This window comes from Oryzias latipes, chromosome 8, assembly GCF_053564925.1.
Source record: "Oryzias latipes strain Hd-rR chromosome 8, Olatipes_Hd-rR_3.1".
Lineage (NCBI taxonomy): Eukaryota > Metazoa > Chordata > Actinopteri > Beloniformes > Adrianichthyidae > Oryzias > Oryzias latipes.
In genome coordinates this window covers 12,036,236-12,147,840 of record NC_136244.1, presented here as the reverse complement: position 1 = coordinate 12,147,840, position 111,605 = coordinate 12,036,236, and the positions used below count along the sequence as shown (strand labels likewise).

Here is a 111,605-nt window from a genome sequence, read left to right as displayed (position 1 = left end):
GCACAAACAGTTTTGAAGAACAGGTGATTGATTGCCAGCACCAGAAGAACCACTATTCGTCTTGTTTTGCATAAAAAAACAACCGAAAAAAGCTTGAATCAGGGTCACATGACCGCACTTCCTTTATTTTCCAGTCACTGCTGCAGAGTGTGCTCCTGTTGACACTGGTGTCACTTTCTTTAGGTTCAGCCCATAGCAGCATAAGAGGTAAGGTGAAGGTTCAGACAGGGAAGCTAAAAAAAAAGCTGATCCTGATCTGAATGTATGCAGTCACAGCATCCAACAAATCTGAGTCAGACTTCGAAAAGCCCCAGTCTAATTCAAAGGACGTAAAAATACACTTTTATTTCTTTTATTAAACCCATTTGACACCTGTGGTGAAGAGAATTTTTTTTCTGCTGGTTTTTTAAACCTCCAGTCAAACGCTGGCTGTATGCAAACGTTCACTAATGCGAAGTGGCAAAGCCGATTTCATCCTCTCTTGATGGTTCCTGTTCCTTCTCCTCACAGCAACAGTGACAGAGTCACAGCATAGAAATCATTAAATCATTCAGCAAACATGCTACACGTCTTTCCCATTTGATTTATTAATTTTTTTTGCCTCACATCACACTGTTCCCTTGTGACATCCCCACCACCCCCACCCCAACTTGTCACAAAGCATAAAATCAGTCCTGTTCTGAACAGCTTTGGTACCATATCTGGCTGCCCCGACACTCATCAGCTGTGCCCTCTTCCTGGTAATTCCATCACAGCACTGGCATCATTGAGAAAATGCTAAAGATCTGAATGAATGCAGTGAGAAACAACAACATCCCACATGGGGGAGCACCACTGATTAATGCAGCTCTTCACCGGCACTCCTCTGCACCCACACGGAGGATCTGCTTTGCTGTTGTGTCACGACTTGAGTTGCAAACAGCTCGTTGGAGAGACATGTCCTTCTCACAATCGACAGCAAAACAGACAGAGGGGGGCGGGGAGGATGCAGACCATGGGGAGGTGAGCAGGAGAGATCTGTGAGAGTGGGAGGTTTTGAGGACTGACCGTGAAGCTGATGCCAACGGTGGAAGTGAAGGACCCTGGGATGAATTTGCCCTGGTCATACTGAACCAGCAGGGAGGTCTTACCCACCCCGCTGTCCCCCACCAGAATAGTCTGCAGAGAGAGTCACAGACAAATTAGGCGTCATGCAGCCGGGCTCCACTCATCGCCTGAAGCTTCACCACCGAGTGGGCTCTGAGAGCGAGGGGATGTTCATCTGCTGCTCAGCACAGCGTTCAGTGATGCTGTGTGACAGCGCCGCATTAACTGGGTGTCTTCAGGAGTGAAGAACAGTGTGGCGGTTCATTTTCTGAATCAGTGTTTGTGTCAGAGAAACTTGGACGCACTTTTCTCAAACCTCCTTCATCATTTCAGTCAGATGGGTCTAACGCATCAACAAGATTGAAGTCGCACATTTCTCACTGCTGAGCTTCTTCCATTCTTGCAGGTCTGCAACTCTGCATGTGGGCATCCACTGCTTTTTGTTACCTCTGGTTATTAATGCACTGGATGGGGAAAAAAAGCCTCCAGCTTAGAGCTGCTTGGCAAGCAGATGCACGCCTCTTAGCGGGACGCTTAGAACCTCACAACCCCCCTCATCCTCTCACAACTCTTCCTCCAGAAGGCCCGAGCCTGCTGCCTTCACTCTTATCTGCAGTTGACAAGAGCGCACACACGCAGTGTGGAGTGACAGCATGCAGACACTCCTGTTCCTCACATTACTCTGCTGCTCCACTAAGAACGCGCCTTGGCGGCAGTCAGAGCAGACGCGCATCATGGAAATGAGACTGCTTGGTTCAAGGATGTTCAACTTTGATCTTCTGTTTGAAGATTTTGGCTTTTAAAATGCAACGGGAACGCATTTATCTGTGCCGGGGAAGGGTGACATTTTTAGAGGTCTAGCTAATAGAGGCAATTAAAAACTAAAACAAGCAATTCAGGATTTAGATAAAAGCAGTACATAAAGAAGATGGATGATAAAACATTATGTTTTCTTTAAAAAAAAATAAAGAGACAAAGGTAAGAAAAAGCAAGGAGGACAGGAAAAATGTGAATTTTGACGCATTAAAGATTTGTTTTTAGACAAAAAAGGATAATTATGAAAAGTAATACTGGGAACAGGTCTGATATATTTTTTTGTTTAAAGTAAAAACAGCTGATGACAAACACAAAAGTCAAAATTCAAAGACATAAAATATTTGTTTTTAATGAAAAATGTCAGCCTACTTAATAAAATCAGAGTTGTGAAAAGAATAAGTTAGAAACTTGAAAAAAAAATCACAATTTTCAGAATTCTGACTTTAAAGATGGTTTCTGAGATGAAAAGAATCAATTTTTGAAGGAGATGGCTTTCAAGAGCCACTTCTTTGTAGATGTTTGCTGCTTCTGATTAAGACATCAGGTTTTATACAAAGTAAGCTATAAATTTGTGATTGATTTCTACAGAAAAAGTTGAATTAGTCATCATCACCAACATTTCTTATATTGAGTGGCTCTAAATGAATTTTGTACTGGACTCAAACAGGCTAAGAAACAGATTTATACAGCATTTTGTTTTATTTTAATTTTAAAATGTATTTATTAAGAGTACTTATATTTCCAAAAAATAAAACGCAATGTTAAAAAAAGAGTATTTAAGAGGAAACAGTGGCTAAAACTGTTCTGACGCAACCACAGGGAGCAACATCTGGTCCCGTTCATGATGGCAGCAGCAAAAAAGCGAGACTGAACACAGATAAAGTATTCAGGGGACCTCCCTGCTGATAAAAACAGAAGGTCAATGGAGGTCACACCAGGCAGCCTTTATCCGTTCTTTAAAATCAAGTTGATAAAGGGGATAGAGCAGCAACAGCAAGGAGGCAGCAGGCAGAAAAAGAGATCTGAAGTTGAACAGATGTACAAAAATACTGACTAATCTAACACAATCTCCTCAGGGGAGGGCTTCTTCACTTCAGGGAAGAACTTTTACCAGCTTCTGTCCATGTTAGAACAAGAGGATTTCATATTTGAATGAAGCACGTAGCAAGGAGTTGTTGCAGAGGTGCAAATCCGATTTAAAGCAGTGGGAGTTATATGTGAACTGCACCTGCAGCGCAGAAAGACAACTGGAAGAGAGTTGGGCTGACTTAGTGTGAAGGACACAAATTCATCCATCACATTACTGTTTCATGCCTGTTAAAAACAAGAGGCCTGCCTTCAAGACAGAGAGTGGAGAGGAGCACAAGTGGAAACGCTGCTGAGAAGTACATGTTTCCTGCAATAAAGGTTGCTTCACGAAGACGGAAGTGATGAAAACATCTCTTGGCGACATACATTTTCAAGTAAGGTGTCATAACTCTAAACCTGAGTAAACCCAAGTATGTCACAGACCATGCACAGCAGCGAAACCGATGTTAACTCAGTTTCAGCCACTTCCTCTGTGCAAGCAGATAACTCACAGCCCAAAAGTGTTTCCTCAAACTAACTTGGACCATTTTTATGTAAAAACACACATTTGTTGATATTTTAAGTCCTTAAAGTTGCAATATTAAAATTTGAGATGCATCACACAAAGACATCAATAATTCAGTCAAGTGAATCATCCTGTTTCTGTGTAACACCTATTTTATCATTCAGAGTTCAGGAGAGTTTAGAGTGAAGTGCCTCAGCACAGATCTGCCTTGTGGTGTCTCTGCTCTTTCTGGTGGGCTGTTACCGGGCAGAACAACAAATAGAAACTGTGAATGTAATAAGCCAAGAGGCCGCAGCTTGATCCCAGCTCTCCACAATGCAATCCTTGCTTCATAAATATTCAATAATCCAGTTATCGAGGCCCTTGTGGCAAACCGAGGGATCAAACCATTCAAATGGGTTTGGAGCTGAAGCAATAAAAATCCACCATCTGCGAGTGCTGCATGGAGGGAAAAAAGAAAACCTGCCTGGCCAAGAAATTAATTTGCGGATGTGTGATGATTGCTGAAGAGAAAATAGCCATCTTATTTGTGCACACTTTAAGGTTTTGGATACAGCCTGAAGAACAGAGTAAAAAATGTTTTTCTAGATCCAAAAAATCAAAATTGTTATTTTTTTAAATAAAGTCTGCAATCAAGGTTTTTGATTAGATGCTCTTGAAGTGCTAATATGCATTCAGGAACACCACCTTCTCTGACAGACTGTTTTAAACCTTTCCTTGAGAGACGAAGTGATGTCTTTCACTTACCTTCTGTGTCTGGTTTTCATCGTAAGTGCATTTGTCTGAGTCCACCACAGATCCATAAGCGCTGTCTGACGAATCAATCCTTCCCTCCTGCATCTCTTTTGATCTACAGATTTCTGTTAGAAAACAGTTGCAGATTAAATAAACTTGTAAACCTGCAGCTTTCCTTCATCTGGTTCATTTTCCTCTGCAGTGCATGTCACTCCTACATTCACAGTGGCTTTTATCTGTTATGTAAAATTTATGAAGAAAACAGACGAGGAAGCATTCAGAACCTCGGAGAGCGCCTCATTAATACATCATGGGAGAATGTCTTTAACTTTTTTAATTGATAAAAAAGGCTTTACACAAACTACATTGAATTAAGAGGTTTTAAAAAGGCAAAAGAAGAAACTGGAACAGGTTTTCTAAGTGTATTTATTTGTTCATTGTTCAGTATGACTCTGCTGTGAGCCGCTCTGTAGAAAACTCCGCCATGAGAACAGGCAGAGCCGGTTATGACTCACACTCCAGACGGCTGCTGCCTATCACAACAACACGGACAAAGAACTCATCCTCCCACCCGCAGAAAACACAAGAACTGCTTCAAGTGATGCTGAACCAGCTGACAGTCACATACAACGCAGTTTGGGACATTTCAGAGTGCAGATGAAAGACATGAATTCTCTGAAACAGGATAGAAACAAAACATGTCGAAAACTATGATTGTGCTCCCTCCTGACGCCAAACCAGGGCGTCACTGAAGCAAATGTTCTGTGCAAGGTAAACAAGGTCACTTCAAAACTTTGAGACTAGAACTTTTGAGAAAAAGCTGTTCAAATCTAAACTAAAACATCAACAGGGGGTTTAGAAAAAGTTCGGAAACATTTTGAAGTAAACAACTTTTAAACTCAATAAAATAAAGGCAGTTTGAAGACCTCTGACAAGAAAACATAACAGTTTAGCAATTTTGGAGCAAAAACAAGAACTTAAAAAACAAATAACACAGGTGTAACAATACTGTGCATAAAATGACACTAAAATGATAGTCCCAATGTGTTAAAGACCCACTCCAATGACATTTGGGTTTTTAACTTGTTATTGAAGCATTTTTCTGATGGACATGTAAAAAAAAAAGGGCTAAAAATTACATTTCTGAGTATTTTATAATTTAAATCATTGTGAAACAGAAGCAGGTGAAATGATGACATTAGAAGAAAAAGAGCATATTTGTGACAGAAAACACACTAGGCGGGCAACGAGGAGAATTTCTAATGAACTCCAGCCGCTCTGCAGAAACTATGTCCTAGAAAATGACAGTTTTTTTGATTTAGGTTCAAAACTGCATAATCATAATTAAAAGACCACTAGGAATGCATTTACAATAGATGATCAGAGTGGGAGTTTGACAAATGTTTACTTATGACTTCTTACGATGGTGACTTTGATGGTGTTAAGTGTGGAACCTTGTGTGCAGAATCGACAAATGACATTACACTTCCACACATACATGAGGTTTTCTGCAAAATAAACCAATCTGTCGCAGAAAAAAATAGACATTTGGATGTCTAATTATGTAAACCGTATGACCCTCTGTATTTGTAAAAATGACTTTTCTATTTTTTTAAAGGATAAAAAAAAGCTTAAAAATCCGAGTTTCTTTTTTGTTAGCTAAAATATTAAGTCAAAAAAAGCAATCAATTTATTTATTTCCTTTAGGACTTCACTTAATTTAGCATCACCTTGAAGGGAAAAAACACTAAAGAATATTTTTATTTAATGGGAACTAAATTCAGGCATTAATATATCAATTATTTCCTAAACATTTCAATTTAAAAACATTGTTTTTTTTGTTTGTTAGTTTGTTTAGATGTTTTGAAGAATTACCTTGTGTGCATCCAACAAGATTGGTAAGAAATGATTTTGAGTTTAAAAAGACTTAACTGAAAATAAATCCAGCTTTATTCTAAAATAGTTCTGTGCTCGGTCTGTGCACGACTAGGAGGCTGTGTGAGTCTGCTCCAACAAAAAAACAACAAAAAGATTTCCTTGATTCTCGTCGTTCCATTTTGTTGCACTGAAACCAAGTGACCTCTTCATAATAATAATCTTAAATAAAGTGCACTTCACATCTGTTTCATATGCTTACGTAATGCTTTAAAATAAGCACAATAGGATTAAAAGGCTCCTCTCTCCCTTGAAATGAAGATAGAGCACACAGCATTCAGTCTCTTGTTGGGTTTTTAAAAACTACCTTGCACTGTTCACTCAGAACAAACCTGTGCCGATGATTCCTACCAAACCATTACTAAAGTTGTGTGAATGAAAACTAGCCAAACAGCTACACACCCGACATCTGTGTACCCAAAAAATAAACGATAAAGTTTTTTGCGCTCTCAATGTTCTGTGTGCAAATTTTCTGCAGTCATAAACCTCGTTGCTCTGATCTCCAGCACCTCACTGGGAGCTGAGACTCCTGCTGAGGTTCCTTTGATCTCTACGCTCATCTCAGAGACAATGTTAACTTCACATTGAGTTTCTGAAGAGTCTCCAATGTCTCTTAGTCTTCCTGCACTTTGCAATGAGGCTATCTGATCCGTCCATCACTTTTGATCTGCACCAGTTCAGATTTTGGGTCAGGTGAGTAGGAGCTCCATGTCGTCTTGGAGCAAGATCCCAAAGCGGGGCAGGAGGATGTCTGTGCGCTGCACATGCTCCCTATTACCCAGAAGCTCCCCACTTCCCTGTCCACCCACTCTTGCAGGGGCTGGCCCACTAACTGAGCGTTGCGCAGGGCCGCCTGCATGGCGGGCTCCTGGGGGGGCAGCTTCAGCACAGAGCTCAGCTGCTGGAGGCTGTGATCCAGGTACACGTTACCTGGAGGCCCTGAATGGAACCAGCTGTCCTCCTCTGGAATTTAGAAATCTTACAGTTAGTAGACTAAAAGAAATTACAGTGACATTTAGTTCAGCTGTGTATACTGTTGTGATCTCACCTCTGCGTAGCGGCTCTTTATTGTTAAAAGTTAACGGCATGACGAGAAAGTTGACTTTAGCCACGCGCTGCCACTGTTTCAGCAGCTGAACCGTCCACTTGCCGGGCCGCAGGGGGTGCTGCAGCGGCGGTTTGTAGTGCGTGTACTCTGCATCTGCGTCCACGTTAATGTCATAGGATGCAGCCACCACTAAAGCTGGGTCGATCCAAACTATGGTGGCTGTGAGGTTTTGACCGCGCGCCCACTTCTGGACTGCGAGTGGTTCATCTAAAGGCCCGATCACACTGCCAAAATTACGGAAGATCCTTTCTTTGGGGTCCCACTCTGTTCCAACCTGAAGACAGGATTAAAAGCTGTTCATGTTTGGAAAACCTTTTTAGCAGTTTAAGTTTTTAGCTTCCAAATATATTTTTAGGATAATTAAGCTTCAAAGTTGACTCATTTATAGGATCCAGCTCCAGTTTTGAACTCAGAAATAACTTAAACTTCAGTGGAAACATTTCCTCCTCCTCAGGGTGCTTACCTCCAGGTTCTTGAGCCGTTCAAAGTCTCTAGGGTACAACTCAAAAGTGACCAAAGTTTGAGGCAGAGCCCACACTTCTAGAGTCTCTCTGTCCTTTGACCCCACAGTCTGCACTTCCTGACGAACCAGGTACCCTTGGAAGTGGTCATCGTAAAAGTACAGATGTACAGACAAAGGGAACCCAACTTGTTCAAACCTGCAATGACGAAACCAATGTTACAAATATCACAGACAAATGCCTTCACAAAGTGGGAGAAGTGATGTGATAAAGCTGAACGTCTACCTGCAGGCTTCCACGTCGCTTTGGGAAGTCATCAGGCTCTTCAGGCCCAAACGAATGAAGGACGTGTAGGCTGTGAGAGCCACATCGCTGAGCGAGCCCACGCCATCTAGCTGCTCAAACACGCTTTCCCAGTAAGCCTTGATGGCAGCAGTTCCTGGAGCATACTGGCCATACAGGTGAGTGTCCAGGATTTCTATGGCCTCCTGGTTCACGGTTGACTCGAATTTTCGAGCGAAGAAAGTTGGACGACTCAATTGCTGTTGAGACACAAAAGCCAGAGAATAAACATTGATTTATTGGTCAACAAAGGTGACATAAATCCCAGATAAAGGAAAGTGATGGTCATTACTCCATACATGTCTGCCCGAGTCAACTCACCTGAATCCGAATGAGGTCCTGAGGCTTGAAGTCGTTGGGAGAGCAGCCGCACCAGTCCACTATGTGTTTATACTGGCACTTACAGCCCAGCTTCCGGTTCCAGTTGGTGACGCGCAGGTTGTTGTCCACCAGGGTGTCACACATGTGACTGTTCCCAAGAACTGTGTGGAAGAAAGACTGGAAAGAAAGAGCAGGGGGTAAATACAATACTTCGGAAATTTCTACCCAAAAATAGGGAACAGAGAGCAAGAAAAAGATGTAATGAACAGCTTCCATCCAAGGACGGAGCTTTAAAAGGTTACAGCTCGTCTGCAGGGTACAAACTGAAGCTCCTATGAGGCTGAACCACAAAGACACACATTACACAGACTCTTTTGTCCCGTGGCACATTTGCTCTCCCATTGTGCCACAAAGCTTGATATTTAGCATTTTCTCCACCGTTAGGCTCTCCTAGCATGGCAGGGGAGGACAAATCGGGGGACAGACTGGTGCTTTGATGTGTCAGTCTCGCATACAGGAGATAAACAGATGACCTGAGGCTGGCTTACCTCGGCGGGGAGCAGAGCGTAGGAGTAGAACTGCTTCAGCCCCAACACAAGCTCGTCCTGGGAGTGGATGACGTACTCCACAAAGGGGCGAGTGAGCGCAAACCAGTCGGAGCCACCAGAGACCTCCAGGCCTTTTGGGATGCTGCGCTCACCGAGACGCCACATGTGGTTGTCGCATTCATGGAAGAGGCGGTCAAGACCCTGTTTCTTAATAAACCTTCAAGATAAAAACAGAGGAAAGTGAAAAAGACACTAAATGAATGTTGCTTTTTTTAACAGTATTTGTTGATAAAACATGACACCTCACCTGGTGTTCTCCCTCCCATGAGACTTTAAGAAGTTCTTGTCTCTGTACTGCGACAGGAATGCCACCAGCTCATCGTTGGTCCTGAAAGTTAGATATACAAGGTCCAAAACAGTAAGTTAAATAGAAACCCAGATTTAAGTGACTTTAGAGCGAAATGAACTCCTTTAGAGAGGATTTTGAATTACAGGTCCCTCTTTGTACTTAAGCAATGTAAGCTGTTCGCCTTGGGGACGGCTCAGGGGCACATTCAGCTGCTTTAAATGGGATTCAAAGCTGCCCCAGATACTCAGCCAAATAAAAAAAGGGAAAAACAGATTGTTTTTTCCCTGCCAGCTCTGAGATTGAGTAACAAAAGGAACCTGTTAAGTGTAATGTTTCTAAAACTCCAAGCCTGGAGTACATGCTGTGGATGAATGCTGCAGTAGTCACGATCTGTGAGTCACACCCTCTGCTGAGCGCAGAACTTCCCATACTTCAAGGAGACTGTCAGAGACGACTGACGGCAATAACTGTGCTAAATGTAAATAGTTCCAAGAAAAGTTTATGGGATGTGTTTGTAGAAGGCATGCTTGAAGGTAGAACTCAGCTGCATCCAACAACAAAAACGACCTGACCTTACTGCAAGAAAAAAGATACAAGAAAGTTCTGTAAAACATCTGACTGACCTAGTTGGGAAGTCTGTTGCACTGAGATTGATGAAGAAGTCCCACTTCCATTCAGCCATGGAAAGCAGATCCTGCATGCTCCGCAGGTAGGCCTTCAGAAGACTGGCTCCTCCCCAGATGGTGACCATCCGCCAAGGTGTGGCCCGTATATTTGGGTAGTGCTTTGCCATCTGCAGGACTTCCCGATGCATGTAGCTACAACGCTGAAAGATTAGCCCCACAGTTCAGATAAGAGATTGAATGGAAAAGGTCTCATTTTAGTTTCCATTGGTTCCCACAAATTTGAAGCAGGTTAAAGTTAAACTGGCGCTAGATTTTAGAGAAACAACAAGCAGATGGTCCCTTTTAACAGTCTGTACAACTAAAGGAGAAAAATGCTAAACTTTGTTGTTTTTGTTCGTTTTCAAGTGACTTTAGTTGACAGAACAGCTAATGTTACGTTCACACCGGCCTTAACAAAACACATTCAAGCAACCGCTTCCAATGAAAGGTCTATGTAAACACAAGTATATGCGTGTTTTCTGGCTTCTGCGTTCAAATGTTTTGCATTCACAGACTTAGAAACAACAGGTCTAAGTCAGTGTTTAGGCTCTGATCTCACACACACATCTACTTGCATGGACGGTTAGGAGATAAAGTACAGATGGGCTGCTTTACATCTGTTTAGTCTCAAAGAAAGATGATTTACAGCCTGCATAGTGTCTCAGACAGCAGTTGTTGACAGTTTTTGTCCATCATGAGCCATGCCACTGTTTTTGTTTTGTTTTTTTGGCAGGAACAGAAACAAACACCCCAGGGCTCAATCTCTCCACCTAAAACAGGTGGAGTGACCACAGGATCCTCACTGCTGCCCCCGCTCAGTCAACAGCCTTCCAACAACAACAGCAACGCAACCTTTCCTGCGCTAAATCCATTCCCTAAGATTAACCATACTTAGATCCAACCGGGCTAATCCACTCTGCCACACTGTGAGAGCTGTGGGCTAAATGTAAACTCTGCTATGAAGGATGGGGTCGACGATTTCAATTTCAGAGTTTACAGGAAAAAAAAACAAATAAAACATAGGGTTCAGCACCTGACTGCAATGATGCCAGAATGGACAGTTTGTTACCTTGTCCACATGGATGTAGAAGAAGTGGTCTCTATGGTATATGGCTTTGATGAGTCGCTTGAGTTGTCGGACAGCTCGGCCGTGCACCATCAGGACAAACGCCACCCTAACAGGGTTCTTCACTTTAGATATGCTGAAGTCCTCTTCACCAGCAGCCTCCACTGGCTGTGAAAACCCTGATCAAAGAGGTTAAGGACATTAAGGTGTGGTTTACAAAGGTTTACAGAAATTAGAGATGGGAACAAAACTATTTTTAGTGTTAACAAATATTAAATCTTCTAAGCAATGTTACCTGGATGGGGGCAGAACTGAGGAAACCCGTGTGGCATTAGCTTCCCAGCTTGATGCTGGCACACGATGTTGGCGATCTCCTGTCGACATCGCTGTGACTCGGCGCGATGGAGAGCCGACAGCGCATCTTTGCCCGTGATGTCGCATTTAGGCACAAAGTCATTGCTGAGGGCTTGATCCGTCCGACCATCCACGCTACCCGGTTCCCCTGGCAAGGCAGCAGCTGGAAACTTCACTCCCACGTCTAGGCCGCCATGACTGTCGCTGAGGTTACGGCTGCTGGACAGGTCATGAGAAACTACACCATCCAGTCCAGCAGCTGTCATTTCCCGCTCCTGGGGGGTTTTCTGTCTAGTGGTAAGTTTTCCCCCTCGACCGCTGTTCCCTTTTCTTTGCGTACTTCCAGCTGTGCCCCCAGTCCTCTCAAACCTGATATTCCATTTCCCTTTGCTCCTCCAAGCCAGAGAATTTGAATTTGCCCACAATGAGCTGTCTTTTTTAGCATCCTGGCCGTTGTGGTCAGGCAGCTTAGATCGTCTTGTTTTTCTCTTAAGAGACAGAGAAAGAAAAATGCATTATTAAATGTGATTTACTGCAGACAACTCTACAACAAGATCAAGGGCAAACATAACTGAAGAGATGTTGATTCATAATTCAGGAGTGACATTAAGATAAACAAAAACTCCACTGAGGCAGTAACAGCAAAAGTCCCAGAGGGTGAAATGTGTTTACTTGTGCAAATCCAACCTTGATACTTTGATGTAGTCATTTTTAGCTGAACCACAGTACTTTTGGGAAGGTAATGTTTAAAATGGCACAGTCACACATATCTAAAGACATTCCAGGGGTTGACTGTGCGAAGCTCAGGCTTGCTCTCTTTGTGGATGAGTTATATTCAGGTAATTAGAGATTTTAAGGGAGATTAAAGGAAGGTTAATAGGTTCAACTAAATTTCTTGATAAATTATCTCTGGAATATTTTGTAAAAGATATGGAAAATAGTTTAAAAATGACTTAAACCTAAAATACAAGTTTACATATACTTACTAAAACTCAATTAAATAGCCTTAACTTTAAAAAGAGGAGAGTAGAAAAAAGTTACATATACCATCTATATTTACCTATAAAAAAAATCCTATAAAGGCGTTTTTAATTTTGTAAAACGTTCACACCCTTAACCATTTTATGCAATTTCATACATTCTATAAACACAAATAGTTTTGCAAATGTGATTGACTGATTGCTTCATCACTTAATAAACATATTTTAATTTCTTTAATCTACGGTAGTCACTATTAAAGCAATTTCTTGTTTTTTTTCAGGCAAAATACTGTTTTCCTGTTAGGTTTTAGTGTAAGAATTCCTTGTTTAAATTTCTCTTTGTTTATTTCACATAAATCGTTGTTTGATAATAGTTTTCAGTTAAAAAAAATGGTTTGAGAACAAATTTTTTAAAAGACTATTAATATGTATTTGTTATGCCAAATCAATATTGAAATCAAATTATGAGCTTGCAAATCCAAATTGAATCCAAGGTTCTGTTAAGCAGCCAATCATTAAAGATTTCTGTCTGAAAGTCTACAAATAGCCCAAAAATTACAGTTCCAGTAAAAAACATTATGGTCTTGGCATCCTAAATTACTTGGTTATAAAAGGATATTAAAAAACATAGGAGTAAAGAAAGACCTCTGAGTGAATTCCAAAGCTATTTCAAAAGTTATCCAGAGTTATTTAAAGCAATAAATTCAAAAATGGCACCTGCATGCCAGCAGTCCACAGGGAGTGAGAACAGAGGAACTGAGAGTGTGTGGTAGCTCAAGCCAGATAAAACATTAACAATAAGCAGCCAAACGTAACAGAACAGTTAGCTACAGATGCCAAATGCACTCACAAACCCAGCACTGCAAGAAACATTAAGTGGGCATGAAATGCATAAGTTCTCCAATGTCTCTTCAAATTCTTTTGGTTTCCAATTTACATTTGTCAAAACATGATTATTTCTTTGCAACTTTCCAATCTAAAGTAGTGACCATGCATTATCTTTTTTGTTTGGAAACGTGTTTGCAACCTAACTAAAAGTATCAGCTACAGAACTGTTAAGCTTGTTATCGGAAAATTGGTGTGGAAACTCCATGGTTTCTGATTGCCAGCGGACAGTTTCGTGTGCATGAGCCAAGCAAGACTGTGGTTTCAATTTCCCTTATCTTTTTTTCCCTCCTTTTTAATTAAGACCATCGTGTCAAGAATGTCTTGAATCAAAGTCAAGCAAGCGTCGTCTTTCCTTTCCAATTAAAAGTCAAATGAAATCATATCGGCGTCACCATCTGCTGAAGAAGGAATCAGCAGCAGCAGCAGCAGCCTCTCAGCTCTGCAGGGGAGGGCGGGAAAGCACAGGGTGGTACAAGGATGACAGAGCAGTCGTCGGCTCCCTCCGCTAGACTCTTTTCACACATTTCACAGGGGATTATACATAAAATATGTGATTGCGTTCACACATGCGCAGCAAGCCATTAATAATAAAAAATGCAAAGCATTAAAAAAAATGCACACTTAAAGAGATAATTCCTATGAATTTACATAAACTCATGTTAGTTTCCTCCATCTGCAAGTGTACCAACATCTAAAAACTTTTTGTTGACATCTACATGCCTACTGAGAAGCCTGACGTGCATTGAGGAGTTGGCTTTTTTTGGTCCCATGAGCGATTTTCGGCCCATTCCTTTTTTTTACGGGATCGCTCGCCGTGATGTCATCGTCTGGGGGGGAGGGGGGCGTCCTCTTTGTCGAAAATTCATTTTAAATCTAACCTAAGTGTGTGCCTATTTTGGTGACTTTTCGGGTATGTGGCGGGGGTCAAATTTTCGATCAACGGATCCGTTAGAAACAAGAAAAAGAAGAGTGAAACGGTTAGGATTTCCTATGTATTTCAATGGAGCTTGTATTTCAATGTGAAAGCGTGAAAGAGCACTTGAACAGATGGATCATAGGAAGTAGGTGCAGGCTTACTCCACACCAACGGTCTTCCTCACAACTCAAGAGGCAAATTTCTAAGGAACTACTGCTGCTCTGAAGAAACTATGTCCAAGAAAACAACAGTTTTTTTGATTAGGTTAAAAACAAAATAATCATAATTAAAAAAAATCGCTGGGAACTCGTTTAAAAGATGATTGGAGTGGGACTTTAAGCATGACTATTAGGTTCGTGGCCAAATTACTAAGAACAAGGAAGGAAATTGAAAACATAATGTATCCGAATAATGTCACGTTCCCGTAACTGTTACACTGCTAAAACTAGGTCAACAGCAAGTGTGCAAATCTGTCTCAGGAAGGACCATGCACCTGAGATTTGAGTTCACCGATTAGCCTGCTTTAAACTGAAGCGGTCCGTCAAAATAAATCCCTTCGGAGGATTCAGGAAAGCTCCTGTCCTCAAAATAAAGATCATTCTGTCTCCTTTCTCTGAGACAAAAGTCACACATCCCCTTGGCACATGTTCCATCAGCTCCAAAACCTGGAGGCACAGACAGCAGAGAGGACTCACTGTCTAGGCTCTAAACAGAGAGTAATGGCACTGTTCCCCATTCAATATTTGGGTTTGAAATACTGCCTGTAAACCTGCCACAGCTGATATCTAGTAAAAGCTCACCTGAACTCTTCAGGAGGTGAAATGGATAAGATGCCACCCCAAGACAGTGCACTCCAGGTGTGCGAGACAGACAGCCACGGGGATACAGTTTCAGCTAAACACTTGGCTTTTGTTATTAGATAGTTTCGAAGGTTGAAAAGAGACATCCCACTGCCAAACTTCAGGGTACCTCTGAGACATGGTAATCCCAGGGTGTCTTAAAGTGACCTAAAAGAACGCAACTGCCACGTCGAGAAAAGCCAATTGTGGTTATAAAAACATAAAAGCAATTATTTGTATACCAATAGGACCTAATGTTAACTTCTCAAAGGGAAAAAGGTTAACTCCCAAATAACGTGCGAGTTTGGCTAGTTTAGGAAGTTTTCAACTCGAAGTTTTTGAAAAGAAGTAACTGATGGACAACTATCTATGTTGTTTCCTAACCTAAACATGATCATTTTTATTGTAATTCATTGTTAGCATCTCTTAAATGCTAGAAAACACGGCTACCTTTGTCTTAAAGGGTTTAAAAAATTATAATAAAGTAAAAAATGAACAGATAAATTGTTGGAAAGCCAGGGGTTGTTCCGGTACATACACTCCGGAGCAGCACTCTAGTGTTGCTAAAAGGTAACAAACGTTCCAGTAGAATAACACTAGCTAGGTATTAGCAGCTAGCGCTACAATGAAACCGAACCAAATCACCGTCGCACAATAAATACAAAGCTGGACACTTTATTACCTCTGCTTCTCCTTCTTCTAAACTTCTTAGACTCCATACTACCAGCCCTTGGATGAGAAGAATAGTTAGTGCAGCTGCAATTGCAAGTTTGTATCGTCGGAGCAGCTTTTGCACTCGAACGCTGGCCACCATTTTTCCACATCAACTGACTCCAAAGCGGGCGCGTGCCGTTCAGCGCGCGTGACCACGAGAGGCCGCTGTTTCTCACCATCCTGAGGTCCTGTAACTCTGACCACAAATGGATGTTAAGTTTTAATGTTTTTGATATCCATGACATCCTAAAATGGAAGATTTTCATATAAAACAATTATTAATATGTACATGCAAATAATTTACAAGAGTTAGATTTAATGTAAAAAATAATATATGGCATTTGAGTGAAAATGATACTGAAATCCAGAAACATCTATTTTATGTGAATTAGTTGATAGTTTTGGCAAGATTTATATGATTGGCTTTCAAAACTGAGCCACAATGTTTTGTTTTTTAACAATGACTTTAATTTATTCCTTAAATCCCGTTTTATTTTACTTTTAATTGTTTTTATTGTTTTGGTTGTTTGTTATTGCATTTTTATTCTAATATCTGCTGTATTTTTGGGAGATTGTTCTGTCTTATAGCTTGTTACTATATTTTTGGTGACTTTGGATATGTCAATAAAAAAAACCTGGCATCACTTAATTCAAATCAAATCAATCTTTATTCATATAGCCCTTTTTTATACATACAGTAACACAAAGTGCCTTACACCAAAATTAAATAAATACAAAATTAAATAACTGAAAAATATCACTTAATAAAAGTTATTGATCAGGCTTTCCAGTGGCCTACAGATTATTATCAACAAGCACTGATACAAAAATGATTGAAATAACAAGCAAACATGTCCTTACTTTTTGTGCTATATTTAAATAACTACTGTATCTTCCTTTTATTTAAACAATAATGACAATAAACAGCAATTCCAAGAAAAATACATATACAATATGAAACGCAAGGAAAAATAAACTAATTAAAGAAGACAATAAAAATCCTAAAACCCTTTGTAATATTCATGTAAGATTATCTTGATCATTTCTTTATTTGACTTGGGAGGTAAGTTATATAATGCATTGCGTAAACATTAATCACAAATGCACAATCGAAAAAATAGTCTAAATTGGATTTGCTCATCCAGGTGAGAGAAGAGGAGAAACACTTCCTTGCAGGAAGAATGAAAAATCAAAACAAGGATCAGGAAGGAAGCTCTTCAGGGTTTCATGGTTCTGTTTCAAAAAGAGGACGATAAGCCCAAATCACCGGAAGGCCTGCACGAGGAAAAAAACACATTTAGTCACTTCAATAATCATACACAGACTAAAGATAGCAGTCACGACAAGTGTAAACCCATGGCATTATAGGCCCTTTCAACAGAAAGGGTCAGGAGTTAACCAGTCACATCCCATATAATCAAAATGCCAAATTTGAATCCAGTAGATATCTGGTTGCCACAAAACAATATATTTCTCCTATAAATGACTTTGCTAGTCATTTTACTTTTTCCACAAAAGGCAGATACGTAAATATGACTGCATGCAAGTTGCACCTTCTTTTTTACCTTTCTGTTGCTTCCTTTTGGGGGTCGTCTCCATCTAACCTTGTCCTCTGCCCTCAAAGCAAGCAAGCACCCTCATGTCTTCCTTCACTACATTCAGTATCCTCCTTTTTCGTTTTCTACGCTTTTCTAAGCCTTGTTGCTCTAACCTCTGCATGTCCCTGCTCCCAAAGTATCCAAGCAATCTCAATGGTTGATCTCCATTCTTCTACTTTAGGGAAACCTTCCTCTTCTCCAGATGTTCTTTCACCTGCTCCCTCCTACAGATTGCAGTGTCATCTTTAAACATTTTAGTCCACAGAGAGTCCCATCAAACCTCATGTTATTCTGACCATCACCACAGCATACCTGTCCTCTACTTCTGCCACTTTAGACTTCCTGATACGAATCACAACTCATATCTCTGGACTCTGTCACATGCTTTCTCTACAGGACACAATGCTGCTCCTTCTGACTTTCTCTGTTTTTCCCCAGAGGCATCGTCAAGGCCAACATGGCATCTGAGGTTCTCTTCCATGACATGAAACCATACGTTTGTTTGAAAATGCTCACAACTGACTTAACGCATTTCAGCAGAGATGTGTTGGAAAGCATAAGACACTGCATACACTGAGCCTTGTGGAGCTCCATGACCGACTCAGCAGTCTCAGTGAATAACATCATCTACGTGAAAATAGTCAAATCTGTCATCCTGTACCCGGGGTGGCCGTGGTCCAGTGGTAGGATGGTCGACCTCCAGTCGTAAGATTGCGGGTTCGATTGTCAAAGTGTCCTTGGGCAAGACACTTAACCCCACCTTGCCTCTGGTGGAAGGTTGGCAAAAGTTTTCGGCAGCAGAGTCGCCACCAGTGTGTGAATGGGTGTGAATTGGTGAATGGGTCTGTGACTGTAAAGCACTTTGGGCCTTCGAAGAAGGTAGAAAAGCGCTATATAAGTATATGCCATTTACCATCCTGACTTTTCATTTCCAGAGTTTGGTAATGTTAGAGAATACCTGCACTAATGCTGCTCAAAATTACGATTGTGTGGGATTATAGTAATTGAATCTAATCTATTGTTGTTGAAGATTACTTTAAAATTTTTTCTCAATTTATCTAAAATAAATGTTACTGCAGAGAATTAAAAAAAAAAACTTTAATTCTTTTTATCAGTAAAAAAAAACTTTCAAACAACCCATAATGTTGACTTTTACATTAGTGTCTCAGCATGGAAAATCAAGAATATCTGCATGAGTAGGAGTTGAAAAAAACATAAATCCTCATAGTAAATTTGTCAAAATAAAGTAAATTATTTCTGATAAAATTAATTTAAAAATTGTGCAAATAAGATAAATGTGTTAGGGAAACGTTTGTGTGGTACTGCTTGACCACTTTAATAGAAATAAATGATGTTTTCCACAGTTTCTATTCATGAATACTAATGCTACATTTAGCTTCTTTGTTTGTATAGAAATCCTCTCAGGATGGGACCCCTACTGTTTCCAGGGTAACGGGATCCCGGCTCAGGCATGTTGTGGGTTAACCTAGTCTGGATACTTTTAATGAAACGGTGAAGGACGTGGTTTTATTGCGTCGCTTCTCACTAAGACCTAGATTTCATAACAAGGCAAACAGTTTTAAGGAGTATGTCGATAATCCCCTCTTCAATATGGTGAGCCATTAAAAATCAATCAATGCCAATTAGTGCTGCCACTGTTTGGTCCAAAGCGCAGAGCTGGAGCGACGTCACGCGCTTTTGGAGAGGGCGTCAATGCGCCTTTACGCGCCCATAAAGCCGTGTTTAAGGAGCGAGAGTTTTGAGATTGGGACTTCCAGAGCGCATGTGGACTGACACCATGTCCCGGACCGAACAGACCTTGAGGAACAGCGACGGATTCGGAGTCATTGTATCTGTTTAAGACGTGAAATGAAAGGCTTCGAGCCAAGACTGAGGAGTTGTGGAGGATTTTTGAGGGGATTCTTTAACAGTTTTCACAGAGGAAATGTCCACAACTGCAAGTCCAACCATCTCCTCATACGTGATATCCGACCAACTGACTGTGGTCGCTGCGTCCCGTAAGTAAATCATTAACATGGCACAAAACATCTTATATTTTTCTTTTAATAAAAATAAACACTCATTTTGAATGTTGTGACATGAGTGCGTACTTTTATGCTTCACATTTGGTGTTTTAATTTTGTAATCTAACTTTACAAATGCAGACTTTGACTTGCTACTTGCATATAGTTTTTTAATAAATTTTTATGTGCTTAACATGTCAAAAATAGTACTCTTAAAACATGTATCTTCAACCCAATTCTTGGATTATTCATGTTGGGATATAGATTTGGGTTACTGTTTTGGAGCAATACTAATTTCTTGGGTTAGGCCTATAGGGGTTTCATTTAATCCTTTTTTTGTTTTGTTTTTTGTCCTGAGTTAAAACAACCCAGAAAAAGTTAGTCCCTTTTTTTAGTGTTTTAAAATTGATTGAAAAAAGGAAGTTTTGGATTAATCAAAGTTGGGCTGCGTGAAAGAAAAAAGTCAATGTAGCTGCAATACAACAATTTTCCTCTCTTTTTCTTTTGAACAGTTTCTTCTCTGGTGTTCTTTGTGGTTATTGTGGCGCTGCTGTCTTTTATTTACCGCAAGGATCCTCAGTGCTGCAAACACCGCTCCTATCAGGAGCCACATCCTGCTGCGGTGAGTTGTTAGTTTAGGGGAGAATAGTCTCTCTGAAAATGAAATGTATGCCTTGTTTTCTTTTCTTTTTTATTGCAATGTGTACATTCAGTACTGCAGCACTCCATATGGAACCACAGGTACTGTGGCAGCAATACCAGCTGTTAAAAGGAATTTGTGTGGCTTTAGTGCAAAAAACTTGATTAAACTTAGTTTGAATTACTTGGACCACCATTTGTTAAATTGCTGCTCTAATGGATTTGGAGAATTAGCACATGCCATGAATATTGATGTAACTTTAGCTCCAGAGTACTTGCACAAATGGAACTTTTGCCTTTAACACTTGTGCAAAACAGCACAGTAATCTCTTAGATCTTCATCACATATTTGAGACAAGAAATATTAATCAACAGTTTTTGCACCCTGCAGCTATTGTTTCTGGAGATAAATGTCTGAATGTCTGTAGAAGAAAGAGTTGAACATTGCAAAAGCGTTTGCGAGTTGCCAGTTCTTTTGGCTTCTTGTTCCTGACCTGTCTTTCTCCTGCATCAGAGGCAAGGGTGAGGCTTTATCTGTGAACAGCAGAAATGACTACTTTCCTCTTTTAACAGACAGGAACCTCTGCTCAGTGACAAGTTTTTTCCTTTTTGTTTACACCCTGATCACTCTAAAAATCTAAGTGTAGGGACACACAGTACAGCTGTAGAACTGACAGGTCAGTGCAGTAAACCACTCGTGACAGGCTGTAAATAAAGAACTGTAGGTTTGGGTAATTGGGGTTATCTTAGCAATTAGTGTAGATTCAAAAAATGTTGAATACATGAAAGTAAGCAAAGATTAATCTTGGTTCATGACCACATACCTTTCCCTGCTTCGGTTTGTTGCATGAATAGAAGACAGGCCTCACTGTGGGTGTTGGGGACACAAGAGGGACAAAGAATGTCCTTTAAGTTGCAGCGGTGGAAAAAAAAAAGGAAAAAGCGCAAGGCCACGGAGATCCTCCCCCGACTTCAACACTGATTTTACACGGTTGTGCTTTTTCACACTGACTGAATCAATGGCAGGCGACAAAAGAACAACCCCTCTATTCTTTTTCTCCTTCCTGAGGACACTCTTCAGCCTCTTCAAAGTACAAACCAGCGAGGGAAACGAGACCTTTGTCGTCACCTTTTCGGTGCCATCTCTCCCTCTTCAGCGTGATTTGAGGGTTATGGCAAAGGTCGTCGCAGCAAGTCGCTCTCACAAGTGGCAATGATGTCATTGTTTATTTCTAGCCTGGGAAAATCCTAAAGTCCTGACGCAGCTCAAATTTAACGCATGGCGCTCTGCAAATCGGGTTTCCTGCATGGCAGAGGAAACCTTTTTAGTATTAGCGGCTCCTAATACCTCATCCTGGATTTAATCTCAGTCAAGCAACAAATTGACTCGGTTGTAATGCCCTCCCGAATGACATGCACTAGCATAATGTGTGCTGGAGTGTGCTCGTTAGCAGGTACATGCTGCAAGAACAAGGGGAATAGAGAGGCAGTGAAAAGACCTCTCGGTGGGATTTGTTGCTCAGGGACCCTCATGACTCACTGAGACATCACATTGTTCTCCTCACAAAAGGGGACTCATTTAGACCCCAGGCAATTTACTGGTTTTCCTGGCTTTTTAGGATTCCTGTCCTTCATACAGTCAAGACACTGACAGCTCCTGTTCTGCAGGGAGGGGCTGCAAAGGGAGGGGTGAATCTGGGGGTGGTCGTCTTTTTTTGACTGATAATTTATGGTGGTGCTAAACTGGTCAGGGTCTGTGATGGTGAAACGAGGTGTGAAAATCGGTCAATTGGGCTGAAATGAGTACATCTTTGACTATTTGTAGATGGAGAAATGAGGAGCTGTAGTGTTCCAGCTAAACTGAAAGCTAATTATTGTTTAAGAGAGAGTTTAAAAATCCACTCCAATCATCTTTTGACCTATTTTAGAAAAATTCCCAGTGGTATTTTGATTGTGATTATGTTGTTTTGAGCCAAGATTAAAAAAAACAACAAAAAACTAGTGTTGTTTTCTAGGACATCGTTTTTGCAGAGTGGCAGTATATCATCAGAAATTCACCTCTGAGTTGTGGACGGGACTGTTGGCATGGAACACCTATTGACTGTATGTAGCATATACAGTCAATGGGAGCAGCCCCGCTCCCCCTTCCCCTAACTGAGAGCTCTCTGTTAGTGATGGGCACCTCCAGGCTTTGAGGGCTACATTCCTGCATTTTTCCCACATACCTTGCTCTGCCATGTTCTAGTTGGCTGGACACACCTGAACCAGGCACTCACTCATGAGTAGGGCTTGGATATCCAGAAATCATGCAGACACACCGGCCCTCGAGACCTGGAGTTGCCCTTTCCTGGTTTACACTTTCTCCCGATAGCTGACAGCCCCTCACAATCCCAACCTAGCGTTACCGGTGCATCAAAAATGGTGACCAATCCAGCTGGTAATTTTTGAGCCAGATGCCAGCTCAGATGAGAAAAACAAAGATGTTGATGGATCTATTTGTCTGCAAGTGGATGCATCAGAATTAAGCAAGAGGACCTAGCTGCAGACATCAACTTCCAGAACCGGAAGTCCTCGATCGGAACCAGAATTAACCCCATATTTCTCGAAAAATACTTCATTTTAACTGGTGACCCTAAAAAAAATTTTTTTTCCTGTTTTAAGCTTTAATACGTGTTTTTTTCCTACAATTCTGAATACTTTTGGGGTAAAGTTAGGGTTGGGTAAATTGTATAATTTCTGCCTCTTGCAGATTGTGTCAGGCACCCTCTTGTCTACCGCCAGGTCCCTCTCAAATAGGGCAGAACAGAGATCTTGTGGCTAGTAGAACTATTACTCTCTTTTCCCAGCTAGATTCTTCTGCTCCTGATTTACAGCGATTTGAATCAAGAAATGCTCAAAAATGCTAATTTTGAGCCTAAATTTCTTTATATATATCCTCCATCATCAGAAATATACCACAAACACATGTTTAAGACAACGTCACCTGGATGAATGAGAACCTTCACTGACAAGAACTTGTCGAAAACACCAAAAACACATTTTTCATTGGAGTGGGTCTTTGAAAAATAATGATTTCACTGATCAGCATCTAATAATTTTACAGGATGATCCTCCACAGTATTACAGCAGTAGGACAACCTTGGTGGGGACCCCCTGTTTTGAGTCGGACAGGAATACTCAGGTGAGAGATACTGACAGGAGGATGAGCACTATAAATGACCCCCCAGTGCTGTTGTGTGACCTACTGCAGTCACAGGGTCTGTTAGGAGTATCCTCAGCTGATAAAAGCTTGTTTTCTGCCCATCTATGTGGGCTGTGTACTCTTTAGCAGGCAGGCGAGCTGTTCTGTGTCGGCCTGCCCTCCAGCTACAGCCTGCCGACGCTAGAGGCCCCCATGCCGAGGCTCCCCTCCTATGAGAGCGTACGAAAGAAGGACCGCCAGAGGCAGATCCACATGATGATCGCTGACCGCTTTGGCCTCAATGCGCCTATTGTTACTGAGGTAGGATATAATTAGGATTTAAGGCTGTGTCGCAGTAAATGATACAGTCACAAATTCCTCAACAATGCAGCCCTTTAAGGGCGGTTGCTAAGCTTGAGAGGATGATCTTGGAGTTTCGACATTTTATTCGTTTTTTTTTTTACTTGTAGCCAAGTTTTAGAGATTGTCTCCAACTTGGAAATGAATGCACATAATAAAACGATAATTTGTTGCCGTGCGATGTCACAAGAGCTTGTTTAAGGATTAGACTGCCTCCAGAAAACAGTAAACAGGATGCACTATCGGCTCATCTCATGTAGTGCTGGCAACCGTGCTTTTCAGTCTCACCGTGTTGATCTTTTGCTGAGGTTTAGCTTCAGTCGACGCTTGAGCAAACAAGGTAATGAGAAAAAGGCACATCAAATATAATTAAAGCCTGCATCCATGAGTGCAAACAGAGCCCCAGAATACGGCACTGTCCTTGTCACTGCACATTTTTCCTCCTTTAACCTTTTTCTTAATTAGAAACTCCATGATAAACATAAACCTTTTATTGGATCATCACATTAACTAACTGTCCCTTCGTGTGTTTTACCTAATAGGGCAGGGTAGCAGGAAGACCTTTCATCTTGGAGTTAGGGTCTCAGACCAAAGGGCAGGGCTGTGGGGTTTCTCCTGTCTCCTGGGGGGTCGCCAAGCAATTAAAAGATAAGAACTCAGTCAGGGAGTGTGAATCTGTTTGATTTCTATCTGCGAGATAATGAAGAAAAAAAAGTTCCTGCCAGCTGTAGTGGGAACAGATTAATTGGGAATGTAAACACAAACACGCTCTGATTCGCCACTCAGATTTCAGTCCTTGCAGACTTCAGGAGGTTAATATCCGGTGTCACTTTTAGACATGAAAAACTGAAATCGGTGGCTTTTATTATGATTATTATGAAGTAGATACAGTCAGTCATTCAAATGCTACTCTGGCTTGTCATGTCAGAATATGTAAGAATTTTAATCTTATTTGTCCTATCTCATTTATTTGTCTTGTTAGATGCAGTTTAAGTTTGCCTTGAAGAATTGAAGTTTTTACAAAAAGGTAGATGAGTTCTGACCGGTCCTCATAATTTGTCCTAGAAAGAAGTCCAGGTTCCCATTTTGTCATGTGAACAAAACATACCATCTTATTAACCTAATGGAAAATCTGTTTAATTAACTGTGACTTGGAGAATGAGTCAACAGGGCTGTAATATTTCATTGCGGTCATATGCTCAGACAGCTGAAGAACAGCCGGTTAGCATCTAGACTAAATGGCACTCCCGCATAATACAAACATAAAAGAGAAGATATGATTAGAACTGTAAAATAGTAAAGTTTGTGCAAATTAAAAAGCAGTAGTTGCAGAGGTGGTAAGTTATCCAAAGCATGTCTCACAGTGTGGCGTGAAAGCCTTAAAGTGGCATGGCAGGTTGAAATGCAATTTATTGTAAAAAAAGATATTTTTGACAGTGTGTGCACCCCCCCCCCAGAAAGCTGTCATCACAGCGGGCGAAACCATCAAAAGAATGGGGCTCAGAAAAATCTTTTTTAAATCCACAAACAAAACCAAAACACATGTGTCGGATAGATCTAAAGCCGGAGTCTGCAACCTTTCACTCTAAAAGAGCCATTTGGTCCAGTTTTTTAATGACCAAACCCTAGAAAGAGACGGCGAGTCACACTTAATCTTTTTGAAAAGTACACTTTATTTTGTCTGTGGCCATTAATCGATGCATTTGCAAACACATGGATTAATCCAGACTAGCTGTTTAAACATTTACAATAATTGCATTATAATAATGTTGGTTTTTTCTATAATAACAACTTTAATTACTTAATGTTTAAAAGCAGCACATCCAAGTTCTTTTCATAATATAATACATACTGTGCTAAATAAGATTCTCCTGCTGTAGCAGATGTACTTGAACTAAAAATGCAAGAAAAGCAAGTCAAACACGGCGTTTTCCATCAATATAATTTTAGTGCATCTTCATCCCTTTACTATCCAAAATAAACATGTCAAAATTGGTTTAGAATCAAGTTTTCTGTAATCTGTGCATATAAACGCAATTTAGAACAACATAGATTAGACTATGTACTTAACCAACTTAATATTTATTCAAATTTTTTTTTTTTGCGGTGGTATGAAAAAAAGTCTTCATTTCCGTTGTGCTGCGGTTTATGCTGTTGCTGCGGTTATGTCGTTGTGTTGCGGGTAATTTGGTTGTCAATTTTCCTGTTTTTGCACAATATGTGAAAAGAAAACTTTGGTTCAAGCAATCTCCACAAAATTTCACACGGGCTCTGCAGGGTTAGTTTCATCAACCTTTGACCTTGGAAAGAGACCGCCATCTTGACATAAAACAAAATTAAAAAAACTTTAATGCCTTCTACAAATGTAACCTCTTTCTAAGGATTTCGATTGCCTCCTATCTTGTCAAGCATTATTGAGAAGCCGCTTGGGAAAAAAAGTTGGTAATAAAGTTTCTAGATTTTGAATGGCGTTCGCATGGCGAGGTTTCGAAACTGACATTCTATTGTTGTTAACACATTTTATACCAGAATATTGTGAAAATGTATTACATGAATTGTTGGCTGAAGCTGAATGAAACGATATAACATACACATTAGGTATGTGGGCGTGGTAAAAAAAAATCCTCTGTTGCCAAGGTAATCTGAAAGTTTATTTTTGCCAATTCTTCAAAATAACGTAGATTTGTTTGTCACTCCCGGGTGACTAAAACATAAAATGGCTGTCATGGAGATAACACCATTAGAAAAGCCACCATTTGTAGAAAAAGTTTTTTTTCAAATTAATTTGTCATATGCCAATTTGACCAGGGTGGCAGAGGCAGAGTGGGGGTGGCAGTGAGGGCGGGTCAGGAGGGGGTCCCAAGGGTGGGTCGGGTAGCACCTGTAGGCCATTCAACACTGCTTGCATTAATAGCTTATTTTTCACTATTCCATTTGGTTTTCAGACTAAACTCAATGTAAGCTGACGTGGTATTTTTTAATTGTATGCTGTGCCATGCTGTAATACTAGTTACCATGACAGTCATTAGTCATCGTGATGCATCTTTTTAAAGAGATGAGCAGGAGCAATTGAGTTGTACGCTTAAAAAAAACTAAAATGATTTGTCTTAGAAGAATCTTTGAAACCAGAAGATAATGTCATATTTGTTTTTATTTTTTTTTCTGCAGCCTCCTCCTACCTATGAAGAAAGCATCCGCCAGTCTGTAGAGCTACCATACAACATTTTCTCACCAGGTGGGGACATCCTGCATCCACAGACTTTTTATTCCAACGCCGGAACTGTTGATCCCACAGACACAGACCGTCAACTCAGTTCTGATGCCAGCAGCAGCGCTCTGCCTACGGTGTGATGCTGGGATCCAGTGGGGTGAAATGTGGAAGAGGCTGGAGGACCTTTATGCAGATCAAGGTTACAAACAGACCCAACTCACAGATACCTCAAACAAATAAAAACTGAGGAAGCTAATGTTGATCATGGGCTGTGGTGAAACCAAAGAAGAACAGTACCCTCTCCAGGGAGTCACATTAATAATACTTTGAGACATTTGCTGTGCACTAATGTGACGATGTTTCAAAAAGAAACTGGACATTTATGGACAAAGGTGGCTGGAACATCTTCAACATCAAATCAGAGATGACTGCAGGGACTACTTAGGACGTTAACTTTTTTGTTGTTGTTTTTGTGGAACATTTATTTTAATTGTTTGATTTTCTGTTTTTAAAATCTTCTTAAACTTGAAATATTGGTCGTTTTTGCAAACATTTTTCTTGGAGCCAACTGTTAAAACTGGCGTCTAAAGCCTTTTGGAGAGGTTTCAAACTTTTCCAGATTGAAGGTTTTAGACCAAATAGTGAGGGGAAAAAATATTTCTATTAGATCTACAATCACATTACCTCAAGTGATTTCTGTCTTTTTCATCTTTGTAACATTCCATGAATTAATGTAATTTTAGTCAATAAAATATTTGTATTTATTTAATAAAAAATGATCATACCATGTACTTTTCCATAGAAACCAATTTAATAAACTCTTGCTATTTTAATAGGTTTGTAATTTGCTGCATTTTGTGAAAAAGAAATGAAAACGTTTGAGGTATGATATTGGTGGTGTAGTAGGTGAAAACCAATTCATCAGTGTCACAAGGGAAACTGAAAATGGATCTAAAAAGTTGTTTTTGTAATCTGGAGCATTAGAAGTCTTTTGTTCAGCAATCTAAAGATGCTGCTCCAGGTCTAAAAAAAAAAACCTTTTTACAGCATTTTTTTCTCCAAGAATATATATATTTTTTAAACGTAAAAATACCGTATGCACAATAGAAACTATTAAATAATATGTTAGGATAAATGAACCTTTCCTTTTTTGCTTCAATTTGGTTGTAAAGACCCAATTTACTACGTTTAAACATTATTGCACTGGAAACTTTAAATTTCAAAAATCAATTAACTCCTAAATCTTAGATTTAGACTCCATCTTTTAGGTTCTGGAAAGTTACTTTATACCCAACAGATGTTTTGTTTTGTGAGATTAAAGTGAAATCATGTGAAAGAATTCACCTAAATACTTCTCTGGATGGTTAGTTTCATGGTAAATGACAAGAAAACTGCTTACATAGTCCCCTAGATATGTAAGCAAATTTAATTATGGATGTAAAGAGAGAAACAAGGCAGTTTCTTTAAAAGAGAAAGGGAGGCATTTTGTCTAGGAAATCGCGGTTGGAGATCTTGGAAGCCCTGGGGCAAAACAGGCCATCATGACTGCTGTTTTTCAGAGAAGACACCTTGTACTGTTGTGACAATAAGGAACGTCCCTTATAAACAACTTGGGTCAATTGCATTGATCTCATCATGTGAAAAAAACATGTTTTCAGAGAAATACATAAACATATTACTGTGTCATGACCTTCTTAATGAGAAAACTAAGTATAAATGGAAACTGACACATTCCATCATGAAGTCATAAACAATGTTACTAAAGTCCAAATTTTCATCTTAAATTCTCTGTTTCAGCCACACACACAAAAAAACGATTCTATAAACTATAACAACATATTTTTTTCTGTTTCCCAATTATTGTATTTTTGTCATATTCTATAATTACATTTTTTTTGTTTTATTTTGGTTTTGGAAGCGTGATGCAACACAAGTAATCAAAGGTCACTCCTATGTTTATTCTTTAGTGATCATTGTTTCCTTTTTATATTTTTTTTTAATGGATGAGTTTTGAACCAAGCTCTTACCAAACCGCTGCTGTCCCAACCGCTGACAGGAGACGAACAAACACTGCCCTCTGCTGGCCACGATGTGTTGAGACCATTAACCCTTTGAAACTGTTCGATTTTTAATATCCTAAATAAAAAAATAAAAACAACAGCAACAACAATATTATTATCATTATATTTTAATTAATTACAATAAAATGGAATGGAACTTTTATTGGTATCATTGACATATTAATTATAAAGACATTTATGATACCAATAAGATTTAAGACTCAAATGATTTTATTTCCCCCCACAAGTGAACATTACGATTCCATTTTCCTGATAGTTTAAATTGAACAATCAGATTTGGCTAAATAGATTTCTAGTAGTTTATTTCTAATTACATTTTGGGTTAAATAATTAAATAATCTTATTTTTTAATAAAAATCATCTAGTTAGGATAAAACAAGACATTAAAAAGACATGTCTAACAGAATGCTCAAGATCCAATTGTTTGACTATCATGTCAAAGAATAGAATAGAAACTGTCTAGGATCGTACAACAATAAATAAAAATAATTTAAAAAAAATCCAAGTTCTATTTTACATTTGTGATTTAAACATCACACAGCTTGTAATGGAGCTAAGAATATAAAGGCGTCCTCGGTGTCGCTGACGTCACGACGGAGAAAGCCGAGTTCACCCGACGTGCTGACTTTCAGTCCGTTTGTAAACAAGGTCAGACACTGCAGCACGCAGACCAGACACTTCGCTGCAAAGCTTCTGCTGTCTTTCATTTCTCAAGTAAAGAAAACGTTCACAGTAATCTGGGGTAAAGGTAAGTACGATTTCACAAATTTGTTACAAATAACCTTTTGTTTTTGTAGGTTTTTGTTTTGTAACATCTTTGTAGAATATGCGCACTGCGGGGACGAACGTTCAGTAGCCATGACCAGGCAGGTGCAAAGAAATCCCCAAAGAAAGCTTCTTAGCAGCAGCATAACAATCTTTTTACATCATCTATTAGATGATTACTGCAGCGATAATGCATTATGTTTATGCCTTTCATCAGCTGCTCTGCAACTGGGTCACTGTCAAAACCTGCACTGTCATGTTATGTCACATCATGACTAAAACAAGGATCATTTGTTTTTCATTTATTCATTTAGTATATTAAATGTGTATATGAATGAAGAAGCTATAACTTATTGGAGCCAATTTAAGACTGAAATTGTATCTGCAACTTATTGCATTCAATAATTTCATGCAATACACTGCAGAGAAGCTTGTTTTTACCCTTAGGTGCAAGCTAGGTTAACAAAGGAATCAGTTCAGACAGCAGACAGAAGTCTGTTTTGTTTCAAACTGTTTCATTCTGGCTCAGTTAATCATCACATCTGTTCATGTCTTTTCTTAATCAAATTACCTAACATCCCTCTCCTTCAACATGCTGTTTGGATCACTCTTTGTTTTCTGAGAATCAGTGCAGAGTTTCCGTCCCACGTCTAACAATCTCCATGACGTGTTGGTGTTTTGGAGGTAAACATTACCTGCCCTCCAGTACAAATGCCACCAAAGGACAGTTACTGCTGCAGTAATGTGTAGCTACAAGTGTTGTGGTTGTGAACACTCTGTGAATCTCAGTATTAAGAAATAAAAAAACTTTTTTTTTATTTGTGTGCTTTTATTTTTAATTTCTAGGATTTGTCCAAGAAAGCCGACAAGATGATGCAGTGTTTTCATTTCATGGTGGAGCCAGCCAAGTACTTAATTGCCAAGAATAAGGTTTGTTTTTATTTTTTCTCATCACATCATGTTTAAAGTTAAACCTCTTTTGGGTCACCTTGATACTTTAGGGGATGGCTGACATGGCAACATTGTCATTGCATCACATGACTGCGCATTTCGGTTATATTTTTTTAAGAAGAAAAAAAAGAGCAATTTCATGCATTACTTAGTCTGGCAAGAGTGCTGACTGTGTTTCACTGATGGGATCGGAGCTGTGATGTGCATTTTAATCAGGCGGTGTCTCCTTTGTGAAGCACTTATGAACCAACGTTATGTAAATGTCTTCTTTGACGGGGGTGGTAGGGCTCCAAACAATTGTTCCTCCTTTATTTGTGTGTCTTTCACAGGAGTTGCACAAAAAAGCTAAAAGGTCTGAGAAGGAGCCTTTGGAAAAGGATCAACTGTTTGTTGTGGAGCTGGCAGGAGAACTGAAAAGAGTGTGTCAGGTACATCTTTTTCATTAATAGGTATTGAAAATATAAATAAAAGGACCCTCACCGCTCTGCAATCTTCAGTCAAGTTTTAGGTATATTATGCAAAGTCAACTTTTTGAGCTTTTAAGTGTATTATAATGTTAATTCCTCACAAAAAACAACCCTAAAGGGGTATTTTGCTCCATTCACACATCTCTGAGCACCAAGCCTTCCCAATCCATGAAAATAACCGGGTGCTCATATTGTGACGTAGACAAGGGAGAACAGCCTCTTCCAGGAAGAGTCTGTGCTGCCAGCATCGCCCCAGGCTAACGCGCACACGCACTTTCTCCGTGTTCTTTCGTTTCCTTTTATATGCACAATATGCACATCTTTCTCTGCAAACATTCAGATGTTTGTTTTTGTGGGCAAAACACGGACACGCTGCCGAGGCCGGCTCTAGGTTTACGTCATATAATGAGCGGCACTCACAAGGAGTGAACGCTGGTGCCTCAGAGATCGAGTCGTCTTACATCAGGGTAGGATAAGGATCTGCAAAAATAACTAATATTTCATTTAAAAAATCTTTCTTTAGTGTGCCAAAGGAAATATATTATCATATACATGGATGTAGTATTACTCTGAAAGGCTTAAGAAAAGCATGCTATAGCCCCTTTAATCTAAAAATTGCCTTTCTGAGTGTTTCTTTATTCAATTTGTTCTGAATCATGAGCAGGCAACATATACAGATAAAAGACAATCATATTTCTGAAAGAAAATACGCGGGGCAGGCCACAAGCTCCTGTTCCGCTCCATCCTGATGCATCCACGTCATAGATGATTCGATACACGTTCGTCTTTGTTTTCCTCGTTTGAGCTAGCATCTGGCTCAAAAGTGTACAGCTGGATAACTAAAAAATTGCTCACCGCTTTTGTTACCATGTTGATAATAGGAAGTGGTGACGCGCTTACACAATTCCCACAACTCAGAGGCAAATTTGTAATGAACTTGTGCAGAAACTATGTCCTAGAAAATGAAACAGATTTTTGGATTTGGCTAAAAACGGCATAATCATTATTAAAAGAACACCGGGAATGCTTTTACATCTTTTCCAAACCTGATTGGAGTGGGTCTTTAACCACCTGAAACCACTAGATGGAAGTTGAGAACATCTTCAACTTACATGTCACTCGATTGCACCATACAGCATATAGAGCTTTATCTATAAACAGATATTTTTGGCAACTTTTGATCATTAAATCATGAATGCCAGATTTTTTTATTCAGTGTTTTGGTATTACTCAAACAGGTAAGAGATCCCAGCTTTGACTCAGTTGTTCCAGGATATATATTTTTTAAATATCTTATTCTCCAGGAGTTAAATGACATTACCAGCCGTTTCCAAACCTTTTTTTCTTGTGCTTGTGTATCATAAAGCTCTATTTTGTTCACTAAAATTAGAAAAAGCTCAGTATCTTCCACATAAATAGCTGGATGTCCTACTATAGGAACTTTCCCAGACTATTCAAGTATACTTTGAGTCTTTTAATGCAAGAAGATTACAAAAACATCTAAATGAGTATCTGCACCACCTTACACTTCATTCCTCCTCTTTACCTTTTGGCTCCTTCCTTTCAGGTGTTGTCACACTACAAAAACGGAATCTTAAGAAAAACAAAGAGATCCTTTGTTCAAGAAAATGTGTATTATTTATGGCTTACAAGAAACATAAACTTATCAAGAAAGTTTTTCAATAGCAAAATAATCTTAGTTTGACAAAACATGTCTTAGTGACTACATTTTTGTCCTTCAAATAAGAATTCTTGGTGAGACCTTTTTTTGGCGTTTTTTTTGTTTATTTAAAAATATGCCAATGGGGTAAGAATCTTTTGACATATCTATTTTTCTATGCATGGCAAATAATTTGCCTCCATCAAATTCTCTTCTCTGGATCTTTCTCACTCTAAGTTTCTTCCCTGGGAGCTCCAACTTCAGCCTCAGCCTTCCATTGATCTCCAAAACATCTAACATCTGATGGATGAATTCCTGATCTTATCCATCTTCCTCACTCCCAACGAAAACCTCAGCATCGTCATCTCTGCTACCTCCATCTCTACCTCTCTTTCTCTAATCTCTAATGCTCTCACCACAGCTTTCCTTTTTCATCTTTGCTCAATATTCTGTTTTCATGTCTGCTTTTTTTCCTCCACAGAGGTCAGAAGTTCTGGAGCACATCTTTAACCAGGATGACATCTGGCCAACGTCCCTCTGCAGGATCTTCATCCTGCAGTGGGCAAACATGCTGGAGAGCAAGGTAATGGTCTGGAAACATCCAGACAACAATAACAGTAGATGTGCATCCTATTCTTAATTAGACAAGCATGTTCATATTAATAGAAGTATATTTGCTAGAATTCATTCCTTCTGTGTTAAGAAGAGGCCCATGCAGACTGATGATTGGACAGAGAAGACTGAGGAAAAGCAACTGGATTTTATCAATGTAGAGGAAGTTCAGATAGCTAAAACTGTGATCTACAACTGGATAAAGGATCTGCGAGCTCAACCTGAGGTAAGAAGCATTATTTCAAACTGTAAGATATTATTGCAATTATATTTGCTGGTACACTCACTCACTCAGTGCTCTTGCAGCAAAGTGTGTGGCCAGGAGAACCAGTAGCAAAGGTCCTGGAGGATCTGGAGTCTTCCTGGCGGTGGGGCCGCTTCCCTAATCTGTTAACAGCTATGGAGCTGGTTATGTGGACTCTGATGTCACAGCAGCCGGATAAGGTTTGATCTAAAACTCACAAAGGACTTGTCCCGTCTAAAAATTAGTGTGAAAGTTGTCTTCCTTCCCGCTTTGCAGGACACCATTCCTCAGCAGTGGCTTCTATGGAAACAAAGGACTCAGAAGATCGGTTTGTAGAAGAAAAAGAACATTTAAAGAACAATTCTTTTTCTTCTAATTTTTAATACTTAATAAAAACAACAATTGTTTTTAATCTTCCAGGAGGCATTTCCTACATTCCTCAGCCTGGTAGGTCTTTAAATTTTAAAGACTTCACTTTAAAGGGTTTCTTTCAACTCAAAAAAACCTCAAAAAGTGGCACTAGTGCTTTTGTGAGTCATCACCCTATCATGGTAGTTAAAGTGCCTCGTTTGCTATGTTTTTAGGAGTTGTTCATTTAAAAATAGCTTTTTTCTGAGTATTATCTTCATAATGGATATTAGAGATGTCATTCTTTTCATGAAATTTCATTCTGTTATTGAGGTAATTATGTGTTGTTTTTATTGGCACTATGGTAACAAATCAGTCTCCTCATCATTGTCGTTCTAAAAAAAAATACTGTATTTTACTGTTTTTCCAGTGTGGGATTGGATTACAGATGCAGCAGGTACAGAAAAAAAATTATTAAATGTAATATTTAGTAGATTAAAGTTTTTTTCAACCTTTGGCATATTGTTTTTCCCTGCAGTGGAGGTGAACCTCGATATGGACACAGCCAATCCAGATCTGCTCATCTCTGCCGATGAGAAGCGGATGCGTTGCGGCTTCGAGAGGAAGGAAGTTCCCAACTACCACCAGCGTTTCGACGGCTGGTGGTGTGCCGTTGGGATGAAGGGTTTGGGCTCTGGTCGCCACTACTGGGAAGCAGAAGTGGGCGAACGTGACTGGCGACTGGGAGTGGCAAAAGAGTCAGCCCTGAGGAAAGGCTTCAAGTCTCTGAACACTGACACCGGGTATCTGACCCTGCGGCTGGAGAGGGGCACTGAGCTAAAGGCACTCACCGTGCCCTTCACTGCTCTGCCGCAGGGTCTCATCCCCAGCAAGGTTGGCGTCTACCTTGACTACAACAACGAGCAGTTATCCTTTTATGACGTGGAGAAACGGCTGCATATTTACACCTACAACGAGACCTTCACCGAAAAGCTGTACCCCTTGTTTGGGACAGTTGAGATAGTTAAGGATTTGGTAATCAGGTCTCCAAGAGGGAAAAACCACTGTCTCTGCCCCACATCGTGTATGTGGGGTTAAGCTTCCTTCCAGCTCCTCCTTTTGAAATCACTAACATATTAAAGTATTAAAAACTAGATTAAGAAATCTAGAATCTTGCTGTATGATACCATCAATGTTCTACCTAAGAGCTTTGCTATGTGACCAAACTCTGCTGCTATTGCTGTACTGTGAAGCTGCTTACCAGCCTTTCACATGTGATCCTTTGCACACAAGCATTTTCCTGTATTTGAGAGAAATCTAGCACTTCTATTATAACAAACATATACCTGCAACAAATGCACTGTAATGAATGATTATATAGAATCATATCATTTTTTTGCAGCACTGTTGAAAAAACATTAAAAATATTTAGTGATACATATATTACCTTAAAACTAAGTATTGGCAAATTGACAAATATTCTACAACAATATGTAATCAATTTACATTTTTGTGATATAAACTTGCTTCAATTTATATTCCTCAATGTTTTTTTTTTTAGGCTGACTGACTTTTGAAGTTGTTTGCACAATCTTGCATAAAGTACCTGATCTGTATATATATCTATATATCTATCTATATATAGATATATAGATAGATATATTCTGAAATGCTAATTAAATCATGTTAAAATTGTTTTGTTTTGTCTTTTTTATGTTGACAGCTTTCTGCAAAACCCAGTGCATGCGTATTTGGGTTAGTTTTGTCAAAGTAGGCCAGATAAAATGCAAATAGGTACAAACTTTTGTGTTTAATTACAGACAGTAGCATCTAGATTCATTGTGTATTTATTTCTAACATATTTGGACAGATCTTGTTATAAATGTATTTACTTTTAACTGAGAATAGTTTTTAGAAAGGTCCTTGAGCCCTGCATGACTTTTGTTCCAGAAAAATGTACATTACTTTTCTTTAAATATTGTTTACTTTTATTGAATCAAATAAGTTTACAATTATTTTCCCCAGAAAATATATTTTTCCACCTTTTTTAAAATCTTGATTAAATTTAACCTTAGTGTTGTGTTAGAGTCAGCACACATCATTAGTGGATTTCAGCCAAGTGAAGCTTCAGGGGATTCTCATTTGTCCAATATAGTTGTAAAAAATCAAAATAAACAAAATCTGGCATGTCCAGAGAGGGCACTTCCTTTATTTGAATGGCAGAGGGCAAATCTCCAATTCGCAGCATTCAAAAATGAAAAGAAGATTTATGGTGTGCCAAGTTCTAGATCACATTTGTGGAGAAAACTAGGGAGAAGACACAGGTCAGCATTGGATGCAGAGGAGCTGTCCTTGCACACAGAGACTTCTCTGTGATTTAGCTTTCTAATGCTTTTGGAAGATGTAAGTGGTTGCTATTGGATTGATTTGTTTGTGTTCCAATGTATTTAGATTAAAGTTGTATTGCTGACGAAAATATATACTGTGGGGGCAAAAAAGGATTTAGTCAGCGACCCATTTAGCAGGTTCTCCAACTTAAAAAGTCGAGAGGCCTGCACTTTTCATAATTGGCATATCTTATGAGACAATAAATGGGAGGAAAAGTAAAAAACATTACATTGTCTGATTTTTAAAGAATGTATTTGTAAATTATGTTGGAAAATGAGTATTTGGTCTATAACAAAAGTTCAACTCAATACCTTGTTATACAGTATACCCTTTGTTGGCAATGACAGTGGTCAAACATTTTTGGTAAGTCTTCACAAGGTTTCCAAAAACTGTTGCTGGTATTTTGGCCCATTCCTCCATGCAGATCTCCTCTAGAGCAGTGATGTTTTGGGGCTGTTGCTGTGCAACATGGACTTTCAACTTCCTCCAAAGATTTTCTGTGGGGCCGAGACCTGGAGGCTGGCTAGGCCACTCCCGGGCCTTGAAATGTTTCTTACAATGCCACTTCGTAACCCGGCCAGTGTGTTTCGGATCCTTGTCATGCTGAAAGACCCAGCCACGTTACATCTTCAATATCATTGCTGGTGGAAGGAGGTTTATACTCCAAATCTGACAATACACGATCCCATTCATTCTTTCATTTATATGGATCAGTTGTCCTGGTGCCTTTGTTAAAAAACACCCCCAAAGCATGATGTTTCCACCTCCGTGCTTTACAGTAGGTATGGTGTTCTTTGGGTGCAACTCAGCATTACTTCTCCTCTGAACACAACGAGTAGAATTCTTACCAAAAAGTTCTATTTTGGTTTCATCTGACCATAGGACATTCTCCCAATCCTCTCCTGGATCATCCAAATACTCTCTAGCAGACTTAAGTACATGTACTGGCTTTAGTAGGGGGACACGTCTGGCACTGCAGGATTTGAGTCCCTGGCACCGTAGTGTGTAACTTTGTTCCCAGCTCTCTGCAGGTCATTCACTTGGTCGCCCCGTGTGGTTCTGGGATTTTTGCTCATCGTTCTTGGGACAACTTTAACCCCACAGGGTGAGATCTTGTGAAGAGCCCCTAGATCGAGGGAGATCAGTGGTCCTGTATGTCAGCCATTTCCTAATAATTGTTAGGATTACCATTGTGGATGGTAACAGAAAACTAACACAAGAGGAAAATTAAATCATACATCGGGATTAAAAAACAAAGAAAACAACAACATTTTGCTAGAAAAGGAACTCAAAACAGTTACATTTATCAACTAAAATTACCATTGGGTTTTAACAATTTCCTTGAAAACTTTTTGATTTGAATTTTTTCAGGATTTCTATTTTATTAAAACAAAATTAAATAGCCTCACCTTGTTTAAAATATACAGAATGCCTAAAACAAGACTGTGATCCTTCCCCCAGGCAAAAAAATTTGCATTTCTTTGTCAAACTTTCAATAATCCTAACCCTAAATATTCCATGGAATTTTTATTTATTTAACTTGATTTTCCTTTTAGTGTGTCTCTATGCCATGCATAGTATTTACATTGCAAAATTACATGGTCCACCTCCGATTTGCATGCATTTTTTAGCGTTGGGAAATTCCAATTGAATGAAAATAATCAGAAACTGAGAGGCAGGTGAACCAATCAGCTCGATTTTTTTTTCCAGCGGGAAAAATAATTAGTAAATATAAAAAAATATATACATTTTTTTTGTATTTTTAATGCAATTTTATAAAACGTTTATATACCCCCCCCCCCCATTCAAATTTTTTTCGTTCTGTCGCTTTCACGGTGGCGTCATCAGCTTGCGACGATGCAAAGCTTTAACCGACTACTTTAAAGAAAGGGGAAAAAGCGATGACAAGTTTAAAACAGGCTTTAAAAACACACTTTGGGTTCAATAATTTTAGGTCTAAACTGCAGGAAGATGTCATCAAAGCAGTCCTCAAAGGTAAGACAACAAACCGTTTGTTATTGTTGTTTTTTCACCCCTAAGTACGTTGTTGTTTTGCTAATTAGCGTCTTTGGCTGTCGCGAACGGTGTTGAGTCTGAATTGTGTGGTGGTTGTTGTCTTTGTGCAGGTGACAGGGATGTGTTCGTGTGTATGCCCACTGGAGCAGGAAAGTCTCTTTGCTATCAGTTGCCTGCAATGCTGGCAGAGGGCATCACTCTGGTCATTTCCCCGCTGATCGCCTTAATCCAGGTCAGTTTTTCTCTTCCATTGACACTTCCTCATCACTTTGGTCAGGAGTCTGCAAACCTGTGGAAGACACAGGTCGCTCTTTAATCCCCCCCCCCCCCCTAATGGATCTCTGGTGAAAGAAAAAGAAAATAATAGCCCTACTTTGAAAATTTACTCAGTGAATCAGTTTAAATTACTTAGGTTATACATTTATGACCGAGGTGCTCCTAGAACAATAAGATCATCTGACAGGTTAAGAGGCCTTGTGTTCTCTAACTTTTCTCCGGAGTGCACAGATTTCATAAACGATTAATACTTTAGTCAAGTGAAGGTTAAACCATTTTTACAGAAACAACATTTTGATACAGTAATCCATGCAAGGATTGGCTGGATTATTGTCATTGTCTGTATTTCGGAGTCCCACAGTCGTCCCTCTGACGTCTCCAGCTGGTCCAGCTGCTGGGGTTCTGGTTGGTATGAGGAACCATGTCACCCTCATCCTGGCTACCCTTCAATGGCTGCCTGGGAATTTTAGAGTTCATTTTAAAATTCTTTTATTTGTTTTTAAATCTTTAACCCTTGTGCTGTCCTAGGCACTTTAACATTGGGAGTTGGGTCATCTAGACCCACTAGACAGTGCGCTGAACCTTTTTTCTTCAAAGTTTTGTGATCTTCACTGGTGTCCATGGATTACATGAAATCTTTCCACCTTTATCCACCTTTGTCATGGTAGGGAGAACACGTCAATGTAAGGGTGGGGTCATTTAAGACAGCACAAGGGTTAAATAACCATGCACCGCCGTATCTCTCGGAGCTTCTGCGGCCTTACACCCCAACCTGGTGCCTCAAATCAGCTGATCAGCTCTCCTGGAGGTACTGAGGTCCAAGAGGAAGCTCAGATTTCAATATGTGCATTGAAGCTGTAGAATGCGTTGCCACTGAGCATTCTTTAAAAAAAAAAAAAAAAAAATCTAAAAAAATATTTTAATAGCCAAGCTCCCCAGAGACTTTGTTTTGCTGGTGTGTTTTACAGTTGTGTTGTGTTTTTATGGCACTTATTTGTACTTTCTACCTTTAATTGTTTTAATCTTGTAGCTGTTGTGTTTATTTTATTTTGTTTTAAATCTACAGCGCCTTGTTTGACTGTGGCAATTTAATGATGCCACATAATTTACTTTTTTTTTTTTAAATGTTTGATCTTTAATGATTGCTTTCTTTTATTTACGATTTTAATTTATGCTTTGTTTTACCTGTCAATTTTTAACTCTTGTGTTTATTTTCATTTTATGTTTATCTTTGAAATCAAATAAAAACAATGCACACATTTGATTAGAAATGGCACCTCAAAAGGAAATCTGGCGTAAAAATCTCTGCCAAACCACAAGTGCAATTCACTGAAAGCTGATTTGCTGTAGGAATCCCTGAAAGGTGAACAACAGCAACAGAAGAGAGTTTTTAAGAAAATACATTTCTTTATGGTAAATATTTCTTTTGAATCATTAACGAATAAAGTCATGTTCAGAATAACGGTAGTAGTGAGTGAAAAGAAAAGGCTGACACCAAAGTAGACTTAAGGAATAACAAGAGAAAATTTGATTTTTGACTTGTTTTGTTTAATATTTTTCATGGGAGGACATTAAATTTAGTGGGATGATCCTGTGAAACACAGGATGAAGTCCTATGAGCTTCTGTCGAAAGTAAAAAACAATTTAAGGAAACCATCTTTTTCTCTGTATATTTCTGTGTTTTATAAATGACAAAAAAGAAATATGATTAATGTATATCTCTAAAGTAACGGGGATCCAAATGCAAAGTAGCATCAACATTTTCAAAAGCGTGATCTAAGACTTTCCTGTAAGGTTTTGATCAGTGAGAAACAGGCCCAAATGGCTGCAGACCTCTGACATACATAGCTGCAAAAAATGTGACGCAAAAATGCAAACAACAGCCAAACACAATGTTTGTGAGTTGGAGCAGCCTTGTGTGTGTGTGTGTGTGTGTGTGTTCACCGCTTCTCCTCTTTCAAGGACCAAGTCAACCATCTGAAGGAGCTGAACATCCCCGCCTGTTCCATCAACTCCAAGCTCAATGTGGGTGAGCGCCGTCTCATCCTGGCCGATCTGGGGAGCAGCAGCCCCAAGCTGAAGCTTCTGTACATCACTCCAGAGATGGTGGCTTCCCCCTCATTCCAGCCTTGCTTGACTGACCTGTGCTCCCGCAGTCTGCTGTCCTACGTGGCTGTGGACGAAGCTCACTGTGTCTCCCAGTGGGGCCATGATTTTAGACCAGACTATCTTAAGCTGGGTGAGCTGCGAGCTCGCATGCCGGGAGTGCCCTGCTTGGCTTTGACGGCAACGGCGCCCAAGAATGTCCAAGAAGACATCGTGAAGTCATTGAGGCTGAGCTCGCCGCTGTCGTTCGTTACGCCTGTTTTTCGGAGTAATTTGTACTATGATGTAATCTTCAGGGACCTGCTGCCCAACCCTTATGTGCACCTTCATGCCTTCATTAGGAAGGCTCTGGAAATGGAGAATGGCTCAAATGGACAGGTTTGTAGAACTTCCTTACATTATTTAAGATAATATTGGAACGTAGAAAATCATCTTCTATATTTACATTTATTTTTTTAGACTTTTTTTCTATTGTAAAATTTTGCTTTTCCTTTCCTGTGGTGGTAAAATGTTACTAATATGATAAAGACTTATAATTTTGCGTAAAAGAATGACGTGTCTTGTTTTTTATGTTACATTTTAGGGAATCACTTCACCATCTTTATTTCAGGAAATACAATATGGATTCTTTAAATCCATCTCTTTATTTTCTTTAAAAAACAATTCCTCGTAGAGTTTTTCAGACAAAAATCGTCTTTCTTGTTTATTGTAAAATTAAGAATGAACTTTTTTGTCCTTTTTTAATAAACCCATGAATAGGGCTGCGTGATGTGAGGAAAAATCGCAATATTATTGATCAATATTGACAATATAACTTGCGGTACATGAACGAATAGCAAAACAACCAGAAACATCATTCCCATTTCATTGCAACAGTTTAAACATTAAACTCTAAATGACGCGTGTCGACATAGGAGACAAATATCTAACATGAAAGGGCTCCATACGATTGGTCAACATATAGGTGTCCATCCGATTGGTTAAATGCATAAAGGGATTTATTTGATTCGTTAAATACTTCAAGCTACCATAAGATTGTTTTAGTACATTTAAGGTAACCATTTATTACAATTTTTGCCGTCTTTCGTGATATGCAGATTGCACAGCTTGATATCGCGATAACGTTAAATTTGCGATTTCTTGTGCAGGCGTACCGATAAAACAAAACGGGAAAACAGCAGAAATGTTTTCTGTGGTACATTCCACATAATTTTAGTTTTTGGACAATTTTAGTTTTTGGAATAAATGGGTCAGGGTTCATTTATTTCCCACAAGCAAATGACAAAAGTAAAAATAAAAATAACAAAACCTTAACAACAGAGCTGAAACAACAATAACAAAAATAACAATTATCATTATTTCTAACAAAGCTGTTTATTGTTTTATTAATAAAAGTTCCACTTCTATCAGAGAAAGTTACAAGTAATAAAAAAGTAATTTTTCAGCAATTAGTTTACAGTGTAAATTTGGCAAATAAATCAATATTTTAACAAAATGTTGTTTCATAGAAAAATTGACGTGACACCCTGCTGTATTTCAAGAGCCACTCCGTTCATCTTTTGATCTATTTTAAAGTGTTCCCAGTTCAATTCAATTCAAGTTTTATTTATATAGCCCAAAATTACAATGTAGTTGTCTCAGTGGTCCACCCTGCTTTTTTTTTCGATGACAGTAATACGCTAGTCTTCAAACTGCTTTTTTTTTTGTCATGCTCCTGATTAACGATTTAAATAAAGAAATACTAAGAATTGCTATTTTAAGCTTAATTTTTTCAAAATATGTCCTCAATTACGGGAAAAAAGGTTACAAGAACTTGTAAAAAAACAAGAAAATACAGTTTTCATCAGAGTGGGTCTTTAAAAGTCATTTTTTTACCTGTTTGTGGTCTTCTTAAAGCTTTACAGTTTTATGAATAGAATAGAAAAAAAACTTATAACTAACTTATAATGTATAACATTATTTTTTAAATCTACTATATTTTCCAACCTTTTTCCCAATAAAAGCAGGAATGTTTTGTGGATCTGATGAATGTTGCCATCATGACCATCATGACCTCTGTCACTTTTTGTTGTATGTAAACTGGAACTTATAGTGGTTACATTTATAAAGGGTTGTATCTAAACCAGATAGTAACTTTTGGATTATTGATGGTGTGAGTCTGGTTATTTTTAGAGCTTGAAAATCTCTGGTTCGTACAAAAAGAACTCTAATCTTTCTGAGTCCCACAGAGTAGCGAGGTTATTCTTACTGTGTCAACACACATGGCTGAGCTTTATTTTAAGCATTTTAAACTGTTGTCTTAGCCTTTTTACTCACTTTTTTATCCTGTTACACCATCCGCTTGTGTTTTCTGAAAGCTGCTGTCGTAGATAAATGTTTGTGTTTGGGAACAGGGCTGCGGGATCGTTTACTGTCGAACCAGAGAAGGCTGTGAAACTGTGGCTTACCAGCTGACTAAGCTTGGCGTCTTGGCCAAACCATATCATGCAGGTAGGCTCGTTTGTTTGTTTTTTGTTTTTTTTACTGCCTGGTGTATACTCTGGGTCAGAAATGACCCACACTTTGGGGTAAACCTTTGCAGGTTTGAAAGCAGGAGATCGCACAGAAGCACAGAATGAGTGGATGCAGGGGAAGGTGCTGGTCATCGTTGCTACCATCAGCTTTGGTATGGGGGTCGATAAAGCTAATGTCAGGTAAAGATTTGTGATTCGCTCTATGTCAGATTCAGATCTACATGTTTTTTTATTGTGGTTGTGGTTTTTTTGTAGATTTGTAGCTCATTGGAACCTGGCTAAATCACTGGCTAGTTACTACCAAGAGTCGGGTCGCGCCGGCAGAGACGGCCTCCCCTCCTCATGTCGCACCTACTACTCTCCCAAAGATAAGGAGCAAATAAACTTCCTCATCCGACAGGAGGTCAACCGAAGACAGGTCCGATTACCAACTGAGCTCAACTAGAAGGATCTCATTCTTTCTGTTTTATAACCGAAGACCCCTTTTCTCAGGAAAAACGCGGCTCTGCGAAGGAGTCGGATAAAAGCGCCATCACTGACTTTGAAGCCATGGTGCTGTTTTGTGAGCAGGAGAGGTAAATGTTTGCTGCAGTCAATTTGTTTTAAAACATTTTATCCAAAGTCCTTCAGTTGTAGACGGATATTTAGGGTTTTGAAAGTGTGAAAAGAAAGCGGAAACATTTATATCATGTGACACAAAGTTTCTGTTCAAAAATCAGACATTTCAGGCATAACTTTGAGAATACTTGATGGTAGTAAACCTCCACGGCTCTCCGTTGGTACCCCTGTTTGATCTTCTTTACTACTGTTTGGTGCTCGCGGCCGGTCCCTCCTTTTCCTCTAAACTGAAGGGTTCCTGTTGGGCAGGGATGCTCCCTGGAATGCTGCTTTTCCAGAAATCAGGCGTGTTTGGCAGCCTGTCGTGACACTGTTTTACTGGTTGCCAGTTTCAGAATAGGGCACACCCTTTACTGTATGATATATGTCAGCAGCATTCTTAAGAATGGATGGTTTGGCCTTGAAAGAGCCTCTGCGCTTGAGTGTTTGATGTCTTCCCACTTCAGTGGACCATGTTCCCCTCAAAGCCGACTCCCTCCTACTTCTTTTTGCGACAGCAGCAGCAGCAGTAGCTCACGGGGATCAGCACTAACGCGAGCGTGAACATCACTGTGGAGGAATAGCAACTTAATGACCAGATCACGTCAGGCGGAGAATTGGACAAACCGGCGTGGGACTCACAGATGAAAGCTAAGAGGATGAAGAAAGCTCCCAGATCTATTGGGTTCTCACTGGACAGACCCTGTAGCTTCACCCATATCGTCTTCAGGAGGCCCAAGCTTTCTTCTTTGGCGTCCATCCTGCTGAGGGGACAGATAAAGGCGTAGATTTTATTTTCGGATGAGGTTTGCTGTGATCAGGATCAAGCTTTTAAAGATCCACTCCGATCACTTTTTGTTCTGTTTTCAAAGCGTTCCCAGTTGGCTTTTATTTATTATGATTATAACCATTTATAATCATTTTTAGCCTAAATCATAAAGGGGGTCATTTTCTAAGACTTATTTTCTGCAGAGAGGCAGTAGTTCATTCGAAATTTTCCTCTGAGTTGTGGGCGGGACTCTTAGTGCAGAGCAACCACGCCCCCCTTCCCGGTACCCATAACTGAGCTATTTTTTTTACATACCGGTACATATATACACTTTTCCCACTAGCTTACAACTCCCAACCTAACATTACCAGTGCAACAAAAATGGCGAATAATATTGGAGATATCCAGCCGTACAGCTTCCAGCCAGATACCAGCTCAGACAAGGACAACAAAGACTTACACGGATCTAGTCGTCTACAGGTGGAGACGTCAGCGGATCAGGGAGCTTGTGGTGTATTTTCTACATCACAAGTACAATGTTTTTCATCTGCTTCCAATAAAGAAATACTCAGAAATGCAATGTTATGCTTACATTTCTTTATCCATGTCCTCCATAATCAGAAAAAAGGCCACAAGAACACCAAAAACATGGTTTGTGGTCTTTTACAGTTGCCATTGTGTATCATTATTACAATAAGAAAGAAGAGCTCAATGAGAGAAGCATGTGCTTTTTGTTCCATTTCTTTTCTTTACTCTTCAGTATGAAGAGAATCCTGTTAAGTGGGAGTTTCAACAAAATCATCCGTCCTCTGCAGGCTGGAATGGGCGGAGTGTCCGACTGTTGACTTTGTCGTTGTGGGGAGTCGGGTGTGTCTAGCTGAGAGGTGTTGTAAAAATGCTAATTTGAGACTTGAACTAAAAGATTTGGAGGAATATTGACGTTCTTGCCAATGTTTTCTGTGGTTCAACAGATGAACTAAAAGTATTAGAATTGTTACAGATGTAGAAATTTGCAGCACCAAAGCTGTTTTTTTTTCTTTTTTTAATCATTAAAAAGAGCCTCCTTCAGATGCTTCTCTGTTGGTCTGTGGCAAAAAGGACTGAAGTCACCTACCTGTGAAAGTTTTTACTGCTTTCCCACACTTCTCTGTGAGCACGCCACGAATAGTTGTGAGCCTGAGGTCAAGTTCTGGAGATCATCTCCCCCTTTCCTTTCTTGTCGATGTTCCCACGTTTGTAGTCGTTTTTCTTTTCCTTGCCCTCCTCAGCAGCTGTTCTCTCCTTGACAGTCCTGCTTGGGAGTGACCCTTTTCTTCAGAGTCTTGGTCTGCCTCAGCTTTTCTCCACCTCCTCTGGAGGCACTTCTCTGTTTTGTACAGGAGAGGGTTGGTTGTTGTAGTTTCTGAATTAGTTTCTTAAATAGGCTGAATATTTGGCGTGTGAAACCTGCTGAACAACTAGGATTTAGAAACAACCTATTCTAGGTAAAAAAAAACAGTCAAAAGAATTCCATATAAATTAAGAATACTGTAGGGAATCATTAGAAAAAACTTTGTACCAGAAATCTAAAATCACTGCAAACTTTTGTGAAGCTTTTGTCTCAGTTTTTTGTTTTTAATCCCTATTTTGAGTTGCAGACTCCTTATAACAAAAGCTCTGATAATCCATGGGTCTAATGATTTGGTGCTATGTGTATTCTTCCCCTCTCATCAGTTGTCGCCATGCCTCCATCTCCAAGTTTTTTGGGAACAAGACGCCAAACTGCGCAGGAGCCTGCGACTTTTGCCGTAACCCCAAGATGGTGCGGGCGCAGCTGGAGAGAGCGGCCGCACTCAGCACCAGGACCGAGGCGGCCCAGAGCAGCGAACCCAGAGGCGCCTTCGGCTTCCAGCCGAGCCTCTACGGAGGAGGAAAGAAGGGCTACGGCTTTGAAAGGCAGGCCTGCTTCTGTCCAGATCACAGCTGTCTCTGCTGCTAGAACGCCATGTTGACGTGTCACCTTGCAGGTACGACGAAGAGGAGGGAGGCAGTGGTGAAGATGAGGGCGCGAAGAGGAAAAAAGAGTTTTCAGAGCTCTTTAAGAAGCAGATGAAGCTGCGGAAGGTGAATCCACACAAACTTTTCCTACAAAACTCTACATGTGTTTTCATGTCCTCTTTCCACACATCTGGATGCCAGCTGTTGGCAGCCGTAATAATAGAACGCCCAAAGTGATTTGGCCAAAGCTTTTAACGACTAAAATAAAAAAACAGGAATTTAAAACATCAGAAACCAAACATTTTAGGACTTTTTGGTTTATAAATATATTTTTTTCTCTTCTTGGCTTCGGAAAAACCTTAAAGAGAAACACATGAAGTAGATTACAAACATGAGATCCTAATAATTTACAGTACAAGTAGTTTTCTACCTCATCTGACTAAATCAAAGTGGATATTTTACTAATAGGTGTGTTTTTTAGGGCTCTGACAGTCAAAGTGAAGACTTCGTTCTGCCAGGTAATCTCGATAAAGAAAGGTCTTAAGCAGTTTGAGGTGGATTCGTGGAATAACCAGCATTGCCTGCTGTGCAGATCCCGATTGTCCGCTCAGGGAGGCCAGCAGCGATAAGATCCCCAAGCTCACCGTGAAGGTACAAGTTAAAGACTGCACTCCACGGAAATGCTGCCTTCATTTGCAGCTCCACAGAAACTCGGACTCATCAATACTAAAAGTTTTTGAAAGCTTACTATTTCAAATAACATGTTTAAGAAATACTTTCCTCTAAATAAAAATAAAAACTTTTATTTTTTTTAATATTTGAACTTAAATGAGTGACTTTTTAAAAATGTTGGTTTATTTCTCAGACCAGAGAGCACTGCCTATCCCGCCTACAGGAGGCCCTACAAGGCCAGCAGGGGGCAGAAGGTGCATTTAAGTGAGTCCAACTCTTCTGTCCTCTTTCTTGGATCAATACATTATGTCCAAAAATAAACACTTTTTTTAATTTGTTTTCAGTGATGACAGTCTTTTGCTAGCTGTTGATATGGAATATGAAATCTTCAAAAAAAGCAAATCCTCAAACTTGTACAAAGCAGCCATCCTAAAACAGGTAGCTGCAGATTATTTGGCTGTTTTGTCTTTTTGTAAAGGTCCAATAAAATGTTTTCCCTTTCGTTCTAAAGGTTTTAGAGATGAAAGCAACGCCTTCTTCTGAAGCTAAAAATAATGGAGCAGACGAGAGCAGGACATCCAGAGAAGCTGAGATGAAGCTCAAGGAGGAGGCTTCCTCCTCTTCTTCGTTTACATATCCTGCTGAGCTGCAGGGCTTCACCTCTGCGTCTGAGATGTACTCTGTAAGATCTGCCGTCAAAACTTTTTGGACAATATTCCTCGAGCTTTTTTAGTCATGTCTCTCCGATCTCCATTGTTCAACCAGATTAAACGAAAGAGAGTAGGAGCAGGCCAAAGGGGCTCCTCGAACCCCTACGTGACTGCCAGAGAGCTGCTGAAAGCCTCCATGTCTGACATCCCCGACAAAGGGACAGAGAGTGGCGGGTTTGTCTGCGACACCTCAGGAGAGTCGGACGCAAAGAAGATCAGGGAGACCGAAAAAGAGACGATCTCGCCATTCGTCCGAGCGCCCGCCGCCGGTGCTTCCACAGTCAGCCCATCGAAAGGAGGCAGAGGCGTCAGCAAAAAGCAGCAGAAGCTGGCAGAGGCAGCAAAGAGCTCCCACAACATCTTCCAGTACTTTCAGAAGAAACTGCCAGAGCAGACAAAATGTGAGGAAGAGGAGACGAAATGTGAGGAAGAGGAGGCGCCCAATGAAGCAGAAAGTGCAATAGTTGATTCAACAGCTGCGGTTTCTCAGGAAAACGGCTGGCAGCAGCGCTCCCCAAGCAGCCCTGTGGCATCAGACACTGAGGAAACTAAAACTGAAGTGATGGTTATCACTGATGATGAAGAGGAGAAACCACTGAAAGTAGTTCAAGAATCGTCCGGACAGGATATGATTCTTACCTCAGAGTAATTTTCATCCACCTGATAATTTTGATACTTTACTTAATAAGCATTTCTAACCATTTCACCTTCTCAAACAGAAAAAGCCAACCTGATGAGGAATCAAATCCAGAAGAGGTACGTTTCCCAAAAAGATTCTAGTCGTACTCCGTGTTTAGTTTCTCACCCAAATCTTTCCAGATTGAAGCAGACAGGGAGTCGCCTCCACCGCCAAAGCGCAGCCGACTTACCGGCGGAAGCAAAAGAGTGACGTTCAACCCCAACGTGCAGCATAAAGTCCTGCAGTCGCGCAGCAAAGCGGTGAAGCCCGTGACCCTGAAGGAGGCGGCTGAGGTTGTAGTCCGTTACCTGGACCCCTTGTACACTCAGGGAAAGTTTGCCACCAAGGTGGGGGTTTTTTTTCCTACCGTTTTAAGACTCAGTATGTTTGCACTGACCTAATAAATAGATATGTTTTCTTCTAGGAGCTATTCAAGGCGTTTGCTCGCTACTTGTCGCACCTTCTTGCAGAAAAAGTGGGAAAGGATCAAGGTAAGCTGGGCTTTGAACAGAAAATTGTCGGTTTTTTGGTTTCTACAAGAGTCTTACTAACCCAACTTTGTGTCACAGTTAAAGCTGAGGCCAAGAAGCTCATCAAGACCTATTTCAGCAAAGTCCAGCGATGTGAGAATGAGGCGGACTGGGAGCTTCTAAAAGCACCGCACAGCAGGAAATCCACAGAAAACAAAAAATAAAGGAAGCTAAAGTCAGTTTTTCAACCTTTTTAACTCAATGCCTACATGCCTTTCCAGTTCCTTAGATGATGGATTCTGTCCCAGATGTCTGCAAGTCATGTTCTTATTAAAGTCTATTTTGTTGCAAGAGTTATTCCTCCTCAAAAGCATGGAGTGAGCCACTTATGAGACAAATGCTTTGACAGTTTTTCCCCATTGACAGAAATGTGTGTGTTGCTGCATAGTCTAACTTCTGTCAGGTTGGCTTTAAAGCTGGTAGTTTTCTTTTTCTTTTTTAATGCAGGAATGAGGCTCCAGCTCTCTGAGGCGGTATCTGGGACCTTTTACACACTGGACACGCCGGCCAAAAATAAAACGAGAAGCAATGATTCATCAAAAAGCAAACCGTGCATTTGGCTCGCTCTAATGACAGTGCTAGAGAATAATTTTTCTCAAGTTTACATCAATTGATCTCATTTCTATTCAGATCTTTGTTTAAAAGCATTTTTTTGAACATCTCCTTCAAAATAAAAGCCCAAACCCTGGGATCTTTATTACAAAATAAATATCTAATTGGTAGTAAATGAAGTTAAACATGTACTAAATATCAGTTTTAAAGCAGGCAATTCTGTATTTGCGCCCTCTCATCTGTAAAAGTTGCTGCTACATGTTTTGTTTGCTGAAAATGTGAAAACAATTGTGTGATATGTACTTACGTTTTTTCTTAATTTAAGCATCTTACTTTAAACGTATGAAAGAATCCTTAAGGAATAAATGGTTTTCTTTATTTCTTTATATTTTTGTAGGTGTAGTGCCTATGAGGATTGTGAAACGTCACTTTTCTCAAAGTCAGGAAGAAATCCAAAGATTGTCACAGAGGCCTGACTGTACTGTGGTCAAGCTTGACTGTTTGTGTAACAATAAATGCAATAAAATGAGTGCTGGGTAAAACACATCCTGTGCAGTGAGAGTATTTCTATGAGTTGCTGCTCATTGCGACTTAGAAAACACCTTGATAAATACATTTCTTTATACATGAAAAAATTAAAGAAACACATTTAAACAAAATGTCAAATTTACACTGTGGGAGAATTTTTACACAAAAGGTTCAAGTTTCAATCTGATCCGTGCATTTTTTTTCTCATCAGCACCTGTTAAAGCTGTAAACGCACAAAGGTCTACTGGTCTGACCTTTATAATTTAGTGGCACTTACAATTTTTTAATATTTTCACTTTCTCTTTAACTGATGTTCTATACTTTTGGTCTCTGACGTTTCTGATGTTATCAACCTTGTCATTATTCTGTGCAAAATTGTGCATTATACTTATAGATAAATGTTTACCATCTTTAAAAATTACTTTTCTGATTATCTGAAGTCTTAAACGTAATTCATCATGAAAAAGAAGACAATAATTTGTGAAAATATTACAAAACTATTGTTATTTGAAGTTGTTCCTTATCTTGCCTGTACTGTCCTTTTTTGTCTCTTTTCACGCCTGCATTTTTGTTATTGTTTGCTTATTTCTGATTCATATTTCATCCTGACTTGATCTGTACACGAATAAGCAAAAAAAAGCAACAACAAAAAAAAAACAGAGATGCTGCTGCTGAGGCTTGCTGGAGTGGTGGATGGAGGCGAGAGGCCCAAGGAAGTGGTGACATCATCTATATGGATGCTGCTTTCAAGGACTGTTTGTAATTTACGGCGTCTCACTTGTGAACGCTACAAAGGGGGTCATGAATAGAAACTAAAAATACTATTAATAGAGGCGATGGTAATCTGATACATTATGTTTATAAAACCATTCTTAAGACTAAAACTGATGGAAGAAAAAACATTTAGGGTCCTTAAAACTTTATTTTATCAATTAATGTAAATGCATTTTATTACAGTGCTGGATTTAAAAAGTCAAATTATAGAAGCTTTGCGCTGAATTTGAAACCTGGGAATTGAAATTGAACTAAGTAGGTGTTTTGAGAGTGAAATTCTGCCTAGCTGTCTTATAGTTTAATTAGCTATTAAATAAAAGATGTTCATTTTAGAGCTACATCATTTATTTTAGCAAAGTTTTAAGGCTTTGGTGACAATGTGGCAAAAATAAATAAAAAGCAACATTATTTTATTTTATTTCTGGCAATCAGAACTAAATATTCAAAGACTATTCTAGTGTCTGAATCCCCAACTACTGTTCCTCGTTCTGTCGTTTCCCTTCCTGCTAGTATGCACAAGATAAATTGAACATTTGCTTTAGTCACGATAAAAAAAATAATATTAAGAAAAAAGGTTTACATAAAATAAAATGAGAAAATCATATCTTTGTAATTGAATTTACGTTTTTTTACGGTGTACCTGAAAGCGACATCAGTATTAGCTTGCATGGAAGCTAATGCCCCCCTCCCCTCCCCTCCCCTCCCCACCTTGCACTCCAGCCTGATAAGACCCCTGTATAAAGGGGGCCACCCTGCTGTTTCGCCTCATTTCTGTTCGTTTCTGCACGAGGCTGCAGGAATTTTCTTATTAAGCAATGTTGTCTTTTAGGGACCAGGGAGGGGTGAGGGGGGGTTGAGCGGGTAGGATGGGTGGTTAAGGAGGAGGAGGAGGAGGAGGAGGGGGGTTGTTTGTTATCACTTCCGGGCGAGTGGTCGGACTGTGTCTGAGGAGGTTGCATCGCCGGTGGAGGAGAAGTTCAGTTACATCCATGCTCCGTCCGGGAAGGATGGAGGAGTCGGTCGTGGAGGCGGAGGTGCAGCAGGAGGAGCCGTGGTACGACCAGCGGGACCTGGAGCAAGGTGAGGCGTCACCTGTCTGTCACCGTCTGATCACAACACAAGCGATCGATCCGCGTCCATAGGAAACATATGAGGAGGAGGAGAGGAAGTGATGTAATACGATTTCTCTGTCTTTTCTGATCAATATTTGTATTATTGATGTTTTTATTTTAATGCGAAACCTTTTGTTTGTTTGAGCTCATTTCTACTGCGATCACATCTCCATCCTGGCACTTGGGAAGCCAGGATGTATTCACTTTCCAAAAGAAATGCCAGTATTTTAGGGATGCATCCAGAATTTAGTGCTTGAATCCACTTCCTGCATATAAAGAGCTGTCTGCGCATCCTGTCTGCACAACGTCCCTGTAATGACCTAATGGATGCACTTTCACTGAGATGGGAAGAGGCAGTGAGTGTCCTCCTCCTGCAGCTGCAGCAGCATCACCCCGTCTCCTGATTCCCTGCTGACCCAGAGAGCTAAAGCAGCTTTGAGTCTTGGTGCAGAGAAGCAGGGCAGGTGGATTTGAACACCTCTTTTTTGTTTCAGTGCTGTGCATCCTAAAATCATTAAGCCAGCACTATATCTGATAATGGAGCAGACAAAACCTCATTTTTAGGTCAGTCTGCTCCCCCGTGCGCTCACAGTCCGACTGGATTTTAACCCCACAAATTGAGTCTGTTATGTAACTAACTTCTGTGCCGCCAGCTTTGCCACTCCCTGACCTCCTGCGCCCGTTTGGCCAAACATCTGATGCGTTTGCGCAGACGGGTGGCATGTTGCAGCCAGTCACACATCGGCAGAAATAAACAAACTGGAATGCTGTTTCGGGTTTTCCTCCACTGCAGATAACTCCAGAGTTACATAACTGGGCACGTGTCTTGTGATCTCACACACTTCGGGCTGGTGTTATCAGCTCTACTTGGTGGATGCAGGAAATGACTGCTTCTTCCTTCAGCAGCAGCAGACAGAGGAAGCTGAGATGAAAAATCTGGTGTTTGTTGAAGATGTTAGAGGAAAAAAAATGTTTTCAGACATGTGTTTTCCATAAATTTGTTGGGTTTGGGGCACGAATGATCCATTTCTGTCATTATTGTTGAAAAAACAATAAAAAAAAGAAGCTGCATTTGTCTTTATCAGTTGACAGATGGATATCTAGAGCTTTTTGTTACTGTTTATCTTAGCAAGCAGCCAGAATGGCTTTGTTGAGAGATAGATGTGAATTATAGGATAAGCTCTACTTCACCAGAGGACATAAACTTCAGCAGAAATCCTCAAAAATCTGAATCTGAGGGGTCGACATATTTATGGAAAACAATGAAATATGAAAGACAGGCTTCTTTTGTGCAGAATTATTGTTTTGCAACTGCTGGATTAGCACATTTTTGGGTTTGGAAATCGTCCCGCACTTGTGTTCCTGTGCTTTTCTTCTCTTCTCACCTCTCGTCTTCTCTTTCTCATACCAGACCTGCACTTGGCAGCAGAGCTGGGAAAGACTCTCCTCGAGCGCAACAAAGAATTGGAGGAATCTCTTCAACAGATGTACGGCAACAATGATGAACAAGTGCAAGAGATAGAGGTATGCTCAAGAACGTGTTATTGATGGGGGTTTTGATCGATAATCTTGTTTTTTAATCTTTTCCTTTCAAACTGGGTTCACATTTTTTTACCAAAACACCAGTTTTTACCCATAAAAGTCTTTTCTGAGAAATGAATCATTGATGAAAACCTCATTTTCACTCTTTTGAAACGTCTTAACAGATTTGTTTGGTTATAAATCTCATCCAGGGCAACCATCCGTCCATCTTTTGAACGCGCTGAATCCCTTTAGGGGTCACAGGGTTGCTGGAGCCTGTCCCAGCTACTGTTGGGCAGAGGCAGGGTAAACCTTGGACAGGTTGCCACTCTGTTGCAGGGCCACAAACATTTAGAGAATTTAGAATCCTATTAGCCTCTGACGCGTGTTTTTGGACTGTGGGAGGATGCTGGAGAAATTCCCACGCATGCTCAAGGAGAACATGCTAACTCCACAGAAAGAACCCAGCCGGGATTTGAACCAGAACCTCCTCCCACTACACTTCCATGGGATGCAAACAATGTTTGCAAGTCCATGCATTATATTTAATATATTTAGATTGAATGGACGCTGTTTTTATACTAAGCCTTCCTTCTGGGCTTTGGACCTGAATACAGGATTTGGTACCAAATTAAGAAAAAAACACATCCTCACTAATTATTTACGGCACAAATTAATCATTTTTAAAACCCTTTTCTATTCAAATCTCCCAAGCGTAATAAACACCTGTATACACGTTTATTATCTTTTTGAGAGGGTTAAAACTGTCTTTCTCTCTGTTGTTGATATACATAGAAAAGCAACATTAGCACTGTAACTTCCACTGAGAGTGTATCGAGGCTGACGATGTTTGTCCTGCTTCCTCCTGCAGTACCTCTCCAAGCAGCTGGAAATGCTGCGGGAGGTGAATGAGCAGCACGCAAAGGTGTACGAGCAGCTGGACGTGACGGCCAGAGAGCTGGAAATCACCAACGAGAAGCTGGTGCTGGAGAGCAAAGCCTCTCAGCAGAAGATAGACAGGTGAGCCACAGCTGCACAGACACCAGCACTGTCGGGATGTGGAATTAAAAAAGAAATGTACACGGTCTAAACAGGTACAGAGATCTGTATCGAAATCTGAGACGTGTGTGGCAGCATGGATCCCCATCTTTACTCTTTAAAATCCCACTCCAATCATCTTTTGATTTATGGTAAAAGCGTTCCCACTGGTCTTTTAATTATGATTTTGCTGTTTTTAGCCAAAAACTTCCATCCTCACACCCCCAACCTGTGCAACAAAAGTGGCGAGCAATATCGGAGCTATCCAGCTGTACAGTTTTAGCCAGATGCCAGCTAAGACAAGGGAAATGAAGACCTACATACATCTTTTTCAAACCGCTTCTTTTTGTCTGCTCCTGATTCACCAGGATTTGAACAAAGAAGTACTCAGACATGTAATTTTAAGCCTCCAAGATGAAAAAACTACCAAAAAACACTTTTTTTTTAAATCAGACTGGGTCTTTAATCTTAAAACTTGTTTGTGCTTTTGGTTGTGTTGCTGTTCCTTCCACCTGACCAGCTGATTGCTCCACGTGCTCCTTTCTTTAGAAATCTCATAATCAGGAATTAGACATTTCCAAATCTGGTTACCGGGATTAACGCATTGCAATAGCCGTCCCTGTTCCCATGTTTTGTTGTGTAACAGTGATCCGCTGCATCTTCCCGCTGACGTGCCAAAGGAAACAGAGAATGAAAGTGTTTTTTTCTTTTCTTTTTGTGCCCTTCCAGGCTGACGGGCACCATGGAGAGCCTGCAGGGTCAGGTGGACAGCCTCACAGCTCGTCTGGAGGAGCTGAGGACTCTGGAGGAGCTGAGGCTGCGGAGAGAGAAGAACGAACGCTGCAAGACCGTCCACTCCTTCCCCTGCCTGAAGGGGCTCTGCACGTCTCCCAGGTAAACAGCAGAAAAGGTTCATTAGAGGTCATCTGGCCTTGGTTCCAGTTGCTGTCATGTTGCACTCATTGTACAGGTATGAGGACGGGTTCCTGCTGGCCAATCCGGGTAGCGTAGACTTGGTCGAGCGACAACCCCTGGACGAAGAAAATGAGCGCCTGAGGGACATCGTCGCCTCCCTGCACTCTGCCATGGCCTTGGAGAGGTCAAAGCGGGACCAAGCTGAGAGGGAATGCGCGGTTGTTCTGCAAGAGTTTGAGCGACTGGAGCAGCGCCTCCTGGGTGCAGAGGGCTGCCATCTGCGGGTTCAGGAGCTCGAAGCCGAGCTCGAAGAGATGCAGCAGCTCAGGAAGTCCAGGGTGTGTCTGATTGGGGACATGGAAGACGGCCTGGAGGTGTTACTCAGCAACGGTCCGGAGACAGACACCCCAGAGGACGGTGCAGGGCTGGAGGAGGGAGATCCAGGCGCTGCAAGGGAGGCCGGCGGACAGCAGGGGGGACCAGTGCGGAAAAGCTGCAGCGACACGGCTCTGAACTCCATCTCGGCTGTCGCGGGCAGACGGCAGGGCAGTTACGCCCTCCATGCCAACGGCACCCGCAAGCGGGGCATGTCCATCCTGCGGGAGGTGGACGAGCAGTACCACACCCTGCTGGAGAAATACGAGGAGCTGTTGGGGAAGTGCAGACGCCACGAGGAGAGCCTGTGCCACGCCGAGGTGCAGACCTCCCGGCCCGTGTCTAGAGACCCCTCCATGAAAGAGTACAGTCTGATCCCGGTGGAGCCTTCAACCTCCAGGGCTACTGCCACGCCTCCAACGCCGCCTGAAACGCCCTCCACCCCCGAGGCCCTGGAGGGAATCAGCAGGCAGGTGGAGCAGGTCGACAAGCGGCTCAGCCAGAACACGCCAGAGTATAAGACGCTCTTCAAGGAGATCTTCTCACGTCTGCAGAAGTCCAAGAGCGACGTGAGCTCCAAGTCCTCCAAAAGCAGAAAGACTAACAAATGAATGCTGTTAATGCTGCTAAAAAAACACCTACAATAACTTTTTAGCCTCAGCTTTTAAAGACCCACACTGATGAAAATGATGTTTGTGGTGTTTATAACATGTTCTTGAAGCATTTTCCTCATGATGGAGGACACATATAAAGAAAATTAAGCTTAAAATTCCATTTCTGAGCATTTATTCAAATTGTTGTGAATCAGGAGAATGTAATGCCGTTTAAAACAAAGAGCGTACCTGTGACGGGGCAAAAGCTCCCTGCTCCGCCCCATTCACTTCGTTTTCCTCATCCAAGCTGGCATCCGGCTCAGAACCACACAACCGGACAGCTCCAATGTTGCTCGCTGTTATTGCACCGCTAACGTTCGCTTGGAGGTGAGGGGGGCTGTAAGGTAGCAGGTAGAGCATGTAAACAGAGAGCTCTCAGCAACAGGGCGTGGTTTCCCCAAGCCAACAGTCCCGCCCACAACTCGTTAGTGAATTTCGACTGAACTCTGCAGAAACTATGTCCTGGAAAAAGACACCAGTTCATTGATTTTGGCTAAAAATGGCATCGTCATAATTAAAAGACCACTGGGCAGGCTTTGAAAACAAAAGATAATCGGAGGGGGTCATTAACCACCCTCAGCTTCAAAAGTGAATCTTTTTGGAGGAAGGACTCAACCTTATATTGCTGCCAAATGTATTTTTGCCTACATTACTGAATCATTTTGCTGCTTTCCAGCAGATAAAATGCTTTCAGAATTTAAGGCCGGGTGATGGAGTTGGGATTTTTGTAATTCAGTGGAGCCAAATATAACAATTAGCTAACCCTATTTTAGCACCTTTAACCCTTAAGAACCCATGGTGACATCAGTGTAACAGAAAAATACCAGAAATGGATTATGTGGTCCACATCGTTTGTGGTCAACTACACGTACTTTTAAGAAAAAAATGGGTCTGGGTTCTTATGGGTTAAACGCCATAAATATCTCACTTCTGATGATAATATTTGGACTTAAAAGTAACCTAAAGGCATTTTTGCTGAGTGAGCTTCCCCTCATACACGTTAAGATCAGTCGAACACTGTGCTGCTGTTAAAATGGGGCATTGAAATGACTTATAATAAATGTACTAAATTTGTTTCTGTTTATTATTTAACTGGTTTGTATTAAAAAAAAGGACAAACACATTCCCAGTCTGAACACTTTTATTGTGAGTGATATGTTGGTGATACAAATCAAACCCACCAAGACAAAATAACCATCGAGCACTAAGGAAGGTCAAGCGGCTCCCATTCAGGCTTCTGGAGTGTATAAAAACAAGACAACACTTTCATGTGGCAGCATGTGTTATTGATCTGCATCTGGTTGAGGTTTCTTATAAAAAGTACATAACAGACCATGATTTTCTGAAATTAAAGAGGCATGGTCAGAAGGAATCATTCACGAGGAAAAGAGAGGACCAGGAAGTGAGAGACAACGCCATGATGCCGGAGATGGTATCTAACACCTGAAATAAAGGCTGGCGTCCTGATTCCCTGTCCACGTGCTGCGAATGGTGGAAACAGACTCGTGGAATGTTTTTAATCTGAAGGCAAACGGCTCATCTAAGTCCTAACTCTTAAGGCCATGAGGATGCAGCTGCACCTAAAGTGAGGAGTAGGAGAAAAGACCCTGGTTCTCTTGCAGAGTTCTGTCTGGCACTCGACTATTCGGGAAAAAGATCTGGCCTGAATCCCAAATAATTTAACAAGACCTAAATCCACGTAATCTGCTCAAAGGCTTCAGCGAGGCTGGCTCGAAGAGTTGGATCCAGCAGTGATTGAACAAAGACCACACAGCCACCGTAGTATCCAAGGCAGATTATGGTAATTATACAAAACAAGGTGGACAAAAAAACTGTGGTTTAGGATACAGCAAGGTCGGATTGCTTTTATGAAGCATAACAAAAAAAAATCCAGATTTTTAGGATGTAATACTTATCAGACAGAAGAGGTAAAAGGAGAAAAAAAATAAAGATGCACAGGTTGAAGAGGAAAGACCACGAGGGCGAGGAGCTGATGGACGGACAGAGCAGGAAGCCAAAAAAAAAAGAAAAAAAAGAAGATGGTTTGATCCAAGGAAAGGAAAGACCTGATGGAGAAGTGGGGAAATAAACCAAACAGAAATCATCAGTCCTTCCATTCTTTCTTGATCACGAGGCTCCACTCCCAGGAGAGGTGGTCGTTCTTGTCGTCGTCGGTGAACTTGGACTTGATGTTGTAGGTGCCGCGGGCCAGCATCCCTTTAGGCGACTCCTCCATGGCTGTGAGGTACTCGTACTCCTCGTTCGGTCTTGGGCCGTAGCTGCCGACCATGTAGTCCGTCTTATCAACTACACAAAAAGCAGAGGTGAAGATAAATGTGAGATAAGATTTCAATTGTTTGATAGGTGGAGGGGTCAGATATTTCATCAAGTTTAAGCTCAAATTCACTGTAATCTACAAAAAGAAAAAGTGGTTTGAATAAAAAGGATCCGACTGAAAATACAGTTTAAAAGGAAAACTTTCAAAAACAGGCGGATAAATCAGAAGCTGAGGAAGTTTTTTGGCTTCCCGTCGTTTACTTTCACAAATAAAAAAACAAAACATTCGTTATGTTTTTGGGGCAGCTGCTGAACAGTTATCTGCAGCAGTTTTCTATTCCTGACTCAAGAACCATCCCAAGTTCAACATTTTCCTTCAGTACGATCCTGATTTCATGCTTCTTTTTTAACTCTTTAAATCTCGTTTAGCCGTTTGATTTTATTGTGGAAGGGCATAAAGGGGGAAACAGAAGTCATGGTTGCACTATTTTGTTTCCCATTTCTGCTCGTGTCACTCAGCTGTTGGATTAAGCAGAGCTCAGTAAATCGCTTCCTTGCAGCAAAGCAACAAATCTAAACCACAAAAACATTGAAAAATGAACATTCACCATCTAAATCAAAATGTGATAACATACCTCTAACTCCTTTCCTGAATGTTTGCTGAGTGTACTTGAGGCCTGAGACGATATCCTTGTTCACCTGCATTAATAATGATGTTTAGTAACAAAAACAGGCTAAAACACATCAATAAAAATGTTGATTTGATGACAACTAGAGTCCAACCTTGAAGTTGATCTTTACTCTGTATTCAACTCCCTCCTTCAGCGTGAACGGATTCTTCCTAAAGTTCTCGAGGTCTCCTGACAGAAAAACAAACAAAAGCATTTTTTACAATTTAATAAGGGAAAACAAATACTGTTTTAGGGTTCCTGCAATGACTAAACTGACCACCAGGGGTTTCTAGTGAGCCATCACTCCAGTATAGTGTTGTGATGTAATGTGACCATTGAGAGGCAACAAACACCCCCCCCCCACTGCAGTGGCTAATTAACCCACTTCCACAAGACTCATGTCATTATTAATTAGTGCACTAATGTAGCCGGTCATTTGGTCTATTTTTACACCAAATCAGGGGATCAATTACACTTGTCAATCAGGGAAAATTGAGACTTCCTGCTATGAGTGGGAGCTCAACTGGGTTGTTTACCTCCCTGCCAAAATAGGTTCCTTTTTTCTATGACTGCAAATGCACAAATAACTTAAAAATAATATAAATTAAATGCACCCACCCTGCAGGTCTAAAATCAGTGGAGCAGGAGCTTGTTCACATAGCAGAGTCATCCGTGTCACCTGCACATTTGGGACGCTGGGATCTAGAGATTAAAGGGAAAAAATGGGTTCTTTACTCATAAGCTTCAGCGTATATAACTGGACAAACAGTTGTGACGTTTTTCTGGTGCGACATGCAGAGCTAATGCATCATGAACCGGAAAACATGCTTGGTGGTCATCTGGGATTTACAGAACCGTAGTTCCATACAGAACTTTTGCTTTTAGATCTTCTGGGTGCACAGACAAAAAAAAAAAAAAAAAGCTGGAAAAACCAGAACTGTTTTCACAACAATGCCCTGACATTTGACAGCGTTCATTATTGGTAAAAACAATCATTATGTGTAGAAACTTTGCTTGAAAAGAATAAAAAAAAAAAAAAAAGAAATTAGCGACAGACTGTGTTTATAAATGCAGCTTTTAACAGGATCTCAACACAAATGAATGAGTCACAAATGCGAACCTGCAACCGATCCAGCATTTCCCAAAAGCGCCTCCTTGTACTTCCTCAGGCTCTCGTCATCCTTGTCCAGCTCCTGGATCTCTTGCAAGGACTTCTGGGCAGGTGGTTTGTAGTTGACGGAGTCTGGAGACTCCTCAGCATTGGCTGCTGCGATCTGTGCCAAAACCTCTGGTGTGGGCTCCTGCTCCGCCATTGTGTGCTGCGATGTGAAAGCACAACGAGGGAAAGTGTTAGATGTCAGGAAGACGCATGAGCGACATCCAGACGGCACTTCCGCTTTTTCTCCTCCTCAGAGCTTCCACGCAGCACAAAGTAAAGCATGCAAACTTCTAAGTCAAAGTAGATAGATTTAACGGCGCCCTAAAACTTCTTGCATTGTGTTCAAAGAACAGGCGAGTCAGCTATTTTAGTGTAGTCAGAACACACAGGTGGACGTGAGCCAGGACATGCGACACCCTCAACCTCCTGGACTGTGGATCCCATATGCGTAAGCAAGTTCACAAAGCTGATGATTACCTGAGACCCCCACACCCCCCCTTCATGCTTCTCAAACACCTCTACCTGCAGAATTGCAGACAACCAGCAGTACTATCAGATCCTCACATTCCATGCAGCTGTCACAGATCCTGAGCAGGCTGCACACAGGCCTCAACAAGAGGACGTTTTTTTTTTTTTTTGTTTAAGAGTGAGATCTAAAACAAGGAGGGAACGAGTGTCTGCAAAAATCAGCTTGAAGAAGCCATCTTGAAACTCTTGACGGGATGTTCTCCTTTTCTGGCACACAGCACACTCAATTCTGTCTTTCAGATCTCTTCATGGCAGCCCCAAAATGTTTGCCTGCCTGAAAACGAGCTCTGCTTCCGTGCCAACTAGGTCAAATAAAAGGCAAAACAAAAAGGAACAATCTTTGTGTTACAGTCACAAACAGCTCTAAACACTGGAAAGGTTCATCTCAGGTTATTTTGACATTTGCATGTTGAAAGCATGTTACTTCCTGAAATAAACAGAACAGTGAAATGGGAACCACTAAGGTGGGGTTTTCATAGTACATAGAATGTTAACTTTGTTAGTGCTGAAGTAGAAAAGTACAATCAAATTAACAAGCTTCATTAAAAAAAAAAAGAAAAAAAATGTCTGACTTCCTTCCTTCGTGTAGTTAAAAATGCTTTGTCAAGACAACCTTACAAAAATACATTTTTGGCTATTTATTAAATTGCTATGAGTCAGCAGAGGCAGTATAATGGCAAAAAAGTGGCTCACGGTAGCTAATTTGTTAAAAAAATAGTCTGCAAAGGGGCCACAAACTTCTTTTTGCTCTGCCTTGGTTTTTCACCTTCCTCTATATTGTGCCTGGATATAGAGCCGGGCCTTTTCCCTATGAGGGCTGACAACACAGCTCACTTTTTCCACACGGGGGGCCTCCGTCTTCCCGTAAAAGCAGAAATTCCTTTTCAGCTAGTAGCATGTTTAAGTAGGTTAGTTTCCCTGGTCAGAAAGCGTGAGCAAGACCAGACAACATCGGGTCGCTGGAACATCAGTCTTGGAGTGTCAACAGAAAAAAAAAAAGAAAAGAAAAACGGCCAGGTTTTCTTTTCTTTTCTGCAGTGAGCTGCACTGTCACACAGCAGGAAGTGTTCCTTTAAACCAAAAAGAAAAAAAACTTCCTCTGAAGTGTTAGTGCATCGATTAGCTCTCTCTTTTAGCACAGCAATTATAAGAAGAGTGTTCCACCAATAACAAAAAAACACTCAAATGTTTCCCGGTTTGTTTTGCAATGTGTTCAACCTACTAAAATAGTCTGAGATTCAACCTCAAATTAAGCAGCCATCACACTGTAGACTGGTCAGAGAATAGACCTCAGTGTTGCATAAAATGAATTAAGACCTTCCTTATATTGACTGAATTGTTGGTTCCCTAAACTATGCAAGTTGAGTATCTGCAGCAACAAAGCCTACTATCCAGAAAAAGCCCTGTTGTTGTCCAGGTTTCCCATCATGAGGCTGGACATTGTTGTAGAATTTCACTTGCATAATTCCACCAATATCCCTCTTCAGCTGCAGGATAAAACTATTTTCTGGGCTGGAGCAGCGGAGACCCGGCAAACATTCGGGGCTTGGCAGCGGAGACTTCAGATTAGGGTTGTTTCCTAGCAACGCAGCTGAAACCATCAAAAGGTGGAATTCTGGCTAATGGAGCGTTCTGGCTTTCTGAAGGGGCGTTCCTCTGGATGTAACAGAGCCGGAAAAACTTCCAGGACTTGTAATGCACAGAGTTCTTTTCATTAGGTGGCTCTACACAATAATTAGGTTCATGCTTTAACATCATTTTCTCCAAAAAACTGGAACAGTAACGACAAAAGTGGAAGTTATATATTTTTTTTCCAAATCAGTCACAGAAATATTTGAAGCTTTTAAATTAAAGGTGCACATTCGAGCAGGTTTGGATTTTAAAGCGATGCTAGCGCAGCTTCTATTCTTCGGTTGTCATAAATCGCTTTAAGTAGTAAGGTTATCTAATGACAGAGCAGCCTGCATGTGTCTGCTTGATGAAAGACCAACAGAAAAAAAAAACCTCTGGCTGTGATTCTTTTTTTTTCTAATTTATTAACTTAAGAAAGGAGAAGCACACAAAAGAAGCCGACACAGGAAGTGACAAGAAACTATCATCTGGAGTCATCGACTGAAGCTCTGCACCTGCTTTGGTCTTCTCTGTGCTGAGGCTGCAACAAATTCAATAACGGAGACATCTGGACGTCCAACCCTGAATGCATCTTCGAATCCCCCTTTTTGTGCAACTTTACTGAAATGTCTCTGAATTTCTATTAGTAGAAGCAGCAAGACAGAAAAGTCTAAAAAGATGAGCACAGACAGATCTTGTAGGGTCAGAGAAATCTGAGGTTAGGCTGTACTTTTTCATTAAAGTGGGGGCGCCTTCTGTGTCAGGCACTACTCGCTCAAGAAACTGCTGCAAACTTCCTTTTTTGAGCACGAGCATGATGACTCACACTTTACGGTCACAACCAAATGAGCACAAAGAGATAAGTTCCAATTTAACTCTCGACAGGCTGATTGAACATCAAATGTTTGCAATAAAATTGATTTGAAAGAAACAAAACACTTTGGTGAAATCGAGAATAAAATCATGTCGTCCCACCACTATAAGGAACGATTGTGAGCTATATCTAGAGACATGGCGAAGCTTTGCGGAAGTGCTGCCGGCAGGCTTCATTGCAGAGCTGATGCAATGCAGAAGTGCCCAATCTTAACAGAAGCAGGAAAAGAGGGGGGGTTGCAGAAAAAACAACCTGACATACATGACACCAATGAGACTGTGAACAATCACTAATGAAGGTGAGTCTACTTGCACATAAAACAAAGCAGCACAGAGGGAGGCTGTGAGGCCAAAGCTCAGACGATCCCAGGAACAAACAGGGAGTTTTATAAATAGCCAGTGAGAAATCCCTGCAAACAGCAACAGGAAGCTGTCAGTGAGCAGAGAGTCAAGGGTGCCAGCTAAGACCTGCAGGCTCACTCCTCTGCAACCACAATTTTTTTTTAAAACAGTTAAATAAAAATGAAAAAGAAAAGCAAATTCTTTTTTAATTTTTATTTTTTGCTTAAATTCGAAAAGATTTAAAATAAATTAATATTTTTTGGAGATTGCTCCTAGATTTTTACACAAACAACAAACAATTGGAGTAAAATTGAGTTTTTTTTAGTGTGGATTAGGGTTTATCAGAGCTGATAACGAGAACTAAAAGTAACGCGACTGACAGTGAACGCAGCACCGGAGGCCGCTGACATGACTCGCCTAGTCAAAGGAAGAATGCTGACCGTTGATGGACGAGTTCTTCAAGATAATTGTTCCGTCTGTCAATCAATAAACCAGACGTCCATGTACATATTAGTGGGTCATTCGATTTTTAAGCTGAGAAAAAGCGGGCGAAATAAACTTTTTCTTCAACTTCTCATCAGGAAGCATTTTTTGGTGCAGTTTATAAGGACACCGGAAGTAGACCTGTGATTTTAGCTTTTTAATTAATGTTCGATCCTAATAAGCGCGCGGGACTTTAATGTCGTCACACAAAAATATGTTCGAAACGTGTTTTTATCAAAAAATAAAAAAAGAGAATCAAAAAGTGTGAACAGGGCCAAAAAGGTGGTTCGGTTTAGGTGTAAACTGAACTAAATTCTAAAAAGAAAAGCTAGTTCCAGGAAGTGGCAGACGATGTTCCCTGTAGGGGAGCACATGATGATAACGGCGGCGCGGGTATATTTTTAAATTTGTAAAACTCACCTTAACCTTTTAGTGTTTTTCAGAAATCCTAAGTTTTACTAGATGCATGAACCAATAACTGCAATGTTGGAGTTGTCGTTATCTAACTACTAGCTGAGTAGCTCAAACCGAGTTCGACACCCGGAAATTCACAACTGCCTGACATTTGCTTCTCTGCCCACTTAGGGCGGATAACTTTCTAACTAACAAACAGGATTAAGACTAATACTTAAGGATAACTATTATGGCCTTGCTAATGTATGATCTATAGATAAACTTCAAAGCAGCAGCACCGACTGTGATAAAAGTGCTTTTTTTGGTAAACAAGTATTTCCTTTCACTGAAAGTAAAAACGTCAGGTTGGCCATCTTTTATTTTTATATTCCTTAATTATTTGTGCGTACAACAATATATCAACCTTTACAATTCATAAACATTACTAAAATGTATGTTTTAAAGAGTTTAAGTTTAGTCCTACCGTTTTCTGCTTTTGCTGGCTGGGGCCGTCTCCTGTGAATGGGAGTGAAGTGAAGCGGAGGAAGACAATCTGAACAAGCTCCGACGGATTCTGACATCCGCTTAATGACTTTCAAAATAAAACTAAAATGTTTGTGTGTCATCACAACACAAATTTAATTATTTCACTATTTCTATCCCCACTTTAGGTGCATTGCATATTTGTATTAAATATTGATATTCTTTCATCATTGTAAAACTCAATGTGAATCTGTTAGTTTGAAATCTTCAATGATATTTTTTGAAAGAAAAAAAAAGCCTATTTGAATTGATTTCATGTAAAACAATAATTTAATAAATAATGTGTTCCATGTAGGTTTATTACTTTTGCTGAAACTCCACATTGAAAGTTAAACCTACTTTCAACATATTTTATTTGCTTTAAATACAAAAAATTTAAGTTAAAAATAAACCTATTTTATCAAAGCGTTTTTAAGTAGTGTCTGAGTTTTTAGGGTTAGCCACCTTTACCAGAATTTTCTGTAGACAACCAGTCTCAAACAGACATTAACAAAATTCCTTACAACAAAGGTAGCAAACACAGGTAGTATCTTGTTTTCAGTTAAATTAACCGGAAGCTGAAGGAAAAAAAAAAAAGAGCCTTTTATGGAACACTTCCGGAAAGTGTGGTGGAAGGTGCAGCTTTTCCGAGTTCAGTTATCTTCCCTATTAGATTAACTTATTCCTTCTTTTAGCGTCCCATAAAAAGTTACGTACACCTACAGTTTCATGTGTGCACTTTCATCATCAACTGAGAGGCGAAGAAAGGAAACCGCCACAAAAGCAAATTTCAGAACATAACCCATCAAATTTGAACAAGGGCGACATCTAGTGGCTGAACTCTTGAAAATATAGAATGCATTGAAAAGTATTTAACCCCCAGGGTAAAGCAGGTCATAGCAGATATGAATTTGATCTTTAACTGCTTGAAATACAATTGGACAATGTAATTTACAAACATTTAATAATTTTATTAGCCTATGCATTTTAAAAAGTAGTAAAAGCTTTCATGTAAATACAACCAGCATATTTCCACCTTAGACTGGTTTTAGTAAAAAATAAAGCAAAACAACAATGACCCATTGCTTATTTAATATATACTGCAGGTTTTTATTACAAGTTCCATTCACTACAGGGTTGGGAGAAACTGAGAAAACTCCACCCAGCAGTTAACCTACAGTAAAACCATTCGATCAAAAAAAAAAAAAAAATTAAAACAAAAATAAAACACTTGGTAAAAAACACTTTGGAGTATTTAAAAGAAGAGGTTGGAACAATTTCAATCACATCAGAAGACAAGTGTAAAATATTCTGCACATCTGTAACAAGCACCCCTTTCTGTGCAGACAGGGAGGGATGACGTCAACTAGGATGGGAGGTTTCCTTAACTGGTATCCATCTGAGAAAACAAGAGGTGAAACAGAATTAGGACAGCTGCAAAACAACTTCAACAGAAGATGCTTTCTATTTTGACAGATGTACCCTGGCATTGTAAGCATCTAACTGGGCGTCAAGCTCTTCTGCCGATAGCGGTTGCTTGGGGGCACCGCCGCGCCCCCCCCGCCCTCTTCCTCTGGGACCACCTGCACCACGGACCCCTCGGCCTCTTTGCATCCCTCCGAAACCCCGATTTCTACTCATGCCTCCACCACCTCTGTTCATACTGGTAAAACAAAACAAATACACAAAGAAAATGTAATTGGGGTTTACACAACAGCCTGTTTCCAGTTTCCCAAGAATCCATGCTTACTTACCCCTGCATAGGCCGCCTCTGTGTGTCGATCTGTGATGTGACGAGCTGAATGTTCATAGGCCGCCCTAAACACAAATTAGGCTTTAATCTTGGGAAGATCAACTAATATTTAAATGTATTTATCTAATTAAATAAATCTGTAATAAAGTAGAAGAATACCATCAAGAGGAATGCCATTGTACTGTTTCATGGCTTTCAGGGCATCTGCCCTCCTTTCAAAGTGGACATCTGCCGTTCCAAGGCTTCTTCCTGATCTGTCGTAATGAACTGCAGCTTTCTTTAGAGTCCCAAATTCAGCAAAGAGTTCCTTCGATAAAAAAAAAAAAAGTCAAAACTAAGTCATCAATTAAAAAAAAAAAACATCACCATCAGATATGCTAGCTAAGTTGTACCTGGATGTCTGCGTCTGACACCCCAAAGTCCAGATTGGAGACGAGGAGCTTTCCTCCCGTTTCCACACCAGCTCCTCCGCCACCTCCAGCAGCCCCATTGAAGCCGCTGAAGCCGTTGTCAAACATGTCGTGCTGCCATTTATCGGGAAGCTGTTTGGGCTGCAACAGACGAAAGAGAACGCACCTGCTGACTTCAGGATCCCCTGCCTCTGTCTTTCACAGAGTCCACACGGCTGGGTGTTGGTGCAAGCAGGTGCTCCACTTCCAACACGGCCAGGGTGCTCAGCAGACCCCCCCATGATCCCTGCCCACCCCATCGTTACAATCACGTGAATCACTTCAGACAGAAATACACAAATTTAAAAATAGCTATTTTGGTGTTTTGATACAGAAAATTTCAATGTTTTACTACTTGTAAAGTAAGACAAAAAGCTGACAGATATTTAAACTAATCATTTTCATACATTAACTTTAAAAAATCTTTACATGAACCAAAAATCCGCCCCAAACTAGCTAGCATAACCCCGTCGTTTCTTGCCATCTGCTACTCCACCAACTGCTCTGTCTGTCGACATGCTCCTCAGGCACACGAGGGGGGGTCCCCGGCAGAAGCAGCCTCGCATCCCGCGTTGCGCCGCTTGTCCAGGCTCACAACAGTCCTTTGTCAGGCCACAATTCGACTTTCATGAAGAAATGTCTTTAGGATGTTACAGGTGAAGAACATTTTGGGGGGAAAGAAGCCGATAGCCCCCTTTTTAGTGCGTGGAGTACGCGGACGTCCATTTTGAAACCACGCCATTTTGATCGGGGCTTTGTTTGGGTTGCATTTATATTCATTCACACCCCAGGAGTGAAGATTGGGCTTCTTTTTACAAAAAAAAAAAAAAAAATAAAGGAAATTTGAGGGGATTAAGTATGAGTCCACGTATCCATCCATATGTGACATTTGGTGAAAAGCCTTTTGGGTGGGATTTTAAGAAACCCCGTCAGCCATTCCTGGGACAAAAGGCCGCCTTGAAGATGTAGCAGGACGTTGGAAGGAATGTGATTCCGTAGCAATGGAAAAAACGTGCAGGAACCTTCTCAGCGATGTAGGCATCCTTTTCTTTCCAGACCATTACGACACTTGGGGTAAAACATCATTTTGACGCCAAATTGTATTCGAGGTTGTTGGATTCAAAATGGCGCTGAGACCTTCACGATCCGGCAGGTTAGCCAATGTGGCTAACATAGTCGCTCCTCAAGCAGCTTCTTCTTGAAAAGTGGTGCGACACATATAGGTTGTGGGAGAAGGGACATATTATGCAAACAACCTCCATTTATGCTTATCCACAAACTATAGAGCTCTCCTCTAAGGGAAACTCAGCGGTAAGCAACCATTTTAATGGCTTGACTAGCTAGGTGATTAGCCGTCAAGCCAAATGGAGAAAAGAAGACGTAAACCAGGAATTTTCAGCTTTGACGAAGGTTTTTTTCCTTCCAATGCCCATTCGTCTAACTTTCTCATACCCTGCTATAAGGCGTTGGTCTGCCTCTAGCGCGGCTCAGGTTCTGTCGGGTCCTCATGGGGCCTGATCCTCCGCCTCGGCCTCCAAATCCGCCGCCGCCACCACCAAGACGCCCAAGGCCTCCTCCACGGGCACCGCCTGAGCCTCCGCGGCCTCGGCCTCTTCCCCCACGGGCTCCGCCTCTACTCTGCCTGTTCAGCTTGATAATGTCGTCTAGAGACATATCCATCTTATCCGCCATTATGCTGCCCCGATAACTCTAAAGCACTGTAAAGATTTAAATTGTCTTAAAACACCCTGGACTAAGCTGTTCCCTCTCTTCGTCCGTAGATTTACGCTCTCTGGTCCAAGTACTAAGCACAATGAAAAGCGCCCACAAGCTGTAGAAAAGCTGATTGGTTGGAGAACACGTACTCTTGACGTCATTACGTTAAAAACTACAACAACTCTTTACCGCCCTCTACTGGAAACTAAAACATTATTCCTAAAAAACGCCATACATGGGTGTGTTCAGTTCATAGTAACACTAAAAGAAGCAATCAAAGCATTAAATCAAACACTTTTAACTATATCTCTATAACGAAACTGAATAACATAAAAAAAAATACTTTTAGACTTTAAATTACATTGAAAACAAATAGGCTAAGGCACTTCTTTAAACAAACAAAAATGTGGTTTCATATTTCAAATGAAATTTGTATTGAATTGATTTTTTATTTAGATGTGACTATGACCTAAAGAAAACTTTCTTAGTTTGATCAAGAAACGTTATTATAATGAATGCTTAAATTGGACAACACCCTGAACTCTCAATATGCATATTATAAATACAAATTGGATCTCTTTTTGATGAGACACGTCAGCAAATCTGCTAAGAAGTTGAAATTAATTTGATCTCAAAAGATTAATTTTGCATAAAAAGATAGCAATTCAAAGTATTATTCAAAATTTTGCTCTTCTTCATACTACAATAAGGATTAAAAAAGCACCCTGCACGAGAATGCATGATTGTATTCTTCCTTCACATTCATTTGAAATATGTAAATAACAAATATAAATGCAACTCTATTGTTTTGATTTGAAGGTAGTAGTATTTTTAAGACCAACAACTTCTTCACCTAATTAGAAAACAAACAAAAAAGAAAGTTTCCCTCTTGTTCTTTTATTGAAACCTTTCCTACATTGATTGTTTCTGAGCTACATGGCTCTGTTTGTCTGTAAACTCTACCTCTGTTAATTGCACGTTATTATAAAGAAATAACAAAAAACTGGTATTGCTGTTATTAATAAAAAAAGCAAAAGAATTACTTTCCTAATAATTGTGGGTGTAAAAAAAGTGAAAATCAAAGATATAATCAATCTGTAAAGCTAAACTACAAATACAGTTATGTATATTTAAAAATAGCTGAATTTTAGTGGGGTGGGGGATATACTGGGGAGTTTTTAACCTCTTATTTATGATCGTTTTCCATACTTTTAGCTAACGTTTGTTCCGAGGAAAAAAACAGCCTAACACTGATTACTGTTCATTGTATTATAACAAACATACATGAGTGTCAAACCAAGCAGAAGTTCTGTAAAAGTCTTTTATTCAACATTTTGCTTCCAAGGCTTAGAGGAAGGAGATAAGAGCTGCATTCCTGCATTCACTACTCAACAATGTCCATCCCAGGGCAAGAAAAATGTATAATAATAATAATAATAATAAAAAAAATGTTGGCCTTCCACATTGTATTTTGGTTTCCAAAACAAGCCCACTAAGAGGATATCCATTGAGATCATTCTACTGTTTATCAATTGGTTTTCCAAAAAATAAAAACAGAAGTCAGCCCTTTCATATTTTCTTTCAAAGTCATCAGGGTACATTTGGTAGTAGAGGGTTTAAGTCTTGTGTCCTCGTTTTTTGTGCCTTAACCACAAAACCTTCATTGAAACTTTTGATGAAAACTGTGAACTAAAAATGCAGAGAAAGTGGGAAGAATCTGAACTCCCTGAAATCCAAATCCTTTTGGTTCTTGTTGAGGATTTAAAAAAAAAAAGGGGGGGGGGGCAGAGGTTGCTTTAGTCCAGAGTAGAGATTCGATTTGCATTCTGGGTTAGATTGGCCAATGGGTCAAACGTTCTTGCTGACAGCGGGCTGATAAATCAAAAGTTCTTTACAATAATGGGTGGAGAAAAAAAAAAAGCAAGTGGATCATCATAGAAAAGACTAAGATTTCTTAGAGTCCTGTGTGTTGCGCTTTTTAAGATCACTCAGGTCCACTGGTGTAAATGCTGCAAAACCAAACAGAAACACAAGTGTCATTTAAAAAATGTCCTAAATCAACATAAAGATCTCTTGGCTTAATGTCTCTGTAACTTACAATGTAGATTAGGGTTAGGGTTCTTCTCCACATACTCCTGCGGCCCGCGGTCGTTACGCTCACTGTTTTGCGTTGATCGGATGTCTCTGAGCACACACTGCCAGGCTGAGAAGGAATAAAGGTGAGAAGGACGGCAAGTGGTTGAGGTGCTGTTCACCAACAGTTAAAAGGTCAAATCCCACCATAGATGTTTCATTCAATGGATGTCAGATGTATTTTAGTAACAATTCAGTCCTGTGGGTAGTAGATGGGAACAAATTCTAAAGCTGTTTATTAACTCCATAACACACACCTATTTAAGTTACATTCAAGAATATTTTATGGAGTATTGGGTGACAAAATATTCACACTACTGTGTGAGCAGCCTTTAGTTTCATACTGTGACAAATACATCGATCTAAAATCCACTATTTAAAGCAATAAAAAGGGCTAATACAGAGGAATGCATGCTTCATGCAGCAAAATGTTTAGATAAAGTACCACACAGCGAAGTTGCAATATTTTTCACACATGATAACCAAAGTTTATCCTAAACCAGTAACTGTTTTAGAGTGAATCCAGACTTTATTTTTTACAAAAATTACTTTTGTGGCAGAAGAGAATTCCCACAGAAGAAATATTCATACAGCAAAACATTAGTAAAAAAAAGTAAATCCAATTTGATTAATTTTAGAACAAATATCCAAGAATAGAAATTCCAATATTTCAAAGAAATACTTTCTTCAGGATTTTGTTAATTTGTTGAAAGGAAAATAGTTAAAATGATATCAATTTTTAGAGTTCATCATCACATTTTTACTCATTATAAAACCCCCCAATATTATATTTTTTTCACCTTAAATAGTTTCAGGGAACATTTGGAGCCAGACCCAAATCCTAAGCAATACTTTAAATGTTGACAGTTTTAAAGAGGTCACTGTTCTAGAAGTATATCAGGGCTAGAATAGGATAACTCGTAGGATAACTTGGATCAACTTGACTGCTAATAAACACGTTTGGAAAAACAAGGAGAAAATCATGTGAACATTGAGCACTACCGCCAACTAGTATACTTACTATCATGTATAAAGCGCACATTTTCCTCATGTGCTGGAGTAAAAAGCTCCCCGGTATTAGTAGGGGATCGGGGGCTTGAAGTTCTCTTGTAGCTATTCACCATCCTGGGAGCTGATGAGCTTAAAAATCATAAAATAAAATAAAAAGGCAGCATAAATGATTTGATTGAAGAGTTAGCATTGGTGATTTAGGTGTACACACAATTTTCTTGCTCATAAATAAGTAAAATGCATGCTTTGTTGAAACATAATAAGGGTTAAAAGTGCACCAGTGGTGGCTGAAAAGGCCTTGTCTACATTCAGACCTGGTCATTCTGTTTGCAGTCTGTACTCGCTCCTCGCTCCTCTGTGGTGAGTGGATGAAGGATCCAAAGATTAGGAAGTTCTCAGCTAAACCATAACAATAGATGAGGATAACATGTTATTATGTCTCCGATTTAGGAAGTAATGTAAACAATAAACAGACATTTAGAACAAGATCTTAACTCTAATATAAACTGTATAAAGCTGTTGAGCTGCTGGTAGACTGACAGTTCTTTTCTTTGCCAGCCTCTCCCGTAAATATTTACACTGAATTTGAATGGCTGATTTAGCTACCTACAGATAAAAGAACCCATAACAAAGTACGTATATACATGCTGTAGGAGGTCAACGCTTTGGGTTTAGGCACTGGAAGGTTAAGTTTCAAACAGCTTTGGCCATTAATTGACTTTGGCCACACAGGAGGCTTTTGTTTACGTTTTTGATAGTAGCTTCATCAGTGATGCTACTACTAGCAGGAGGTTGTAGAGTCAAATCTTTGTTTTAAAACACTGTCCCACACAAGCTCCACATTTACAACTATTTTTGACTTTTTCATACATTCCTCACAGCATTTCGAGACTAACGAATCACAAACAAATCCATTTCAGAAATCTTGATGTAGCCTGTTCGGTTAGCTAGCTAGCGATTTGCATTGTGTTGCAGTTGCGTTAGCTTAAAAGAGCTAATATTTAATTAAAATTATCGGTACGAGTTAATAATAAAAAGTCATCTAGTAAAATAATTTTCTAAAAATTCTGTAGTGAATGATATTGATTTTTTGGACAAACCTTGGCAGAATTATTCCCTTCAATTTCTTATTTCAGAGTGTACGCCGTTATTTCTAGCTAAAACGTTGCCAATGCCAACCAATCATTTCCGGTGTGAAAAGTCACGGAAGAAGAATGGCTTCTCAGACTACAATTACAACAATAAAAGAAATAATAATAATAATAATAATATAATAGATAAACGTTTTAACAACACTTAAAAAAATTAAAGACAAAGTTTTACCAGATTAAGGTAGCATTGCTTCATTTTATTTTATTTTATTTTATTTTATTTTATTTTATTTTATTTTATTTTATTTTATTTTATTTTATTTTATTTTATTTTATTTTATTTTATTTTATACTTGACGTAACCGGAGTTACAAAATATATGAAATTAAAAAATAGCATAATTATATTGATAGTCCTTATTAATTGTTGGAAGCTTTGTTGTTTTTCTGACATTCATTTGTGCTTTCTGAGTTGGGTAGTCATTTTTCCAGTAACTCCAACACTGCATGAATTTCAACATTTCTCTAAATTTGCACTTTTCTCTGACGGACATCAACCCATCTGTGCAATTAGCACTAAAATGAAAACAAAAGCCACAAATGTTTCCAGATTCCATATTATTTCTTTTTGTAACCCTTGTGCTATCCTATGACCCCACCCTTACATTGACATGGTATCCCGACTATGACAAAGGTGGATAAAGGTGGAAAGATTTCAAGTAATCCGTGGACACCAGGGAAGATCACAAATCATTGAAGAAAAAAGGTTCAGCGCACTGTCTAGTGGGTCTAGATGACCCAACTCCCAATGTTAAAGTACATAGGATAGCACAAGGGTTAATAAGGTGGATTACCAAAACACCCACCTGACCCAGCCCTCATGTCTAATTTTAGAATCCTCTTGGGCCTACAAGTCAAAACGTTTGCCCACCCCTGGCTTATGGGTATCTTACATGTAGTATAAAACTTAATAAATACAATTAAGGTTAAGAAGTTCTGTTTGGAAGAATTTCTACTACAATTTTTAAACGCTCAGATTCCAATTTGGTTTAGAAATGAAAACTCAAAATGAACAAACTCTGGTACTTCTCAATACTGAAAAAATATTGAAGAAGCTAATTTCAAAGAAACATTTTCCTGCTTAAAAGTCCTAATCTCAACAATAAAACTTGTAAAACTATGTTTTGATTTAATGGTAGAAAAGTTACATGCACAAAGAAAAGCATCTTCGTTTATTTATAAAAGCAACTTTATTCATGAAAATCTACAAAACTGCACAAGCATTGATAAGACTTTGATTTTTACACATTTGTACACTTATTACAGCAAACAACATATTACATAAGCAAAACAGCTGCAGAGGCAGAGATGCCCAAACTAAATAAACTTGCTTTTGTTTAGTTTAGATGTCAATAATGTATATTTTTATCTTTCCAACGGATCTGTAAGAGTCTCCTTCTGCCCAGCAGCAAGGATGCAAACAACTGTATAAAACACAATTCAGAATGTATTCATAGTTTGGAAGCAAACATTTTACAGAGTGCAACCGGCTACATGAACAGTCACTGCTTAACACAAAAACAACGGATGGAATTCCTTCACCGATACGCTTATAAAAAAATATCAGAATTGTCCCGAAGATGAAAATTTAAATGAAAACGTGAATGCACATAATAAAATAAGTAAATAAAAATTAATAATTTGATAAAAATTGGCTTTAAATCTGTTTCCTCAAAAGGTTTCTTACAAAAGAAATAGGATCACTTTTGAAAGATATTAACAAAAATTGTGTCCCAACATCAGTCAAGTTATCAAACAAGATATCAGTCTGATTGGTTTGGCTTATTCCGTCTCCTTAAAGCAGCACCTTCTGTGTCCAATAGGTTGGGGGGGTTGCCTTTGCATTTGTTTGATGGTCGATCACACACAGCCAGTCTCAAATAGTTTGGCCAAGTCTTTGCAGTCAGGATCAATGAGGTCTGCAGGCTTCTCTCCACTCTCATTCTCAGCTTCTGTGCTTGCTCCCATTGCCAGGAGATACCTGAGAAGACAGTAAAACCTTTCTTAAAAGAAATTCATTATATAACAGCTCTGTTGTTGAATAGATTCTGTGATTGTAAAGACATACTAGTTAATGCTTCTGCATGGTTTGTATCACAATGCTTTGATCATTCTAGTGAATGCTTTTGTTTTAAGATTAATATTAAGATTTTTGCAGGTAGCTTTACCTGAATCATGCCGATCAACTATTTTTCATTCAGAGAGTTAATGCTTACTTGGCAATCTCAGGGTAGCCGTCACTGCAGGCCATGTGTAGTGGTGTCCACCCGTCCTCATCCCTTTGATGGACGTCAGCACCGTATTTCACCAGCAGCTTCACCACCTCCAGGTTACCTGTCAGCACAGCCTCGTGCAACGCCGCCATACCTGTGCACACATCATCAAATTTTTGCTTTTTTTCAAAATTGCCTCAAAAGCTAATGGTGTTTAACACTTGCAATTAATACCGAGTTGGATTAGAATTTGACAACTGCAGAGACTTTGCTCACCCGAATGAAAAAGTGTGTCCACACGCACTTTCCTCGCTCTCATGAAGCGCCCAATTTGCTCCAAATCTCCTCTTCTAACAATATCCTGGAAGATGATGTCATTGGGGAAGTGCACAGTCCTCTTGGCGGGTACCACGGGTATGACAGGTGCAGGGGGCTCCTGAGGCTGTTTGCGTTGAGTTGAAGTGCAACGCAAAGCTTTGCTGTATGCAGGGCTGTACGTGGATGCAGCTTTGTAGGAGGGTGTGTATTGGGATGGGGTGGGATACGAAGCGCCGTACTGTGTCGGGGTGTGCTTTGACACTGCAGCATACGTAGATGTGTATGCCGTTGGGGTGTAGTGCGAAGAGCTGTAATAAGATGGTGTGTGGTACGTCGGTGTGTACTGGGAGCTCCGCGTGTATGTCGTCAATGGTACGTGGTAGTTGTACTTCATCCTTGCAGGGATTGCTGCTTTGTCCCCTCCTTTTCTCTGAAATCAGGAGGACTAAAAGAAAGAAATCCAAATGAGCAGAACAATCCAATGAAGAGCGGTATCCTTTGTCCTTTTTGTCTTCAGTTGACTTTATCCTTTGAGGTTCCTGCTGAAGCAGCTCCTTTTCTTCACTTCAATAACTCCTCCTTCTTAACCCACAGCTTTGTCTTGATCATTTCTTCTTCCAGTATAAGTAGTTTGCCAATCAGTCGTTGCACAGATCTGGAGTCTGATGGGGGCAAAACTGACAGCACGTCTATATACCCTCTGAGGCGCTATTTTGAGGATGAACATCCAGTGACTTCAGCTTTCAAACGAGTGACCCTCATCCAGCTCCACCCACTAATGTAGCCACATGTCCACTGACATTGCAGACGCCCCCTAGTCCAGATCATAAAAAATGTTGACAGAACCTATGTTCCTCCTGAAGCTAACCACAAACGTAAACACCTAAACAACTGTGGTGGGAGTTGAACACTACAGTTCATAAACCTGTTTTCCTACTCTTTATTTCTATGAAACGATACACCGTGTATGTTTGTGTCACTTTTCCGAAAATACATGTATTATTCTGAGCAAGTAACCTGAAGCAAACAACAACAGCGCATGATCGTTTGACACGTTTATGATTTGTCTCCTTAAAACACATCGTATTTGATATTTAAGATAAGATTTTCATTTTACACTACCGTTGGTGTTTTTGTTTTTGTCAGTTTATTTTCTTAGACTTTACAGCAATAAAAGTACACATAACCTTTTATTTCAGATCTCTGAAAGAAGTCATGGAGCTTTCATGAAAAAAGTGCTGAATGAGAGCGCAGCACGCCATGGAATTAGGGACTGGTAGTTTGATAGCTAAGACAAAAACACAAAGTTTGAACATAACGTGTTAAAAACATGATACATGTAGCCTATTTGACTTTGTACAGCAGAGGTGCTGCACGTTCGAATGATGTTATAACTGTGTTGGTTGCACCAACTGTTCCCAGAAACACCCATGACAAGCAGTTCTAACTTGCAAAATATATGTTTCAAATAGTTTTAGATGATGCCGAAGTAGCAGATGCAGCAGCAAGGCTGCCATCCTGTGATTCCCCCCCCCAAAAGAAAAGAAAAAGAAAACACATTCCTTAAGAAGTTTATTCTGATCTCCATAGTTCTCTTTGCTGTTGTTTGCAATATTCATCGCTTTAGGAACATCTGCTCTTCTTACTTGCATCTAGTCCACGTCAACATTTGTGTTGGCACTCACGGGCAGTTTTTGTACAACTCAAACTGCAAAAAAGTGCAACAACCACATTTCTCACTCAAAGAAATTGTAACAAAAATAAACAGCTATGCCTATCATTAAGAGTACCGGTAATTAACAAATTACTCTTGCTGTGTTGGAAATTTGAGACAATGTTTCTTCGCTATATATTGCAGTTCACCATGCAGTTTCCCTGTTTCGCAGATTTATGAAGTGCAATTTTGGATGCCTTTTTTTGTGTTTTCTGTGTTCTGGTTGTCTGTTTACCTCGTCAATCAATCTCATCCATGTCACAAAATGAGTTCAGCTTGATACATTTACTGTATTTTCTGCACAATAATGCACATTTAAAAACCTTGATAAAATAAATGACAGTGTGCCTTACAATCCATTGCACTATATTAATTCTGGTTGTGCTTACTGATGTCGAAGCAATTTTGAGAGGTCCACAGGGCTCTGTCAATATGTCAGTCTGTTTTATAACCAACTGCAAACAAAGTTGGGTGTTATTGTAAATATGCTAACATGGCTAAAATGTACGTGTTACGTAAACGAGCTAGAAAATTACAGGTATTGTGGATATGTGGCTAACCTGAACTGTGTCACAACAAAGATTACAATTATTTTAAACGCAGTTAATAAAGTCTGACTGAGGTACGGACTTATCTCTCACTATATTGTCTCTGCATGTGCACCTTAAAGTTCAGTGTGCCTTATCTATAAAATTAGTTTCGTTGATAGTGCCCCTTACAATCTAGTGCACCCTAAAGTGTGGAAAATATGGTTCACAAATCTTGATCGCCGGCAGATCTATGTTTTCATTCTATAATAATGAAACTACTTTTCTGCAAAGATTTGAACTTTGAGAGTTTGAACAAGAGAGAAAAGTGTATAAATGTGTAGTCAAGAATTTTACAGCCCTAAAATATCTATAATTTTACATTGCGGATTTCATCTATCTCAGGTTATTTGTGGGACATGTACCCCACAAAAAAACAAAAACAAGGAATCACTTAACTTAGGAACACAAACAGTTGTGGCTTCTCAGGGATTCCCATGAGGAGTTTTGGCAGTACTTGTCCCAGTTTTTCTCGTGGTAGTGGTGACCTCACCAGATGAAACAGACACTTGTTAACACATATGTTCCCTACATGCCTATGTGTGGAGGTGCCACATTATAGCTTCAGGCTATACATAGTGTCAGTCCACTCAGTCCCTATGGACTTATCCTACAGAAATTTTACAAATTACCAGTTGGTCATGGATCTTCATGGTAATATAGATAATTGATTAATATTGTGGTATTAGTGGTTTAACCTCTTTAAAAGGTCATCCGCTTTTTTACTGATCTGTCTTAGTTATTGAATTATAAGGGAATTACATCTAGCTGCTTTTTTGTGATTAAACAGTGTCACCCCACCCTCTACTTATTTTAACTCACTTATCTTTGCAGTCTAGTTTAATAAGTTATTTCAGATAATAGCACAGAGTCATATGTGAACACTTTGTGAATCTACTCAGGTTATAATTACACCAGAGCGTTCTGGCTAAAGGCCTTCATCTAGGTTTCGAATGAGGAGGGCAAAACAACCACCAATCAAACACGGCCCCGTACATACCAGCGAGACGACATCAGGTGATAGATCAGTTTCACGCCGTCCTTATTTAAAGTGTTGTTTGTTGTGTGCTTTATGGTGCCTCTTAGAAAGGCCACACTCCAAAATGTGCTAGCCTAATAATAAATCTACTGGATGCATGCATGCACGCTGGAGGTCTGACCCCGTCACACTTATGGCTTCTGTGGGATTGTCAGTGAAGGGGATATTGCACCAGCAAAGCCATGGCAGAAAAGGCAAAAATCAGATTGAGTGGGACTCTTAAAAACTAATTTAGAGATGCGTTTTCTGTGGAATGTTGCACATTTGGACTGGTAGTCTGACAAACAGTTTAAAAAGGTCAGTGTGATACAATCAAATGTGTGAGAGATTCTGCTTGAACTATTATGAGCTTCAGGTATTGTTTTGGATATGAAGAAATTCAAAGGTCGTGCATGCTGTTTAAAATTTGTTCAACAGAGCATATTTCTGTAAAGCTACACTCCTTTATTTTTCTTTAATCCTAAGCAACCGCGCTGTCTGGATTCCTGAGTGACAGCCTGAACACTGCTGTAATTCCCAAGATTCAACTCACAAACACACCTGGATCGCTGAAAGTTAAGAGCTGTGGGGATTAGTCTGCATTCGGATCTTGACACGCCTGGTGGGAGACACTCGCGCAGCCTGGAGGGTCTGGTTACAGCACGAGCCTGGGCCACAAAAGCAGGTCTGGAATCTAAATCAGGAGGCAGTAATCCTTTGCCATTGAGTGAAACGGAGGGACACTGGGATGCATGCTGTTGCAGGCAGTTGCATCTTGGGAAATTCAAAGCAAGAAGCCTTCACTTTAATCCTGGACAGGCTATTAGTTTTTGATTTAGATAAAATCAAAATTCTACATCTGAGTTGAAAGAAATAAAACATGGATTCTGTGAAATTGTCAGTAAGTCTATTTCTCCTAAAACTTTGTTTGATTACCTTGTTTGATGTTGTGTTTGTGCCCCCATCAAAAATGTTTTTTTTTTGTTTTTTTTGTGAAACACTTTGACAAAATAAATAATTAAATAAAACAGGTACAGAAATAATTGCCATTCTGATTATTTCTTTAGACTTGGTTTTCACTTCACAGAACTTCTCATGGTTTTAGTTTTGCGATTAACTAAAACATGTTTTAAAAATTGAAATGACATTGAAAAACAAAACTAAGACTATTTTTCAGAGGAATTTATTATGCTGCAAGTTGAAAAGGAATTTAATTGGAAAAATACATTTGGTAAAACTAAGTAAGTTCAAATGGTTCATTAGAGGTGTTTTCCAGAGTCAGTAGCACACACGGTTTAAGACAGCGGATGGTGAATTGAGCCATTTGCTCTTGAAAATGAGCCCAACTGTCATCTGGTTCAGCACACATGCTGTGACCTTCATGGTTCCCATTCCTGTGGCCTCTTAAGTTCCTGAGGCCCTCCAGTCATGAACTTTTGGTTTCCATAGGAATTGATCAATATTTGTTGCATTAGCACATCTTTGATTTTCATTACTTGCCATAGCTTATATAACACTTGTATTAAAATACTCCTGATTTATCATCTCTATAGTAGTTGTGTTTTTAAACCTGACATCCGTATTCATAAAAGTATACTATTGAATGAAAAAAGTAAATACTACATGGACTTTGAACTACTTATGCATATTTTTCCAATGATTGTTGAAGTAATTACAGACAAATCCTACTACAATTAAAAAAATGCAAAGCACGTGACCAAGAACATGGAAATACTAGAATATTTTAGGTATTGTGGGTCAGTGTTAGACTCACAGAAATGTGAGAAGTTTCTAAAAAGTTGTGTAACGAGTGTCATGTCCAATTATTTAAATAGATTCCCTTGAGAGTTGGCCAAATTAGTGTCTTGAAATGTGACAATAACCCATTTAATTAAAGATAAATAAAAATTGATGTTTGAAAAAGCTGGACCACATATTTATAATAATCACTCAGACACATTAAATCTAAATACATTTATATCTTGAGCACGTATGATATGATTCAGCTTGGCCTGGCATTTATTCAAAATGCTATTTTGTTAACAGAAGCAGCTTTTATAAATGTGTTTTGTCTCTGTTTACTCAAACTAATTGATTTGCCTCGTTCAATTTTTATGTTTACTGTTTTTCATGTTTAAAAGTTAATGAATGATATCAATAGAGAAGTGACGATTCATGGAGTGGAATAATGTCTGCCTCCTCGGGGTGTAAATCTGTCTTTTGTTCCTACAGAAAAATAGCAACTTTCCATCCTGTGGGTGAAGTATTTAATCTCAACCGACTGTGCATATCTGCACATAAACACTTTGCATTCTTGTATTTTCCAGTGACCCCTGTCACCCAAAATTAAAAGGTTTCCAGTACAGCTGTGAATAAACTGTCCCATGTGAGAGTTCAGGCTCTTGAGGCACAAAGCTGCAGCTGTCCAGCACAAAGCGAGAGCAATAGATGCGAGTGGGCACTGAGGGAGGATAGGATTACTTTAGCTCAAGCCCACTTTCGCAGAAAAGAGGTTGTATGTTCAAAGGTGTGCATAGATATGTTTTAATCCTTGTGCTTTCTTATGGGGTCCAGATGACCCCACCCTTACATTGACGTAGTTAACAAAGGTGGATAAAGGTGAAGAGGATTTCGTGTTATCCATGGACACCTGTGAAGATCACAAGTCATTTAAGGAAAAAGGTTCAGCGCACCGTCTACTGGGTCTAGATGACCCCACCTCCAATGTTAAAGTGCCTTGGATGGCACAAGGGTTAATGCATGATTGCACAATGCAGGGGGGGATTACAATTTGGTACTGGCCAAAAAAAAAAAAAAAATTAGGGAAGCACATCATGTGTCCTCCTGCTCCAACCAGGTTATGATGAATTAATTTCCTGGATTCACTAAAGCTTAAACAATTAAAGATTGAGGACATCAAACAGGTGGGTTTGGTGTAACCTCTACTGCATGAATGAAGGACAATGGAGTATCACTTTCAACTGAGTAACCTGGACTGTATTTAGCCTGCAGCATTTGCTCAGCGAATAATGATAAATGAACCAAGCCAGTTTACCACATTTAGATCATGTAACAGCTTCAAAATGGACAAATGCTTCTTGACTCTGTCCTTCAAGGCTGCAAAATGTGTCAAGTTCACGTTATATAAGCATATTATGTCATACACGTCACATGGACTTCCACCCCCGGACCAAGATTCATGCATCATCTCAGGAACATAACTATTGTGAACTTATCATGAAACACACTCTTTTTTGATAACTTGTTGTCATAAAAAAATCTTTTTAAATACTTTTGAAATGAAAAAAAAAAAGTTAAGTGGTTTGGCTCTTCTGTTTGACTCGAAAAAGAATTTGTCATTAAAACTGCATAATTTTCCATGGGAGACATTTTAAATCATAGTTTCTATTATTAATGGGGTTATTCTCCCTTCACTGTATATATATAAAGAGAGAGAGAGAATTAAGCTTAAAATGTTATTTCTGAGTTTTTTTTTAACTAAAATCATTGTGAATCAGGAGTAAATGATTGGAAAAAGAGCGTATTTGTTTGGTAGAAAATACAAGCCATAAACTCCAGATTGAAGAACTTATAAATGACTAGATGCATGTTCATCTTTGTTTTCAAAAGTGTACGGGTGGATACCTCCAATATTGCTCGGAGGTATCCAGATGACTAGGTTGAGGTTGTGAGGGGCTGTAAACGAGCAGGAAGAGGTGTAAACAGGAAACTCTCAGTTATGGGTGATAGGAAGGGGGAGCGGGGTTGCTCTGTTGGTGCAGAGGAACCCTGCCCACAACTGAGAGGCAAATTTCTACTGAACTTCTGCCGCTCTGCAGAAACTATGTCGTAGAAAACAGCACAGTTTGAACATTTTTTTGGGGCTATAAAGGGCATAATCATAATTAAAAGAACACTGGGAATGATTTTAAAATTGATCAAAGGATGATTAGAATGAGACTTTAAATGTGAACAGATTGCAGATCATCGCAGCTAAAACCACCACTGCTTAAATTAAGCATTCATGTGTCAAAAATAAAATTGTCCTGAACATTCTCAAACAGAAGGAACAGATACGCTATTCTGGTTATCGAGACATAAAGAGAATCATTTATCCAGGCTAAAGCAGAGAGATCAGCCAATCATAGATGACAAATTAAAAGAGGTGGGACATACTGTGAGACAGGTGCAAACTCTTAAATCACTTAAATGTGATTTAATAGCACAGTTGTGCATGATGTAATTCCTGTCTTGATTATAGAAACAGTAATGCTGCAATAAAGTTTTAAAATCAAAAGCTCAACATTTTATTACTTCCAAGTCTGAGAAGTTAGACATTTTGGGGGGTTTTGGGTGTCAAGCAAGAGGTTGTGCACAGCAGAAATCCAGGAAGATCGAGTCTTGATGAGGACCTCCTCGCTTCACCTGACTTCATAAGGCCAAGTCAAAGGCAAAACATTCCCAGATTGCATTTCACAGGGGTCAATATGCTAATTATAGTACAGCAGCCAATGGCACATTGAGGAGCTGTGTTCCATTTCCAAGAGAAGCTGGGTCCAGTTTCATGGCTGAGACACAAACAAGGTGCATGTAGAGGTAAAATAAGACCCACCAGACAGGTATTCACTCTCCGGTTGCCACTTGTGACCCATGTCAGGGCCTGTCTTCTTTTTTGCCACCCTTGAAGGGTCTTTGTCATATGATGGCTTCACCTGGTGGGGGGCAATGCCATGTAGAGTCCCCACGTATGCCCTCGTCATAACTGGAGGGGCAGTGGTAAATCCATCATCTCCAGCTGACACCACAAAAGGACTACCACCATTCCTTGGGCATAGTGTACAGTAACTGGAATGATCCACAGGAATGCACTGACCTGTCTCCCTAGCAGCTCCAAACACAGCCTTACTGCAAGCACTCAGGCCTGCTAAAACCAGTCCAAGCATCTCTGCTCCAATTATGCACCAATGGTGTGCTCCTCTTGATATTGGAAAGCACACATTCCTGATATTTATGTAACCCAGTATCAGTTCTGTAGCAGAGATTATGCTGTGCCCTGCTGTCAAAACCACCCCTCTGATTATATAGTGCCATTAATAAACCATGAGCCGACCGAAGCGTGGTTCTCTCCTCGGTGCAAGAGTGGGCTTTTATTTTTGCACCCTGGGGTGGAAGCCTTACCTATTCAGAGATGCATCTGTGCAGATGCCAAGGAGCATAAGTTTCATTTTGTGGAAGAGCCCTTCGGGGAGTACGGTAAAGGAATGGTGCAAACCCTAGAAGTACTTTACCACACCCTGTTGGCACAGAGGCACACAGTTTAGCGCAGCTGTCGTGGTTAGCAAGCCTCAGTGTTGATGAAAGCCTAACTAACAATATAGAATTCAAAGACAAACAATCTGCATAAATAAAGCTCTATTCATAATCAGTAAGCCAAAAAAGGAACTTAGGAACATCTTTTTGAATTCATATTGACTTTCTTTGGAAACGTCATTATCTTTAATTATATGAAATTAATTGAAAAAAATGCACAGAAATGCATAATCTGAGGTGTTTTTCTTGCTTTTACTATTTATGTATCTGTTTGCCAATAGAAATATGCCAATGATGCCAAGCTGAAGTAAAACAAAATAGAAAAATAAATTTAGTGTGTGAAGGTAGATCACTGAAACTGATTTAAAGCACAACTTCATTTTTTTTCGTAAGCCTCTTTATGAATGAGTTCCTTGGATTTGGAAGAAACAAACTCAACAGAATAACTGATTTATTTTGGAGGGATAAAATCATCAACAGGAGTCTTAATTCATATTTGAGCTTTTTTACGAACTAGTTTGACACAATAATATGCATATGTGCGTTACAAGAAAAAGACATGACAAACGGGAACAAGGATGGTCAAATCTGGGGCACGGAGACCTTAAATAAGCCTGCGTTATGTCATTTAATTAAATCTTACCTAATGGAAAATGATACTGATATTTTCTGACGAGGTGCCTACAGCACCAGATCATCTCACATTAGAGGAGATCACAGCCAGACAGCAGCAAGTTTCCAATAGAGATTCCTTAAGAACCCTCTAGTGGTTTTAAATAAAACTGCAAATTAACGATCCAGAGTAGTATCAAAAAGAAGTACTTAAAACTTTATTCTGTTCAAGTCTGTGTCAGAACACTTCGTCTGTTAAACAATTAACATATACAAAGTATTTATAAAGCTATAGTTACTCACGTTATGAACAGATGCAGGACTATTCTGAGCATGTGCCTATCACAAAATATTTCTGTTGCTGTAAATCAAACAATTGAAAGTTATTTTTAAAAGTACACATCTTTTTAAATAGGGAGACTTGAATCTATAAACGAATAGTGACGACAATAACAATAAAAAAACTTGACATTCTTTTGCAAAACTTAATATTTTTAGTCTTAGTTACAAATGCACACTTTTTGCACATGTCAAACTGTATTGCATAGGTGAATATATTGGAACAATGTCAAAAAATATTTTGTTTTGCAACAAAAATTGTTAGCATTCCTTTCACTTCTGTCTTGGGAGCATAATAATCAAATAAACATTTTTACAAATTCCTTTTATTTTGAAACAACACTAGTAAAAAGACAGAGTTGGTTTTCCAAAAAAAAAGGTATGAAAAAATAACCACACATATGCACTTGGATAATTTTTAGCACAAATGAGATAATTACTTCATAGACATTATAAATAACCATATTCCTGTTTGCAGCTCAACACTCTGGTGCTGCATCACATTTTCCTTCTTCCTGCTCAGCCGTGGCATCGCTAACACAGGTGTTGACATCTGTTTTCTCGTCAGCGTTTGTACTTGGGTCCCCATGGTTACAGTTATCACTGCTGGGATCGTTGTCGTGGTTCAGCTGTGCATATTCCAGTGACACCTGAGAAAAAAACAGGCTCTTGTAAAGCTAACACTTGTTGCGGCTAATACTATGATCCTACAAATCTTATGCTAGCATCAAACACCACAAATCAGAAGACAGCATCCCAATTTTTCAAACTGTGTTGTTATGGTAGATGTCAGCATGTCTGAGTAAAGACATTTCAGACGAACAAGCATTGTTGGGTGTCGTTTTTCCGCACTGTAGGGCGCATCTGATTAAAAGATGTGCAGTCACTAAACGGTCTATTTCCAAACTTATGACATGTATGAGGCGCACAAACTATAAGGCGCATTAGGTGAAATAAAAGAGTCAGAGATAAGTCAGTACGTCAAAGTTTTTTAAATGCATTCATATAATTCTAACTCTTGTTTGTGAGACACTACACATTAGTGTTGGTAGCGTATTTGCAATACCTGTAAATCTACGTTCACACTGCTCACTTTCAATGAAAGGATGTAAAGTTCATGAGAGGTCTATTTCCAAACATATGTCATATAAACTCTAATTCACACGTCGCTAAACAAGATTCTACAACTGTTTCAAGCTCTACAAAATCTGCGACCATTGAATGTGTGTTGCAAGTAAAACCAGGTTGACATTAACCTATCAGAGACTTGGATTTGGTTGGCGTTTTATGGATGACGCCTCCTTTTATTCACTGAAGTGCCAATGAAAAATTGATCATGGAGGTGCTTTAGCGTGTTCTTGAACGTGCATCACATGCCCTACGTGAACCTAGTATAAATCCCAACCTTGTTTGAAAAAAAAAACCAGAGTAATATCACTAAAACAAACCTTTCTGTGACTACGTTAACTCCCAACCCAAAGTAAAACTTAAATAAAACGTCAGAAACCGCTACAGGTTAGCCGTGTTAGTGTTTTTACAATAACTCCCAACCTTGTTTGCAACTCTTAGAAAATGGACACTTTGACAGAGCACAGTGTAAATCTCGAAATCGCTTCAATATTTTAAGTGTGCCTTATAGTTCGGAAAATACAAAAGAAAAAGTCCCAGCATGCACAGAGTATGAATAATGCTACAATACTTACACCATCGTTTATGTCTGGGACACCTGCAAAAACAAAAGTACACAGCTAGCTCAGGAAACAAGGAGTTTAGGGAATAAAGGATGGCTTGTGCGTCTAAGAGCTCCAACAAACTGTTTACCCTCCGAAGGAAACGGGAGCCAAATATGACGCACACGTTCTCACTTATGTGTAAGGGCCGATACCAAAAGTTTTAAAATGCACAAAAGGCAGGTCAATGGGTGGCATTGCAGTCAGCCGAGCCTGTGACTAAACAATAGACAGCAGTTCTCCCTGGAGTGTCAAACAATCAAACAGTTGCTGGCTGAGTTGGACCGGATGGAAAGGCCGTTTGTTAGAACAGGAAGTTCTCTTTGACGAAAGCAGGAAGTGGACACCTGGAGACTGGACCTTCTGTTATAATGAGACATTCTTTGTCTAACAATGAAGATGTTTACAGTCTGAGCTGCTGCCCTTTGCTACCTTCTTTTTTTCTATTTTAAAGCCAGACCTGGTTTTATTTTACTGCACAACTTACAGAAATGTTCAGAGATCTGGATGTTAGACATACCTTGCTGGGAGTTTCGTACTTCGCTGTACACAGTGTCTGTGCCCTGTTTCACAGGAGCTAACATGGAAAAAATATTTCATAATTTTAAAGCTGCTATACTTAGGTCAAACAATTGAATTATGAAGAAAAAGTTCACCTCTGCTGGGATCTGCATCTTTGGTCTGCACCTCAGTGTACTGAGGTTCAGGATTTTCCTGTGTGACTGTACTGACATGATCATCAGACTCTGGAGCACAGGTAAAACCAGAAACACCATGTTACATTTTATCTTTACAGCATTTTTAGTTTTTACAACACGATGAATGTTTTAGTTAAAGACTCAAAAATCATCAGCTAACAGCTTTCCTTTTAGCTTACTTTTAATAAGAAAAGGAAGGGGGGGGGATACCCACCAGATCCTGACATGTGTTCACTCCAAATGCTTTTACCCATCATACCTGGGGTGACTGCACAGACATGACAAAATCAGAAACAGAGCATCAGGTCATAACAGATTTCTTTTTGTTTCATTTTGAGGAGCAGATTTACCATTGGCAGCCTCGTTGACTTCTGCTAAGGTGAGGCTCAGCCGCTCTACCTTGGTGCTGGCAGATTTCCTGAGATTAAACACAATCAATAATAAAATTGTCGCTAACTTAAAATGCTTTACCTTTAAAATTTAGAAGTTTAAGGAGAATTTTGGAATTCTTACTTACACAGACAGCCTGCCTGTACTTCTTCTCCTACATTGAATCAGTCGTACTTTAAAGGATATAACAAGGACCAAGGGCAGTATGATCAAGATACAGAAGAGTGCTATGAGACCTTTCTTCCAGCCAGCCATTTTCACTGCAAAACACATTTGATTTAGACAAATTGACTTGCGGAAAAATGCTTCCAAGGTCAAAAGATGCAGAGATGCTAGCCAAGAGGTCTAGAGACAAAAGAGGTTTGTAGATGCAGTGAATGAAGATATGAAGGTTGTTGGTGTTAGAGGAAAGGATGCAGAAGACAGAGTTAGATGGAGGAAGCTGATTCGCTGTGGCGACCCCTGAAGTGAAAAAAAACGAAAGGAGACGAAGATGAAAACAGACCTCCAATCATTACGATGTTGCTCTTTTTGTTGTCTTTGGCTGGGTTGGTGCTCATGCAGTAGTATCTCCCACCGTGCTCTCCGTTGACATTGTTTATTCTGAAAGATCCTTCAGTTTTGTTGGTGGACAGGGAAGCCAGAGGACCCCCTTTCTCAGTGTGAAACCAGGTGAAGCTAATAGGAGAAGTGCCTCGCTGAACAGAGCAGTTGAGGATCACACTGTGACCCTCAGAGACTTCACTGGAGTCAACTTTCAACTCTGGATTTGACACAGGCTCTGCAGAAAAGACGCACAGTTTAGCAATTCAAAAACCAATGTGTTATTGTTCTTGCATAATTTACCTATGATGTTAGTGGACTTCAGCATTAGTTGTCCGGATCCTATCATGGGAACCTTGTTCTTATGGTTTCTTGCGTGGCAAAGGAATTTGCTCAAGTCAAGGCTCTTAAAGATGGCTGGACAGTTGAAGATGGCCATGTCTCCTGGTTTGCTCACAACCTTGCTTTCGTTCAGCTTGGCAGGGCCATACAGGGTGTATGAGATGGGTAGAGTGCCACTGTTACTCTGACAGAGCAACTGGAATGGCTTTCCTAGCAACAGCGTGCCCCCTACTATACTCAGAACAGGCTTTGAAACAGGAACTAAGTAAAAAAAATAAAATAAGAGAGTGACAGAAACATGATACTAGTGTTGGATGAGCCTAAAAGTTCTTTTGAAGAAAGAATAATTTAAAGACATCATGTTCTCAATAAAGGCTTACCTTTGGCTTTAACAACAAGTGCTTGGCTCTCCTTAATGAAACTGTTGCCCAGGGAGGACGCGTTAGCTTTACACGTGTAGTTGCCGTTCATGTTCGGGTGTGCCATGCTAATGTAGGAATTAGAAGTGATGATTTTAGTGTTATCTCTATAGAAGGAATATGTCAGGATGTTGTTGTCAATCTTCTGAGGAACATAAATGGTGACTTTGCAGGTCAGTTTGAAACGATCTCCTTCAAACAGGTCGACTGGCTCTAAAATCAGCTTTGGCTTTGAGAATAACTCTGTTGGAGGTAGAAAACAAAATGCATTGCATACGGTCATTGGTTTTTCAACAAAATGGATTAGACAAGAGTGTTTTTTTTTTTTATATCATAACGACAAAGTCTTGCCTTTGACTTTGATTGTTTTGTAGTTCTCTTTTTGGACATTTCCCCACTCTGCTTTGCAGACATACTCCCCAGAATCTCTTTCTTGAGCAGTAAACATGTGGCTGAGTGCTTTGCCTGGAACTTTCTTTAGAATTCTCTTGTCTTTCGTAAGGAAAACTTCCACATCCGGACCGTCCACCACTCTACAGATCACTTCCACCACATCCCCCTCAAAGACGGAATCAGAAGGATACACGATCACGACTGGGGTTATGTTGAGTACTGTAAGACACAATTCAGAATGCAAAGTCACACTTCATATCAAGCGGTTTAATCGTGTCGATGTTCTATCAGACAATAGGATCACCTTTGACTGTCACGTGGGTCTCGTTGCTGCTGTTGGAGCGCTTGTTTCCAGATAGCAGGCTGATCTCATAATCGCAAGACAGATAGCAGTCTCCAATGTGCCTTAGCTTTATGAGGGTTTTTGTAGAATTCCCATTGGTTTGCAGCTGCTTTATCGTCTGAGGCTCCCCGGTTCTAAATTTCAAGTAAAACCGGAATATGAAGAGTCCTTTTTCTCCTGGAGCACTGCAGCTGGCCTCAAACTCCTCATTCTCAAAGGGCTTTGAATTATTTAGAAAAAGACTCGGGGTCTGCAGGCCTGAGGACAAGGAAACACAGATGAGCGGGAGAAGCTCCAATGCTTTTTTGGAACGTAAACATAAAAAAATCAGATTATCTGGAAAAAGTAAAATATTTTGTCTGTCAATTTTAAAGTGAATTTTTAAATTGTCCAAATGAATCAAACTTGGATTGAAAATGTTGAACTTTCTTTCTTGTTAACTTGATGATAAAGGCTTCCGGGTACTGAAAAACCAAAATTCAGAATTTTCAGAAAAGAAGAGGACTTTCGATTTATGGTCCAAAGTCAACAAATTAAAGTAAATAGTGTGTTTTATTTAGAAAGGCACCTTCATGGCTCAGTTGGGTAAGTGCTGAACAGGTACATGGGAAATCAGGATTTGATTCCCAGGGGGCATGATGAGCTTCATCCAGTGTGGGTCCTTGGGCAAGACCCATCGCGCTACTGCCTAACTAGCCACAATGGAGCCTAAGTCGGGGTCCCCCTGTACCGGTCCCTGGCCCGGATGAAATACAGGGTTGTGTCAGGAAGGGCATTCGGTGTAAAAAGCTCTGCCAAACCACCTGTGCAAATCAGTGAAAGCTGATTCGCTGAGGTGACCCCTGAAGGGATATGCCAAAAGGTGAATAACGTTGTGTTTTATTAAGACATTAAGGAATCCAAGTCTGCAGGAAGACTAAAGGGGCAAATAATTCATGCTGCTTCAATGGTGGCACCACTGTTTTTTGATTGGCCAGTTAACTCATCCTAATTGATCCTGAAGAAAAAATCTATAGACTGTGGTCAGAAAAAAATTGATGAACTCCATAGCAATGTAAATAACCTGAAAGTAGCTTTTAAAGCAACATTAATGTAATCCATTTCACATGTGCAGTGCCACAAACTTTACTGATCCAGGAATTCATGCAAGAGGAGGCCCAACCCAATGTAAAGGGCACAGAGATAAAAAACAAAAAACAGCTTTTAGAAGCCTGTTGTGGCGTTCTCATTTTAAGACACCAAAAAGCTAGAAATATTTCAATCTAAAACATAAAAAATGAATTTCCCTTCACTGACCAAAACTAATTAATATTTTCATGATTTTTCATTTTTTGAAATGCACCAGTACTTGGCTTTTTCTTATTGTTAAATACACAATAAGCCGTCAAATGTAACCATTTTCAATACGCAATTCAAAAGCAAAAAAGTACCTGTGACATCCAGCCTCTCACTGAAGCTGGCTTTGCTCTTGTCCTTCACTGTAACTCGACATTCATAGCTCCCAGAGTCTGCAGCCCTGGCTGGGTTAAGCTCATACAGGACAGTACTGTTTGTGGTGTTGAAGGAGTAAATAGGAACTTCATCCTTCAAAATCTGGAATTGGTTCTCCAGGTCAGGGATGTTGCTGTGGCTCACGCTGACGTGGCAGCCAATCAGGACTGGCGTTCCGCGCTCAACTGCGTTTTTAGGCTGGATTGTGAGGCCAATGCTGTCAATGATGTATGCTGTGGTTCCAAAAGAAACAACACACATATGTTTGGAGGTTAATATCATAAAGCAGAGGAACACCCTGAGGAAGTGGCATAGTCCTGACCTAATCCTGCAAACATGCTACTACAAATAAAGATGGATCGTCTGCGATCGCTTTTGCTTTTCTTCCATAACAAGTTTAGTGCAATTTTTTGTGTTTGAAAAACAGCTGTATTAGGCTTAATTATTTATGACAAAATGAAGTGTGGCCATTCTGCAAGGCAAGCAGGAGCTAATAAAGAACGGAACTGTGTCCAACCCTCCATTTCTTTCAATTCAGGGTCAACAGTGACAAAGCAGTTCAGCAGGAAATAATCACTCTATCCACTTCCTGAAATCTGGTTTTATCTAAAGCCTCAAAAAAAGGAGAAGACCACTTAAACTCTTAAGACCCATTTGATAATCTCTTTTTATTTCTTTTTGACAGGGCCCAAGTTAAGCAGAATGAACCACTGTGGTAGTACAACTTAAAATTTGATGTCCACTCCTGGTCTTCAGAGGTGAAAACTGCTGTAAACTACGACAAGCTCCAACTTATAATTTATGATTTGACTTGTAAGATAAACCTTTTCTGATTGCAGGCTTACTTTAAATGCTGCTACCTTAGTTTAGCATTTAAATAAGCAAAAAGAGGAAGGCTCAAATACACTTTTTACCTATGTAAGTGCTGCTAAACCTGGAAAAACATGCTAGACGCGTTAGATTGAGGACTTCCTTGTACAGCTGTGACTGTTCTTTACTACCCCCCCCCCCCCCCCCCCCCCCCCCCCCCAGGGGACAGGGCAAACCCAGGGGGCAACTTTTCATTTGTCTGAATGGTTCAATCCAGTAAAAACTAAAAATAAGCAAATAGAAAACAAGCTTTTGTTAAATATTGTGACACCGAAATGATAAGTCCCACTTTTGCCTCTGTTCTAAGATGACAATAATTAGAAAGAAGCACTTATACAAAGTTAATGTTGTATATTTAGAATACTGCTCATTTCCATCCATTTCCCTAACTTGCTATAATCCCTTTCAGGATTGCAGGGTTTGCCAGAGTCTGTCCTGGCTGCTGTTTTTGGGAAAAGACGGGGTACATAATCACTCCCACACACCCACACCCTCGGGACACTTTGGTGTACGGTAACCAATTAGCCAATGAAGGGCACTCTCGGACTTTGGGAGGAAGTCGGAGTCCCCAGAGAAAACATGCAATCGGCATACAGAATGGATCCAGCGGGGATTCAGACCAGGGCCTTCTGTGAGGCGAGGGCGCTAACCACGCCACCATGCAGCCCTGCCCATTTCCTCAAAATTAAAAAATTAAAAACGGCACTATTCATTACATGAAAAAATGTTTTTTTGACTTAAAGAAGAATGAAGCGGCAAACTACTGAAGAATATTAAATACAACTGTTTACAACATTACATAAAAGAATGTACTTACAAGACTCTTCTCCTGCACTTTGCCCTGTGTTAACAAAAAGAGAAAATATTGAACAAATGAAAACATATCCATGATCCCTATGGAAGCACAGTAATGAGTCCTTACAGAAGATTAGGAGAATGCTCAGAAACTGCAAGCCTGGGGGTTTGGAGCCCATCCTGAGTCAAGGTGATTCACTGATGTTAGGAAGCTGAAGAAACAGAGGGCAAGAAGGGCAGTCAGGAAGACGGGGAAGGACCTTACTAAGGAAGAGGTGGAGAATGCAGAGGACCAACATTATTTCAGAAGAAGGGGGGAAGGGGTGGTTTCTTATCACTCTTGTACTGACTGCTTGGACCAGGAAGTGGCTTTTACTTCCTCAAGACTCATGCAAAGCCGCACAGTTTTCAATATAGAGAAAAGGTAAAAAGTGTTCAGCAGTAAAGTTGCGACTCTCTGTCCTCCAACTAACAGCATTTTTGGATAATTTTTTCCAGCGAGATTAATACAAACACTTAAAGTGAAAAAATATTTTAAATAAGGTATAAGATTGTCAGCTATGGATTATTGAGAGTCCAGTGAACCTATCTGCAGCTCTGAGAATATCATACACGAAGAGGCAAAAAATTGAAAAGTCACAATGGACTCGAAAAAAAGACATCTCAGTCCAAAGAGTTTCATATCCCTGAGCGTTTCTTAGATTCTTAAAAAGGTGAAAAAAAGAAAAAGAAAATAGTCCTTATGGTTTATTATCTTCAGGCTTTCAGTTACTTGCATTTAACCAACAGTTGTGACATAGACTTACTTTGGAAAGTTATAAAAAAAAATCAGTTATATCAATAAAACCATAAATTACAACTCTTAAATGCAGAAAAAAGATGAACAACATGAATTATCTGCATTTAAAAAAGATGAGGAAGCTAAGAAACCTCTGAATTCAGGGAATTATTGCATCAGGTTTTTTTGACCATTATCTTGTTTTCAGGCTTCTTGTTCTGCCATTCAAATACTGTATTGATCATTTCAGCAAGAATTGCAAAATAAAGTTCTAGTTTTTTGCACATGCAACCTTTAATGGAGTACGTGTCTGGGGCATCTGTAATAAAAATGTGACAGGAAACTCAGAAATATTTATAAATACAAGCTGACCAAGATCAGAAAAAAGAACATTAAACTTGCAAAAGTGTGGTGTTATTGATGTATTTTCTTTCTTCGTTAACTTGATCTACAAATAAATGCATCCACAAAAATTCTAGTGAATGTAAAATCAAACAGGACTACGTTTCTGAACTGATCGGTTAACTAAGGGAACATCCCTAAAGGGAAATATGGACCTACCTGACTAATCTCTTTAGATGTCATTTTTGCTTTTGTGGTTAATCATTTATACCATTAGCTGTTCTCTTTTGAACTGCAGCGATTCCTGCTGATGTGATGTTGTTAAATATTTTAAATGAGATCAAAACAGTGTTAGACACTGCAGCGCTTTTCAAAGCTTGTCTCTCGGCAACCTGTCAGCTTCTGTGAAAACCAGAACACTGGAATGCTGTCACACCTGAGATATGAAATTGTAAAAATCTGCAGTGATGCTGCAAACCTGTAGGTTGTATTTCACTAGTTTGACCACAAGGTGTCGCTGAACGTCAGAAAATAAGGGTAAAAACTTGCGCCATCACTGACTTCACGTGCACACTCTTCTCAGCGTCTTACTTTTTTCACTCCAATTATTCTATTTGCTTTGATAACATGGTGATGAATCTGATAATGATTTTTTTTTCTTACTGAAAATTTATAAAATGAAATAAAAAGTTTAGAAAATGTTAATTTATTTTCAGCTTCATCTTTTTGAAAAGGTTTTCAATAAAAAATAAAATTTTGCACATTTGTGTTGTGCACCAATGGCCACCTTACTAGGCACACCTGTCCAACTGCTTGTTAGCTTGTTAATTTCTCATCAACCAATCACATGGCAGCAACTCAGTGCGTTTAGTAGACGTGTTCGGGATAATCTGCTGCAGTTCAAACCAACCATCAGAATGGAGAAGAAAAGTGATGTAAAGTTCTTTGGTTATTGGAGCCAGACAGGCTGCTCTGAGGATTTCAGAATCTGCTAATACTGGGATTTTCACCCACAACCATCTTTAGGGTTTAGAGAGAATGGTCTGAAAAAAAAAAAAAAAAGAAAATGTCCAGTGAGCAGCAGTTCTGTGGGCGGAAATGTCTTGTCGATGCCAGAGGTCAGAGGAGAACGGCCAGACTGGTTCCAGCTGATAGAAAGGCAACAGTAACTCAAATAACCACTGGTTACAACAAGGGTCTACAGAAGAGCATCTCTGAACGGACAACGCGTCCAACCTTGAGGCAGATGGGCTACAGCAGCAGAAGACCACACTCTGTGCCGTTCCTGTCAGCTAAGAACAGGAAACTGAGTCTACATTTTGTACAGGCTCACCCAAATTGGACAAAAGATTGGAAGAAAGTTGTCTGGTCTGATGAGTCTCCTTTTATGCTGCCACAATCGGATGGTAGAGTCAGACTTGTATCAACACACCAGGCTGGTGGTTGTAGTGTAGTGGTGTGGGGGATAGTTTTAGTGCCAAGTGAGCATGGTTCCAACGCCACAGCCTACCTAAGTGTTGTTGCTGACAATATCCATCCCTCAGTGTACCCATCTTCTGATGGCTACTTCCAGCAGGATAAGGCAGCATGTCATAACGCTGGAATCATCTCAGAAGTTTTAGAAATGTGGCTGAGAAGGAAAACACTTTTATTTAAAAATAAAAAAAAGGAAAAAAGAGAGTGTGTGCTATTCTTTTCAGAAAAAATATACATCTCAAGCAATCAACCCAGGCAGGCATCAAATTAAATCCAACATGCACATTTGTACTCTTCAAATTTCAGGGGAAAGCTATTGGAACAAATAGTTCTGAACAGTACGCAAAGATTCTGTGGAGGAAAGCTGCTGCATGTTTTTTTTTTCCTGCAGATATTTTTGACTTTGTGATAATATTGGTTCTTGCATAGCAACTCTCCACTTTCTCCAGTATGACAGAGTACATCCCCTTTTCTTCCCTGGAGACCTTCTGCATGTTTGAGTGGCCCGAGTAATTCAAAGACTCGGGTCACAGCTGAAAGTCTACAGGATGGAGATGTTTCTGCCTCTGGCACAACAAGCTGCAGGAAAAAGGGAGGTTGCTGTCATGGCAAGGCTCTGAGGCCACCTGTTCAATAAGCTAACCTCCATCTTTGCTTTCACTCTCTGCCTGTGGGTTAAAGGGCTGCAGCCAGTTACTTTGACTGTTTAGAAGGCTTTTCCTCGTTTTTGTTACGAGCACAGCTGTGCTTTGGTGGATAAATCTTAGGATTCACTTTCCTTCGCTCTGTCTGTCCATCTTGGTCCTCCCCCTCGCTCCACCTTCCTGAATCAATAATAAATGATCAGAGAGACTGTGACAGGCGTTTTTCAGGGTTTCTGGAGGGGAGAATTAGACAAGACCCCAGGTTTGCAGTGCACCAACAGGACAATGTAGACCAGAGTGCACAGAGAAGAATAATTTAAATTTTTTGTACTGCAAAAAACTGACAGAAAGCTGCATTTACAACGGGCATGTGTGCTAAACGTACACTCTAAAACGTCCATTTTATACATTTAGGCCACACTGGACAAGTGCAGAGGAGCTTCGTCTCCCTTTTTTTTCTTACAGATTATTATTTTTATTTTTTTTCGTCTTCTTTTTTATACTGTTTACAAACGAATGTTCCGACACGTAGAGTTGGAAGAGGCTTGGTGCAAAATATCGAAGTGGTGCAAATCTTGTCAATCTCGCTCCAGGCTTATTGTTTAACAGCTCTATTCCGATATATGAAAAACATGGTGTCATAGAATTCTAGCTGGACACAAACCATAATTATTAATTTCTCCTTCACGATTGATTTTCAAACGGTTGGCACTCCCATGAATTAAAAGGGGCACCAACCATATGTCTTCTTCCTCTTTCGGCTTCTCCCATCAGGGGTCGCCACAGCGAACAAGTCGCATGGTAAACTTGGCAATGTTTTACGCCGGATGCCCTTCCTGACACAACCTTCTCAAACCGGGCTTGGAACTGGCACAGAGGTAGTGAAGGGAACAGGGAGCAGCCCGGAGTCGATCCCTGGTCTCACGGACGGAAGGTGCCGCAAACCAGCACGAGCTAAACCAGCTCCCGGGCACCAACCATATGTGTCACTGCCAAATCCAAGTCCCTGATTGGTCAAAGTTTGATTTGGTTTGATTTGCAATACGCGTCAGTGGCCGTACGTTTTGTGTGTGGTCTTTACAACGTGCATAGCTACTCCTGACTGCAAGAGTTATGTACGTAGAAGCCTGAAACACAGTTTTCTGTGCATTTACATAGACTTAACATGGGAAGTGTTTGAAGCTTAAGGCCTGGTTTATACTTCAAAGCGATTTTGTAATTGGTCGGGTTGCATTGTCGCACGGCCATCAGAGCGGAATTACCCTGAACACTGTGAAATGATACACCTGCTGATGACATTATTATAATTTTACCCCTGTGGTGCAATTCAGTGCCTAAATTAATTTTGAGCAATTAGAATATTTTTTTTCGGTTCTGGGTTACGGGCAGGGCGCGTGGCGTGTCTCTCTGCGGGTACAACTATCTTCATATTACTTAAAAAGTTGATTTTCTCCAAAAAAGAGAGCTGACCATGGCCCCTAAGAAAACCCAGGAATACGAAGACCTCAAAAAGACTCGATACCTTATGATTTTTAATTCTGTCTGATAAAAACTGGGAACCGGATATTGATAAATCATGTAATAAAATGGTTATAGTATAACTGGGTGGGATTATATAAGGTCGCTTCCTTCCACTCCCTTTCAAGCAAGATTTATTAATATGTCTAATTATCATACATTTGTTTGTTACTTTATGAATGTACAACTGATGATTATATTGCTTTGGTGTATTATTTCTACTTAATTGCTTGAAATAAACCATTTCAAATCAAATTCAAATTAAAATATGCCATGATGGAGCAAATTCTGTCCAGAAAAATGTTTTTTTTAATCTTTTTAATCAAAACTTAGTTGAACAATTTAAAAAAGACCCAACTTTTTATTGCCTGCTTCTGTTTGGTGGAAAAACACACCACTTCCTCCTCTGCCTCATTGTGTACCAGAGCGTATGCAGACACAGCAAGAGTATGATAAAGATGTCATTCATGTTAAAAATAAATGCTGGACATTATTGCGTTGCTTGAAAAGTATAAACGCCACTCTGAAGTTCATCTCAGTTGTCACAGTCACAAGCAAAACCAGCCATAATTCGAATGAACTGTCGGGTGGTCGAATGGATATGATTGATGATCTCTGTGAAGTATGAACTAAGCTTAAAGCTCACTATCGAAGACATACCTGTATCTGCTTATAAAGTCCAGAAACTTTGATTGCTTCAGCATCAAACCTCCCCTCATCGGCATTGCTAGGCTTAGATGCTCTGACAACCTCTGATTTTTTAAACTGGTTATAAAAATAATAAGTGACACAGAAGAGGGAGTTGACAAACAATTGGAGGAAGCCTTTAAGAAAACTTTAAAAGAAAAAGAAAAGTTAAAACTCCCCATACATTCCAGAAAAGATATGCACAAAGTAGTGCCATTTTTCAATATTTTTCTGATTTTAGTAACAGATTTTTAATTAAACTTCAAATTTGCACGGAAAAAACCATGTGTGTTAGAATTGATGGAGGGAACTGACACGTTCCTTAACTGGTTGACCTGGTTCAACACGCATTCAGTGGCGGTGCGTTTTGTACGTAAAGTCCAAAAGCAGTTGTAGAATCTTGTGTGAATGCAAAAGTTTGAATGCAGAAGCCAAAAACATGCATTTATGCGCGTTTACTAGACTTTTCATTTAAAGTGGTTGCTTGAACGTGCTTTGCAGAGGGCGGTATGATCGTAGCAATAAAAAACAACAACGAATAACCCGAAATTAAGGATTTTTGTGTTTAACCCTTGTGCTATCTTAGATGACCCCACCCTTACATTGACATGTTCTCCCTACCATGACAAAGGTGGATAAAGGTGGAAAGATTTCATGTAATCCATGGACACCAATGAAAATCCTAAATCATTGAAGAAAAAAGGTTCAGTGCACTGTCTAGTGGGTCTAAATGACCCAACTCCCAATGTTAAAGTGCCTAGGATAGCACAAGGGTTAAGTGCTGGAATGAACAGCAGCCTCAAAAGTTGAAAGGCTCGAGATAGATCCACCCGGCTGAAAATATCCTGGTGGGACAGAGGGAGGCTGAGAGAAAGGATCACATCTGTCTGACTATCAAAATCCATTTTACTTACATCAAAGACAATAAGGGCAGAAGAGACAACCCGGTGGCAGGTCTGATTGGTGTGCATCCTGGGCACTAATTTTTCCCGCAATGGCTCTCTGGTTCAAATCCTGGACAGCCGCACTTTTTGCTGCAGGGCTGTCTGTAAAACAAAGATCTAAACTGCAGATGTCAGAACGCTGATAACAGGCTAACGTTGGCTCCTCCAAACTGACTTTAAATGCTATAAACATTGGCATCACAGAGCAGAATTAATATTAGATATAAAATTTTAAATTTGTTCTGCTTGGAAAGATTTAGATGATAGTACAAACCTTTGCATTATGACTCAATTGACAGACTTGCTTTGATTGTTGGGACTGTGAAAAATTGTGGTATTAAAAAAAGGAAGGGGAATTATTGTTTTAATCACATTTTATTAACAACTTAGTTACTATTATCTATTATGGAAAACATGATGCCTGATGAGGTGTCTGAAATAAGAAATAATGGACGACGGATGCCCGAATGCATCAGACTGTTGTTTCTGCAAAGTCCATTAATTGCAGATAATGGACACCTTGTTCTTTTTTTTTAAAGTTTTATTTGTTTTTCACCAAAAGTGGGCTATTTAAAATGTGGTTGTCATAGTAACGGCTACAGAGCTTGCACTGACCTTGCTCTGCTATCGCTCTTCTAAATATCTTGATAAGTGAAACAGAGCACGATTTTAGAGGGAAAGTTCACCTCTTTGTCCAAAAGATGAAGGAAAAGTTTGTCTCAAAGAAACATCCTTAGGTTCTCTTCTCTCGTCTCAAAAAATATTAACGCATGATGGCGCTAACATTAATGTCCTCTTTGCTTTCATGAGGAGTGGTCTTTTACCCTTGTGCTATCCTAGGCACTTTAACATTGGGAGTTGGGTCATTAAGACCCGACTAGACAGTGCGCTGAACCTTTTTTCTTTAAGGATTTGTGATCTTCACCGGTGTCCATGGATTACATGAAATCCTCTTCACCTTTTTCCACCTTTGTCATGGTAGGGGTAACGCGTCAATGTAAGGGAGGGGTCATCTGGACCCCATTAGACAGCACAAGGGCTAATATCATTGAAGAAACTTGCCAAGTATTTGCCACTTTCTAGACAAACAGAGATAAAAGTTGGACTGCAGGTTTTAGTTTAACAGTTAATTTCTTTTTTTTACACATATTCAACATTTGCCAGTTTGTTGACTGCATTGCCCAGCAATGCTTTTTCCAATAAAGACCCATTCCAATGAAAATCGTGTTTTTGTTGTTTGGGTTCTTGGTTGAAATATCTCATTAGTTCTGCAAGTTAAGCAAACTAAAAAAGTATAAAATGCAGAACTTCAAGTTAAAATTAGCCTGTAAATAGACTGTTCGCTCTGCAGGAAAGTCTACATATTGAGTCTTTCACATTATGGAATAGGTGCTGGTTCATCCCCAATACTCAGAGTAAAATGCTGACTAATTAAAGTCAACAAAAGTCTGCAAAGCGAAAAGAGATGGATAGGAGCGTCAAAATCTGCCACGAAAACCTGTTTTTAGAACTGCATTCCCAACTGCTGACACAAAAGAGTTTTCATGAATCAGGTTTTTTTTAGTTCTCTTCTAGCCAAAAGCTGAGAAAGGATTCCATGTCCTTGCTAATATCTGCATTCACATATGCATAGTTTTTATTATTCTTTACTGCTATTATTATTATTATTATAAAAACACAAACAGCTGCTTTTGTATTTGTCAGTCAAGAAAATGTGGTAATGACAATTACTATTAATACTAGGCATTTGAGAATCGGTCTACAATTTGGTTGAGATGGGTTCTTGAACGCGCATGGTGTTCACACTAGACAAGCAGGGAGGGGCTTCTTCTTCTTTCTCTACTGTTTATTAGCACATGTATCTACAGTTGGAAGATGCTTGGGGAAAAATGCCAAAGCGGTGCAAATATTGTGAATCTTGCTCCAAACGTTGTCTTTAACAGCTCTATCCCGATATATAAAAGACTTGGTGTCATATAAGTCCGTCCAGGCACAAAGTGGGACAGTACCCATACGTCACAACCAAATCCAAGTCCCTGATTGTTCGAAGTTCAACTTTTGGTGCTTGTTTTTAATGGCTGTGAATTTTGCACGTATAACTTGAAAACAGGCATAGAAACGTATGTAGAAACTCTGAACACCAGAGTTTTAAATGTGGAAGCCCAAAATGCACTTTTATATAGAGTTTTCATTGGAAGTGGCCACTTGTGTAGTCCCTGATTGTGCGTCGTTGTTAAGGGGGATTTGAATGTTGCTCTAGACCTTTGTGATAAAGGAGAGCGGTGCTGTTCTTAATACAGCGATGCTACAAAAGGGAGATTTTTTTAGCTTTACTTTTTTTAGCTCCAGATATATCAGCTTAGGAGCTATAGAATGTAGAATTTCTGGGAATAATATTTATTGAATCATATTTGTAAAATAGATGTGCAAAAATTGTTTGCAATGTTTGAATTTTGCCTCAAAACATGAAAAACAAGCCAGACTTAAAAGTCGATGTGCTGATGTGGTTAATGCAGCAAGACAAAACCTTTGCACACATTTCATCAGAATGTAAAGAAGCTGCTTGATATTTTTAAAAGAATTGTGGACGTCTGAGTTGCTGGGCTTTAAGTTGCTATATATAAATGTTTGTAGGTGCAAAATACTACTAAAAAAATAAAAAAATGTAAACCTAGCATTCATTTAACCTTGTGCTATCTTAGATGACCCCACCCTTACATTGACGTGTTATTCCTACCATGACAAAGGTGGATAAAGGTGGAAAGATTTCATGTAATCCATGGACACCAGTGAAGATCACAAATCATTGAGGAAAAAAGGTTCAGAGCACTGTCTAGTGGGTCAAGATGACCCAACTCCCAATGTTAAAGTGCCTAGGATAGCATAGGGTTACGAATATGTATTTGCTGGGTTTTTTGCACCTTATTAACTGACACCTCACAGCTCAAGATGGTATTCTGCCTCTTGCACTACAATTAGCTTTTTGCCTTTTGTGTTAAGTTAGTGTTGATGTAAACAAAAAAAGCCAATAACCCATGTAAACACCTGCTTTAGGATTTAAGGATTTAGGCTCATTAGCTTTCTTGTTTCCTTGAAATGTGTTTTATGCTTTCTTATTCTTAATGTGAAATCAATTCAATTAAACCTTGAAAAAATATCTGGATTTAATAAAGGAGCTTGTGATTAATATGGGAAGGAATTTTATTTGGCTTTACACAGAATTTAAGATGCAATTTATTTGATGGATAACACCTTACTCTTCTGTAATCAGTTTGTGGGGCAGTATACAAATGTATGAAATAATAACATTAAAATTCAGGCATATTACATGAAAGAATACTGAGCTTTTTACAGTATTTATGTAACAAGATGGGAATTAAAAAACCTGTTGCTTTTAAAGATCGTTGCTTTTTCCTCTCTTTTTTTGCACTCCTTTAATATCTTAAAAGAATAATCAAATCCTAACTAGATTTAGAGCAAACAGCAGCCATGCCTTTGTTGCAAACAAAGTCATTTTAATGTGTTTATAATCTGCAAACGTTTTATCCAGCAAACGATTGCACAAAAAAAAAAATTCTACTTGCATCAAACTTGTGAGGTATTCATATGCAGATTTTTTAAATGTATTAAAGCCAAGAGAGTTCATTATACTCTTGGCACTCAGCATCAATTCTAAATTCATTTGAAGATGCAAAAAGCATCATTAGTAGAAACACTTTCTTTAAATGACCCCTTTCATTGATGTAAATCTCAATATATTCACAAAACAACCAAATAAAATAATGTTAAAGCAGAGATTAGGAAAACGCAATGAGAACAAAAGCAACAAACACATACCATAGAGCATGTATTAGAAAGTACACACTCTGCAAAACACTCGATGCATAATAATAGCAGCTTTTGACACCATTTGTGGGTTGAAACAAAGGAAAAGCGTTCAAAGAACTGCAGGGCTGATGACTGATGAGCCTGTGGAGACTGACAGCCGAGGGGAAAAAGCTGCTGGAGTTAAAAACACACAATAGGAAGTAAAAAAAAATAAAACAAAAGAAAAATAATTTGTTTTCTTGTTTTGGTGATTATAAAATGTAATGACTAATGCAACCCCAAAGAAGAACAATCCAGTCCCAGGAAGGGTATCCAGACCAAATCAATCACCTATATCACAATATACACAATCAAGTGGGGCAACAATGGCCGTCACTAGTGTTGTTTTGAACATTGAACAACTGTTGGTATAAAATAAAGAGGATGAAATTGTGTTTGTGGACACAGTGAGGAAAAGAAAGGCAATTTAGAGTAAGAATGCGGGGATTTTGACAGCAAAAACTGGACAGTTGGACATGAGGGTGGTTGATGTGAGCGAGAAGGATGCAGAGGAGAAGGTTAGATGGAGGCGGCTGATTCGTTTAAAAGAAGCAGCTGATTGACACAGATGTAGAAGATAGAATTTATAGACTGAACATAACTTGACTCTGACACAAAAATTACAATTGTTTATGGCAACTTGCCATCAATTATTTGACGCAATATTTTGTGACTTTAGTCAAGCGATTTGTCTGTCTTCAGTGAGAATTGTTAAATTCATCAGAGATGAACATGCAGGACCTTAAATCTGACTGATTCACAAAGAACCAGATTAACAACTTAAAGTTTTCTTGGCTACAGAGTAATTTAGAGTAACACTAGAGGCTGTAACCATAGAAACAGTCTTGTTAAAGATGAGGAAGCTGTCAGTGTTCCTGTCGACCTCTGCTTGTGAACATCAGCGCAAGGAAAAGATCAGAGTGAATTTCTTTGATTTTCCAGGATTAAAAGGAGCCACTGTAGAAAAAGTTGAAACAACATGTTTTGTGGAATCAAAGGGGATGCTGATGAGGCAGGGTGGGCTGCTGATGTGTGAGGGGACATGCCCTCGTTTCAAGATCCTAGCTAGTCCTCTATTGGTGTCTTCAGCATCGTGTAGAGCTTTCTCTGAGTTTTTTCTGACGATCTGTCTCCATCTGTCTGGTGTTGCACAAAAGAATGTTTCACCTCCTGCCCAAACAGTGTAGGAGCATGCATACTGTTGAGTCATTCAGTCAGTTACTGTCAAAGTCATGGTTACGAATCACTGAATATAGATGTGGGCAGAAAAGATCTCCCGTGACAGATCGCGGTCGTGATCTTTTTGCACCAACAGATGATTTTATTGAAAATATAATCTTAGAGACTTCAGCTGTGTTCACACCAAAGGCAAATTGCATGTCAGAGGCGTCCAGTTTTAAAGTTAAGTCAATGTACAGACGCGATCACAAGTCCTGCAATATGACTTGAATATCCGACGCAGCGCTTCAGCCTGACAGCAGCACGCTTTGGGTGTTGTGGCATAATTCGGGCGTCACAGTGCATTGAAATTTTAAGAATGTCTACGATCAGGAGCTCAACTTTGGCCAGTGACGTGTTTATGACGTGATCAGCGGGTGGAGTCCAAAACGAATATGGAGGAGAGTCTGAGCTTTCTTCTCCTGACCTTTATGATGTTTTTCTTATCTGTATGGAGACAATAATAAAAACTTCCTCGGAAGTAATTCTGAAAATGGCCATTATTAAGACACAGCTCCTGCAGTAGATGGTAAAAATTGCCGTAAATGTCACGGGAATTTGTCTTTGTAGAGCTCTACAAAATAAATAGACCTAATCACTCATCCATTTCTTCAATGCTATTTAGGTCATAGTTTCTCCCACGCGCATCAGTAGCATTGAGTTTATGAACACGTTTTTGGAAAAAAAAGTACGTCAAAAGAGAGGTGTCCAACATGAATTTGAGGTGCATCAAAAGAGAGCACGTCATGAGAGAGGTCTCCAAAGCTAATTTGACATGCGTCGAAAGAGAGGCGTCTAACGTGAATTTGACGCACGTCGAAAGAGAGGCGTCCAAAGCGAATTTGACTTGTGTCGAAGGGGGCTGTCCAAAGCGAATGACACGTGTTGAAAGAAAGGGCATCCAAACCTATGATTACGTTAGTCGAAAGAGAGGCGTCCGAAGCTAAATTGACGCCCAGCGAAAGACAGGTGTCCAAAGTGAATTTGACTCACGTCAAAAGAGAGCCGTCCAACGCCAATTTGATGCATGTCGAAAGAGAGCCGTCCAATGCCAATCTGACGCACGTCGAAAAAAAAAAGCCTTCAAAGCAGATTTAAAGCACGTTAAAGTAGTGGCTTCCAAAGCAAATTTGACACGCTTCAAAAGAAAGGGCGTCCAAACCTGAGATGACGCGAGTTGAAAGAGAGGTGTCTAAAGTGAATTTAAAGTACGTCGAAAGACAGACGTCCAGAGCTAATTTGGCGCGTAGATCCTGTTGGGTATGAACGCAACATTTTACTTCGGTTCAGTTTCTGTAGCTTCCACTGCTGTAGCAAGTCGTGGCAGGAAGATTTTCTTTCTGCATTGGGTCCACATTGGGTGTGTGTGTGTGACAATGCAACAATTTTAAGATCCCTGACTGAGATAAGCTGAGGCTGTAGAGACGTGACAGGTAAGCTGTGGTATTGGGGTTTGAAGTCTTTGTGGCTGGAGGCAGAAGAAGGAGTTAATCTCTTCTCTGAACTGAACTGATTAAAAAACACTTCCAGACTGCACAGTTCCTTCTGCTTGACTTTAGTCACTACTTTTCGTCTGGAGAGATATTTTTTTCCCCTTGTACTGTCTATGCACAAGTTTCAATAACTTCCAGCCAGATGGATCTTTTTTTTTTTTTTTAGATCCCTTCAGGTCATTGATGATCCTGGTTTATTACTCAGAATCAGCCTGACTTTCTTCAAGGAGATGAGGTTCCCCACAGAAACTAATGCTCCCTTTCCCCGGACTCAGTTGGTGGCCTCACAGTGTCTCCAACTTCCTGTGACTGCCTTCCTGAATCACTTATGGCGTCCCACTGAGCAAAAGAACGAATCTGAATTCTCTAAAGGAGCCCAAGCTACAGATAAGTACACATTTATTTCCTAAAAACCTTTTTGACCTTGGTTAAAATCCATCGTATGAGTTGTTGTTGGAATTATTACTAAACTCCTCAATAGTAGGGTAAATGGCAGCGCTGTTAAATTAAGGAAAAAATCTGTCCACTGTGAGGCTTTTTGGGGGGATTTGTGATTGTCTACATCCTCTCAGGCCACAAACAGTTACTGGGGACATCGCCTTTACCAAGTTTGGTCGTGCTGTAGCTTTCTTGACTTTATATGACTACTGGACTGAAAGACCCCTTACCCGTTGCATTCCAAATAGAAAGTACCCATCGAATCCAAGAAGCCAAAATCCCATGGACTTTTGAGAAATAAACAGTCATTCTGTGTTAGAATGATTGCTGTTTTATTTCAGTTGTCACTCTATGGTTGCTCAGTACAGGAATCCAACCTAAAATCCTTTGATCTGCTTATCACTTAGACTTTTTCAAAATAAAGTTGAGACAGGTATTGAAATGATCAGAAATGCTCTGGATCATAACCAAAACGTATTTAACTTGGTTTAATCATCTTGGTGTAGCACTTTAAACAACCTTGGTATTTCACCAATAAACTGAAATAAAAAAACGTTGAAATGTAATTTCTTATAAGCGTAAATAGGAGTATTCTTTTTCTGTAATATTTATCTTTTAAATATTTATTCTTAACAGCAATCTTCTGCTCATACTGTATTTCATCTGTTCAGTTTTTGCTTTAACAATCAGATTTTTAAAATGACAAATTAGACACCCAGAGTAGTAGTTGGTCTACTTATCATTAAATGATAACCTGTAAAAAACACAAAAAGAAAAAATGTAGTGTCATGACTGGAACGTAGGGCGGACCCAGATGCTGAAACTCAGAGGCTGAGACAGGTGAAAGGTAAGGAAGTTTATTAGAGTTCTTGTTGGTTCCTGGCGAGGTAGTGGGTAACGTGGCTGCGGCTCTTGATTGAAGACTCTGGAACTGTTCGTGTGGAACTCCAAGAGCGAGGGACCAGACAGAGTTCGTGGCTTTAGTTCTTGGTGCGTGGCGTGGCTGGAGATCTAGATGAGCACAGAGACTGTGGCTCACATTCACAGGTGGCGTCAGCAAAGGAGAGCTGTGACTTCTGCTGCTCAAAGTGGTAAGGTTCAGGTGATACTCTTGGCATGAGGTGAAAACCTGATGTGCAGAAAACAGACAAGGTTAGCTCAGTACGAGATCAGTAGACAGCCGTAGTGAGCTTCTGGAGACTAAGCACCATCAGGGTTAATGGACTGGCGAAGAATGATGAAGCTGGGTCTCCTTTTGTAGCAGGTGGCTTGATGAGTTGAGTAGTCACAGCTGAGATGAATGAGCAGCAGAGCTGGAGGGGGAGGAGTCTGACAGGCCACCAAGACACGTAGCAAAATTCTGCTTATTCTTTTGCATGTTTCTAACACTGCCTGCTGGAAGTGAAAAAACATGACAAAAAGAAATAACTTGTGCTGTAGGAATTGAAGTTTTTGAGATGCAAAGTTTAGACCTTTTCCACTGCAGATGATAAATAATGAGAAACTCTCAGACCTTCTGAATTGGTATCTGTCATTTCTCTGCTTTGCAGCACGCATCTCTATTAGCTCATTTTGTGCTTTGCTGCAAGTTAGAAGGACATGTTAAACCTTCAGCACAGATTGTCAAGCCTTCTGTGATCTATTCAGGGAACTGTGCACCTCTATGGAAACCCTCAGCCTAATTTGATTTACTAGAAGTTGAAACCTCCACTCAGTGCTAAAGGATAAAAAACTAGAGTTCACTTTAGAATCATTAAATTCTTTAAAAGTCAACTTTGGGGCTACAGAATGGCCAAAACCCGTATTATGCTGTTTTAAAAGTAGTGTCCACTAGATTGAAAACAACATTACAAAGGGTTGTCAAGCAGATTACTGTATTTTCTGCCCTTTAAGGCACATTTAAAAGCCTTAATTATTTTATAAAACTGACTGTGGTACTAGTCATCCAGAATGCCTTATATATCGATTCACTCCGGTTGTGCTTAATGATATGAGAGAAACACGGCGCTCTCTGGTTATAAAAGAGTTAGAGGCTATGTTAGGTCCAGCTAATAGTATTCAATATTACAACATTTATCTGATACAAGAAAGCAATGGGTCAAATGTGTGCCTCTGCATTTGCACATGGTATTTCTGTTGGGTTTGTTTGTCTAAATAGATATTTGTCAAACACATGTTAAGTGGTAATGAGTAATTTTTAATTATTTATATTGAATTAGATGAGATGGTTTGCTTTTATGAAATAAAAACCAGTTCCTAGGAGCAAAAACAGAAATGTATAAATTTATCCCAAGGTTATGAGTCAAATAGGTGACCCAAGTTGGGCTTTTTTTTAACCACTGAGTGTGTAGAAGACACAGACCATGTTGAGAGATCACGTTTATTTACTTTGAAGAGCTCTTCAAAAGCATCGGTAATCATGTTTCCATTTTGGGGTTCAAAAGATTTTTTAATCTTTTTTTTAAATTACCTTACCTTTTACTGTATACTGCAGGAACTGCATATGAATGATGCCGCTTTCATCCGAGGAAGGAAGTAATAAAAACAAGAATAATAAGGTCTCAATGCAAATAAGAAAAATATCAAAAAGTTCAGGAGGAGAAAGATCAGATTCTCCTCCATGTTTGTATTTGACAATGCTTCTTCTGTTTCTGTCAGTAGCAATTACTGATACTGCAGTGCCGTTTAGCTGTAGATAGTGGGAAACAATCGCTAAAGGGCAATTGGTTGTTAATAGAAAAATAATAAAAACATGAGCATCTTTATGTTAGGGAAAAAAAAAATCACATATAAGTTGCTACTGAGTCTAAGTTGCACCCCTGACCAAACTACGAAAAAGACTGGTGACTTATACTCTAGAAAATGCAGTAATCGTGGACCAGGATAATCAGGACAACTTTCTGACTTTTCAGTGCAGATTTAGGATTTTTCTCATATTGCCTACTGGCTGTCATGGTGGTCCCACCAACTGCACTTCATCTTATTACACAGCATATTTCAAACTAAGCTGAGAAAATAAACTGCACCAGAGGCTTTGGGGAGAGTTTGTAGAAGAGGTAGAAGTGATGAGTTTGTCCACACAAAGTTATTCCAGACTAAAATAAATATTTCCATGCCCAAATTATGCCCTGTACCCTGAAGGTGCAGACATCTCGGGACGTGTTTGGAAATCATTAAGAAATGAATATGCAGAGAGGAAACTCAAGCTGAATTCTGCATGTGTCTGCAACCAAAGTGTTAAGGCCATTCAAAGCTAATCGTGTGCACTATTTAGAACAGGGTTTTTGGATCCACACTCACTTGATATCTCAATAAGCTGATAAATAAAATGAAGGATGGTGCTCAGTCAGCAAACTGGAAGCAGTCTTGCGTAAATCTCATTCAAACAGTAACACATTATAAATTTCTTGCTGGTGTTATTCAGACATTATCCCTTACCCTGCAACTTAACTCAGAAATGTAATATGTTACACAAGTCTTTTGGATACTTTTACATTCCTTGCAGAAACAGAACCTGAAAATCTAAGGAACAAACTTACCCTGTAGCATTATACATTTGAATCGTGGGTTTATGATTTATCATTACTGCTATTTCTTTTTTAAAATATTGGTCAAGAGAAGGTATACCAGACGTTCAATTGAGGTTCAGCCAACACCCAGCTTTACTCAGCTTTAGTCCTTGGACATAAAAATATGGGCTTTTATGATCAAATATATTTGAGCTTTAGGTATAAAAGTCAAACAAAGAACCTGAGGCACTGAAAGGCAAAAACAAAAAACAGGCCACTTAATGAAAGCAGATAAGATGACTCCTAGCCAACTGCATTTCATGCAGCAGTCGGCTCTGTGGAGCTACAGGAGTAAGACATTTATTAGAGCACAAAAATGAAATTTAAGTCTATGAAATAGAAACTTTGGCTAAGTAATTTGAGGAAAAGAAATAATAAAAAAGCGACTAACTGTGAGCATCAAATTGATTTGGTTGTCTGTTACAACCTCATGGTCTATAATAAAAAAATATTTTGCATCGTAAATCAGATTTAATACATGAGTTACTAAAAATATACTTAGTAAAATACTAATATATAAGATTTTTCCTATAAAAACACAACACATTGTGCTTTCACTAAAAAATAAAATAAATAAAAGCAAACACAAAAAATTAAAATAAAAACCCCTCCCCTGACCTACACACATCCTCCCACCCCCAATGAGGTTAGACAATGGGAAATAAGCTTGAAATGCAAATGCTATAAACAAATAAACAATAAAACATTGAAATCAGAAATATTAAAAGAAAATTATCAATAATCTAGTTTAAATATATAAAATATCAGATTTAACATCATGGATTCTGTTGAAAAGCACCATTTTGAGGCTTAAATGGGTTGTGTTAATTACTATCTAAAATGTTGTTTTTACAGCAGGAAAATAATGTCATGATT

General features: G+C 39.7%; 10 protein-coding genes and 1 long non-coding RNA gene across 18 annotated transcripts; 4 read left to right on the top strand and 7 right to left on the bottom strand.

Annotated features, from left to right (window-relative positions):
* Positions 1–6,788: 6,788 nt before the first annotated feature.
* On the bottom strand, positions 6,789–15,838 carry xylt2 (xylosyltransferase II). Its single transcript, NM_001104847.1, has 11 exons — positions 15,686–15,838; positions 11,322–11,868; positions 11,030–11,205; positions 9,919–10,121; positions 9,254–9,334; positions 8,947–9,163; positions 8,399–8,575; positions 8,021–8,277; positions 7,738–7,933; positions 7,215–7,548; positions 6,789–7,129 (listed from the first exon to the last, which is right to left on the bottom strand). The coding sequence occupies exons 1-11, from the start codon at positions 15,815–15,817 to the stop codon at positions 6,807–6,809; spliced, it is 2,643 nt and encodes an 880-aa protein (NP_001098317.1). The 5' UTR covers positions 15,818–15,838; the 3' UTR covers positions 6,789–6,806.
* Positions 15,839–18,733: 2,895 nt separating this feature from the next.
* On the top strand, positions 18,734–27,561 carry si:ch73-364h19.1 (uncharacterized). Of its 2 annotated transcripts, none has more exons than XM_004071532.5 (5): positions 18,734–19,333; positions 19,852–19,961; positions 23,082–23,159; positions 23,310–23,480; positions 26,688–27,561. In XM_004071532.5, the coding sequence occupies exons 1-5, from the start codon at positions 19,261–19,263 to the stop codon at positions 26,868–26,870; spliced, it is 615 nt and encodes a 204-aa protein (XP_004071580.1). In that variant the 5' UTR covers positions 18,734–19,260; the 3' UTR covers positions 26,871–27,561. The 2 variants fall into 2 exon arrangements, with proteins under 2 accessions (XP_004071580.1, XP_011476648.1); XM_011478346.4 differs by having other exon boundaries at positions 23,307–23,480.
* A 1,863-nt stretch (positions 27,562–29,424) lies between these two features.
* si:ch211-120g10.1 (butyrophilin subfamily 1 member A1) lies at positions 29,425–35,553 on the top strand. Of its 3 annotated transcripts, none has more exons than XM_011478350.3 (10): positions 29,425–29,559; positions 30,423–30,506; positions 30,857–30,955; positions 33,136–33,237; positions 33,361–33,492; positions 33,573–33,710; positions 33,787–33,838; positions 33,931–33,957; positions 34,289–34,315; positions 34,397–35,553. In XM_011478350.3, exons 2-10 carry the CDS (start codon positions 30,447–30,449, stop codon positions 34,954–34,956), a joined length of 1,197 nt encoding a protein of 398 aa, XP_011476652.1. In that variant the 5' UTR covers positions 29,425–29,559; positions 30,423–30,446; the 3' UTR covers positions 34,957–35,553. The 3 variants fall into 3 exon arrangements, with proteins under 3 accessions (XP_011476652.1, XP_004071581.1, XP_078807588.1); XM_004071533.4 differs by having other exon boundaries at positions 33,358–33,492; XM_078951462.1 differs by lacking the exons at positions 29,425–29,559; positions 30,423–30,506 and having other exon boundaries at positions 30,891–30,955; positions 33,336–33,492.
* A 2,508-nt stretch (positions 35,554–38,061) lies between these two features.
* On the top strand, positions 38,062–50,189 carry recql5 (RecQ helicase-like 5). 3 transcript variants are annotated; one of them, XM_011478352.4, is made up of 20 exons: positions 38,062–38,241; positions 38,373–38,494; positions 40,501–41,022; positions 43,038–43,134; positions 43,226–43,337; positions 43,413–43,575; positions 43,650–43,732; positions 46,237–46,458; positions 46,530–46,626; positions 46,982–47,018; positions 47,093–47,151; positions 47,366–47,436; positions 47,517–47,610; positions 47,684–47,854; positions 47,938–48,527; positions 48,602–48,638; positions 48,702–48,908; positions 48,986–49,052; positions 49,131–49,266; positions 49,539–50,189. In XM_011478352.4, the coding sequence occupies exons 1-19, from the start codon at positions 38,148–38,150 to the stop codon at positions 49,253–49,255; spliced, it is 2,970 nt and encodes a 989-aa protein (XP_011476654.1). In that variant the 5' UTR covers positions 38,062–38,147; the 3' UTR covers positions 49,256–49,266; positions 49,539–50,189. The 3 variants fall into 3 exon arrangements, with proteins under 3 accessions (XP_011476654.1, XP_011476653.1, XP_078807587.1); XM_011478351.4 differs by having other exon boundaries at positions 49,131–50,189; XM_078951461.1 differs by lacking the exons at positions 38,062–38,241; positions 38,373–38,494 and adding an exon at positions 39,816–39,951 and having other exon boundaries at positions 49,131–50,189.
* LOC105354589 (uncharacterized) lies at positions 42,000–45,868 on the bottom strand. Its single transcript, XR_909178.4, has 3 exons — positions 45,638–45,868; positions 44,397–44,518; positions 42,000–44,324 (listed from the first exon to the last, which is right to left on the bottom strand). It is a non-coding gene; the product is annotated as an uncharacterized LOC105354589 (long non-coding RNA).
* Positions 50,190–51,656: 1,467 nt separating the features above from the next.
* On the top strand, positions 51,657–57,682 carry cdr2l (cerebellar degeneration-related protein 2-like). The gene is made up of 5 exons (XM_011478353.4): positions 51,657–52,025; positions 53,469–53,581; positions 54,450–54,598; positions 55,346–55,510; positions 55,587–57,682. Exons 1-5 carry the CDS (start codon positions 51,935–51,937, stop codon positions 56,515–56,517), a joined length of 1,449 nt encoding a protein of 482 aa, XP_011476655.1. The 5' UTR covers positions 51,657–51,934; the 3' UTR covers positions 56,518–57,682.
* On the bottom strand, positions 57,683–65,935 carry arhgdia (Rho GDP dissociation inhibitor (GDI) alpha). Of its 2 annotated transcripts, none has more exons than XM_004071534.5 (6): positions 65,381–65,935; positions 60,628–60,826; positions 60,126–60,209; positions 59,620–59,696; positions 59,472–59,535; positions 57,683–58,866 (listed from the first exon to the last, which is right to left on the bottom strand). In XM_004071534.5, the coding sequence occupies exons 2-6, from the start codon at positions 60,818–60,820 to the stop codon at positions 58,664–58,666; spliced, it is 621 nt and encodes a 206-aa protein (XP_004071582.1). In that variant the 5' UTR covers positions 60,821–60,826; positions 65,381–65,935; the 3' UTR covers positions 57,683–58,663. The 2 variants fall into 2 exon arrangements, with proteins under 2 accessions (XP_004071582.1, XP_078807586.1); XM_078951460.1 differs by lacking the exon at positions 65,381–65,935 and adding an exon at positions 64,924–65,087.
* A 569-nt stretch (positions 65,936–66,504) lies between these two features.
* Positions 66,505–69,464, bottom strand: alyref (Aly/REF export factor). Its single transcript, XM_004071535.5, has 6 exons — positions 69,073–69,464; positions 67,564–67,722; positions 67,331–67,478; positions 67,173–67,236; positions 66,901–67,081; positions 66,505–66,817 (listed from the first exon to the last, which is right to left on the bottom strand). The coding sequence occupies exons 1-6, from the start codon at positions 69,310–69,312 to the stop codon at positions 66,803–66,805; spliced, it is 807 nt and encodes a 268-aa protein (XP_004071583.1). The 5' UTR covers positions 69,313–69,464; the 3' UTR covers positions 66,505–66,802.
* Positions 69,465–70,643: 1,179 nt separating this feature from the next.
* mcrip1 (MAPK regulated corepressor interacting protein 1) lies at positions 70,644–73,706 on the bottom strand. Its single transcript, XM_004071536.5, has 5 exons — positions 73,581–73,706; positions 72,795–72,879; positions 72,491–72,609; positions 71,435–71,539; positions 70,644–71,345 (listed from the first exon to the last, which is right to left on the bottom strand). The coding sequence occupies exons 2-5, from the start codon at positions 72,800–72,802 to the stop codon at positions 71,281–71,283; spliced, it is 297 nt and encodes a 98-aa protein (XP_004071584.1). The 5' UTR covers positions 72,803–72,879; positions 73,581–73,706; the 3' UTR covers positions 70,644–71,280.
* A 1,095-nt stretch (positions 73,707–74,801) lies between these two features.
* ppp1r27a (protein phosphatase 1, regulatory subunit 27a) lies at positions 74,802–76,848 on the bottom strand. Its single transcript, XM_004071537.5, has 3 exons — positions 76,120–76,848; positions 75,847–75,997; positions 74,802–75,611 (listed from the first exon to the last, which is right to left on the bottom strand). Exons 1-3 carry the CDS (start codon positions 76,553–76,555, stop codon positions 75,491–75,493), a joined length of 708 nt encoding a protein of 235 aa, XP_004071585.1. The 5' UTR covers positions 76,556–76,848; the 3' UTR covers positions 74,802–75,490.
* Positions 76,849–86,051: 9,203 nt separating this feature from the next.
* On the bottom strand, positions 86,052–94,048 carry pecam1a (platelet and endothelial cell adhesion molecule 1a). 2 transcript variants are annotated; one of them, XM_004071739.5, is made up of 15 exons: positions 93,883–94,046; positions 93,778–93,801; positions 92,030–92,323; positions 90,561–90,857; positions 90,215–90,475; positions 89,825–90,106; positions 89,406–89,705; positions 89,065–89,340; positions 88,687–88,819; positions 88,520–88,587; positions 88,384–88,437; positions 88,128–88,217; positions 87,992–88,048; positions 87,445–87,467; positions 86,052–86,391 (listed from the first exon to the last, which is right to left on the bottom strand). In XM_004071739.5, the coding sequence occupies exons 1-15, from the start codon at positions 93,932–93,934 to the stop codon at positions 86,221–86,223; spliced, it is 2,382 nt and encodes a 793-aa protein (XP_004071787.1). In that variant the 5' UTR covers positions 93,935–94,046; the 3' UTR covers positions 86,052–86,220. The 2 variants fall into 2 exon arrangements, with proteins under 2 accessions (XP_004071787.1, XP_078806960.1); XM_078950834.1 differs by lacking the exon at positions 87,445–87,467 and having other exon boundaries at positions 93,883–94,048.
* Between the last annotated feature and the right edge of the window lie 17,557 nt (positions 94,049–111,605).

Excerpts from the sequence above, each read along its gene's own strand:
- cdr2l (XM_011478353.4), top strand. The coding sequence starts at position 51,935 with ATGCTCCGTCCGGGAAGGATGGAGGAGTCGGTCGTGGAGGCGGAGGTG. Across the intron at positions 52,026-53,468 it reads CCAGCGGGACCTGGAGCAAG|ACCTGCACTTGGCAGCAGAG; the intron begins GTGAGGCGTCAC and ends TTCTCATACCAG. Across the intron at positions 54,599-55,345 it reads TCTCAGCAGAAGATAGACAG|GCTGACGGGCACCATGGAGA; the intron begins GTGAGCCACAGC and ends GTGCCCTTCCAG.
- pecam1a (XM_004071739.5), bottom strand. The coding sequence starts at position 93,934 with ATGGGCTCCAAACCCCCAGGCTTGCAGTTTCTGAGCATTCTCCTAATC. Across the intron at positions 89,341-89,405 it reads GAAGTCCACTAACATCATAG|AGCCTGTGTCAAATCCAGAG; the intron begins GTAAATTATGCA and ends TCTTTTCTGCAG. Across the intron at positions 86,392-87,444 it reads TCCCAGACATAAACGATGGT|GTGTCACTGGAATATGCACA; the intron begins GTAAGTATTGTA and ends TTTTTTTCTCAG.
- recql5 (XM_011478352.4), top strand. The coding sequence starts at position 38,148 with ATGACAAGTTTAAAACAGGCTTTAAAAACACACTTTGGGTTCAATAAT. Across the intron at positions 47,019-47,092 it reads TGAAGACTTCGTTCTGCCAG|ATCCCGATTGTCCGCTCAGG; the intron begins GTAATCTCGATA and ends CCTGCTGTGCAG. Across the intron at positions 49,053-49,130 it reads AAAAGTGGGAAAGGATCAAG|TTAAAGCTGAGGCCAAGAAG; the intron begins GTAAGCTGGGCT and ends TTTGTGTCACAG.
- ppp1r27a (XM_004071537.5), bottom strand. The coding sequence starts at position 76,555 with ATGAAGTACAACTACCACGTACCATTGACGACATACACGCGGAGCTCC. Across the intron at positions 75,998-76,119 it reads GGACACACTTTTTCATTCGG|GTATGGCGGCGTTGCACGAG; the intron begins GTGAGCAAAGTC and ends ATGTGTGCACAG. Across the intron at positions 75,612-75,846 it reads GGCTACCCTGAGATTGCCAA|GTATCTCCTGGCAATGGGAG; the intron begins GTAAGCATTAAC and ends CTGTCTTCTCAG.
- mcrip1 (XM_004071536.5), bottom strand. Across the intron at positions 71,540-72,490 it reads TGTGCGCTTTATACATGATA|CCTGGCAGTGTGTGCTCAGA; the intron begins GTAAGTATACTA and ends ATTCCTTCTCAG. Across the intron at positions 71,346-71,434 it reads CCCTAACCCTAATCTACATT|CATTTACACCAGTGGACCTG; the intron begins GTAAGTTACAGA and ends TTGGTTTTGCAG.
- arhgdia (XM_004071534.5), bottom strand. The coding sequence starts at position 60,820 with ATGGCGGAGCAGGAGCCCACACCAGAGGTTTTGGCACAGATCGCAGCA. Across the intron at positions 59,697-60,125 it reads ACTGATTTTAGACCTGCAGG|GAGACCTCGAGAACTTTAGG; the intron begins GTGGGTGCATTT and ends TTTTTCTGTCAG. Across the intron at positions 58,867-59,471 it reads ATTCAGGAAAGGAGTTAGAG|TTGATAAGACGGACTACATG; the intron begins GTATGTTATCAC and ends CTTTTTGTGTAG.
- si:ch211-120g10.1 (XM_004071533.4), top strand. The coding sequence starts at position 30,447 with ATGATGCAGTGTTTTCATTTCATGGTGGAGCCAGCCAAGTACTTAATT. Across the intron at positions 33,839-33,930 it reads ACAAAGGACTCAGAAGATCG|GAGGCATTTCCTACATTCCT; the intron begins GTTTGTAGAAGA and ends TTAATCTTCCAG. Across the intron at positions 34,316-34,396 it reads TTGGATTACAGATGCAGCAG|TGGAGGTGAACCTCGATATG; the intron begins GTACAGAAAAAA and ends TTTTCCCTGCAG.
- xylt2 (NM_001104847.1), bottom strand. The coding sequence starts at position 15,817 with ATGGTGGCCAGCGTTCGAGTGCAAAAGCTGCTCCGACGATACAAACTT. Across the intron at positions 8,576-8,946 it reads ACGCTCTGCTCCCCGCCGAG|TCTTTCTTCCACACAGTTCT; the intron begins GTAAGCCAGCCT and ends CTTTCTTTCCAG. Across the intron at positions 7,934-8,020 it reads AGCGACGTGGAAGCCTGCAG|GTTTGAACAAGTTGGGTTCC; the intron begins GTAGACGTTCAG and ends TCGTCATTGCAG.
- si:ch73-364h19.1 (XM_011478346.4), top strand. The coding sequence starts at position 19,261 with ATGTCCACAACTGCAAGTCCAACCATCTCCTCATACGTGATATCCGAC. Across the intron at positions 19,334-19,851 it reads GACTGTGGTCGCTGCGTCCC|TTTCTTCTCTGGTGTTCTTT; the intron begins GTAAGTAAATCA and ends TCTTTTGAACAG. Across the intron at positions 23,481-26,687 it reads ATGCGCCTATTGTTACTGAG|CCTCCTCCTACCTATGAAGA; the intron begins GTAGGATATAAT and ends TTTTTTCTGCAG.
- alyref (XM_004071535.5), bottom strand. The coding sequence starts at position 69,312 with ATGGCGGATAAGATGGATATGTCTCTAGACGACATTATCAAGCTGAAC. Across the intron at positions 67,237-67,330 it reads CAATGGCATTCCTCTTGATG|GGCGGCCTATGAACATTCAG; the intron begins GTATTCTTCTAC and ends ATTTGTGTTTAG. Across the intron at positions 67,082-67,172 it reads CAGAGGCGGCCTATGCAGGG|TATGAACAGAGGTGGTGGAG; the intron begins GTAAGTAAGCAT and ends TTGTTTTACCAG.